The sequence below is a fragment of the Carettochelys insculpta genome, chromosome 26, assembly GCF_033958435.1.
Source record: "Carettochelys insculpta isolate YL-2023 chromosome 26, ASM3395843v1, whole genome shotgun sequence".
NCBI lineage: Eukaryota > Metazoa > Chordata > Testudines > Carettochelyidae > Carettochelys > Carettochelys insculpta.
Genome location: NC_134162.1, coordinates 4,037,288 through 4,179,151, shown reverse-complemented (window position 1 = coordinate 4,179,151; position 141,864 = coordinate 4,037,288). Strand labels below are relative to the sequence as shown.

The 141,864-nt window shown below is 51.1% G+C and overlaps 3 protein-coding genes across 4 annotated transcripts; all 3 read right to left on the bottom strand.

Annotated features, from left to right (window-relative positions):
• Positions 1-23,951: 23,951 nt before the first annotated feature.
• Positions 23,952-41,430, bottom strand: STRIP1 (striatin interacting protein 1). The gene is made up of 21 exons (XM_074977559.1): positions 41,279-41,430; positions 39,138-39,207; positions 38,384-38,458; positions 37,087-37,221; positions 36,027-36,147; positions 35,406-35,474; positions 34,243-34,349; positions 33,534-33,661; positions 31,495-31,677; positions 31,062-31,279; positions 30,233-30,298; positions 30,011-30,074; positions 29,472-29,543; positions 29,024-29,098; positions 28,507-28,604; positions 27,541-27,667; positions 27,329-27,429; positions 26,709-26,775; positions 26,224-26,328; positions 25,836-26,040; positions 23,952-25,130 (listed from the first exon to the last, which is right to left on the bottom strand). The coding sequence occupies exons 1-21, from the start codon at positions 41,414-41,416 to the stop codon at positions 24,883-24,885; spliced, it is 2,472 nt and encodes an 823-aa protein (XP_074833660.1). The 5' UTR covers positions 41,417-41,430; the 3' UTR covers positions 23,952-24,882.
• A 2,681-nt stretch (positions 41,431-44,111) lies between these two features.
• AHCYL1 (adenosylhomocysteinase like 1) lies at positions 44,112-84,729 on the bottom strand. Of its 2 annotated transcripts, XM_074977454.1 has the most exons (17): positions 84,348-84,728; positions 60,422-60,533; positions 59,494-59,637; positions 58,742-58,842; positions 58,325-58,427; positions 57,656-57,750; positions 56,651-56,757; positions 56,004-56,120; positions 55,685-55,748; positions 54,682-54,770; positions 54,087-54,157; positions 53,187-53,281; positions 52,898-52,996; positions 52,070-52,138; positions 50,643-50,721; positions 46,864-46,984; positions 44,112-46,470 (listed from the first exon to the last, which is right to left on the bottom strand). In XM_074977454.1, the coding sequence occupies exons 1-17, from the start codon at positions 84,453-84,455 to the stop codon at positions 46,464-46,466; spliced, it is 1,581 nt and encodes a 526-aa protein (XP_074833555.1). In that variant the 5' UTR covers positions 84,456-84,728; the 3' UTR covers positions 44,112-46,463. The 2 variants fall into 2 exon arrangements, with proteins under 2 accessions (XP_074833555.1, XP_074833556.1); XM_074977455.1 differs by lacking the exon at positions 44,112-46,470 and having other exon boundaries at positions 46,860-46,984; positions 84,348-84,729.
• Positions 84,730-109,712: 24,983 nt separating this feature from the next.
• Positions 109,713-126,726, bottom strand: CSF1 (colony stimulating factor 1). The gene is made up of 9 exons (XM_074977722.1): positions 126,608-126,726; positions 123,213-123,341; positions 120,294-120,356; positions 119,437-119,616; positions 118,128-118,305; positions 115,456-116,588; positions 114,471-114,526; positions 114,197-114,252; positions 109,713-113,039 (listed from the first exon to the last, which is right to left on the bottom strand). Exons 1-8 carry the CDS (start codon positions 126,665-126,667, stop codon positions 114,198-114,200), a joined length of 1,854 nt encoding a protein of 617 aa, XP_074833823.1. The 5' UTR covers positions 126,668-126,726; the 3' UTR covers positions 109,713-113,039; position 114,197.
• Positions 126,727-141,864: the final 15,138 nt, after the last annotated feature.

The window sequence follows — 141,864 nt, the reverse complement described above, 5'->3', positions numbered from 1 at the left end:
GATGGAAGATTGTTGAGAGATACTTACATGGCATCAGCGTTCCTTCTGTCTCAGCCAGGTCTGCACTAGACCCAAAAGTCGATTGTAGATACACAATTCCAACTACGGCAATTGCGTAGCTGGAATTGACTTCTCTACAGTCGACTTACCTGGCCGTCCTTACTGAGGGAGGTCAACGCGAGACACTGTCCCATCAACCTCCCTTACTCCTCGTGAGTTTAAGGAGTACAGGGCTCAAGTGTCAAGCCCTGATAGTTTAATTTCATGCATCCCCACTAGGTATGCAAAACTGAACCCAGGAAGGTCAACCCTGACCGGGTAGTGAAGACCTATCCTCAATAATGACTCCTGTCAGCACTACAGGTGCTGTGCTGCTGGAGAGCCAACTTAGTAAAACTGTGGGGCCACAACCATTTGTGCTCATTACATATCCCATTGTGGTACTTTTGGCTAGAGAAAGGTGGGTAATCCCAGCCCCCGGGGCAAAACCCAGTCTGGGTCATTCTGCCCTAGCCAGTCTCTCTCATTTTCTAGTGCCTGTCATTGCAGAGGACCTAGGCACAGGTCTCTCTCTCTCAAACTTGGGGCCTGGCCTCAATGACCTTCTGAGGTTTCTTCCAGCCCTGGGACGCTAGGATTCTAAGCCTGCTTGTCTTTTCAGATGGCTATGATGTCATCTGTAGGCCTGTTCCTCAAAGGCCAAGGAGCTTTCCTTTGTCCTGTTAAACTTCTGCCACTTTCCAGCCCAGCAATATCTGGAACCCAGACAGGGGATCAAACAGTTACAACCCCATCATCGACAGAGACCCCCACATGGAAAGACGTGTTCCTAAATCCACTCCTCTGGCTTCAAATGACCCCTCAGACTCACCAAGCTTTTTGGCAGAACCAAGCTTCCTGCAGACCAAGACATGAAAAGTTTAAGGTGTACTAGACCCTGTCGTAACCACAGATGCAAAACCTGCCAACATATCTCCACAGCTACAATGGCAAATCCCTGCCTGCCCCAATTCACCTTTCAAGATGCAATGGCTCCTACCGATGCTTATCACAACAGGTGGTGAGATGTACCTCCTCTATTGTAGCAAATGCCTCAACAACCATGTAGATGAAATCAGACAACCGCTATGTTCTCAAATGAACTGTTAGAGATATACCATAAGACAAGTACATCCTCTCGCCTGTGGGTGAATACTTCACCACACAACCACTCCATATGTAACATCTCAGTCCTCACCTGGAAAGGAAATCTGTGCGACACCTTCAAAAGACAAGCCTGAGAGCCTACATTCATAACTTTGCAAGGTGCTAAAAGTCATGGACTCAGAGACACTGGATTTGTGTCTCATGACAATTTCTAACTCACTAATCTATAACCACAGAAGTGTTCGTTGCTCATTTCATCTTGAACGGTCTCTTGCAACGTGTCAACTTCTTATGCTTACCAGTCTGTTCCACCTTGTATTTAGCTATGGTAGTTACATATACCAGATTGGAAGAAGAGCTTTGAGTAGCGCAAAAGCTTGTCCTTTCAGCAACAAAAGTTGGTCCAATAAGAGAAATTAGTTTGCCCACCTTGTCTCTCTCATATCCGGGGACCAACACAGCTACAACTCTGCAAACGAATTTTAAGCCTTGATCTTCTTGTTCAAGGTGTTTCTTTTAATAACACTCTCTTGCATTTACAAAGCAACTTTCAACCCAGAAAAAGGGTTTCTACCAATGGCATCCCCAGATCAAGTGCAGAGGCGAACTCATCCCTTTGTTGAATGGAGAGGCCGTGCCAAGGAGACCTGGCCACACAGCATGGAGCAAGCCAGTCTGGTTTCAGTTTCACATAGAGAAGTTGGCTTGTAGGAAAGCCCATGGGAAAGTGAACAATGAAGTGTGTAAGGGATGACCCCTATGACCTCCTGAGGTCCCTTCCAGCCCTAGATTCTTTGATGATCAAAAGCAACAGGAGAAACCAGTGCTCAGGGCTGGACGAACACACAGCTTCACTACTCCAGCTGTTCAGTACCACCGCAAAGGACAAGCCAGCCTGCAAATGTAACACACATGAGGAAGAATGTCCCATCTTTGGAGAGATGCAGACAGGGAGATAGAACATTCCACTACCTGAGCCGGGGCTCAAACTCAGGGACTCTGCTAGGACGTGCTTTGTCACCCAGGCCCCCAAAGCTAGGGGGGTTAGTTGCAAAGAACATTGGGAGCTGGGGTGGGTTCTGAGGAGGTAATAGTGATTTCCTCTGCTGGCAGCCTTTGGTGGAAGCTAAAGAGAGAGTTGAAGCAAACAGTGGAACCAGCGTTACCCATCTGTGTAATGCAAAGGAGGCTGCGGCCATTTGATATGGGGACAGGATAATAATAATTCTCACCGTTTATAAAGCGCTTTTCATCTAGAGACCTCAAAGCACTTTACAAAGGAGTCAATAGCATCATTCCCGTTTTTCAGGTGGAGAAACTGAGGCACCGAGCGAGGCATTGACTTGCCAGCAAAGGGCAGAAACAGCTTCAGAGTTCAAAGGAATGGGAGGCTGGGAGATGGGCAGATCTGAAAGGGCCCAGGACTTGGTCCCACGGTTTTGGCTTGGCCTATTACACAGTTAAGGGCTGGTCAGAAAGTTCTAATCTGGACCTGACCGGCTCAGGGACACCTGGGTCCACCTCTGTCAGTGAGTGTTGCAGCTGGTGATATAAGCAGAGTCAGAGGAAGGTCGGCAAAGGAAAGGCCCTCCTAGATATAGGTGTGGAAAGTAGGGGGTGCACCCAGCTTCACTGTGCTTGGGGGCTGGCCCTGCTGCCGGCTCCTCAAGCAATAGGTCCCAGTCTCTGGGCAGCTGGCCCTGCCACAGGTTGCATTGCCCCCCGCCCAGAATCCCACTAGCCCTGCCACATGTTCCTTCAGCTCCCTCAGGGTCATGCTGCAGGCTTTGTCAGCCCTCAGGGCCCTGCCACGGGCACCACAGGCCTCCGCACCTGACAGCCTGGGGGTCCCACTGCCAGCCCAAGCTCTGCAGCTGCCCCCAGCGGTGACCCCAGCCTGAGGCAGCAAGGGTTGCCAACTGTCCTGGGTGCCGTTTGCAGCGATGGAGTCCAGTCCGGGAGAGTTGGCAACCCTATCTCAGCTGGTGTAAAGGACAGGGTGCATCTCAGCACCCCACCCCTAAAATAGCTCCAGCACCACTGTACAGACCCAATTTTAATCCCGTCAGGGTCTATCGTGACTATCTAGTCTGAGCTCCTGCATAGCAGTGGCCAGGGACAGCCCCCCGCCCCCCCCGCACGAAGTCTATGAGAAGACAACCCCCATGCTAACGTGGGAAATTCCCCTTCGTGTAGCTACATGAGAGGGTTTCTAAAGTGTTAACAACCTCAGACAGGCACCTCCTGAGCCAGCACCACTGAAATCTCCTCCAGTGCCCACCAAAGACAACGCAACCAGCATCTTGTCAGACAGCACCACACTGCAACCCTCGTCTGGGGCTAGCTCCATCTCTGCGTCCCAGCTAAGTGACGACGCAGAAGCCACAGCTAGTTCATCTGGGCAGAGCACAGACCCCCGTGAATATGCCCATTGTTATATCCTGGCGAATATCAGACGAGAAGCAGCCTGGGGAAATCGGAGACCCAGGAAAGTGTGAGAGGAGGTTGTGTGTGTAGCAATGGACCATAAGCTGCAGCTATTCATACGATGCATCTCACAGCTTCCTAAGGGCGTGTCCACGCTACAGCACCAGAGCGATAGCGCCCCAGCAGGGACAGTTCTGGCATCCAGGGAAGGGTTTTCTCACCACTGTCCCTGGTTCACCTCCCCAGGAGGCAGCAGCCAGGTGGATGGAAGAATTCTTCCATCAGCCGACCTGTGCCTGCAGCAAGGATTAGGTCAAGTTAACTCCATCACACCCAGTGTTCCCTGTAATCTGAGCCCTGGGGTGGCCACTCAGGAGAGACCAAGACACTGCACCCACAGCGCCCCGTGCCCCACCCCCGCCTGTGTTTCTAGTGCGGGGTGCACATCCACACATGCCCATAACAAATTTTATTCTGCACATGAATGGAAAAAATTTGGAGAGAACATTGTCCACAACGGCGGCAAAATTCTTCACAGCCCTGAGTGCTAAAGCTAGGTCGGCTTAATCTGCAGGGGTAGATCAGGCCATAATCTACTATACATTTTAGAGAATCTGACTGTTCAAGAACTGTCCCAAAGGCCACCAAATTCACTCTACAACTTCCTCTTATCTTAACTTGAAACAAGATCAGGATTTGGTGGTGCCAGGAAAATGGGATGTTCCTGGAATGGGATTGCTCCTCGTGAACCCAAACAGAAAAGAGACAGAATCATCCAGTCAAGCACAGTCAACCTAAGAACATAACAGCCACACCGGGTCAGCCCAAAGGTCCCTCTAGCCCAGTATCCTGTCTGCCAACAGTGGCCAAAGCCGGGCGCCCCAGAGGGAGTGAACAGAACAAAGTGATCCCTCCTCTGTCATCCACTTCCAACCTCTGACAAACAGAGGCCAGGGACACTGTTCCTACCCATCCTGGCTCATAGCCACTGATGGCCCCGTCCTTCAAGAATTTATCTAGTTCTTTTTTGAACTCTGTTAAAGTCCCAGCCTTCACAACTGCCTCTGGCCAGGAGCTCCACAGGCCAACCGTGAGCTGCATGAAGAAAATCTTCCTTTTGTTAGTTTTAAACCTGCTACCTATTAATTTCCTTGGGTGACCACCCCCCCCCACCCCGTCCTCAAAACCTATATAACTGAGCACATGGTGGGCCTGCAGAGGGTCACCCCTGCCAGTTGGCCACAGCTGCTGGGCCAGCTCTCTATGGGGCCAGTGGGGGGACGTGCCTCCCTGCAAGCTGTAGCAGCTTTATGCCGGGGCTGAGGAAGGTGTGTCTCACTCCCTCCAACCATGGCAACTCCATGCTGGGGCCGGGGGATGGAGTACCTTCCCCCTGCCCCCAGCCATATCTGCTCAGTGCTAGGGACAGGGAAGAGGTGCCAGCCCCCCAGCCATGGCACCCCACACAGAGCCACCCCTGAGCTAGCACTGCTGGGGTCAGGTGGTCCTTCTGTAGTCCCTACCCAGTCTAACCTGGACCTGTCCCAGCCGGGGGACATGCACCCCTCCCACAGCTGTGCCTGCTGGACCTGCAGCTGCCATGCGGAGGCACTTCTCACCTGGCTGCAAGCTGCGGTGGTGAGAGGGCTGACATAGTCCTCTCCCCCCCAGGCAGCTACATACGGACCCCTCATCCCCAGCCCCACCCCCCAGCAATGGCTAGGATTAGGCATGTACGTTTTCCTTCTATTAAAAAATACCCAACCCCTAATTAATGGAGCGACCCAAGCAACACTGGGTAAATCTACTAGCGAGACTGTAGAAGTAGCCACCCCAGCAATATGGAAGGACAAGGGGTCCTGTGGCACCATAGAGACTAACAACTTTTGCTGGGCAGTTGCTTGCATGGGCTGGAGCCCACTTTGTCAGCTGCAGGGAAGCTTCTGCCCCAACAAATCTGCTAGTCTCTCAGGTGCCACAGGACTCCTCGCTGGTTTGGCTGAAACAGACTCAGCTGGCGATCCCCGAGAGCTGCACGTTAGGGAGAGAAAGGCCTTTTCCCCACTTCCTGCTGTTGGTTGAATTCATTGCTAGTTAACAGGCAGGCCGCCCTGGAGACGGCGGTCCTCTGGTTATCCAGAGAGCAGGTATGGCATAGGAAACGGCAGCATGAGGTTGCCCCAAGCTCCATCCAACAGACAAGCCTCTGCCATGACCGGGAGGAAGGTCGTCTCCTGGTGCTGTCGCTATTCACTTCTGAGGCTGCCAACGGTGGGGTAAGACAGTGACAGCTATCCCAGGGCTAGTTTTGGGTGGCAGACATGCAGGATATAGGAACTGGACTGACAGCCCTCAGCCACATCGTGGTAAAGGCTTCCGGGCACAGCCCACCTGCACAGCATCAGCTCTGTGGGCCACGAGATGAAGGGCTCCTTGCCTTGGTACCAACCCACTACTCACAGGACAAGGTTTTAAAGCAACAATTGGACAAAGTGATTTGCCAGCCAGAGCATGGCTCTGGGGCTGGGTGCTATGCTGTTGGTTTCTCCTGTCTCTGGAGCCTCACGAACCAGCCGTTCAGGTCTACTGATGGCCCTTGGTCCTGTGTCTCAACCTTCCAGTCAGGGCAAGTCCTAGTCTGTCCATTGTGAGCTAAGGGAACGTCCAGTCCAATAACACTTTGATCCTCTCCTTGGGCCTTCCCCAGACCTTACCACTGGGCTCCCCTACCTCTAGCCCCCTCTACCAGCTTTGGCTCTGTGCTGCTTCTTCCTGGGAGCTAGTAGGCAGAGATTTGTGCATCTCAGCTGGGCTTTTCCACTTCTCCATGATAGGCATGCCTGGCTTAGCTGCTCCTTAAACCTCTTTTTTGCCTGGTGTACGCCCCATCTCAAGCAGCACAATGGAAGGTGACATTGTGGGGCTACTTGGTTTCTTCTGGTCTTAATCCTTTAGTGATGCCAGGGGTGGAAATGTGTTGGGTGGTCATATGTCAACCCCAAGGGGGACAAAAAGGAACCCAGGAGGAGGGAATCTAGAGCTCCACATGGTCTCTGTAAATTAAAGCAACAGGTGTGGGACAGTTGCAGTGCCAGGTGAGGACCAAGGTGCACTGGCAGATGAAAGCTTTTTCAATGCTCCCCATGCAGTGTGTGGGCCTCGAGCTGGTGCCTTTGTCTCCTCACTAAAACTCACATGCACTATACAGACCCATAGCTCAGATAGGAACCAATGCATATTAGTACCCCACATTCTACTGCAGGGTCCCCAAAACCTGCTTGCCAGCCAAAGTAAGTCCTCTACAGCTCAGCCCATGTGCCATGAAACCCCCAGATACAGCAGTGCCCTCTAAGGCTCAGCCACATGCCAATTTAAGTCCCATATTTCTGGGGTGTCACAGCTACCTGTAAGTTCTTGATAGGTTTCAAGTTGATTGCTTTCAGTTGGGTCCCTACTAGATCTGACCCTTGGTTGCTTCAGCATCTCTGGTTTAAATTACAGTGCAACTCACCTGGGATTTGCACCTTCCCCCAGGTGTGGTTCCAGAACCGGAGAGCAAAGTGGCGGAAACGGGAACGTCATGGGAAAACCCCGGAGGTGAGAAACCCCTTCACAGCCACCTACGACATCTCTGTCCTGCCCAGGGCTGAAAACTACCCTCAGGTACTGAGACAGAGCCAGGAGCAGTGGCCAGACCTCCCTGCCATCAGAACACACTGGGACAAATTAGGTTCTCATGTCCATGGGCATAAATCTAGATCAGTTCCCAGCAAGTCAGTGAAGTAACTTCAGATTGATTCCATGCACATGAGAAGACAAGGGACTCCAGTCTCCCTTCTAACTGGAGAGCAATGCAGCAGATCAGAGCTGCAGCATATCACGCCCCTTCTCCAAGCCTTTTGCACTGCTTCATTTCCCACTGCCCCCTATCCCCCTAAGCACCTGGCCCCACAGACCAGGGTAAAGAGCGGAACAGAGCAACTGGTGCTGCCTTCACATTCATCCCCCATATTTCTAAGAGAGCTGGGAGACATTTTTCCAGACAACACACGTTTTGTTGGAAAATACAGGTTTGGGTCAACCAAAATATTTTGCAATTTGTATCAAAGTCAGCAAACTGTTTCAGTCGGAAACAAAGACTTCTGAAAAAGTCGTCAAAGAATCATAGAATCCCACGGCTGGCAGGGACCTCAGGAGGTCATCTAGTCCAGCCCCCTGCTTCAAGCAGGATCAACCCCCACTAAGTCATCCCAGCCAGGACCGTGCCAAGCCGGGACTTAAAAACCTCTAGGGATGGAGGTTCCACCACCTCTCTCGGTAACACATCCCAGTGCTTCACCACCCTCCTGGGGAAATAGTCCAACTGCTTCATTTCGTCCTTTTTCAGCTGAACTGCTTTGCTGCAGAATGTCTTTTTGCTTCAAATTTTGCTTTTATTAATTATTTTCAGAGGTTGCAAACACCTCAGAATGAGCCCAAGGGATTTTTTTCATTTTTGTTTTTTCAGTTTGGCTGCCTGACCAGAAACAAAAACAAATAATTTACTCTCATAGCTCTCTTTTCTAATGCCCTGGGAACAACTCTCTTGTCCCCCAGTGCTCCTGCCCAGAATCAGCTAAAGACAAACGTGGGCCATCTCTGAAACACCCCCGGTAGATATTACACCAACCTCTGTGCAGGCCAGAGCAGGATTTTGAAGTCCGGTCATCTCTCTCTCTAGAGCCCCATATGGCGCCAAATTCCTGCATCCAAACACATGTCAGTTTTAGGGCATTGCAAGTGCAGTGCTGACTATTGACTGGTTGAGCCCCTTGAATTTCACCCCGTAATTAGTGGACCCGCTAAGATTTCTGCTCACTGCCTTTCCATGAGGTGCCCGACACCAAGTTACTGAGCATTAAGGGCACCCACAGATTGCCATCTTATGTTTCAGGGCAGAAGAATATACAACTCTGGCAGTGGGAGTTATTCAGTAAGCACCCCACTGTGCCTCACGGGGGGCAGCTCAGGAACTCTCCCGTGCTGTGGAAACCCCAGTGAGAGGGGCAATTTGGGGCTGTTCATAAACACCTTTGGGTGGTGGTTTTTCAGGACCCACCCACCCCTGGTAACCTGAACCTTTCAGGAAACTGAAACCCATGAGCAAACAAACTGTGTGGCATAATTTATGGACAACGCCTTTCCCCTCAGGCAGCCCCAGGGCAGCACAGCCAATGGGCTTACATGCCTACCCAGTAGGATTGTCACCTGTCTAAGTGTGCAAATCCCCAAGTCCTTGCCCCAAAGGCTATGACCTTGTCCTGCCCCTACTCCAAGGCCCCACCCCCACTTCCTCCACCCGCACACCTGCTGTCACTTGCTCCCTCCTCACTTTCAGCAGGCTGAGGCTGGGGGTTTGGTGCATGAGGGTGTGGGCTCTGGGAGAGCGTGTGTGTGCAGGAGGGGCTGGCAGTGCAAGCTCTTGGGAGGGAGATTAGGTCCAGGGTGCTGGCTGTAGGCTGGGGCAACCAGCAAACTCCTCTGGCAGCGGCTCCTAGGTGGGGAGATCTGGGATCCTTATGCACCACAGACACTTCCCCCTTCAGCTCCCATTGGCCATAGTTCCTGGCCAATGGGAGCTGTGGAGCCTGTGTTTGGAGTGGATGCAGCGCCTGGCAATGTCCTTCCCTGCCCGTGGGGCTTACAGGGATGGGCTGGCTGCTTCCAGGAGCAGTGCAGAGCGAGGGCAGACAGGAAGGGGCCAGGCCCTTTCAAGTCTCCCTGGCCCTTGGTCAATTGTCCCCTTTGCCCCCCTGCCCTCAGAATGACTTTCCAAAGGAAAATGTCATTACCACAACATTGAAATTTTCCAAGGGCAAATTTTGGGTTTTGTTGAAATTGTTTGATTTTTGGTTAGGAAAAACTAAAATAACAATAGAGGGACAGGGTGTCAATTCAGCCTGAAACAGCATTTCCCACTTGTGGGGCACCGCCTCATGGGAGTTGTAGTTCGAAGGCTTGGCACCCCCATGCTCTCCTATCAGTTCGCCATGGAAGTGTCATTTGACCACCCCCATTCTGGCTGGCCATGGTGCAGTGTGTTTCCCTCGGGCACCTCTGCCAATGGCCACTGCAGTCCTGTCTTCTTGTGACTCTGCCTCCAGTGAGGTCAAGTTTGAACTCCACCCTTTCCAGGGTAACAGGAAGTCCCGCACGTAACAGACCGACGTCCTTACAAAAGGCCTTTGCCTCCTCACTCTGGCCCACAGGGTGTTTTCTTCCTTTTCTGAGGGCTTCCAGCAATCCATCTCCCCTTCTGCATGGCTTCATGGCACCTTCCTCAGTGGCTGGTGGCGGAGACCCATATCTTGTTCTGGGTCACAGCTTTGGGACCCTATCCCAGCAGGTCTACTCCTTCAGACCTCTTGCTGGTGCCTCCTGGACTTTGTCCTACAGGAGCCTGTCAGTGGGCCTCTCCAACAGCTTCTCTACATTTGCCCTTTGTTCAGGGTGGGTTTCTCCTCTAGAATCCCCCCAGTAAATCTCAAACTTAGACCAAGTTCTGTCCTCCTGGATTTCATCCTGCCTCAGTTTCCCTTGCATCCTCCCTGGATTTGACCTTTGGAAGTCCAGGTTCTGCCCCTCTAGCAGCGCTCGTGACCAGAACCTGTTACACTCTGGTGCCTCCGCCATCTCTCTCTTGGCTGCCTACCAGACAGCCTTACTCAGAAGGGGCTCTCAAGGCCAAGCCTTCCTTCTTGACTTGGAGTCTCCCCATGCTCCTGTCCCAGTGAACAAACACAGTTTGTCCCTCTCTCCCTGCAGCCCCTTCCCAGTTGAGCTTCCTCTTTTTCAAGGCCCCGGCTGGCTTTGTCCCCAACTGAATTTCATCTTTACTAAGGTCTGGCGCATCTCCCCTTGCATCCAGATGGGTTTATTGGACTCTCTAGCCCACACTAACCCTTTTAAGCCAGGAGGGGATATATATTTCCAGCACAATCTCCCATGATGCCACACAGTTGCCCCACTGGTGCAGGGTATCATGGGAAATGTAGTACATCCAGCGTCCCCAGGAGAGACCAGGGTCATCCTTAGACCTAAAGAACAGTGCTCAGGAGGCAACAAGCCCTACATGGAAATACAGGTTAATGCTGAATTGACTCATTTTGACATTCCTGACTCAAAATTTCAGTGGTGGTTAGGGAAATGGAAACAGAACATTTCATTTAGGTCAATTTGTCATTACCTTGGGACACTGAAATGGTGGAATTCCCTGGGGACAGAAATTCTCATCTGCACTCTGCTCTGCTGCACCCCTCCAACAGCAACGCGAGGGGGGCACTGCATACTCCAGACCAGTCGACAGCTAATCCAGCCTTGCCTGTCTGTTTTCCTTTGTTACAGCTGCAGCATAACTGGTGGCCAAGCGCAGGACCAGGGAGCCGTGCAGGCCCCTGCCTGCTGGCTCCTGAGAGCATCCCTTCCCCCGGCGTGCCTCCATACCCATGTACCCACGGGAACATTGCTGGATTCGTGGACGCCCCTGCTTCTCCCAGCCACCACCCTGGGATCAACAACTTGTACTCCATCCATGGCTTCCCCACTTCCCTCAGCAGCCATGGCTTTGAGCCCCCGCCAGACAATGACTACAAGTCCCCAGGCCTTGTCACGCTAAGGATGAAATCCAAAGAGCCAGCCAGCCTGCTTAACTGGACCACGTGATCGCCCTGGAAGGTGCTGGTCTGAGGACACAACTCACCCGGCAAGTTATAGGCAGCAATTTGAAACTGACTTTCCATGAGGGACTGTGGGGGAGCTCCCAGCCTGTGCTTTTCCTTTCCTCCACTCCAGGCCTAGCAGCTGGTGCCTCAGAGATGACCAGGATCCCAGGGCTGATGAAAATAGATGGGCACAGGAGCCATCTGCCTCTTTGTCTTGGATCTGCAGTATGGGAGCCAGCCTCCAGGAGGCATCTAACTTTGATTCCTTCCTTCCGGAGTCCCACAGGCTTTCTCCACATTTTCTACCCTGGCTGCTTCCAGGGGAAGCCAAAAGCAGTAATGGCAACTTCAGGAACCCTAGTGTAGACAAGCCACAAAACCAGCATTACGTTGACCTTCTCTGTGAGGGTGAAATACCAGTGACCCTGAGAACCCTGTGGCCCCATTGGTGGAACTAAGATACAGACACCGATCTTCAGGGAAAAGCGAACAGGAAGGGCTGCTCCAGTTGGCCACCCAACCCAAGTGGCCCTTGTTTGCTACTCCCTCCAGTTGTGTGTCATCTGCAAACATGATCGGTGATGATTTTAAGTCTATGTAATAAAAGCGCAGGGCAAAGATCTGATCCCTGCAAGGCCCCACGAGAAACACCCGTTCCTTGATTATTCACCATCTGCAGTTAGAGTCTGAGACCTATCAGTTAGCCAGCCTTTAATCTATTTCGGGTGTGCCACGTCAATGTTATGCGTATGCAGTGTCATTGTAGTCATCTCAGTCCCTGAATATTTGCAAGACAAGGCGGTGAGGAAATGTCTTTTATTATTGAGATCACCTGAAATTGATCCAAAACTCGATGTTACCTCACCCATCTTGGCTCACGTTAATTTTATGTCTTTCTCGTTTGTAATCAAAATGTCAGGTCGTACCAAATGCCTTTCAGAATTCTAATGTGTTAAATCAAAACCATTACCTTCATCAACAAAACATATAATCTCATCCAAAGAAGATGTCAAATTAGGTATTTTCCATAAACCCATGTTGAGTTACATTTGCATATTACCCTCCTTTAATTTTTCATAAGCTCCCATATCAGCCACTTTATCATCTTGGCCAGGATGGATGTCAGGCTGATATAGACCTATAATTACCCAGGTCAGCCTATTCACCCTTTTTTTAAAAAAATGGCACAACATTAGTTTTCTTCCTATCTTCTGGAACTTCTCTGCTGTTGAAAAACAATACTAACGGTCCAGAAAACTCCTCAGCCAGCTCTTTTTAATTTCTTGAATATGTTATCCAGACCCGCTGAATTAAAAATGTCTAATTTTAATAGCTGTTATTTACCATTCTCATGAAATACTAGTGAAATGGACTGACTGTTATATGATACAACTACTTCATTTCTTTCTTTCCCCAAATACAGAACAGCAATATTTATTGACTGCATCTGTCCTTTCCGATGATCTGATTTCTCTGCCTTGTAATCTGGTGATGACATGACATATTACCAGCATTTTCTAGTCATCCATGAAGACTAGAGAAACGCAGAAAACAAAGCAACCACTCCCCTTTTTCCAAGACCCTTTCAGGCTTCTTTATATGGAAGCAAATAATCATAATGAAACAAAAGGCAGGCACAAACTTAGCATATTTTCCCTTTAACCTCACCATGCCTTAAGTTCCCCAATCTAAAAAAGGAGAAAAACAAAGGTGTCACAATGGGTAATTGATGATTTGTAAAGTTATTACTGAGGTGCTACAGTAGCACCTCAAGGCTCAGAATAAGATCAGGGTCCCAGATAGTGAGACAGCCCCTGCCTCCTGAGAGAAGTAGTATTACTGTTGTCATACTGTAGTACTGAGACCTTAAGGTTGGAATGTGCAGTGGAGCCTATGGCAATTAGGCACCAGCACATCACTGGTTTTCAATGGAATTCAAGCTGCCTTCTCCTTAAACCCCTCTGAACAGCCCATCTGAACTGACTTACCCAACACCACTTCAGAAGTCTGGGATGTAAACCCAGAGCTCTTGAGTATAAACCCCAAGCAGTAACTGCAAGCCCAGGCTTCCTTTCCAGAGAGTGCTTTGAGATTCTCAGATGCAAAGGGCTAGTGCAACTCCCACTCTGACCCTCTGAGGGATTTTGTAATCACTGGCACCTGGATTCTTGAAAGGACTGAAATATCCCATCACTTTTGTGGCTCTTCCAGCCCATCCCAAGCCAGTGAGCACTAAACACCTTGTGAGAACATCCAATAAGAATAGATTCTGAGACCTGGAGAGGTGGGAAATTGGGAGGAACAGCTAAATTCTTATTACCTGTGCTGCAAAATTCAGAGCTGGCTCAGCCTGCCCTCATGGATGTCAGAGCTTGGTCTGGTGAGCTGCAGAAGACAAAGAAAAACATCTCAACCAAGTCTGTCTCCTCCAAACCCTTGAGGCTGCAGAACGAGGCACTGACCCTGCATGGAGATGCATGCAGGCAGACTCTGCATAGGTACAAAGGTCTGCAGCCTGGGAGCATCTTATTGTGAGACCAGAGGTCTCAGTCTGGAAATCTCATCATACAAGGCTTCCTTACCACATTCCTAGAGCTTGCTCTGCTTCCAGTCAGGTCAGGAGTCCCACCAGGACCTGCTTTGTGGCCACAGTCCAGTCCTGTTCTTCCAAGGAGCATGAAAGTGACAAAGAGATAGTAAGTCAAACTTTTTGGAACAGTTTCGTTTCAATGTGGGGAAAATTCTCTGGCACATCATAGGTGGGAAAGTGACCAATATTCAGGAATGAAATCAGGACTCCTGCATTCTACCGCTGTCTTGTTGTGGGGCCTTGTCCTCCCATGCCTTGGCTTTCCCACTTGAGCAAGAAGGATCATGACAATGTCCTACTTCCACTGCAGGGATGGGAGGGTTATTTTGCTAATCTGTAAAAGTGTCTAATATTATCATTGCACCCAAAGCAGTTTGCCAGGCCCTCTGTCCCTCAGTGTAACCTACATCATGACAAGATTGGAAACCCTCTGAGCCCATGCTTGTTTTGGGAAAAAAATTTGGCCTTTTGGATTTATTCCCATTCCCCGCTGGTTGTCGGATCTAGAAATTGAGAAGGATCCAGTCCATGACACGTGGGCCTGGGTTCCAGCTCTGGTTTTCCAACCCCAGAAGTTTGTGGGTGCTTCCTGCTCAGATGTTTGGATGGCGCTCACCTCTGCCTAGCATCCCAAGGGTACCGACCAAAGAGAGGGACACTTCCAACTAGAGAGTGGTCTCTGTGCCATTATAACTTATACGGACATGCCTCACAGAGTACATCAACACTAGGAATGTGTGTGGCTGCGACTGATTGGTATGAGAGTCACTGGCCACCACTTAAACAGGTTCCCCACCTCTGCGATAGTGACTTATTAAAGCCCCTTGGAGGAGACAGCCACATTCCCTAACAAGACCTATTATAGGCTACGTAAAGGCTCTGTATGGGAAACCGTACAAGTCTCTACAGGAGAGACCCATACATGAGACAGCCTCCAATGGATAAGCATGCATTCTATGTGGGACGTCCATATAGGAGATCCCATTTAGCAGACACTTGCTGGAGATGGTCATATTCTGTGCAGAAGATTGCCAAATATCTCAGCTCTGGAGATTTGCTTTGGCAGGTACAACAGATCCCATGTAAAAAGCCTCAGATTGGACCCAGCTTTACTGTCTACCGGTCTGAATCTCTTCCTCTTTGGACAAGAGCCAGAATACGAAGACAGAGCACAAACCCATCTGGGTCCCACGCTTACTACCCATACACTGCAAGGCCTGGTTCCAGGCACGCCATGGCTCAGGCTGCCTTATACCAGCTTCTCAACTGAGAATATATTGAGCCCTCCCATACAGGGCACCCCCATCATGGATACAGCCACACTTTGGATTAAGGCGACTGCCATACACTGTTCCATCTAGGAGACCCATCCTGGAGCTAGCCATGAGCTCTATACAGGAGATGCCCGACTTTGCATGTGGGAAGCTGTTCACCCTTGGAGACAGGCCTAGCAATACCAGAAAAAGCGCAGCAAGTGCCTCTCCACAGCAACAGCATTAAACCCCTTTGGTATCCTCAAGGCTGATGCATCCTAGCACCGCCATTGAGTGGCTAAAACTTCAGGCAGCACTACACCCACACACCTCCAAGGTAGGGCCTGGAATTGAACACCTTCCTCCAGACCACTGGGTCGTCTGGCACACACTCGTGTACTCACACCTCTGCGAAGATTTTGCGATTCATTTATAGCCAATAAAGCCCCGTTTCTGTTGGTTCTTTCTGGTGCCTAATGGCAGCGGTAACAGCACTCAGATGCCCCACAGCTGGGGCAGGTTTGTGAGCAGGGTTTCCAGGGCATGGTTAAGTGTTTGGCTCTCCTGCCACCTCAACTAGAGGCGGCATCGGCGTTCACACGCAGCCCGTCCCTGTCCTGGTGCAGCTCTGTTAGTGGTGGTGGAAGCAACTGCACAGCCAGGCTGTCATGGAAAGCTGGGGGGGCATGGCCCTGCACCCTAGCACCAGTCAGATGTGACCCTCTCAGCAGGGAGAACAGAAGGGTTACTAGGTGACAAGGACCCAGCACAGCACCATCGTGTCAGCACTGACACCAGAGGCAGGCAGTACAATCCGTTTTGGGGAGAGGGGCCCAGAAGGGCAGTCTCATCTGACTCCCCTTTCTCCTCCTCCAGCTGGATGAGGCCGCCCCCACGCAACAGCCCAGTTCCAATTCAAACTAGCCAGGCCCCTCCTCCCTCCTTTGTCCTGTTTCCCAGGGAAGAAAGGTGTCACCTGGTTGCCTAGGTTACAAAGAGGGTCTGACCTAGGTGAGAGAAGTCATCACACAAAAACTCCCCTCACTGCTATGCACTGATGCTGTGTCTAGGGAAACAGAGACACCCACCTCAGGTCACTACAGGCCAGTAGGAGACATATGCAACCTAACCAGAGGAATAAATTCCTCACACATCCCACTTCATCATACAGGCTTACAATGCAGTGTGGACACTTCAAGGCAGACCTGGAATCACTGAGGCCACAAGCCTGGGTCCCACAGACCCCAGTTTAAATGCAATGTGAACATGCACTCCTAGGTGTTTAGGATGGAGCAGTGTTTTTGAGATAAAACATCTTTCACCCAAAGCTCCAGACCCGGAGCACTTGAAACCTTCAGTGAATTTGTGCTGACTTTTCCTGGTTGAGAAAGAAACACACACACACACACACACACACACACAAAACACCCTTTCGTTTCAAATTGTACGTCCATTTTATTCTGTTATTTTAAAAGTTTGAAAAAAAACAAACAAACAAAACATTGTGTTCCACCCACCACAAAGATGGTTTCAACATTTTCAGTGACGCTAGTGACGTGCAAAGCCAGCGATGTTCACAGCTGTGTCTGCAGCAACCTGGCTGGCCGGGAGGGAGTGTCTTAGTGGGAGCAGCGGATGCTTTTAGGTTTAGCTCCAGCAGGCATAGCTGGCCCCAATCACTTAGCCAAGGGCATGGCCTTGTACTAGCAATGGTGCAAAGGCTGGTGTCGAGTGGCCTTTTAGCCACCGGGGATAGACAAGAGGGCGGTAAAACCCCAGGAGAAATCTCTGACTGGCTCACGAGGGCGCTGGATCAGGCCTTTGAGGCACACAGTGTCTACGAGTGGTTCGTCTCCAGCGTGCTAGCCCTGGCTTACTCAGCACTAGCCATCGGCGTCATGTATGAGTGCAGCGGTTCTCAAAGTTCATTGCCCTGTAAGCCCCTTCCAACAAAAGTATTTACTGCATAACCCATCCGGGCCCCTAAAAGCAAAGCCCAAGGACTGCAGCTCTGGGCTAGAACCTGAGCCCAGCTATCCAGAGCAGAAGCCAAGGTCTGCCACCTGCTCCCCAGAGCTCCCTTAGACTTTGGGCCCAGCCCTTAGCAAGTCTAACACCGGTCCCGATTACCCCTTTAAAATGGGGCCACAGACCCATGTGGGGATCCTAGTGCAGTTTGCGAACTGCTGACTTATCCACTCCCTGGGATCCCAGTTGCACAGGCCCTGGAAGGGAAGAGGCCCCCTGCTCACCCCTCAGAGGCCCGGATAGATTCCTGATCTGTACCAGATGGACAGCTCCTCGCCTTCCCTGACTGGCTCAGAACTGGGTAATGTGGAGCGCGGGGCTGTTTCATCTTGGCAGGGCTAGGGAATTCATCAAGGAGAAGTGGGCGGAGTGCCTTAGGCCCAACTCCAAGAACGAATAACTGGCTGAATCAGCTCCAATCTCCCTAAAACCCGTTCACGCAGCCCAGCCACCGGCACACAAAAGCTCTGCCTGGAACACTGCACAAACTCAAAGCAGCTGTGGAAGGGAGTCGGGGTGCAGCAACAGGGGACATCAGCAGCTCAGTGCCAACCAGGGCGAGAGAGATGCAGCCACATCCAGGCCCAAGGGCTAACCCAGCTCTGGAGGGGGCGTGGGTGTAGCGGCTGGTGGAGCTGGGGACTCTCAATCCAAGGAGGAAATCTCCTGGACGTCTGATTAACACATCTCCTTGTAACCCACGCACTGTGGTGACACCTAGACCGCTACAGAGAGAGGGAAAAAGTCTCCTCTACAGCCTTAGCTGAGAGCCAACTGACTTCTAGCGCACCCTGGAGAGGCTCCTGCACCGAGCCCGCCTGCTGGCAGTTACATCAGCGCAAGCTTGTGGGTCGAGGTTGGCCTGGCACAGGCACAGGAAGTAGAAGAACAGCCCCCACGTGGCTCCCTCACACAGAGCAGCACTGGGCGAGCCAACGTGGCACTGGGCCCATGGGCCAATTCCTGGGGCGTGGTAGAAGCCGCCCGTGCAGGAAAGGGGAGGAGTGCAAATGTTCGTGAAAAGTCATCCGCCCCCTCCTCTGCCCTGCTCATCAGGCACGGGGTGCTGCCCGGGCCCACCCGCAAAAGCAGTCTGGGTGTAAAGAACGTCCCAGGAGTTCCCCAAATCTGAGCGCTTGCGCTGGGTCAGAAGCAGAGATGAGCTGTGGCCACAGCTCCAGGGGAAGGAGGATTAAGGCCAGGAGACGGGAGTTCAGGTCCCACTTCTCCCACCAACTCCCTTGGGGACTACGGGCAAGTCGCTGACTCAATCTGTGCCTCAGTTTCCCCTTTTGGAAGATGAGGATAACACAACAGCCTGGTCTAGTTCAACCAAGCTCTGGGGAATGGACATTGGTTTCCCTGGGCACGTGAGACATTATAGCTGTTAGCTTGGAGCACAATGCTGGTGGGAGGAGGGTCCGGCCAGAGGGGTCCAGGACCCATCCCCAGCGAGCAAAGAGGAAGAGACAGCAAAGAATAAATGGAGGCAGCTCAACAGTCTCCAGTGAAGCAGCAATGCCGGGCACCAGCCCCGCGATGGGAGGGAGGGTGGGCAGAGGGGCTTGACTCTGCCACAGCTAAGCTCTGGGCAGCTCTGGAACAGCTCGTATTTCTCGACGCAGTGACAGATAAATGAACAGAACAATGTTACAACTGCCTGGCTCACATCTAATGAATATTAATGGCCAGCCCAGAACCTGCTTCTTGGCCTTGAATGAAATCTGAGGGTAGGCCCCTACAGCAGGGCAGCCCCCTCCCTCCAATCTGTCCCCATTAACCAGCCTAGGACGGGTTGGCTGGCTGCACAGCCTGCACGTGCTTTTCATTAGCTTTCCTCCCCTGCATGGCTCACCCCACCCCTGCAGCACCCCAGCCATGCTGACAGAGGGCAGTGCAACCCCCATGGTCCCATCCCCACACTGAGGGGACAGGCCATGCACCCCAAATCCAGGGACCCCGATTGCCACACCTAGGGGAGAGGCTGTGTACCCCAAACCTCAGAGACCCCCCCATCCCCACACCAAGGGAACAGGCTACAGAACCCAGCTCTCTCTCCACCCTCCACCACCTCCGAGGACACCCCTGGCTGCTGCAGAACACCCGTGGACACGGCTGAGCTGTGGGAGATGGGGATGAAATTGGGCAGGTCCTTTAGGAGGCAGCTCAAAACCCTGCCCCCAGGGCAGCTGCTCTACCCGAGCTGCCCCCAAAGCTTGCGTGGGCCCAGCCCGCTGTCTGAGGGCTGGGAGCAGCTCTGGGACGGGCTTGCCCCCAGGGGTCGGCCCAGAGCCAGGGAATCAGGTCACTCAGGTTTCAAGAGACCAGCTGATCTCGCCTGGCTTCCCTCAAGTGCAGGGGCCAGGAAACTGGAGATGGCACTGGCCGTAACCCTGGAACCATTCAACTGAGCCCTAGAGCTTTAATATAACAAGCCCTGGATCCAGAGCACCTCACTACCACAGCCAGGCCTCCTCCATCCTTCTCAGGGTCCCGAATCCCCTGGGACCTCATCCTGAGAAGCTGCACCTAGTCCTAAGGCCTCCCACCCAGCTGTTCTGTGAGCACCCCTCAGGGGAAACAAAGCAGCTCTGAGCCTTCCCTGGGCATCTTCTCCTCTTCCCCGGCCTAGCCCTCTTGCTGGCTGAGCTCGGCCGTCTCTTCCAGGCACGCTGGGCCCCACTTCCCTCCAGTGCAGGGAAATTACCCACCCGCAGCCCAGGGGCACTTTCTAGCCAGTTGTATTCAGCATCAACAGGCTATCAACTGCGAGTGAAGAGAACTCCAGCCCTTGCCCACGTACAGCGCAGCAGCTCGGAGTCCTCACGGGGCCCCTACCGCTGGGCGAGTGCAGCTGGGAAGTCACAAGGCTCTGGCCTGGCATCTGACACACATACCCCACAGCTGGGAGATGTGCCCAGCCCACGGTGCAACCACCCCTGTTCCTTCAGTGACCGCTGCAGGTACCTGTCTTACAGCCAAGTCCTCCTGCAACAGGTCCTCAACAGTTCTGCCCACTTACACACTGCCAGCGTCCCGCCGAGCTCCAGCTTCCAGGCCTCTCCTGCCAGGCGTGATCGCGAGCCGGGAGAGGGAGAGTTACAGCTGCACAGGCGTCCGGGGACGGGGGGGAAACGGTGGCACAAACAGACCTGTGAGAAGTTGGAGGGAACCAGCTGCCCCCGCTTTGTCCCAGGGCAGCTAATGCTCCTGCTTCTTACACCCCTCAAGCATTTACCTGGTGGTGGGATTCTTCTGAGCCCTCCTTTACTCCTCCAACTGCTGAACTAAGCCACCATTTACACAGCCCCGATAACCTGGTCCCCGTCAGTCACTGCATGGCAGGGCCCTTCGCTGGAGCATGCATGGAGGCGCTGATGGACACCAGGTGAGCACGGTACCATGCTGAGAGCACAACGCTCTCTGATGGAAAAGATGGTCCTCAAGGTGCAGGTGCTGGCACTTGCCAAGAACATGCCCCAAGGAGGTAGGCAGGAGCATGACTCCAGCAGCCGGTCCAGACAGCAAAGGAGTCAAAGCAGAAGATGGCACAGCCAGGAGCCACCGCCTGCAGCGGCAGGGGGCAGCTGGAGTGGGAGTATAGCCCTGCAGGTGCTGCAGCATTGCCTGAGGGCAAAGGGGAGGGAATACAGGTAGGGCAGGGCCATGCCATGCATGAGATGGTGCGCCCACGCAAAGGCTGCCTGTGGGGACAGCCTGGGCCACCTGCCTGCCAACACCCAGTGTCAGATTGAGCCGAAGGGAAAGAAGAGAAAAACGAGCATCTCTGGGAGAGAGCCAAGGAAATTCTGTTGCAGCAGCCCTGAGATACCTATTTCTCCACCAACCAGCCTACCCTTAAATCCCTGGACAGCCCCTCCCATGCTTCTCTGGCCCAGCTGGATCAGCGCTCAAGCTGCCACAGAGCTCCTGAGACTGGCAAAGACCCCAGAGCTTCCCCCCCAGCTGTGAAATGCCAAGCTCCTCCTCCGGCCCAAATGCTTGTCAGACACACGTGGCTCTTGGCAATGCTCAGAGCAGAGCCAGCTGCTGAAGAGTCTCCCAGTGCTCCAGGCACCGATCAGCAAGGAACCGCGCCCAACCCCGAGCCAGGCACCGTGCTCATAGCCCTGCCCTGCACCATGCCATCCAGAGACAAGCGATGCCAGGCTCACCAAGGGCCCCACGGGGCTCTTGTCCAAACCAGAGGACACGAAGCACGTGCCGGCCAGGCAGGATCAGCGCACAGGATGAGTGGAACAGAACAGCAGCTGAGGTACAGACTGAGGGTTGTCCATAGACAGGGTGGGGGTGGAGCTGTGTACACAGCCCTGAACTGGACTGGGAGAGACCCAAGGGGCAGAGGCTTGAGGGGCATTGTGGGAAGACTCTTATCTGAGGCACCCTGCAGCCCGCTCTCCTCAGAGCCCAACTCCACAAGGCGAACGGGTGCCTGCCACTGCTCCCTAAGTCCAGCTCCACAGAATCAGGCCCCTGGAGAACCACCCTCCTGGGGCGGGAGGAGGGCCCAGCAGCGTGGCCTAGCAGGGCTTTTAACATCGCTGCAGATGTTTTCCTTGCACTCCCCCACCTACTAAGGGTGCCTCTCTACCCTTCCAGAGCCAGCCCACTCCTGAGATGCACTGTGAGGCCTGGCCATGCCCCCCAGCTCTGCCAGCCTGCACCACTGTGGTGGGCAGAGGGTGGGGAGGCTGAGGGCCATGGAGTCAGAGAGGCCTGAGCTAGATGTTTGACCAGAATGCAGGATAGGGGTGCAAAGGTCCCCAACACCCTCTCCTGGCGACAGCTGACTCACCACTTCCCCAGCGATGGCTAACTCTAAATTCAGGGGCGAGATGCTCCGAGGAAGGCGAGTTAGGGCTTGAGCCTCGGTCGGGGAGCTGCATCTCGCCCCATCTTGAATGCACTGAGCACTCGTGGTTCGTAACGGGGATAAGGTTGGAGGGCTGCTGGAGGCAAAGACAGGAAGCAGCTTTGGCCCGAAGGCCCTGCGGCAAGTGAAACCGAGCACATCCCACAAGACAGCCTCGGGGGAGCCCAAGAGCAGTGCATGGGAGGGGCCACGCGGGCGCGCCCCAAGGGGACTTGCACAGTCCGTGCAGACAGCAAGTGCCAATAGGGTAAGGCGCGGGGCTGAGCACAGCAGGCAGCCCGAGAGTTCAAGGCCTGAAGGGGACCACAAGCTCCTCCAATCTGGACCCCAGCAATCGCAGGCCACCAGCACCGCCCAGCCCCTGCACACTGCACCAAACCACCCGCCTCTGGACAACACCTCCAGCCCATGACAGCTGGCTTTGAGCCCAGGGACAGAACAGGAGGCAGCAAGATACACCAGTGATCTGCTCTGGCCTATTCCTATCCACCAAGGCCAGAAACCCCACGTGCTGTCCATAGAGACCATTGCCTGGCTGAGGCCTGGGCTGTCTCTGTACACGTCTACGTACATCACTTAGAGCACCGGAACTCTGCTCTCAGGACGTGCTGCTGTGCCATATGAACGTACAGGAGGAGCTGGGGCTATGCAGCAATTTCTCTGGCCTGGGGATGTAGAAGATACCCAACCTGGTCCACCTTACAGTATACAGAGGCTGCCTACCTGCTTCTGGAGGACAGCCACCCCACCCAGCCATATCCATTCCGCCCTCCCAGCACAAAGGCTCTGGCTGGATGGTAAAGCAGAATCTGGCTTCAGCTGCAGAACAAGCCCAGCTCTGACACTGCTGCTACTTTGCCAGGAGAGCTGGGCCAGGCATCCCGACAAGTGCCCCGCTGTCTCTTAGTTCTCTGCCCCCTGCAACATAGTTCAGCGGCCCCAGACTAAGGCTTCCCCAGGAGCCCCTTCCGCAGGCTTACAGGTTTCACGTTCAATTTTCCACAGCTTTATGCTCACCCAGTCCCTCTTCATTGTCAGGGGTCAGGATGTGAACCAAGAACCAAGGCTGGGTGAGGCAAGGCAGGGGCTGGGACCCAGGCAGGACCTGTGGCCTGGGGCCCAGGCCAGAGAAAGGCAGAACCTGGGTCAGGAGCCAGCCAGAGGCAGAGCCTGGGGCCCAGCCCCCAAGCTTGCAGAGAAGCTGTCGCAGCTGGGAGGGAAGCTTTGGGCAGCCACCTAACAGCTGCTGAGGTTAAGAGTTGCCCTGCTGACCCATCACCAATCAGGTGGCCTAGAGCAGACCCCACTGCCCAGAGCTGGCTCTGCTGCAGGCCCTGATCCTTCACGCTAATTAAGCTCCCTTGAGCCACCAGCCCACTGCCTCTCCCACCATCACTGGGGCTAGCCCAGCTATGTTCCTTCCTCCCTCGCCTGTCATTTCTACTCCGCATGACCACTTTATCCAGCCGTAGATCCAGCAAGCCAGAGCACATCCCTCCCAGAGCTTTGTGGCATTCATCCTGTCCTTGCCCCCACCTTGCGTCTCCCATGCTGCTTTGCCTTGGACTGTTTGAAGAGACCTGAGGGCATTCACGTACACCGGAAACCCAGCCTGGCTCTGCGTCATCTGCAAAGGAGAACCCCTTCTGTATCTAAGGGCTCCTGCAGAATAGCCACAGCTGGGGGCCGGGAGGGAGCAGGTCAGCCCAGGTGCCTGAAGAGCCCGATGCAGACAAGGGGACAGGCTGAGTGCAGCCCTCTGAGCCTCAGCGTGCGAAGGGGAGATTACAGTGGCCTTTGGGACGGGCCAGACCCCAATGGGGAAGGCGGCTAGGAAGGGTTAGGGGCCTGGTCTGTGAGTGTTAAGTGCAGTGAGCAGCTGCTCCGCAGGCCAGCAGAGTCCCACACCTCACTCAGGGCACGTCCAAGTGCCAGAGATTGTTTAATGGAAAGAGTCATGAAGACATTAAAAATCTGGCCCTCAGTATTACCAGGAGGAAAGGTTACAGGGCTATGTATAGATATGTACAGCTTCCCTGCGCCACCCCACTGGGGTAGGACAGACAGCAGCCCAGCACCAGATAAGGTCCCTTCTCCACTTCCACCAGGTCCTTGCACCCAGCCTCAGCAGCCCAGCCCTGCTGCCGGCAAGAGTCCAGGCAGCTGCTACCCCAGCTCCGCCCACCGCCAGTGCACACCAGAGCCCACACCCCTCTGACTTAACCCCGAGACTTCTCCCCTCTCGCCATGCCCAGGGAAGCGGACAGGAAAAGGCAGTGCGACGCCCCACCCCCTAGGGGAGTCTCCCTCAGTGGGGGACCGAACCTGGGACTTCAGGTTCTAGAAGAGCAGTGCCCACAGGCCAAAGCTGTAGCAGGCTCAAGCACCACTTGGGGGCTGAGTAGGTGGCAGTGGGTCTGGATTGGCAACAGAACCAGCAGCCGCATCCAACCCCCTGCAGGGAGGCAGAGCAGAGCCCCATCGGAGCCAAGCAGAGGGGCCAAGGAACATGCTTCCCTGGGCAGAGGTTGGACTCTAGTGTCGTGGAGATGGGGCAGGGATCTGTCCTCATGCCCAGACCCCGCAGTAAACAGCAAGGGAGGCAAGTGACCCAGGCTGCACCCAATGCACAAGGGCCCACAGCCGCCTCTTGAGCAGCCGGGATGAAGCCCTGCTGCCACCCGGAGGAGCAGGATGGAACAGCTGTTCTGGGCCGCACAAGCCACACCTGGAACACACCTCCACCTGGATGAGGAAGAGGAGTCCCAGCCATTCCCAGCACCACCCCTTCAGTTCCTTAGCCCCAGCTGAGTCTCGGCAGCGCCCCCTAACGGCACCCAGGCATTATTGCAGCAGCTCTTCCCAGGAGATGGGTCTGGAGAAGACTTCCCTTTCCAGCCACAGATCATAGTTCATCTGGAAGTCCTCCGGCAGCTCCACCCGCTGGCCCAGCACGCTCTGCAAACAGTTATCCACGGGCAGGAAGTCCGGGTTGCTGTGCGCCCGGTCGTAGCGCCGGGAGTTGAAGCGCTCGATGCTGGCGCGCAGGGCGCACTCCTCCGCCTGGAAGTCCCAGGGGCGCGCGTCCAGATCTAGGGCAGAGGGGGGGTGCTTTTAGACCAGGGGTAAGCAGTGTCTGTCTCCCCCTCCCTTCTCGTGGACAGGCAGCTGCCCCAGTCTCTACCTGCGAGGCAGGAGTGTCAGCAGAGGACAAGCCCTTTTGCACAGGAACCCCACGGTCAGGGCTGCCAACGCCCAAGGCTCAAGTCCAGTGGGAGCAAGGGAGGGCACTGGACAGGCAGGGGCTTTACGGCTTTCGGTGCGAGACAAGCCAGCAGGCCAAACTGCTCGGGTGCCACCTCCCCGTGCCATGAGGTGAGCACAACAGCCCAGGGGTCCTACAGTTCCTCATCGCTGATGGATACGAAGAGGAGCGGCTCGGTGCAGCTGGGAGGGCAAATGCAGCCTCCCCAACCTTAGCGTAAAGGTGAAGCTTGCAGAGTTCCACCCCGACCTGTGCCTGCCACGCTCCCAGCATGCAATGCTCCAGCTTTGTCCAACAGCTGCCCTCAGCTTTACTATGGAGACGCCATGGCCCAGCATGCAATGCCTCACCTCCTCTGGTGCATTACGTTTTTTTGGGCAGAGGCAGTGCCCTTTGGGCTCCTGGCCAGGCACCAGCTCGGCTGCTATTGGGCAAAACAGACGGCTGCCCCCTGGGATAAGGGCACCCGCTGGATTCCACCCAACCCCGCCGAAGGAGGCGCCCGCGGCCATGGGAGGGAGGGGGCGGGTACCATTTCCGTAGGCCCAGTCGTCGTTGAGCCGGTGCCGCACTTTCTGGTAGATGGCGGACATGGTCTTCATGTTGCTTTTCCGCCACTGCCGCCCCAGGTACTTGGTCTGCACCTTGAGCAGCTTCAGGACGTAGAGCTGCATCATGGCCTGCTTGACCTTCAGCGCACGCTTCAGGATGGGAGCCGATTTGAACACCACCAGCATCTAGGGGACAGAGGGGTCACGCCGGGGCAGGGGCGCCGAGCCCATCAGTTCCCTGGCACCGGGGCCAGGGCTGGATGGAAGGCTTGGCGCAGACACCACTTGCCTAGGCTTTTAAAGCAACAGCCTTCCACAGCCCACACCCGGCCAGGCCTCGGCCCCTGGCACTCCTGGGCTCCTACTCACCATGGTCCGGGAGTGTTTCCACTTGGTCAGCTTGTTGAGTATCCTCAGGAGGTTTATGCAGGAGAACAGGTTCCGCCAGCAAAACTGATTGTTGTCCCCAGCCTCCTGCAGGCAGAGCGGAGCCAGGCGGGAGGCTGAGCAGCCGGAGAGGGAGGGGCTCACTATCCAGGGCACATCTAAAGGACAGTCCTGCCCTGGTGCTTACTTGATCCCAGTTGCATGGGCAGGAAAGCCTTGGCTGTCCTGGCAAGGCCCAGAGCCACATGCTGGTCTTGCCATGTGAGCTGCCTGCCCTGGGGTAGGAGTGGATCTGCTGGGTGCTTACGGACCTGCTAGACTTCTCAGTGCTGCAGGGAGCTCTCCTGCAGGGCCTGTGCTCTGGCCCTGGCTGGGAAAGGACCTGATGGCCAGGAGGGGGCAGGCCCATGGGTAGCTTGCAGGGCTCAAGGGGTTGCAAGGGAACGCAGGTGCAGGGCCAGGCTCACCAGACTCTCTGCTGTCAGCTCCGGGAGCTCATGCACCACGCAGTACGGGTAATCCAAAACCGAGATGCTGGAAGGACAAGAGATGGCCTCAGCCTCCCTGGCTTGCTGACACCCAGTCTCATGCTTGGGGAGGGGAGAGAGCGGTGGAGTCCCCTGTGCCCTGCAGGACAGCTTCTAGGAAGACACCCACCCCCACCAGGGACAGCTGACTGTGTGTGTACTGAACACAGGTCCCCCTGCTGTGGCGACAGCGACGGCGGAACGCTGCTGGGGATTAAGCAGCAGGGGAAGAAGCGTGCCAGGAAAGATTAAAGAACAGCTACCTTATGGGGACCCCACGGCAGGGGCAGAGCTCTGGGATGGGGAGCAGACGCTGGGGACCCCACGGCAGGAGCAGTGATGGAAGCTGCAAGACATCTCACAACCCGCTTCCTGTCTCAGGCAGGGCCAGTGACAGTGAGGGATCCCATCAGGTACCCCACAAGACACGTGGGTACCCCCGTGCAGGGCCAGGGACAGGGCACCCCACCAAGTTCCACACAACTCGCCTGACCTCCCACAGAGCAGCAGTCCCACCCCACGGCAGAGGCAGCGGAGGGCCTGGCTGCACCCCTGGTTACCTGTTCTTGGCAGTGATGTAGGACATGATGTTCTGATTGAAGAACTTCAGGATGAGCGGGATGCAGTTGGCAAACACCAGGTGCTGGGCCATGTACTCAAACTAGGAGCAAAGAGAAGGCAGGCAGGTGACGGGCAGGCCTGGCCCCCCTCTGGAGCTGCACAGGCCCTGGGGAGCAGCAGGGGTCGGGGCGTTAACCTTGCTCAAGTTTACCTGATAAACATGATTCAGCTTGAAGTGTTTGAGCAGCAGCAGGAGGACGGCAGAAATGGCCTTGACAATGATCTCTTTGTGCCGGTTCACATCCACGCCCAGCTTCATGCTCTGCAGCACTGTGGTCCTGAGGACAAAGCCCCAGTCTCAGGCCCCAGCCTCTGGGGGCGGGTAACCGACCCCCAAGGAGAGGACGGCCAGAGACAGCCATGCCACAACCCCACCAAGGGAGCACAGCTCACAGCTCCTTCCCCTGCTCTCCCTCTTGGCAGTCACCTCCCGGCCGTCCCCTACTGGCCTGTCCTGTATCTCCAGCTCTCAGGCTCCCTTTAATTACCGAATAAGGTTTACATGGTACATTTCACCCCGAAGGTCCCAAGCTGTTCAGCCAACTGACCCCCCGTTTAGTTTGTAGCCGCTCCATCCCACCGGGAAAGGCGGCCGGGCAGAAGGCAGCAGCAGCTCACAGAGCAGGGGACGGTCCCACAGCAGATTGACATTACAGCCCAGACTGGCACGCGGGACTCCCCCAGACCGGAACTAGGCCAGGAGGCCGCACTAACACCCTGGAACCTGCCTCGCCTCACCTCACCTGAAAGATGGCACCTCTGCTGACATAACACGCCTAGTGCTGGCGCAAGGAAGGTGCCTCCTACCGTCATCACCACTGCTGCCTACGCAAGCCTGGGGCTGGTCACTCCTCCAAGTAACAGACCGGCCTACCCCTGCTTAGCGTGAGGGGGCGGACAGAATCCAGGCCCTTTTCCTAGCTTGGAATTAAGACTCGGCCTGAGCACAGGAAACTGAGTCGCCTGCCGCAGGCTGAGACTCCACAGCTCCAGCGTGAGTCAGGCCTTACGGCAAAGCCAGGAGGGGCCTTTACCTACCAGAGACCTAGTCACCTCCACCCCCCACCAGCGTTCACCCCGTCGCGTGCTTCTCTCCTCCCCCGAAACAGACACTCACGGCATCTCTTCCGGCAGGACGTCCGCCAGGATGTTGATGGAATCTGTCTTGGCTTTGGAGGTGGGGGCGGCGGCCAGCAGGATCTTCAGCAGGGCAATCTGGGGGGGCAGCGGAGAGCTGGTGGAAGGCGGGCCAGGCCTCGAGGGCAGGGTAGCACTGACGCAGAGGTGCTTGACTGCCCTCAATTCGGGATGGGTGGGGAAAGGCGAGAGGGGGCACCAGGCAGGCGCCAGAGAGGAAAGGGTCAGGGCTGGGCTCAAGGCACGTGACTAAGCGCATGCCATGAGGCGGGGCACCCGCCAGACGGGTCTGTCGAGCGGAGGGGCCAGCCAAGCACAGCCCAGCAGACCAGGGGAAGAGGAGTGAGCTGGTGTGGTTTGGGCCCATGCAGGAGGGGCTGAGACCACAGGATCAGGCCCAAGCTCAGAGAGCAGAGTCCAGCTGTACTGGTAAAGGCAGGGGAGTGGGAAGAGCCGGGGGGCGGTAGCCTGGGATCAGCAATGCAGCCACAACTCACCATGTACTGGGGCAGGCTGGGAAGGAGGCCCTGGTACAGGGTTTCCGTCGGAACTTGTTCCACTTTCTCTTCCCCCTGGTACAGAGATGAAAGCACCTCCCTGAGCGCGTCCCCAGCCACCCGCCCAGTGAAGGCGCCGACGCAGACTGGGCGCAGGGGACTGGCTGCGTCGTGGCTCAGCAGACAAGACAGGACAAGGCGGCCCCCATGACACGGGCACACCTCTGGGGACAGCCTGGCATGGATCGGAGCTTGGGGGCAGGGGGAGGACCCCACCAGCCACAACAGGCTCCAGCCAGCAGCTACCTCCTCGGGGGATACATGATTGGCAGCATCCCCGGGGACAAACCCCCCACCAAAGGAACCCCAAGAGGCAGCTCCGCAGATTCCCCAGCCAGGGCTCTGGCCCCACCCTGCAGACGCTCCAGAGTGCCCCGGCAGCACTCACCCCTGAGAGTGGCGAGCGCAGGTACTCCTCTTCCAGCTGCACCTGCACCTCCGCGATGGAGGTGTACTTGTGCTGCGCGGAGACAGAACAGGGGAGTGTAAGGACACCAGCCAGCGGCGCAGACTCCCCCATGGTCCCTTCGCTGAGGGCGCACACGCCACCAGCTGCAGCACACCCCGCAGGGAAGGCTTTAAGGGAACTGCACACCGTCATATGGTTTGCTGCCTAGTCGCAAGGGGTTCATTCCAACAGGCAAGCGACTGGAGCTTTCGGGTGACCCTCCCCTGAGCACCACTCTGGGGGCAGCTCTGCTCCTTTGAGAGCTGCCCCAGCAGTGTGGACAGTCGCTGCACCAGGGGAAGGGGCTGCCCTGGTACAGGAGCCCCAGCACAGACAAGGGAAATGAGGGGGGAAGGAGGAGAGGGCAGCTGGAGGCCTGGCCCCCAGATGGGCTGCACAGGCTGGGAGGGTCAAAGGTAAGGGAGAGGCACCCACAGACGAGGGCAGTGGGGAGAGGAGCTCGTGCCAGGGGCGCTCACCTGCTTCAGGGTTCGCACGCTCTCGTGGATGGGTCTGGGCAACCCCACCACTGTGTTGGTGTCACTAGAGAGGGGAAAGAGCTGGACTCAAGATCCATTGTTCTCAGAGGACAGAGAGCCCCTGAGCTGAGGAAGGAGCCAGGTGGGTTCGTGCCCCTCTGCTGTCACCAGCACGTCAGGCTGACATGGGATGAGCCACCGACCAGCTCTGCTAAAACTCACCTCCCCAGCGTGTAACCGATGAACTTGCTGCGGCTGGACTCCAGGAACATCTCGATGTCCTTCTCTCTGGGGGAAGGAGAAGACCATTTACCCTGCGGTCAGGCCCAGGCCTCCCACAGCTGCCGGACTGGAGCACGCCCACGTACTTACAAATGGGAAGGACGATCCAGCCCAGCAGAGCTCTCCTGGGTCAAGTGAGCTTCAGAGCCAGCAAACGTCCCTCCCCCACTCCACAGGGCCCCAGGAGGACCCCACCCACCAGGTGAGTGCCAGAGAACAGCACCACAACCTGGGACCCTTCTCAGCAGCAGAGCCATCTATTGAGCATTGCATCCGCTCTCAGTTCTGCAGCACAGAGAGAATCCCCAGCCCCAATCCAGCTCAGCTACAGGCCTCTCGTAGCTGGGGAGAGACGCCCTTCCTCTGGCCCAGACCTGCTGTTGTTGGGGGGACGGGGGGGAGGACTGCCCACCCACTTAGCCCGGCCCACACCCGCTGCTCCCAGGGCTGCAGTAGCTCCTAGTCAGGCTGGGTTGGGGCCAGAGCCTCCTTCCCCGACTCACACCCCATCTCGTCCCTCAGATGACAGCCAGGCTGGGCTCCAGCACAGAGCACAACCAGACAATGCCAATGCCCCAGAGGCTCCTGACACTGGGATACTGGGCCTCCACAGCCCTGCGGCTGGCCAGGTCCTAGAGGGTCCCATCTTCATCCCACAGGGCACGGGAACCCGTCTTTCACTTTAACCATCACCACTCAGTGCTGAAGGCAGAACGCACCAGAGGCCTGGCCTGGGGTCACTCCCAGCAGCCCCAAGCAGACAACTCACCTGACCTTGGGAGCCCAGGGCAGCCCCTTTGGGCAGGTAAGTCTGTCCGTGGGCGGGTGCTGGATGGATGGTGGCATCACCTCGTCTCGTTCCAGTGGGAATGGTTCTCCCTCGAGGCTGCTGTCATCATCGTTCTCCTCCTCTTCCTCCCGGGGGTCGTCGGCTTTGTAGGGGTCCCGTTCGTTGAAGGCATCCAGGTTGTCTTGCTTAATCAGAGCCTGGGACCAAGAGAGAAGGTGGCTGAGCAGGCAGCGGGTGAACTGGGGAGACAGGAACTCGGGCGCTCAGCAGCCCTAGATCACACCTGCCTGCCCAGCGTGCCTCGGGCATGGAGCTGGCTGCCCAGCATTAGTCTTGTGGTCTCACTAGCCCCTCGAGGGCAAGGGCATGATCCCCGCACTAGGACCTCATCCCCTCCCAGCCCCAAGCTCACCTTGTGCTCCCGCCGGCCGCGTTTCTGCTGCTGTTCGATCAGGTCAGAGGCAGAGGCGGGTGGGGACGCGGCCCTCATGTTGCGGATCACTTGGATGCTGTCCTCAGGAAGGGGTGGGAGGCCCAGGATCTCCCGTTTCTCTGCCTTCATGGCTTGGAGCTCCTCAAAACCTCCCAGAGTGCACTGCAAGAGACACCCCCTCTGTGATGTGACTGCAGGGACAGGCAGCTGCCAGCCACACACTGTACAGGACTGACCTGCTGCTCATTCCACAGGCAGAAAGTCCCCATGATCCAGTCCCAGGGACGATGAGCCTTGCCCGTAAAGCCACCCCCGCAGGGGTGCTGTCATTTAGGTTCTGTCTAGGCTAGAATGTCAGACACTGGATTCTGGCAGCCAAAAAGCCAATGGACAGAAAGCTGGGACAGGCGCCACAGAGCTAGCAAAGTCACAGCTGCACTTTCCTTTGGTCAACAGGCCATTCAGGAAAGGGAACGATCGAGAGAGGGGAGCGCAGAGCTGCAGCTCAGAAGCGCTAATCCCACCTCTATGACCCTGAGCATCTAAAACTCTTGGCGCTTCAGTTCCGTCTCCCACATGGGGCCAACGCTGCTGACAGGCCTCCCCACGGAGCGAGAGGGACTCTGCGGCACACGCGGACCACGAAACGCACTGGGACGCAGCCTCAGGACCCTACCACTCCACCTCCTCTGTAGCCATGGAGGGTTTGCTACAAGAACCCACCAGTGTTCAACACTGGAGTTAGAGGCTGCAGGATGTCGGCGTGATCCTTGTTATTCGTATCTGGAAGGCGCCTTCAGCTCTGAGAGCCGGTGATGTGTTTAGCAATACGGGGAGAGGGAAATCTAACAGAAAAAATCAACCCTGCTAATAGCTTCCTGAGACCGGAGTGTGGAATTTCACCGCTCCAAGCCCTGGCCCACACTAGGGACTGCCTACATCACAGCGTTACTAAGAGCAACACGGTGTTGCTCTCACACACAGCGTCCAGCTAGTTCTCACATAGCTCCTAAATGCCAGGCTGGTACAACATGACTGCCTGAGAGCAAAGACCTCCCAGGCCTGTTCCAACGCTTAATATCACTCACTGTTGAACAGGCGTGTCTTCTTTTCAGTCTGAATTTGTCCAGCTTCAGTTTCCAGCCACCGGATGCTACAAGACCTCCCTCTGGTAGATCAAGCACCCCGCTATTAAATTTTCATTCCTCACGCACATTCTTATGGACTGACATCAAGTCACCTTTAACCTTCTCTTTGTTGAGCTGAACAGATTGGGGTCCTTGAACCTATCGCTCTCCGGCATCGTGTCTAATCCTTTATTCGTTCTCATGGTTCTTCTCTGACTCCTCCGCAATTCATCCACATCCTTACTGAATTACGGACATCGAACCAGGCCACAGGATTCCAGCCACGCTTGCACCAAGGCCATGCTCAGAGGTAAAATAACTTCTGTGCCCTTACTGGAAATTCCCCTGTTTAGGCAGCCAAGGATGCATCAGCTAGTTTGGCAGAACATTGTACCAGCAGCTCACGTTCAGCTGAACGTCCATCACAATCCACAAATCTTTTTCAAGGTTGCTGCTTCCCACCTCGCATCCCCCATCCCATCAGCGTGACCCACAGTCTTTGTTTCTAGAGGAACACATTTACATTTCGCTGTATTAAAAGGCACATCGTTTGCTTACTCCCAGCTTCCCAAGCAATCCAGATTGCTCTGAACCAGGTGACTGGCTCTCTTCAGTCTCTACTGCTTGCCCAGCTTTTGTGCCATTTGCAAAACACATCAGTGATGGTTTTGTTTTCTTCCAGGCCCAAGATAAAAGGGCCAAATAAGCACATGCACTGGTGGTCTGTTCACAGAGACTCAGCTGTACCTCAGGGCAGAGCTAGCAAAGGACAAGACAGTCAGTGCCCCTTTATGCACTCCCAGCCAAGTGGGCCCACTCAGGAAAGACTCACAAAGATGATGGCTTTAGCAAACACAGGCTGGCCCCCTGCTCGCACCAGGGGTTTCTTACCAGCACAGTTTTCCAGAGCAGCAGCAGCACCTTCTTCATGGGGAAGTGCGGGGCATGGCCGCTGCAGAACTTGGTCACCATTCCGAAGAGCATCACAGAAAATGGCTCGTTGTTATACAGCGGGGCCCCTGGAAGCAGACACACCTGTGACAGCCACGCTCGCCTGAGCAACCCCTGCCCTCCCATCAGAACCCCCTACTCGCAGGAGAGATCCTGCATGTTCCTACCCTCCTCCTCATCCCATCCTTTACACTCTCACCCCTGCCCGCATCTTTCCTCCAGCCGGCTCCTTCCCTGCCTGCGGAAGCCCACCACCCCCTGTATTTACTTACTAATAACTCAGAGGGGGCCAGGTCGGCCCCAGGGACCAGCCTCCTCCTTAGCCACAGCCCAGGCAATGGGAACCCTGGCTAACTTTGCTCTGCCACCTCCTGTGTGGCTTAGCCCTGCCCCAGTGGAATCCTCTGGTAACGGCAAAAGGAGCTCATCTCCACGGCCCATTCAGGCCTCAGCTGATTTGCCAAGACAGACGAGAAGGAGCATTGGCAATCGATTCTGCAGAGGGCCACAGGTCTCCTGGGAACGGGAATGGGCCCCAGCAACTCTCACAGCCCACTGAACTGCCGTGACGGGAGGAGAACCAACTGGGCCAGGCCCCAGCTCATCACCTGGAAGCTACCAGCCGGGACGCTGCAGGGGAAGCTCCTACCTAGCTCTGCTCGAAAGGTCTGCCTCATCGTCTTCCACTCGAGCTTGTCTCCCTCAGCCTCCTGCCGGACAGTCTCAACGATCAGGTACATGATGTTCAGCAGCACCCTGCAAACCGCAGAGAGTTTGTCAGAGAGTCCCATGGGATGACAGTGCAGGCCTCAGAGGAGCCGCCTATCGCCTGCAGGGTCCAACACCACTTAGAACGGCAGAATCATGCTCTGCTCCTGTTTGTTAACGCCCCGCGGGAGGAACACGTCCGGCTCCGGGAGAGGAGAGCCAGATACTGGCGCTGGGATTAGAAACTCTCTGGGGGAATGTTACCCAACCAGCAGGTCCTGGCCACCAGGGCAGGGAAAGGACCACAAGCTGTTGTAAACCAAGTGTTCACTAACGCAAAGGAAACTTTTTCCCCTCCCCACACAGCTCCTGCAAGGTCAAAGAGTTTAAGACCAGAAGGGTCCGCTGATGCTCAGTCTGACCAGTTGTGTGTTGCAGGCCAATCAGCCCTGCACACAGCCAATGACCAGAATTAGACCAAAGCACCACAGCCCTCAGAAGACAGTCTTGTGTGCCACAGGCACAGACCTGGTCACAGACTCCCTCTGGTAACACACAAACTAACCTAGGATCTAGGCTCCAATCCGTACCACTGATCCACCCTCTACTCGAAGCAAACAAAAGAGGGTTGTGACAATTTCTAACTTCGGGTCACCAACCTGAAAAGGCTGAGAGAGTGTTCCTGAGCGCTCACTCCTCACCCCTCTGGCGGCTTCTGAGCCAGTATTAGCAATTCACTGCATACATGGACTGGGTTAGGAGACAGTCTGACCCTACAGGGCAAGTGCTATTGGGCCATCAATCCAGCCTCCAGCAGTAGCCTGTGTTTAGTCCTGCAGAGATGTTAATGCTGCTTAGCAGGAGTACAGCATTTTTTGCTCATGGCGGTCTACACGTTTTAACAAAGGCGGGTGGCATTAGACCCATTTTATAGGTGGGGTAAATGTGGCACAAAGAGACCACAGTGAGTCTGAGAATAGCACCCAATTGCCAGGAAACGAATCCCATAATGCACCTAGCAAAGCTCTTTTCTGAACCCCAAGGCCTTTGGCTGGGACCCTGACACCTGGCCTGTCCCTCCTCTTCCAAACAAACTTCACTCACCTCAGATCCGTGCTGTCGGCCAGGGAGATGGCAGGTTTCCTCACGGCACTGCTGCAGGCAGCGCTGTTACTGAGAGGGAAAAGAGAATCAGCCCTGCCCACCAGGTTGCCCTCATCTCCCTCTGGGAAAATGCAGCTTGGATGGTTTAACATCACTGTAAACCTCTAATGAAAACACACGGGGGAGCTGATCACTGCAGCCAGGCTCTGACGCTACCAGGCTCTGCTGATGCCACACACTGGCAACCTCCAGATCAATTCAGTGCCACAGGGAGTGAGCTCAGAGCTCCTCACATTTGAGGAAATTAGCCACAGCCCAGAGTATTGAGACCAAGGACTGAATGGGCTGCACTGAAGGCCTAGCTCCAGGACTGGTATGAAACAGGCTGAAGCTTGCAAAACTTAACTACTGCTTCCACCACGCCTGGTCCTTAGAGACGGGGCCCTGTCTGACTCCCTCTGAAGTCAGCAGAAGTCTTCCCACTAACGGACAGAAACTAGACTGGGAACAGAGTGAGCCTCTTTCCCAGACTGGACGAATATCCAGGCAGAACCGTTCATGATCGCATTATCAAAACCCCTTGGGCCCAACTTTTCACAGCCCCAGCTTCTGGGTACTCACTCAATCTCCATGTTCAAAAGCTCCACCAAAGCATTGAAAGTACCAACTTCCAGCAGCAAGAAAATGTTATAGCGCATCCAGGCCTGTACTTCTGCCTCAGAGCCGCACTCTCCAAAGGTGCCTGTAAGAACGTTAGCATTGGATCACCTTTCCACTGAGCATCACAGCAGCACACCCCATAGACAGCCCAGAGAGCCCACACAAATCAGATCCACGTCTTACAGTCAGCAAGATGGGCACTGGGAGGGGGAGGGACTTGCTCCAGGGCTCAGGAAAGAAAAAGTAAATTAGAGGCTGAGCTGGGCAAAGAAGCCAACGACCTACCGTTCCGGTGGCCCGTCTACTGGGTTAGGAGCTGGACAAAAGCATTTAAGAGAAATTATCCATTTGGATTTAAAGATTTCCCCCAAAGCATTTGCTACCTCAACTTTGCCACATGGAGGAAGTGCAGGCGAACCGGGGCCAGATTCTGGCCCATAGATGCTGATCTAAGGCTCATTTGCATGGCCCCATGCTGCCCAAAGACATAGGGGACATGCCCAGGGCTAGGAGAGGCAGAAGCCATAGTGCTCAGCACCACAGCCATTCTGGGCTACTGGCAGCCAAAGGGGAACTACCACGAGCCCCCACCTGCTCTTAACTTGACTGGGGCCACATCAGTGCGGGCAGAATGTGGGTACAGCAAAGATGGCTTAAACAACATGTTATAATTGTAAGCATTACTATTATTAGAGGCACCTTTCCACACCTTAAATCAGCCTTTGCCCCAGACCTTCCCAGGTTACTTCTGTGCTGCACTTCAGAACCGAGCCTATGAGCACGAACCCAACTAGAAATAAAGGTGAAACTGCCTATTTGATTTTGCTGTCCGAGCTGAGTAAAATGAACAAGATGCCAAGAGCACAGATAATTAGTTCAGCTCTGACAGTTGCAGGTGTGGCCAGGGACATGCGAGGGAAGCTGGTTACAAGAGATGGTTTCTAACCTAAGTGTCCGTTTAATACAGATTCAACACAGACAAGTTAACAGGACCAACTCTTCTGCCAATACCGTAACACACCTTGTGCAACATAGAGGATGGCTCGGGCCACCTTGAGCCTCTTCTCCCTGGCAGTGACCTCCAGCCCATCAAGGAGCCGCATGGCATGGGTACGGTGCTGATTGTTGTCCAGCTCGCTCCATTTTTTATCCAGCACTGAAAAGCCAAATATAACTAATTTTAGGAGATGTTTCTCCCAGCAGCTGGAAAGGGAGGCGTATTCCTTCGCTTCTCTAAAAGCCACTGAACTATAAAGCAGTTACAGCTGCAATTCTTCCAAAGGATATAAAATGAAGAGAAGAAATTCAAAGCATTCAGCAAAAAGGAACAGCCAAACTCTCAGTTTGGACTGGGCACTGATCACAGCTGTGAGACAAAGGATAGGATCACTGAGGGGCCAGGAGAAAGGAACAGTCTAAAGCCTCCTAATGTAGGACAAGACAAATCAGGCTCATCTGTCTGAATCCACGTCAGCGGTGATCAGAAGTCAGTACAGTCAACAACCTTCATAAAATGAAAACAAAAAAGCAGTCCAGTAGCACTTTAAAGACTAATAAAATTATTTGTTGGGTCATGAGCTTTTATGGGACAGACCCACTTCTGCAGATCATAGCTGGGTTCTGGTATGGTTATGATCTGAAGAAGTGGGTCTGTCCCACGAAAGCTCATCAGCTAATAGATTATTTTTATTAGTCTTTAAAGTGCTACTGGACTGCTTTTTTGTTTTGATAGTATATAGACGAGCACGGCTTTCTCTCTGTTACCATTCATAAAATGAGATAGTTGTTCTTAATGGACAGACTTCCACATTTTACAGAACAGCCACAGTTGGCACGAATTAACTGCCCAGCACACTTTGATAGACTAAGTAAGGAGTGGGTCATGGGCACTACCCTACTCCTCCTGCTCCAGTTTACAGGACACCTAAGTGTCTCCTTCTGCAAACATTTGTCAGCAAACATTACCTACGGTAAACAAGGAATCAACGCACATGGCTGGTTCCTTCCTTCTAGGACAGGGATAATAGCACTTCAATACTATTTCTTCCTGTTTATTATCTTCTACAGCTGACAATTCAGCATAATGGAAAGTTTGAATAGGCAAGGCAGACCCCACAGAGAATGGCAGATGACACAGTAGATTGGTGCAGAGCTAGTCTACAGAAACTAAGCCACTCCGCACTGGACCAGGGAAATAGCGAGGGAGGCATTGGACACCAATGGGTGCTGAGCCCATGGTTATTGATGATGACAACGACAACGGACAGGTGATAACACCTCCAGAGTGCAACATGGGAGAGAGAAGAGAATTCTCTTACCATGGACCCTAAAATCCTCCTCAAAGCATTTTCGATTCAGCTGGAACTCCGGACCCTCCGTGTAACTGTAGAGTTCTGCCAAGAGATCATCAAGGTGTTTGACTGTTGCCAATTTCACGTCTGCATTCAACTAGAAAACACCTCAGTTCTCAACTGTGAAACTGTACCTCAGTCCTATCATTCTTGAAGCTTATTGTAATCTGAGATCATTAGAATCTCTGTGGTTTGACTTGTCTATTGGAAACTGCTGTCATGGGTTTCTCTCTGCTCAAACTATTTCTATTCATTTTTAATTTTCTTTTAAAAACGGTTTCTCACATCTGAAGTTTTATCTAATCACAGGCTCAAAACACAAGAGAACTCAAACAATGCTTAACCTAAGTGAAACTCAATAGACATTTTTATCTTTAAAATATTATTCCAAGTGGAAAGGGTTTAGCTGGATGTAAGCTTCTCAAGTGGGATCCAAACACTACATCCATTAGCAGGAAAATCTTAAAAGTCTGAAACTGACCAACAAATCTAGTGAAATTGATTAGCTGACTGTCTAACACAGAAAATATAAAAAGAAAAACAGCATATATGGCAAAAACTATGATTAGTTAATTAAAGCTAATAGGATTTTAACATAGCATTATTAATGAAGCTAAAAACAATCATATGAAAATAAATTGTTTTCAAGTTAATGCTATTCTACTAATGAGCAATGAGCAAAAAAAAGTGTTAATTTAACCATTAGGTTCAATGTCCTTACCTGAAAGCTCTGCAGACCATTTATCTGTATCTGCATATTCGAACTCCAAATCAGGGGATTCGGAATAGCCCTGACAGCAGAAAGAAAACAACTTTAACGAGTCACTGTTCATTAAGATATTCACTATCCATAGCTTACAAAATTCATCCAGGGGTAAGTTCAGTACTCTGTTTTCAGTCTAACAGTTATGAAATTTATCAGCACATCAAAAGTCCCAAGGTAACTTACTAAGATGTCTTCTGCTTTTTAACTGAGTGTAATATTCATCTTATCCAACTGCGTAATGTTGGTCTGTGCTGTTGAACAATCATGTTCCACTGGATTGCACGTCAGTGGTGAGGAATCCCTGTCTGCATACAACTTATAAAGCACTTTGAGACCTTGTTATCCCCACCCTTGCTCTGGCTTATTTATACGTGGCCCTGCAGATTTCCAAGACCAGCATCTGATGAAGTGAGTCTGTACTCAAGAAAGCTCATGCTCAAAACTTTTCTGTTAGTCTATAGGTTGCCACAGGACCCTTCGTTGCGGTTTGTAGCAAAAGGCTCTGCATAAAATATTATATATCTACATGCTTATTTAATCCTAAAATTGAAGCAGACTATTTGGAAAACGGGCTCTCAGCTCTTGTTAATTTAAAACAAATATGAATCACTCTGAAAATCTTGGGTGTTAGCACCCTCCAAATTCTCATCCTTGTCTTTAGGTAGTAACAGGAAATAAACATTAACTCACTAATGCTGAGAGTGGAAGCAATATTACAGAGACTGGAAAAAGATCTGCACTGTAACAAGATGCATTAACTTTAAAAGAAAGGCACACAGCTATTTCTTTTAAGTAAGTCATCAACATGTTCCCTTGGCCAAGCTTTACATTAATCTTGTGTCATTTGCTATCAGAGGGGAGGATGCATATTCACCTTTGGGACTGGGATCAAATGAAACCGCCACATTCTTTATTCATTTTTAAGCTGTGGTTCTCAGACTAGCATTGTGGGCCATTTAGGCAGCAGTCTCTGGGTTATGTGGACCACATCCACACAAGGTGCATGTTACCTGTGTGGTCCAAAGGATGTCACATGGGCTGCAACTGCTACCTGACTAGGACACAACCAACCCATGGGTTGAGAACCTGCGTGTTAAGGAGTTGTTTGGACTGGGAGTCCATCTGCCGGATACGGACCAAGTAGGGATGTTAACATTTAACCAGTAAGCCTCACCCTAAATGAATGAGGATTACTGCTTACAGTTAACTGGTAAGGGTGGGAGCAGCCCCCCTGCCCACTCCAGACAGGGGGGTTGCCCATTGGAGCAGCTCCTGACCAAGGTGGCCCTGTGGGGGAGTAAGGGACGACCGGAGAGGCCCCACTGTCATGGACAGGGGATGCTCCAGCCAAGCCTGAATAGCCCTAGTGCCCAGAGAGACACAGGCGGTGGCCCTTCCAGCCCAGCAGGGCAGGAGCGGCCTCCCCAGACACCCCTACCCCACTGAAGCAGTTAACTAAATGGATTTTACTTTTCTAGGACCAAGTCACCTTTTGTGTGCGAGACTGAGACTGATCCCTCCCAACACAGATGCCACTCACCTGAGGGAGGGGCTCGGGGCAGCTCTGAATACCCCCCACAACCACAGCAGGGACCCCAGGAGCGGGGCAATTCAAAACATGCTGGGCACTTACCAGCCTGGCACCCCAGCCACCCCCAGGCCTGGCACACGGACCTGGCAGCGTGGCACCTCCCCAGGATGCCGAGAGCCGCACCTGCTGGTGAGCGGGTACGGGGGGCTCCAGGTGTGTAACCCCCACACAGGGCTGAGGTTGACCCCTGACACCAACAGGCCTGGCCCAGGAGAGGCCGATACCAGGGAAGGGGATTGGACCGGTACCAAGACCCGGTGGGGGGGGGGGGCGGATTCAGACCCGTTTACACCCCAGAGCCGAGACCCTGGGGCAAGAGTCAGACTGGGTGGGGGAGGGGCCTGCTCCAGTCGGAACCGAACCGACCCGAACCGCCAGCTTCGGAGCCCTTCAGCCCCTGGAACCGCCCTGCCGCCCCCAGGCCGTTCGGAACCGGCTCCGCCCCGTCCCGTCCCGCCCGCCGACCGATCGGAACCGGCCCGGCGGGCCAGGGCCGCTCTCAGACCTCAGAGTCCTTGCGCTGGTTGCGGTTGAACTCGCGGCCCTTCCCGGCCGGCGGCGGCGGCGGCGGCCCGCCCCGCTGCTTGTTGTTCACGATCAGCGGCCCCGGCCCCCCGCAGCCAGCGACACAGCCCGGCTCCATCTTCGCCCGCCCCGCCCTCCTGCGCGGGGCCGCTCTGGCGAGAACTCCTCCCTGGCTCGCGAGATCTGCTCGTACCGACGGCCATCGTGGGTGTGGCGCGAGCGGGGCAGCCATGTCGGGTGTGGCACTCGGTCACGAGAGCGTGGGACACCGCCGGCAGCCATGTTAGGAGTGGCGGAAGCAGCTACCGTCACACTTGCTGTACCCTGTGGTGATTTTGGTTAGATTGCTGGGTGCAAGAGGCTGATCCAGATGGGTGAAGCCTCTGTCCCTCTGGAAACTTCCTGCTACTTATAGCTGAGTTCACAGCTCTTTCAGGCTTTCCAGAATCCTATTTTAACTCAGCCACCATCCAGCTGCTGCATCACCCCACCATAGGGCTGCTGCTTTACTTCACATTTAATACTAGGTGTGCTGATCACCCCCAAATTCCCCCTGCTGCCTCCGGTACCACTGCAGGGTCTATGGGATGGCAGGGCTATGTACACCTGTGCACACTGGTTCCCTATTTACACATCATTGATAATCAATGTCTCATTTACTAGGACTGAACCAGAAGCAAGTCTATCTGCTCAGAGAGAGTAGCACTCAAACCTAGCACAGCCACTGAGAAGTACAGCCACTGCGTTAGCCTGCATTATACTCAGGACTTCTGCAGGCAAAAGCCAGTCTCAGTCTCCAGGCAGTGGGATTCTAGGGCTCTACTGCTTGCTTAAGTGAGCCTCTGCTCTGAGGAACGGTGCATTAGGAAGGGAGTTTCCTGTCCTTCATTGATTTGATCATTTCTACCAACCCCATTTCAGTGATGGGACTGTCATTGAACTAAGTACCCCTCTTACTTGAGATCACTTTAGGCTCCTGCAAAATGGGCCTGGGCCAGGCTCAAAGCAAGCATGTCTCTCTAAGCCCCTCCACCCAGCCCAGCTACTTCCCTCCCACTCCTCAATATCATTAGTCCCCTGTTACAGACAGGACAAGACATAGAAAAGGGAAGCAACTTGCCCAGTATCGTCAGCAGGTCAGTGGCAGAGCTGGGATTAAAACCAATGGCTCCTGACTCTCAACCAGTGGAAGTAATGTAACCCTTAACCCCTGCCAGCCCTGTGTCTAATTAACCCACTGACTTAATCCTGGCAGAGGGGAATTCTAATAGCAGTCCACTAGCCTGGTGTCCATAGCAAGTAGCTTTGTACAAGAACGCAAGGCAGCTTTTGGGAACAGCCGCAACAGCCAAAAGATTCAAGTTCAGACAAGGTTTTAAAAGGGACTGCATTAAGTGCTCCATCAATCAGCAGCCCTGGTTTAGTTCAGTATGGCTTTAGAGGACACATGACTAGCCAAAGTTAACATTTTAAAGTCTAAGCCTCCTACCCTCCTTAAAAGGTTGCTTTAGAACGCCCATACTATTATCATAGAAAATAAACTATTAGAATACCAGCAAGCCAGACTAGTACAGGGTCCCATGGTTCTCAGCCCTACACATGTGGACTCCACCACGCCACTGAGCACACTGCAGAAGTCGTAGCAGATGGCATGATGGTGCACCCGACAAAATTCCTAGTCTCTGAAATCACCAGAAGAGGATTTTTGTCCATTTCAATGCCCGCCAACCACCCCAGGAAGGACAGAAGGGAGACCTGGCAGAGCAGACATGACTTCACAAGGGACTGCTCAGACTTCAAACAGAATTGCCATACAGTATCTCAGATTGTGAGGTGCATACCTCGAGGATGACAACAGTCGTCTGAACCTGTTAACACTTCAGCACTCTCTGTACACAGATCTTCATCCCTGTTGTACAGTAAGTACCTGAGCCAGGAATGAAAACCAGATCATCCAGCCCATATTTTTCCCTTCCGTAGCATTGCCCTTAGGCAGAAGGTATCCAGAGCACCACACCGATAATGGTGTCTGCCTACATTCACAATTATTTTGAACCATTCCATGTAAAACAAGACCCAGGAGAAAAGAAGATTTGAGCGTTTGAACCCATTGACTTCAGGAAGCACCAAGGTTAGAGGCTTTTTAGCACCTTGGTGTTCCAGATCTATACAGCAGGGACAGAAAGAAGCAGAGCACAAAGGACCTCAGGGAAGTTCAGAGAGGGTGTTCATCAGCAACGGATTCACAGAAAGTGACAGCACAAACCTCACCCACGTGACAGCACTGCAAAGCACTGGGCTTTTGGGCATCTCATGGAAGATCTTAAAGGGACACAGTTTAAAAAGAAAACTAGGTAGCGGTGGGTCAATGGCAGAGCTAAGCAGCAGATTCCCTTGGGAGGAAAGCAGGAGATAACCTCAAAGGGAGTCTAGCCATGGTATGAGCTTAATAGATAGGATGTTAAAAATCCTTATGTATAATTATAAACGATACTCAGTGACAAATCTTTTCTCACTGTTACCAATCTAGGTACACAGACGAGTTCCACAGTGTTTTCCTGAATCTAGCAACTGCAGAGGGAGATTTCTGGTCAATGAGTAAGAAGTTTGCATCAAGAATGATATGACCAGTTATGCAATGCTGCAGTCTCATATTACCATCTAAGGTGTCATAAGGTAAGGTGCATCACAATTTGTTTGAATGGTCCATGATTTTAAGCGTTTTTTTGCCTTAGGTAACAACTGCAACTGATTCGCTGATTTGAAGCCATCATGTTATATCTTTCAAAAAACCTCACAAAACAAGAGAAGGGTATTTCTAATCATTTTTAATTAGACTTCAATGATTTATTGCTCATCTGCAAGGATTAATATTGCATTCATTAAAAATCATTCATATACAAAATAAACCTATGCCACCCAGACTGGTGCTAACATGCTCCCTCTGACAGACTCAAGGCTTCTCTAGGCATAAGACCAATTGTTCCGCTGCGTCCTTTTTGTTACATGGCTTATACAGAGATGGAGCCCTTAAGCTGAGATTTCCTATGGACACTAACACTGAGACAGACAAATGGAACAGAGGGGCCCCTCCCAAAAATCATGATGGAGAACATTTAGGATGGTACACAGAGTGGGAGATCCAAGCCTGCTCAGGGATGCTAGAATTTATGTGAGCAGGAGGTGCAGAGGGAGAAAAAGCCAGAAGCCATGGCATGGGGTGAACCCCCAGACTGGAGCAATGATTGAGGGGGAGCTTCCCTGCACGCCTGGCCACGTCCTCTTCCCTGAGCAAGAGGAAACGACAGCAGAGGCCCCAAAGGATCCTGGGCTCACCATTCAAAAATCAGCTGCATATGGTTGTGTGGGGGAGTGGGATGTACTGGTGGACTTGGCAAAGTCATTGGGAACCAGCCCTGGCAGTCAGACAGCCCAATGCAGCAGTGAGTCAATAAGAAAACAAGAGCTTACTCAAGAGAGGGGCAAGAAGATCAAGGAGGTGGGCAATGCCGTGAAGAACAGCATGAACGAATACAGGAGAATTACTGGTATTGCTCCAAGGCTTCAAGGGAAGAAATCTTAATCCAGTCTCTGATCATATCAGCAAGCAACTGTTAGCTCCCAGAGAGGGAAGCAGTCAGGGTCACCTATAAACAAATGCAGGTAGGTTCCTCAGAGGTGGTGCTAGGAATGAATCCTCTGTAACTGTGGGAGGGTGGCAAAGGGAGCACAGGGTTGGCCAAGGGTGTTTGCTAAATCCCACTTCAACAGCTCGATTGTCTTTGTATCTGTACATTCACGCAGGGCTCTGAAACGCCTGACACCATATGCTCAGTAGAACACATGAGCTGGGTGTTCGGCCGCTGCAGCTGAAACGCCTTCCCTTTTACATGAATGAACTGGAAACTGGATTTTTGTGCTGTAACTTTTGCTGAATTAAGCCTGGAACGGAGACTTAAAAACCGTGGGGCACATCAGAGCTTTCCATAGTGGGACCATGACATGGTGAGCCAGATGAAATGGGACAACCTGCCAAAGTTCTGGTCTGGGAAACGAAGAGGCGATTAAAGCAGCTGCACGCGTTCAAGGGCAGCAGTGCAGTTGGTCAGGAATTCCTCCTCCAAGAATCAGTGACTCTGACTGGAGCGAAGTAGTTTACAGAACCATCCACTGACTGAAGGAGTTTGGTTTCAACATGAGCATTCACTGCTAGAGCAGATGGACAAGTTGCTACATCATCAGAACATCCCCTGCACTCTACACATTCAGGGGATGGGACAGGAAAGAGTCATCTGTGTTCCACACACTTGTGCTCAGAAGCCTGGGGGAGCTCACAGGAGGCGTTTCACATTGCCCCTCTCTGACCCAGCATGCCCAGGGCTGATCAGGCTGCAGCATACTCTCGGCTGTCCAACTATTTCACAGTGTTTCCTCTTGGAAACGTTTTCTCCTTTAAAACAACAGCTTAGGAATCAAAAATAAAAGTAGAATGGTTTGAAGTTAAATAAGGTGCGGTACGAAACCTGACAAAGATGAAGAGTCCGATGGGTAGGCGACCCCTATTTAAATTCACATCAGCCTCCTGAAATAGACTAGTTAACACCCACCAAGGCTTATCCTTACCAGGCACCAAACCACCTTCACACAGGCAACCTGGTCTGGGGTCCCACACCTTTACCCTAGCTGGCCACTAGGTGCCACCCTGCTCCAACGCAGGGATAGGCGCATTGATGTAGTGGGTAAAAACAGGGCTCATTAAGGCAATTTAGAAGTTGCAGATAATTCCACACACAAAAAAACAGTAGTCTCTCAGATATCCTATCTAAGACTAAGGTGCACTGGAAAGGTTAAAAAAAAGAACACTGAGGAATGAATTGCCCTTCACACTCGTGAAAAGAAACACTTCCCATTAATGAAAGTCTGAAAGCACATGGCCAGTCTTCAGCCAGCAAGCAGTATGCAAATTCCCCATGGTCTGCCAAGATCAGACGTACAGAGACACGATCATGTGAAAATGTAAAACAAATAAGTGACATTAAAATCAGACAGATCCAAGAAAAACAACTTTTTTAAAAAAGAAAAGAATAAAATAAAATAAAATGATCTTTAAAAATAATTGCTCTAAAGTTGTCTGGTGTGGTCTGGTCCTTCAGTGGTCTGGTCCATCAGTATCTGAAATACAAGGAAAGAAGACCAAAGTCAGGCAATAGATACCATGCTAAAAGCCATACCATCAGTGGGACACCTGGCACCTTCAGAGAGCAGCCATCAGCCTCCATGTATCTGGGAGTACCCTGTCCCTCTCCATTGCAATTCTTTCGCAGCCCGGACAAACACCAGCTGTACTCGCAGTCTGGGTGCCTGTCATCCAATCCAAAACTAGTAAGCAAAACTGGTCTGGGTTCCAAACATGTAAATGACATTACCCAGCTCTGACAAGCAGCAAGGTATCTACACACCCACAAGTCATTACAATAAAGAGGCACAATCCATGCCCCTCCTGCTGGAAGAGACCTCAGAAGGTACCAGAGACTGGATGTTTTATCCACCTCCCCCAGATGTTACCTGTAATAGTTGGGTTTGAAAGGTCCATTTTTGTTGAGTCCCAGGTATTTTGCTTGATCATCTGTTAGTTCTGTCAAATGGGCATCAAATGAAGGCAGGTGCAAACTGGCAACATATTCATCTGGGAACAGGAAAGATGAAGCAATGGGCATTCAGCATGATGGCCCTGCACACAGGGGCACATTCAACAATACCAGCATGCATGTGACAGACATTAAGTTACATCAGAATGTGTGTTTGGAATGCATTCAGCTACCACAGTGCTGGGCAAGGTATCAGACCCTAGAAAGAGCAGAAGGGATTAGATTGCAAAGTAAGGCAAATATAAAATCTAACAAGGAGCTCGTAGGTTCAATCAAATTTCAGGCCAACCTACAGTGTTAGCAGCAGATCTTAGGAGAAAACTGCACAAATTTTAACAACCTGTCCACTAATTCCCAGCATAACGAATTCAGAAAAAAATAGTGTAATCCAGTGACTGTGTCCAGAGCTCACATCATTCAGAATCTTAACTTTTCAGGCTCTTCATTGTTAAGTCTCCTTCTGTTGACCTGAATCTATGGATTAGGGATTATGACTAGCCGCTGGCTGCATCTGACCAGAAGATATTTTGGTTCTTATCCCAATTCAGGCTACAGAGCAAGAACAAAGCCAGACAGCTCTACCTTGGAAAAGGATGCTCAGGGCACGTGGCAAGGACACTCAAACTGAGGACAATACCAATTCATTAAAACCTTTATTAAAGTAAATGAAAGAATAATACTATGAAACATAGGGTTGCAAGAACATAATACCCTTCTAGGGCTGCCTTTGGCAGCACTTCAAAGATATAGTGCTTAACTTAACTTAGCCCCTTCCTGAAGGCCTGATGTTCAGAGACCAAGGACTATCCTTGCCCTTAGCACACCTGGTGAAACCGAAGGTCCAAACAGAATGTTGGAGTGGCTAAAATAGACTATAAAGCTGAGCTGATAGAACACAGAGACGCTGAAGAGCAGATGGACTGCCTTGATGGATGCTAGCATGGACCTTTTTTGCATTGTTTAATTCAGGCCCAACCTACCACGCCCAAATCTTATTTCCTCACCCTAAGAAACCTTCAGGTACACTCAATAGGTTACTTTATTAAGATGCTTATTCCTACACATTAATGAGGATTATTCTCACTCCCCAAACCATTCCCTTTGGCCTTCCTTGCAACTTTTCTGCTCGGCAGCATGCCCTGTTGTTCTGGGCATCGAGTGAACCAGCTCAGCTTTAGGTTCAGTTCCCTCATATTGAGAAGCAACCAAGCAGGCATTTTATCTAGGCCGAAGACTGCAAACACTTACACACTCTTTACTAATTTGGGATACAGGCCTGTAAGTTTCTTGCTTTACCGCTTAATACTATGGATAATTATGAATACTTATAGTCTCAGAGGGGTAACCATGTTAGTCTGTAGCTTCACAAACAACAAGCAGCCCTGTTACACCTTAGAGACTAACAAATTTATTAGGTCGTGAGTACAAGACTGCTTGTTGTTTGTGAAGGCCTATGATGAATACAACAAGACCCCTGAAATACTCTTCAGGGACAGCTGAATATAACTATCAGCATAAATCAACCCAGGAAATGCATGTTTTCTGGTACAACAGGCAAGCAACTTCACCTCAGAGGCTGCACGTCCCATCTGAAAAAAAATCTAATATTGATGCAATAGGGTAAACAATGTAGCCTTGTACAGTAAAAAAGAAAAGGGATTGCACATTTCATGAGGAAAGCACCTGCAGGTGGATCATTAATCACATTCATTAAGATAGTACTAGTTCAGTATAATAGGCACAGTACAAACAGAACAACATACAAGCCCTGCCTGCACAACTATCTAGAAGGTGGGCCTGGGGAGAAAGCTATAAAAAGACAAGCAGAATAAGGTTTGAAAGTTACAAGGTCGCTTGAGCCTCATCTTTCAGGAAAGAAGCACCATCAGTGTAAGGTCAGGAACTAAGTGCTTCCACAGAGTGAGGCTTCAATTATAGGAAAATTATGATTTCCTCTGACAGGTCCAGCACTGGACACTGAAAGATCAGACGGAGGAATAGTGTGTTCCAGGATAGCAAGCCATGTGCTCTAAATGACATAGTAAACAAACCACTCTGAAAAACTGTATTATCACCTACCACGCATTAGAGGAATAAGTGGGTATTTAAATAACTGATCAGAGCAATTCCAAGCCACTGAGGATATTATGTATTTAGCTAAGCTCAAGTGTGGCAAGGAAGGCTAGTTACTGGTAAATGTTTCTTCTGTAGTCATCTCTTGCAATTCCCATTTGTGGGAACAGCACTCCATGTCATACTGGAGTCTACCATGTACTTCACTTAGGAAAGAACAATCAGTTTCACATATACAGCATGGGAAGTGACTGTCTGGGAACGAGTACTGGAGAAAGGGATATAGGGGTTCATAGCAGATCACAAGCTAAATATGAGTTAACAGTGTGACAGTTGCAGAAACAGCAAACATAGTTCTGGGATGCATTAACAGGAGTGTTGTGAAGACAACATGGGAAGTCACTCTTCTGCTCTACACAGTGCTGATTAAACTTCAGTGGGAGTATTGCATCCTGTTCTGGGCACCACATTTCCAGAAAGATGTGGAAAAACTGGAGAGGGTCCAGAGAAGAGCAACAAAAATTATTAAAGGTTTAGAAACCATGACCTACAAGGGAAGACTGAAAGAACTGAGTTTGTTTAGATCGGAAAAGAGAAGACGGAGGAGATGATAGCAGTCTTCAAGTACCTAACAAGGGTGTTAAAAGGAGGAGGAAGAAAATTTGTTCTCTTGGCTTCTGATGATAGGACAAGAAGCAAATGGGATAAAACTGAAGCAAGGGAGGTTGAGGTTGGACATAAGGAAAATCTTCCTAACTGCCAGGGTGGTTAAGCACTGGAATAAATTGCCAAGGGAGATTGTGGAATCTCCATCACTGGAGATATTTAAGAGTAGTTTAGATAAACATCTATTACGGATATCTAGATGGTGCCTAGTCCAGCCCTGAGAGCAGGGTACTGGACTTGATCACCTCTCAAGGTCCCTTCCAGTTCTAGTGTTCTATGTCAACGTTGAGGACACCAATCCCACAACTGGGGAATACACAGAGGCCCTGGAAGAATTGTTTTTTAAACCGTTTTTTTTTCCAGGTTTGAGTTAACACAGTTAGCATTGATTGAGTGCATTCAAGTTGGCTGAAACATGGAAAATGCAATTGCAGGGACAACTGTACCCATGTCACTCTGACCAGTCCAGAACAGCTCATTCTCTTCCACCACCTCCACGAGTTGACAGAAACACAGCCTGGTCTTGGCATCAACCACAGTTCATTGCTAAGAGAGAGAGCCTCAATATTCAAAAGCCTCTTTTTTGATTCTCCAAGTCAGAAGATCAGCTTGGTTAGCCACCTGACAGGGAACCTATCTGAAACCACAGCTAAGACAGACATGCAGTCATGGCTCTTTGGGTGTCAAGAAGAGCTTTGAGTGAAAGGCAACAGATCCAAACAGCCAACTCACTGACCACACATACACATCACACCATACGTACCCGCTTCTACAATCCCTTCAAAACAATCACACACTGGCAGTTTGCTTACACTTCTTCTAGGACCAAGAAAAGATGGACCAGAAACCTCTGCAGAGTCTGGTAAGACTGTGGCTTTTCTAACATCTTTGTTCAGCCCTGACGGGATTCCACACAGCCTCTTTCAACTTAGGGCTCAAGCGGCTTCCCTTACTCACCCATCTTTTTAGGCAGCAAGTACACATCTTGCTTGTAACGTCCGTCGGGAGCATTGTAGAGCTCAATCAGGGCCAGAGCCTGCGGAGGTCAGGAAAGATAAATCAGTCACAAGGACAGAGTTCATCAACAGCATGGAATCAGAGAGAAACTCATTAGAGACCAGACACGCATGTGGAAGTTGTGATGCTGATGGCATACAGGAATATAAGAACAGCCCACATGCAATGCAAGACAATGGGTCCAAGGTCTAGCACTTGTAAAAACCATTTACAAACCACCACTGATAAATGTTTCCATTTTGTAGATAACCTTGCCTTCGTGCCACATGACTGAAATACTGTAGGATCCCTGGTACTACAGAACCACAGAAAAACTGGCCACCATGCTTTCAGTGCTCCAGCTGAATGCTAGGGCAAAATATAGCACTTGGTCATGGTAGACAAGTAAATCAATGAGAAAATTATCTTCTGTAAAAATCTAAGGCTGGAAGTAGGAGACAAGGAAATGGTGTCAAACATCCATTTTTAACCCAACAGTGTCCTTCCTAAAGGAAAGCGATCAGCTCTCCCTGGAAGCACTGCCAATTTACAGCAGCTGGTCCAAAATGCTTGCATTGTAACATGTTCTGATTGGCAGGGAAATAACTCAGGTGTCAAGGGAAAGGAGTGGGGCTACTGCTCTGTCACAATCCCCCAAGCCTCCCTTCTGCAATGCACAGAGAGAGTTTAGTTTAGAACAAGTTAAACCTTCTGCCACTTTGAGGTTTCCCAGCATATTGTATTTCCTGCATCATGGTAAGGCCAGGTGTGAGTCTGGGTATAGCAAAGAGCCCAAGGCATGGCCAGTGCTGGAGAAAATTTGCGGTGCAGAGCCGAAGTTATCTATCATCCTGCTTAGAGAGATCACTGTGTGCCAAGAATCACTGGGGGAGGGGACAGCCATACTTTCCAGGTAATATCACTACTGAGAAATTTTAACCTCCGAACCAACACAGGTTTGAGAATATTTTATCCAAACAAAAATTCAAAGCAATGAATGCCCTAACAACATAAGACGCGAACTCAGACTGCTGAAATTTTGTATGCAACAAGAAGTCCTGTGGCACCTTATAGACTAACAGATATTTTGGAGCATAAGCTTTTGTGGGCAAAGACCCACTTCATCAGATGATCAGCTTATGCTCCAAAATATCTGTTACTCTATAAGTTACCACAGGACTTCTTGTTGTTCTCAAAGATACAGACTAACCCAGCAACCTCTCTGATACTTGAAATTTTGTATGTTACAGGAAACATCTCCTGCTGCGTAGCAGTTATCTGGACCCCCCAAGACCGCATGAGGCCCTGAATCCTCACAACTCAAAATACAGCATGAAGCAAAACAGGTGAGTTTTGAATCAAGGGACGAAATGGTTCCAGTCACATACCTGAGTGGTGGCTGTAATAGACAGAACAAAAGTGGGAACCGTTGAACAACTCAGATTGAGAAGACGACCCTAAAATGACAAGAGGATACATAGATAGCCTAAGAACAATGAACTCATTACACTAGTGGTGGCTGAGAGTTTTGAAAATGGGGTGAATTTTAACCCTTCCAATATTTCAGGTTCATCCATTTCGTTGGGTTACTAGCTGATGGAGCCAATATACTCAGACTTGTTACTAACCACCCCAGGGGGTCTACACTCTATATCTAGTCTCATTCTCTGTAGCAGGTCATGTATCCTGCTACCACAGAAGTCCTGTTCCCACCCAAATGGGCAAGAATAGCTCCTGCCTTCAGCGAAAGAACAGAGAAGCTGTACAGTCCCAACTAAGGGAAAGACAGTCACTCCATCTTCAAGACCTGTGCTGTGCCCAGGCAGGTTGGAGTGAAGAGCTGGAAAAGGAAGAAAAATGTGTTTTGTAGCCACCCCCAAGTCAAGACAGATACTGGGCCTGGCTAATACGGACGGGCAAGAGAAAGCCAGCTGGTAATGGTGGTGCTGAGGGATCATCACTGGTGCCTTTGAGAAAAATCAAACCAAGGAAGTCCTGCGATTGAAGCAGCCCCATGGTACAGGATTCCCCCCAGCCAAACGGGTTGCTCTGTATTTATTCTATACTCTTTATATCGAGCTACATCCGAGTCTCAAACCAGTGCCCACTATAAATCTTGGGAGGCAGGAATGCCAGCAACAGACACAGGACTCAATGCAGTGTCTTAGCACAGATGCTCTTCTGCAGCCTCTCTGGCCTGGCCCCCAAGGACATACCTCAGCCAGCAGGACCACCCGCTTTCCATCAGGCCAGATAACATGGTCCACTTGTGAGCGGACACGCTCCCAGGTCAGCTCTGGGGTACGGAGACTGGTCTGCGAGAAGAAAACAAGCACCTGTGATCCACGGCAAATGGGTCCCGGAGGAAGGTGGCTGCCCTGGAGCATGGGGTAGGGGACTGTTGGGGGCAGCTGGTGGGCAGCCAGTGGCAGGTCTGATGTTCACAGTAAGCCAGGGTCTCACTGCTGGAAAGGCTGACGTGACATGCAAACAGCAGAGTCTCACCACGTCGATTTCAGTGTTGGAATGGCCCATGTTACAAACGATACAGCTGTTCTTCATTCGGTCCAAATGCTCCCTGGTCACCACGTTCTTATTTCCTACAGAGAGGCAGGAAGGGACATTAACACCAGCCCAAACAACTGCAGCTTGTGCCCACTGATTCCCTCTCTCTATGGCTGGCTTGGAAGATTTCTGCCTTAAGACCTGCCACGAGGTTCACAATCTCTGCCGGAACACTGGCTGGTGCACTCAGCCTGAACACACTAGGGCAAAGCTGGCTGGAGCACTTGGCAATGGAGGAATCATGTTTTGTGCTGCTCAGAGGGCGTGGTCACTGCACATGAGCTGGCTGTGGTATTGAGATGACTTCCTAGTGTCGCTCCCCAAAGTCAGCTCCCATTAGTGGATGTGGAGGGTGAGGTCAGTCAATAGCAATGAGAACCCACAAGGGCAAGGAAAAAGTGCACCCCCCCCAGTGACAATCTCACCCTTCCCAAGGTAAGGGACAGGCCTTGTAACTCAGCTGGACCCACTCAGGACAGCAACTAGTGCTCACGTTTTGACACCAACACAGCAGTGGATTTGATTTGCCATCACCCTGCATGGGCTCCAGTTTAGTTCCCTCCACAGACTAGGAGCTGCTCTAGCTCACCGCAGAAGGGAGGGAGTTTTGGGAGGCGAAGGTCACAAGTTCTATCCCTCGGGTTGCATGTGCCATAGGCTGACTGAGGTGTCTAAGCACAGGAATCAGTATGAGCTCCATGCACAGTCACAAGAGTCCTGATGTGCATGGAGCACAGAAACCCGATAGAGATTCCCGTCTCAAGTACACGGGCGCAGGAACAGTTCCAGGGAGCGTGAAGCAAGCATCAGGCACTACCTTTCTCCCCCACATGCCCGTACCTGTGCAGGTTATGACCACATCCACCTGGCGGATCACTTCATTGAGCTTCACCACTCGGAAGCCGTCCATGCTGGCAAAAGGAAAAGCACAGAGTGAGAAGATGAACTGTGGCACCCCAGGCCTGCCTGCACAGCGTGGCCGGGAAAGGTAAAGCAAGGAGGGAATGCAATGAAATAACTAAAATCTATTCTGATTCAGCAACATCTGAGTCATGGGGTTCCCAACCACCTCCTGAGTGCAGTAAGTGCAAGATGGACAAGGTGTAAAGGAGCTGGTGTGAATACCATCAACAGAAAGAGACCGAGAAGTCTGCACCGAATGTGGCATCAAGAAGATTATGGTGTCCCACAACCTTCTTCTATGAGGGTGAATTTTAAAGCACCTGTTGGCTCTCTTGGGCCAAGCATACAGGAGCTCAAAGTGACGGCAAGGTCCCCGAGAGAAGCATATTTTTCTCATGAGAATAGCCATGGGTTATGAGATCCCAGGTGGAGCAGACTGACTCCAAGCTGGTCCTCTGATGAAACTCAGAGACTGGCCAGCCAGTAAAAAAGCAGGTGCTCACTAAGCAGCATTTAACACTTCATCTCTTACCAGGCTTGGAGAGCACAGATGGGGTCAATCTCTGTGATGCTTACTATGGCTCCGAGAGCTTTCAGAGCTGCACAGCATCCCTTTCCAACCTGCAATGCAAGGAAGAGCCTCCAGAGACAGAATCCAGTAGGACACCATGACAAGCTGCACCTCTGTCTGAACAGGGGGCTGCACTACAAGTGAGAACCCCTGCGAATTACATGCAACCCTTGAGCCTCTGGCAGATTGCCAACACTGGCTTTTGGTTGGGCAAAGATTGGGTTCTTCTGGTGTATAAACAAACGAGTATACATATGCCTGGGGAGAAGAGCGTTTACTGCTACTGCACTGCACGCAGCTTATAAGGTAAATGGACGTGCAAACAGGGCAAGGGGACAGACCCATGCTTTACGCTGTCTCTTCTAGAAGGATTTATAAGCAAGATGCACAACCTCCTGCCCCATACGTGTAAATCCAGTTGCAAACCACTCCACAAGAGAATCGCTACATTATAACAGCCCTGCTTTACAAAGCCAAGGGTACAGCAGTGCAGGATGCAGTCATCCCAGAGCTTCATTCAACACCAATCCAACTGCTATTACTCCTATGGCTCTGACACTGTGGTTTACATGCTATGGCAATTCAGACTGTTACCAGCAAAAACTGCTGAAACACAATGATTCAGGCAAACCTCCAAGCAAGCTGAGAAACAGAGATTTTATATACAAAGTCTCAGCAGCTTCTTGAAAGGTTTTCCTGGGCATCCAGCTTCCAATGATTTGGAAACAATTCCCTCCAGGATCAGCAGTCAGCCATGCACAGGCATAGGGAAAACTGCCTAAAGATACTATTTCCTTCTGTTATGTATGAGCTCTTCCTAGTGCTCCTATTCTTAGGAGGGGTAAAAGTGTGTTGCTAGCCAAGGACAGACAATGAACACTGGGGAAAGGATGGGTCCTGACTGTACCAGGGAAGAGATGCTGAATCAAACCAACACTGTTCCTTGTTCATACTTAGAACTCACCTCACCATAACCACACACCACCACTTGCTTCCCTCCAAACATCACATCAGTGGTCCTCTTTAGGCTGCAGGATAGAAAGAGACCTGCGTTGGGATTAGTCAGTCTCAGTGCTCAAGACAGAACAGTCTGCATGGGGCAATACTCCAAAATGACAGCCTACCATGTGACCAGACACTGCAACATCCAACTAGGACATGGCAGAGTCTGATTTAAATGCCACAGAACCCAGAGAAAGACAAATATAACAGCATTAATTAAAGGAAGGCCTCCAAATCCTAAGATCTCCTCACAGCCAGACACCCTGAAGGGTCAGACTCACCCATCCAAGATGGACTCTCTGCAACAATATAGGTTATCAAATTTCTGTTTGGTGACAGAGTCGTTGACATTCATGGCTGGGACACACAGTTTCCCAGCCTTGGACAGCTGGTACAGCCTGTGGGGAGAAATGGCACTTCAGAAACCTTCCATTAGACACACCAGAAATCTGCCATAGCTTGGCAAAGGTGGTCCAAATTAACAGCAGGCCCCAGAGAAAGAGGAGACCACTAACTCCCTAACCCAGCACTAGTGTGGGGAGCTGGCTGCTCAGGGTGCAAACTGCCAAAGAACATGTAGATCTACAACGTGCTCAGAGCCCTCAGGACAGATGCAATCCAAAGCCAAAACATACAGCAGAGGAAGTTACTGAAAAACTAAAGCATGCACCTAGACACTCAGTGCCCAAGGTCCTTTATGATCTTCTGTCGCTTCCTGGAGACAATCGTAATGCACGTGTAAACAGAAGGGTCAGGGAAACCTGACAGCTTTTCCTCGCATGACAAGAAGAAGTACATTAACTGCTAGTCTCTTCTAGATACCATGGAAGAGCAGACACCATGGAGAACAGAAACAGCAGCAGCTGCCTCTCACAAGCAAACGAACACTGGAAGAGGGTAGATTCATGACTGTTCCAGGGTCCATTACCTGTGCACACCAGTCACACTCTCCTCCACAATGCCACGGATCTTCTTAAAAACATTGGGATATTTCTTATAAACCCAGTGAGTCAGATCTCCACCATCATCCAGGATCTAGGGAACATGAAGAGAACAGCAAAGGACACTGAGTCCTTCCACTGGCAGCAAAAGGCAGGTCACTGTCAGCTACAGAAAAGACCCTTTAAAACAGGTGGTGACTGGAGGATATCAGTGTTCTCTTTCCAGGAGTGAGATTTGTTGTGTGGATCTGGGCATATAACCTGACTCAGTTTCCACTCTATAAAATGGGAATAATTACTGACCCATCTCGCAAAGAGACTGGAAGGGCTGTTTGCTTGCTCTCTTCCAGTCTTTGACCCAAGTATCTAAATATTACGTAACCACTAAATATTGCACATGGGAGCCAAGAATTCTGTGCCCAGCCCAAAAAGGGAACCATTCCAGGGGACAGGTTTAGAAACAGCTTTGCTGACGGGCTCATTTCCTTGCTGAGGGAGGAAGACGTATCAGTCACACAGCAGGCACTAAGAAACTTGACCCCAGGGGACGTGCCACCCCCTATGAACTGCATACAATTTTCATAAGCCCCACAAGCATGGCTCTGCCAGGATCTGCTGCTGAGCTGGGAGCACAGGGACTGGATATTCCTCAATATGTACAATATCCATAGGTATTTCTCCTCCCACAGCTGATTCACCTGTCACAGGTTATAAAACACAGCATGAGAAGCACACAGTCTCTGGGAACTCCCCTTCCTGACCAGCATTCAGTCCTGTTCAATGCAGAGGGAGAATAACGTTTCACTGATATACCAAGGGACTGGTTATGCAAGAGGACAATTGGATAGCTAGTGAAAATCATAAGCTAATCTAATCTATTTTCCATTAGCAACAGCTCTTGGAAAGCAAAGTAGTGCTTTGGGGAGGAGGACAGGCAGTGAAATACTGTGCGTAGGTGGAGAAGAGAGAAGGCTGGGAACTGCTCCCATTACCATGTTGGCCTGCCAGCCGTCCATGTTAACACAACGGTCAATACACCACCAGAAATCATCCTCTGATTCACCCTTCCAGGCAAACACAGCAACACCTAGGGAGGAGACACAAAGTCACTGCTGGCAGGGAGCTGACCGAGGCCAGCAGACACAGGGGCCTGTACTGTCCCAGCTCCTTCAACCAACATTAACAGACGTCCATTACTGATAACAGGTACATCTGAAGAGCAAACTCCATCAAGGACAAGCCAAATGTTATAAACCCGCCCTCAGTTCTGGGACCTCACTGCAGGGCACTGCTGACTGCACTGAAGTAATGGATGAAGTGATTCCTGCTTACAGTCTGCACAGTGGTTTGGGATTCCCAGAAAGGCACCAAGAGAAACGTATGATGAAGTAAAAGCCAACTGGCTTACCTGCTAATTTGAAATATACAGGGGTTCAGAAGCAAGCTGTCCGGAGCATCCCAGCTTTCCCTTTGTTTAGGGGTAAGCCAGTCATGCCCAAGCAGTCCTAGAGCCCTGGAATGTTTCTCTACATGGGGCTACAAAGCGGCAGTCGTGGGAGTCTGGGCAAGCGTGGTATTTAGAGAACCACAGGCAGCACAATTTGAAACCAGCATAAGCTGGTTTCGCATCTATCCCCTCCTGCTGCTCACACTGTACTCACCAGCCTCAGCCAAAGCAGCAGCCACCTCATTCTGAGTGGAATAGATGTTGCAAGCAGACCAGCGGCACTGGGCCCCCAGCGCACAGAGCGTCTCAATTAACACCTGGAAACAGAAGCGAACCCACAGTCAGCCCAAGAGGAAGCTAGAATGTCGGCTGGGATTTAGGGAACTCCAGCTCACAGCAGGAAGGGGACAGTAACTCAGCCAGAGACACCCCCACTCCACCCTCCGGCAGTATGAAAATGGGGACAATTTGCCTCTGTATGTTAATGCAATATGGAAGCACTTTCTCGGATCCCCCAGGATTGAGAAATGTCTCAGGATTACCTGCACAGACGACAGAGAAAAGAAAAAGCCAGTCTCTGTTCTTCCTCCTCCCCTGCACCCACGAAGTCCCAAGCCCAAGGAGTACTCACCGCAGTTTGTGCTGTAATATGCGTACAGCCCACTATTTTCGCTCCAGCCAAAGGCTTCTCTCCCTGGGCCCGTTTCCTGAGTGAAATCAGAGCAGACATGTCTGTGAAAGGAACAGAAGGTTTTTAAACAAGGTTTGCTTCCACCAGCGGTTATTTCCCACACAGCCTCTTTGCCAGGTTACCGAGCCAGTGCCTTCACGCCCACCTTTCCATACCTAGAAGCAGAGTAAGGCATTTTAAAACAAGTATTTAAGGTTAAGAGCACATTATAATGCATTTTTTCATCCCCAGATTGTCACTCAGCAAGCATCTTTAGAATGGGAATTTTTCCATCTTCCATGGCATAGCCAACATATGGGTAGATTGAGTATGAACCTGAACCAGCCATGCTCCACCAAATCCCACTTAAAACTACAAGTCATAACTTTTCGTGACATCAAAAGAAATAGGCCTGCTAGTGCCACCAGCTTTACTGACTGGAAAGTGCTTTGAGATCTTTACATGGTGAACTTCCCCTTTAAAAACCATCAGACAGTTAAATGCTTCACAGCTCCTGCAACTGACAGTACTGGGTGCATGTCTTGTCATCAACACACCATTTATCAGGGGAGTTCAATTCTTCCTGCATGGCCCACTGATGCCTCAAGGAGGACATCAAGATATTTGCTGACCATAACTGGAGGATTCAGACTATACCCTGGTTTGGTTTGTGATACCAAGCAGGACTATGGCCCAGTTGCTTCAGAAGATACCTTGCTCAGCAATCTCAATCTCCCGGCGCCCGAACTCAGCCTGCTTGATGTTCTTCACGCAGAAGTTGCTGCTGCCCTTGGAGTTGGTTTGCTGCTTCTCTCGTGGGGAGACTTCATCATCAGAACTGTCTGTGTAGGATGCAGCTAAACAAGGAAAAACTCAGCATGAGCATCTCAGAGGCTCAGCAGGCCAATTACCTTCTCGTCCTCTACATTTCCAGTTAGTTTCCACTTCCTGTCATATGCTAGCACTGCAAGTGAAAACAAACATCTAATGAGATCTATACATTTAAATTCTGTAATTTCTTAAAGGCTTCTCTGTTGACAGGTTAATCACTCATGAGAGTAAATGCCAACATGAACATAAATGGTTTTAAAATTTAGCAGAACATGAAATGTTCTATAAGTGGAGCTGCTTTGGTAAGATTTTCAAAACTACTTGAAAATAGTCAAAACAATTTTAAAGGGGTTGTTTTCGGTTGGGAGAAAAAGGAAGCCCATTAAGTCTTGCAACCAGCAATAGATTCATTTTAATTGCACATTAGACAAGAGAAGTGTTCTTGTTTTCAGGATGTCCAGTTTCACTGCAAAGCCCACTCCAACAGTAAAGGTACAGGCCACTCCGAGCATTCAGGATGTAACAGAATGCAGACAGACCTGTCAGTTTCAGGTGTTAATGTGGGCTTTTGAGCACCCAGAAGACAGCACCTGGGCAAGAGGAGGTTTGGCAAGAAAACAGCTCCTCTGGACGGGCTTAGTTAAAAAAATGTGACCAGAATCTAAGACTGGAAGAAATCCCTACAATTATTTGCATTTGACATCCCACTCCCACCCCAGTTAAGTGCTTCCAATTCCAGGTAGGAGGGACGTTAGCATGAAAAGCAGCGCGTGGGGCTTAGTGGTAGAGAGGAAGAAGCCCCACACTTACCAGAGCTGTAGCTGTCAGTAGAAGACTGAGAGATGGAACGAGACAAGGACCTCCGACCAGTCTTGGTTGGGAACTTGCTGAACTCCTGCATGTCATCTGCAAACTGGATTTGCTGAGAAGTGCAAAGGAGTAAGAATTAATAGTGGACATTCACAGGAAATGCTCTAATGATTCATTCTCTTCTGTCCATGGGCTCCCTTCTCTGTTGTGGCTGCTGCAGTAACAAAACAGCATTACTCAATATTCCCTTACCAGAGCTAACAGCTCTGCCTCCCAAGGAACCAAAGTTACACTTTGCTCAATGGCTAGTCTCTCTTCAGTCATCTCTGTCATCAGCAGGTTAATGCAGCCAAGTCACCTGACACCCCAGGTTAAGCAAAGATTCCCTGTGAGCCTTGAAACATCTCCTTTAACCCTTCCCAGGCTTCCTGAGATACAAGGCAAGAATGGTAGAGCAACCTGTAAAACACAGGACACTTGGTGATCACGCATTATAGGCAAACCCAGTGGTATGCAACCCAACCCAGTTGTGACAAAAGAACAGTGTCATTCTTACAGCAGATAACACATTCACGCTATGCACTGATTTGGCTAGACTGGGTAGCAGGTAAAACTGCAAAGGCAGAGTTGGCTGAGTAGGGAGTTAAAAACTGGAGCACTAGGAACAGGTGCCTCAAGACATTTGCCCCAGGACGGAAGTATCCTGTCAACAACAAATACTACAATCCCCAAAGCTACATTACAGGGGAACCTGGCACAGTAGGGTGATAGCTAGAAAGAAAGAACATTTCAACAAAAAGCAGTTGACGTTGCATTAATGTTCAACTTCCTCTGCTATTTTTACAGATGTTTCCACTGTAATCAGAGCTCGTAGCACGCCTCTCCTTCCACTTCATCCAGCAGCGAGGCTCAGTTCAGGGCTTTATCACCTTTCTCTAGCCAGTAAAATCCTAGCACCGTAGCGCCTGAGAGGAGAAAAAAAAGAAGTGCCAGCCAGTCCCAAACTGCTTCGCAATTCAGCTTTTTGAACATACTGCACAATCAGAGTGAGAAAGTTCGTAGCAAGAATGACGTGAAAGGGAAACAAGTGCAAATTCTGGGCCCAGGATTTCAAAATCTCTTCCCCAGAATCTCTTTAAATGGGAAATAAAACTAGCTTTTCAAGGCCAGCAAATACTGGTTTATGCTCCACTTACACACGTTGCAAAAACAGAGACACACATATGATGGCAAACCCCACAAAAATCTCCACAGACCTTTTGACCCCTTCATTGATCGTGAACGCATGTGATTTAATGGCACCTCATAGGAGGAATCAAATATCCTGAGGACTGCAGATCAACAAAGATCTCCACCAAGCCAGGGCACAGGACCGTTAGTGTCCCGAAGAGAATATTAAAAGTCAACAAAGCGAAACAGCTCTGCAAAACCATTAAAACCAAATGCCTCCTCAGATGCTTTCAGAAGTGTGGAGATACAGCCTAAGATGGACCTCAGGGATGGGGAGAAACAGATGCTTCATCCAAGGGGGTTCACCTCAAGGAGAACTGGTCCACCCACTGAGCCTACGTAAACAACGGATGTAACCAGAGTTCTCTGGTAGCTGAGAGCTTGGGCAGCCACCCAGGAGATTCAGGTGCTGCTCATCTGATTAGCAGAATGCCCACAGCCGGCAGCATGCCTTTCTATTAGTGGTGCACACCCACACATGTATCAGTGCACATAAAATTTGTTCTAACCATGGATGGAAAAAACTAGAGCAAATACGATCACAGGTGTTCAGGCCAATGATCAGCTATGCTGCTGTGACCAGAAAAATCCGGCACGAAGTACTGATAAAATCTGTGCACACATGCTACACATTGAACCTTTTGGGCTGCTGCCCAGGAGAGATTCAGGTGCTGCCCAACTGATTAGCAGAGCACCCACAGCCAGCAGCGTGTTTCTACTCGTGATTCACATTGTGGGGCACATAAAATTTATTCCGCACATGGATGGAAGAAAATAGAGAGAACACCGGTAGTGTCTCCATTTTTTTTTCTTTATTTTGTATCACTTACCTTTTCTGCCTCAGTTCCCCATCTGTTAAGTTTCGTGCTACACATTGAACCTCTCTCACATGGCACCCTGGGAGCTAACCAGTACCAGATGAGAGAATTTTCCAGACCACAGGTGGTCAATATTGTCTTGCACAGGGATCTGCAACCTGTGGCTCCAGAGCCGCATGCAGCTCTCTAAGGACTTTTTGGGGGCTGCTGACGCTGTAACTGCAAAAGCGAAAAAACCCTCCAGATTATTTTCTATGCATGGTGAACATCCTGCCGTAAACATGTATTGCATCACAAAACATCGTGTGTTGCGCTGTTCTTAAAAATAGGGGATGCAAAAAGTACGGCTCAATGTTATTTATTAAGGACCATCTTGTACTCCGGTGCACTGCAGTCTTGAATGACTGAGTTTTTAACTGAATTAAAAACACGGCTCTGCTCGATATTTTGGTTGCTGACCCCTGGTCTAGCACATTAACAACGCTTCCACTGCTCACTGGGCTCTCAGAAGACATTTAAGGGTACCTCACAGCTAAAGAGCAGCACAGAACACAGAGCCAGGACTGGTGGAAACAAACTTTATGGGACCATGGGGAATTTGGCCACACCCATGATGAGTAGTCATCCGGCTAACTAACATCATGCCGGACTGTGGATGTTGCCGGACAAAAAAGTTACGGATTAGAGGTTCAACCTGTGGGGGGAGACAGCTTACATTTACCACATCAAGTGCATTCCACCTCCATTTGTCCATAACAAATAGGGCTGAAGGCAAAGAGGGAGGGGTAGTTTGTAACCTGAGCATTGGTCTTCTAAACCCAGGACTGTGAGTTCAAGCCTTGAGGGGGCCATTTAGGAATCTGGGACACAGATTTAAAAAAAAAAAAAAAATCCATCAGGGAGGGTGTTTGGTCCTGCTGTAAGTGCACGAGACTGGACTCAATGACCTGTCAAGGTCCCATCCAGTTCTGAGATATATCTATCTGCATATATTTAATAGTCTTGCACATCCCTGGACCATTTTGGCACATGGATACAGAGCCAAATTTCAAATTTAAGACCCATGGAGGATAGTATCTGCAGATTGGACACAGTCAAATCTCTTATTCACAAAAGTCTCTGATAATAGCTCATTTCAAACTTCAGTGCCACTTTCTTGACACAGCTCTTCCTAAGTGTGCTAACCTTTGAGAAGAAACTCCGAGTAACCTCAAGCTAGTGAAACAGTAGTACTGGCATCAAGAAAAACCAGAGCACAACCACTTGCACTAGATGTGGATTAAGACAGTCTTATGTGCAACCAAGGTGGTTATATGCTTTAAAGCAGTCATTGCAGGATGAAGCCTTTATTAGACTGCTCCTCCTTATCAGAATTTTTGCAGTTTGGTATGTTCTCAAGTCCGAATTTCTCAGCAGACATCACGTGACTTGTGTGCCGTAGGATGAATTTGCTTTACTGGAGTGGTTAAATATAGTTTACACATTTTGCCTCTGCAGTATCGTGCACTGATTTATTTTAGGTGGAAAATAAAGAAGCCGTCACAACCACCATGTCCTGAAGTATTTGGTTACTGAAAGCTAAAGAACAAACAGGTAGCATTAATGTACTCCATGTGCAGATCAGGCGCTGGCAAACTGACTGTAAGCTGTTAAAAAAAAATGCACTAAATTTTCAGCCCAGAAACAGTTTGTTGGACTCTGTTCATGGCCTATTGCCTGTAGCAATCTTCCTCAAAGAAGGTGTGGGGTTATTTAAGCTGATTGGAGGAAGAACTCATACACAACATTACTGACATATCTTCAGGGAGAAAGGTCAGCAGCTTTAAAAATTGCAAGCTCCCACTTCCTCCAAGAATTTAAAACCAACATGGGAGGGGTGCCCCCGAAGCAGCTGTAGACATTAAACCATCTTAAAATACTAGTTTGAGAATTTGCTTGGACTGTGTTAGGGGTGGGATGTTTTCAGGGCTGGGAGCCTGGGAGGAGAAAACCACACCATGGACTTTGGGGAAAAAAGCAGATAACCACTTCAGTTTGTCAGTCAAATGCTTGGACCACTGCTTTTGAAGCTCTCATCCCCCAAATCAAAGGGCTCTGTAACCACCAGAATCATTGGAAAAGCCTCTTCCTAGTCCAAGGGCGATTTTAAAATAAACCCTCCTCAACATGAATATTCTCTTGGGAAAAAAAGGTTACCTTCAGAGGTCATGGAGTCCAGTCCCCTGCCCTCACTGCAGGGCCTATCACTATCCCTGAGAGACTTTTTTATTTATCTAAACTATTTGCCCCAGATTCCTCAATGTCCCCCCTCAAGGACTAAACTCACAACCCCGGGTTTAGCAGGCAAATGCTCAAATCACTGAGCTATCCCTCCCCCATACTTGTTCAGGGACTGAGCAGAAGCAGGAGAGGTTGTGTAATGGCCTATTGCTAACCCACAGTGTCCCTTTGCAGTTACCAGTGCTGCGTGGATGATCACAGCTCAGCCAGCCAACTCCCCTTTTCCCGTTCCTAATGCTGTCCCCCCGGCATATCCTTTGCATCAGGTTCTGGGCAAATACCATGTTCATTCTCAAAAGAGTCCCTCTCTTGGCACTGACACCAAGCTCTTTCAGTTCTAAAAAAGGCGAGTTTGGATCCAGGGAAATTGGTTGCTAAAGAAACCAAGTGCTGAATTAACCACAGTAATCCCTGCACCAGCTTTAACAACGCTCATCTGAATTCTGCAGCTTAGCAAAGTCTGCCATCTCTAAAACTATGATCAAATATTGCAAGCAGCTTACTAATCAAATACATTATTCCAGCATTAAACCCTCTTCGAACCCACTCTGCAGCAAACTAGCAGGTGTTTCTTGACTGGCTGAGAAGGAGATTCTACCCAAGAGACAGGTCTGACTGCTGCACAGGCAGTGACATTCTCCACTTAATTCCAGCACCCTACTTGTTCATGTGCTGGGATCTCTAGCTGGCATTAAGGGGAAAATCCTCATTGTAATCTCTCAAACTCCAATTACATACTGACTGCGCAAATCTCTCCTGCGTGGCACTGCTGAGGAATGCAGCCAAAGTCAGTCTCCTCTAGGTGGACTAGGTTTGCTTGTAAGGCTCAGAAACCAGGTAGGTTGGTTCTTCCCAGAGAGGGCTGGAAAGCAGGGCTTTTGTTGTGGACACAGGCAGCTGTTGGCTTCCATAGCCAAAAGAAATCTTCAGAATATCTTTTTTATTGGAACCCAAACTTCTCACTCTGCTGGAAATGGCTTTTCCAACTAGGTGGAGCACAGTGTTTAATAGCAAAGAAAATATTTTTAATCCCAGCATGTCAGTACTAAGTAGGCAAAACAACATAATACTTTGCTTTCATGCACAGCTTTCTATGAATACAGCTCAAAAGAACGTTAGAAAAGAAAGTCAGCATGGCCTTTTTACAAATGGAGAAATAGGGGCACAGAGAGAGGAAGTAACTTGACCAAGATCACACAGCAAGACAGAGGCGGAGGAAGGATTAGAACCCAGGTCCACTCTAGTTTTCCACCCATAGGCCACACTAGCCACAATTACTTCAGGATGCACTTCTAAAGAGAGTCTCATCTGTCAACCTTTAAATCTGCCACTATGTATACACGTATACATACAGAGAGACAGAGAGATCTAGTAACAAGCATTAACCAATGTTTATAGGCCCTAACCAGCACAGGGCACCACAAATGCAGGTTTGGAACCTTAGTTTTAATTACACTTGCTCAGTGCGTCCCCCACCCCACCCCCAAAAAAAGGGGAGCTGGTACTCAGCCAGCTCACCCCCCTCCCCCTGCCAGGGTTCCCATGGCTGGGGCTGCCGAAGTGCCGGTACTAAATACTGGCACAAAAAAAGCACTATAGTTGTCAATAACTGAAAGGTACAATTCCTCACAATCAGTGACACCGGAGGAAGTTCGACTATTTCAAGCAGTTCTAACGCTTTCTAGGTAATAGCCACTTATTTCTAAGTGCAACAATGGAAGCAGTATTTAATTTTGCTTGGTCTATGGCAGAAGGACAGAAGACAAAGACATTCTGACCTCTCCAGAGACAGTGCTGTGTTGAGAAAGACAAAGGTCAAGATGACCCCCATTCTCACTTAACCATTCGAAACTAATGCTGGAAACATGGGCCAGTTATGCCACTAGACACTTTCATTCTCTATCATTGTGCAGCATGACAGGGCAACCTCAATGGCACGCTGCAGTCTTACTACAGTAACGGCTTCTGCACTGATTGGTATCCCTCAGTCTGCGCAGGAAAGCCTCAGCCTAATGCTGTGCTGTATTCACTCGTGGCCAATAACAATCAGACCAATGAATAAAAAGCCCTTAGCTTTTCATTCGTATAACAAAAGACAGGCAAGTAGGTGCTGTACCTGGGCTGGTAAGTTTCTTTGCAAGTTTTACCTGTCTGCTCTAGTCAACCAGCAACTCATCAGCGCAACACTCACAGTTCTTCCAGCAACACATTTATCCTTCATGGGTCGAAAAGCACCTGGCTTTTCTCGCTGTTACTTAGTGGGAGTGCTACAGTTCTCTGAGATCATGAGTGAATTTAGGCAAGTTAAATCACTTTCCCTGGAACTGTTGGCTACATATGACTTGCTGCATGTAATTTCTGTACAAATATAATTTGTTTTATACATGTGATTCTTATAAAAGCACTTTGAAACCAGCCCCAGTGCCCATTCTCCTAGAATGAACTGGAGCTTAAGAGAAAATACAAACTGATCCCAAAGCACCACTTGGGGAGGGGAGCAGACTGTACCCTTAGTTACTAGCACCTAACAACTCCACACCAATTTCAGTGACTGATACGGGGAAAATCAAGTGTCCAATGACAATTTGACAGGAGGGGAATTCAGTGTTTTAATTTTCACATCTGTTACATGGCTGAGGTAAACTCAAAGGAGGACCTTGGGCAAACCTCGACCTGCTAACCCAGGAAAACAAAACCCTGCTTTGGCGATATTAGGATGTTACCACGTGGTAAAAAGCGTATTTTCCTGATGAAGTCAGTATCTATGGGAGAATTTGGCTGCCAAGGGGTTATTACCGGCAATACTATGCAAACCAGAAAGAGCCCTACTTGATTGTCAGATCCCAGGCTGCATTAGTATGGCTGGGAGGTGGGCCGGGGGGGAAGCACCCTTTGCCAGCTGAGAAAAATACTATCAAGGTACGAATGTGGAATCTCAAAAACTTCATCTCTACCCACTCGTCAGACTTAATCACACCAAGAGCGCACACAGAGACTTGCCCATCAGACTGATACTGCAACCAAGAGAAAATGGAGGTGTTTGTTCTTCCCTGGCACTGCCACTGAATTTGGCACCTTCTCCACTTGTTTGAGAGCAAGGCAGCAACCGTACAACCACCTTCCCTCTGGAGATAGCAGAAACCTGGCAACAGAGAGCTCCAGATGCAGTTGCGAGCATAGTGTTCTCTTGATTTAGTCTGTTCTCCCTAACAATAACTTGCTGGCTCTGGAGACGATACTGGTTGCACTCTGAACTCCAGGTCACATCCATTATGCCCTGATGTTACCTGATCTTTTACAGGTTACTTTTTCATTCTGAGACTATAACTGTAAACTTCATCAGAATAAAAGGTTCAGAATCAGACTGCACCCATCCTCTTTGATGACACAAAGCCCAGCAGCAAGGACAGAAAACCACATATTTGCTTCTGTAATTCACATTTGCAGTTACTGATTTTACCAGGTCTGGAAAACTATCTTGAAATGCTACTGATTAATTATTCCAAAGAAAGTTCGTTTTTGCAGCATGTTTTCCTCCTTGGAGGAAAGAACGGTTTTCTTGTAAGAAGCAGGCTCTCAGTGCTTGCAAGTTCAGAAATTTTTAAACAATGATTACTTTAATTCACGTATTTTCAGAAGAAAATTGTCATATTAATAACTCAAGCCACAAGGAGAGAGGGAAGAACGTTCCCATCCATCCTGTTCATTTCTGAAACACAAGCACCTGGTAAATCCTCAGACAGGCAAGAATTTGGTCAACATGCAGCTTCTTTCTATGTCAAGAACAGGAGCAAGCTAGCAGCTTAATTCATGGCCATCACCTAACAACATTATTACGCACACCAAAGCAATCAATTCTCAGGATGCAGATCTGACATCCTAACTCCAGTTCAGAGGACAGTCCATTTAAAATACAATGCATCGGGCATAGCCACCTACTGTACTTTTCTACCTGGATAACGTTCATAACTCACAACCATCACTGCTCCATTCTGCCTAGATGAGTCTAGTTCTTTGGGTGATTCCTGCCCATGACATGTCCCTGTATCCCTTACTGTCTTCCCCCTGAAAGCAGTGCATTAAATAGAATAGGGCAGCTGCGAGTGTCTACTGCAAGGTTAGACTGATAGCTAACAGCTGCTTTCTTCCCCAGTTCTGAAAACAGGGAGCTATAATAGAAGACCTCAGCGCTGCAGTTCTCTGAACGGAGGGGACTGGTTGCTTCACATGGCTGCACCATGCCGAGTAGCCTCAAGAGCAACCCATTGTGCTTCAGACAGTAAGTTTCCTACTCGGGAGTCTTGATGTCAGGGACAGGAACTGCTGCTGACCCTCTTTTGTCAGTACCAGTGGGACCCCTGAATGGATCCATTTCCACAAAGCTGGTTTAGTTAAGGAACAAGTGCACGAAATATTGCTGTGCTGTGCCAGGGCTGCATTCCTGACCATCAGCACTGAGCCATACCCTCTCTCCCTCAAAAGACTGAGCTGTTTGCCAATGTCCTTAGGCCCACTCTGCCCTAGTTGTGGAGTTGGAGTTACACAATTCTCTTTTCCCACAATCTCCTGAAGAGATCATTTGTATAGTCCTTAAAAATATCCAAGAATGGCGTACTCAGGCAAATCACAGCCAAAGCCAGGACAAATCTAGGTAGCAGTTTGCAATTTAGGGCCTTCTACTGCTCTATTCAGGGGCCAGTAGTGCCACTGCAGACACCCAGTAGATCTAAGTGTTTAACGTCAAGGCCTCCCTACTCTGACTTAAAAGCTGCCCAGAGACCATCATTACTTTCTGTAGCACAAATGGCACTGGTTATGGAGCAGGAACCACAACTAGCTCCCGGATTTCGGGATTCCTAAGTCGCACACAACCAAAATCTGTCAAGATTCAAAGAGAAGTCTCCTCCTCCTGCAAGAAGGTTAAAGGCTTTCACAAGAATGGGAAGTCCAACAGAGAATAAGACAATCTTTAAAAGAAGAGAGCAAGTTACAAAAGGTTACTGGGGCAAAAAATGGCTTCTGATTTTTAATCGTCATATGATACACGCAAAGAGGTGGTTATGGGAAAAATATAAACAGAACACAATCTTAAATAAAATAAATGTGATCTTAAGGGTCTGGTGGTTAAAGAGTAACTAAGAACAGGAACAATTACTACTTTATAAAAACTTCAGGGTCAAAGTAATTCATTCTTCAAGGAGCACAGGCCAAGTTTTCGCCACCCAAGGGAGAGATAAAGTATGCACCCCTTGGACTCTGGGAAGGATTTTAGAGCAGGAGATTGCGGAGATTATAAGGATTGGGATCAATTTTTAAAACTGTGTCATGTAAAATGCCCAGGCTGGGACTGTTGAAGGAGACTGACACTTTGCTTTAAACTCTCACCTGCAGTTGCAGCTTATCTCTGCATATAGGCAAGGTAGTTAAATTAGTGCAACAGTGTAGGCCTAATCTGACAAACTTTGCCTTTAGAGCACTCGTTTTTAACCAAACCCATTTTAAAACCAATTTAAAGTTAAACCAGAGTAATTCTGAATGTCATGAAGTGCAAAGAGTGTGCGCATTTTGTAAAAAGGCCACTTAATCTCCCTTTGCATTACTCAGCAACAAGTGATCGCCACCATTCTTTGCATCTCTGGAAGAGCCCAACCTTAAATAAAAGGTCTGTTTTTCAGATGTGGAGACCACCACCCACTAACGGCGGAGGGTGAGGAGAGCGAAGGTGTCTATCTTTACAGCCACACTTGACCCTGTTACCCATTATGCCAAATAGTAAAAATGAAGTGACTTTAAACGAATAACGGTAGTTTAATCACATCCCCAGGCAGAGCAACTATAGAATTAGGAATGTTACTTAATTCTTGTATTAATGTCACACTGTGGTAGCAACTGCCTTGTCAGTGAGGTCTACTAAGCTTCAGTTGTCAAAGGCTGAGGTTTTTTTGTTTGTTTTAATAAAAGCTACCTTTTGAACTGAGGAGTTCACACTTGCTCTTCAGCCATAGATTAGCTTTCCCCCAAGCATGTATACTGTACAAAGTTGCATCTGATCTTATCTATGAGTGCAACTTTTTATGTGCACTGACTTTCTCTTGAGCGACCTGCACACCTTACAGGGAACACTAGTTACACAATACTGCACACATGCATACAACTGCAACAGTATATATCACACATGGGCAAGCTGAGTCAGTATACCATTTAAGATGGACCCCATGGTTACTATGTGGATATAATACAAAACAATGCAATCATCCTGGAGGGTTGGGCTAAGTTTGCTGCACCAATAGTAATTGAATCTTTACCTTTAGGCAGTAAAGTCTTATCAGTGTTGAATTAATGTAATTTTAAGTCTTTAATTCATAACTGTTTGGGGATCAATTGCTTCAAGCTGCCACACCTGCTGCACAATAAGGCTGCTATTTTGCTTACCAGGCTAAATGTGTGGCAGTGTGGAAGGAGCTGCAATATAATGTTAATCAGCATCAGAACAAAAAGTATGTTTAAAGGTGACCAGAAAAGGAAAATATACACAAGTCTTGTCCCTTTTTGGTCACGAGGCTGAAAAACCTACCTAAAATTTGCAAGAGACCATTGCGCTTTGCATTTTAAAAAAAAAATTTACACTTCAGAGAGTTCAGGCATACCAAGTCTTGGTTTCCCCAGAGATGCTAAAGGTCTCTCTTTCAAAAGACCCAAAGATGGGTTATACGATCACAAGAAGAGTGGTTGCTGAATCTTTAACAAAGATAACTTTCCATCCAGCTGGGTTAGGTGTTTGATTCATATAGCAGAAATGAACAACAACAAAAGTTTTAAAAAGTACATTGAAAAGTCGCTTCCCTTTCCAAATACTTCGGACTTAACTTTCTTTATTAGCTCTCCAGTCATACATAGACTCCTACACGGTAGACACAGGTACAAGTTATTTACTGTAACCATTCAGGCTTTACATTATGGACCTGAACTCTATGGTGCCAGAGATGTACAAACAGAGCAAAATCCCTTCCCCAGTGAGCTTTCTCCTTATACTCCAAAGATGAAATCACTCTCAAGAGAGGGCTACAGTATATTAGCTCCAATGCCAGACTTTGAAGTCCCTCAAATGAAAATGTATCCTAACATTAAGCATTGTAATATAATTGTACTTTTTTCCTATCTCAGCATCTAAAAGCAAAGCTCTGCAATACTGACAGCCTAAAATGGGACCGAGAGCAGGAATAAGCCACTGACGTGATTTTGGCCAAACCGCTGTGATTGGTACCAGCAGAAAGACATTGATAAGCAAAGAGGCAGGTTAGATGCAAGTGATTCTTTGGCAGCAGCCTGTCAGCATCACCATAAGCAGCACAGCCTCAGAGTATGTGGTGCACAAAGATAAAAACAAAGCCAGGCCTAACCCCCTGAGCCTCCTCTGGGGAAAAAGTTAAGATTGCATCTTGGCTAGCAGATCATCAGTGAAGAGTTCAAGCAAAGGTGAGTGTGCGTCCCACTGCTGAGGTCTTGTTCCCATCCAAGGCAATCTGTGTGCAGCCTACTGAACTCACTGGGACTGGAAAGTAACATTTCACTCCACCAGTCAGATGCATGAGCCTGAACGGCCACAGACTTGCTATCCCGGACAGACTTCAACCCATAGCCACACTGTGGTAGACATCTGTTCTCTGAAACACTGAGATTGCCTCTCTATCCAGTAGCACTCGTGTAGTTAATGAAACCTGAGCTTTTTCTCACTCTGAAGAGGGCTAGTATTTCTCCTACCTCAATCACTGGGATCCAGTGTGCGAGTTTCCCTACCATTCATTACTATCTAGGCCAGTGGGTGGAGTATAGGTCTTGTGTCTCCTAATGCAGCAACCATGCTTCACAAGAACAAGACAGCATCTTTGCCAACTGCATTTAGCAGATCAAACCACCTCCGATGTGTGACTCTTGCTCCCCAAAACCAGCTCTTGTAACTGTCTATGTCAGTGGGATACAACACAAGAGAATTTCAGCAACAAAGCTCTTCACTGCAGCTAACTAAGTGATAAGAACAAAGCGCTTAAATACTGCACAGGCCCATTGAGCCAGGGGAAGTGGGGTAAGGGGTGGGGGGGGGCAGCAAGTGTGGCAATTGTACTGGGACCCAGCACTTCGCAGGGGCCTGGAGTTCCCAGTTCGCAGGGGCCTGGAGTCCCCAGTTCGCAGCAGCAGTCAGATCCCCAGCCCTCTTTGAATTGCTGGCAGAGCGCTGCACCACTTGCCTCTGAGGGCTTGGGGTATGGGAGGAAAGGATGCCACGGTCAGAGCAGGTTCCCACACCTGCCGGAGGCATGGAGCCAGGGTCCCCCACACCTTGCCTTGGAGCCCAGAGTGGCTGTCGGTCCTGTGGATGGTCCATACACTCTTCTAATCTGGATTCGGTTTCAATAAGTCAGCTGAGACAGACCTGAGAGACACCTTCACCATGCTTCCTTATACGCTTTCATTTAGAACAGCAATTCCCAAAGTGTGGTCCATGGCTCAGAACCAGTCCTTGGGGGAAAAAACACTGATCCTTAGAAAACAGACAAATTATTGCTCTGTACTATTATTATTATGAATAAATAACAAACAGGGGAAATTTATTCATTTTTAATTTTTTTTTATTATGCATTTATATTTTTGGGCCGCAAAAAAACGTACTGAAAAAAAAAAAACAGGTCCCAGCTACATAAAGTTTGGGAAACCCTGAGTTAGGAGCACAAAGTGCTGGTTTGCAGAGGCCCATGGCCACTGCTTTATATTCTCCAGTCAAGAGCACACAGACACTCCTATGTGCTACCAGAGAGCACCCACAGGGAAATCTACTCAAGATAACTAGCCATGCACAGCAATTCCTCCTCCTGCTGGGGAATGAATCAGCCCAGTAACCTGTCAGTTAAGCTCCTGCTGTAAGTGGGGTCATCAGGAGTCAATGTTTATCTTGCCTCCACCTGATCACAAGATGAAATGCAACAGCCCAGGGAACTGCAGCTAGGAGATCACTGGTGAACTGGTTGTTTTACATAGGAAGATTGAGGCCACTTTGTATGTATACAGTGTCTTGATCCAAGTTCAATAGGAATTGGCAAAATATGCTCATTCCAAACAAGCCCAGCTGGAATTAATCCTCTCCTTGGGGTACCAGGAAAGAATGTGCAATATTCTGACCCCAACTTCTCATGAAGCGGGCTGAGGGGCTAGGGAGCAATCCTGGAAATATCCACAGCACCTAGGTCCAAGCCACAGGAAAGCAAAGTAAATCTTTGCAAGACAATGCAGAGAAAACTGCCTCCAGGCTGTTCTCAGGCAGCCTCCAGCCACCTCCCTCATCTGAAGAAGCCTGAAACAAGACCTATTGGTACAGGCACCTGCTACGTCACTCTGTTTTTTATGAATTCTACCACCACCTTAAGAGTACCAGGATGGCACTGAGATGTGATGTTTTGTCAAGGCTAACAGAAGGCAGCACAGAAGCAATGCCCACTTCCCCTGCACAGCAGGCTTCTCTTTCTGCATTACAATGCTGCCTGTTTGAGTAATGGGAACATCATGTCCTTGGCCAGAAAAGTCCCTTCTCTGCTACAAACCCGAAGTAAACAGATTCTACAGCAGCAATGGGCCTGTTACCGAGGTCACGATATTGATCAGCCAGTGAAATTAAAATTCACAGTTCAGCTGGCCCGATGCGACAGGGCAGCTGGGTAGCCCCATGGGCAACATGAATAGCAGCAATGTCCATGTCATACCTTCTTAAAGGCACAATTCCCACAATACTCTAGGTGCAGCAGAAGGTAGTTTTCCCAGTGCAGAGACAGCCTCGATTTTAAGAACAAACTGGCAACAGCTGCTGCTCAGAACTCACTCTACAGGCTCTGCAAGGCCGAAAACCACCTCTCTGCTTGGAGCCTCCAGGCTCTGCATTATACATCTGCCTCACGTCCGCTCTCCCACAGAGTCCAGGTCAACAACTGTTCTTGGCTCAGGTGGAGCTATGTTTAGCCTTTGGAAAAAAGGGGCATATTTCATAACACTTTACTGACAGTTAAATAAATATGACCTGAGCATAAGTAAATTTTAATATAGGGCTGCTTAGCTTTACAAAGACATGGTTAATATATTGATAAAGCCATTAAGTCCACACCACTGGCATTGGTCAAATCTGCCAGATTCTAGTCAGTGCTGGTATCAAATGAGGTGAATACCTTTCTGGTGTGCTAATCATACATTGGTGCCCCTCACTGTTGTCTTCAGGTTTTATTCTCTCCATTACAAAATGCTCAACTGATCAGAGCGCTTAACAGGAAATTCAAGAATCTTGTCACAAAACGTAACATCTGATGCACCTGCAGTGCAGACCATATAAACATAATGCACTGAGAGCTGTACAAGAAAGAGGCCTCCTTTAAAGGCAACATCCTGTTTAAACCAGACAAACTATACTTAACAGAGTTCTATTTGCACAATTTTATTCCCCCCTTCAGTAAACAACTGATTTCCCACTCTACTTGGTAGACATTGAAAACAGGATCTTCCATATGTAAAACAGGTGAACAGACAACGTGCTGCTACAAATTTCAAATGTTTACCTCCAACAGTCAGTTTGAACCTACCTCTGGAGAGTAGATTCCCACAGCAAGATTGAGAAACCCTTAGCAATTGGGAACAAATGGACTCAAACACCATCCAAGCTGGAATCCAGCTGTGGAAAGAACTGTCAGGATCCCAAAGAAAGTATTGTTATAGCCTGTTCCCTGCAGAAAAACAACCTTCCATTTCGGGAAGAATTGAAAAAAAAAACAATGCCCCTCTATCACAAGTAGATTTCCCATGCTCATTTAACACTGTTTGTTTGAAGAGTCTCAGGGCCTCTTGACAGGGCTTGATAACTAATCAGAATGGAGCAGACAAGGAAACTATTCAAAAAGGGATGTACCTGCATGGTCTGTGATCCCTAATCTTTTAGAACTGGGTTTTTGTAAGGAGGAGATTCTTGAGAATCCTGACAGAGGAGCTCCAAAGGAGAATAGGGAATAAAGAGAGAAATGTAATAACCTTCTCATGTCTGAAGATCATGCATCATAAAGTTGGAAACGAAGCCTACGTCCCAGTGGCCACAGCAGTGGATATATCAAGAATGAATGGACTTGATCTCTGGAATCCAAGGACAAACCAGAAAGGATGCAGATCTCGGTCAATGGGACCCCAGAGTCACCACAATCTAGATGTGCAAGAATGGACCCTCTTCAGGGTCTCCATATCAGCTATGATCCACTGCACCTAAACTTATGTAGAATTGTTTCAGAATCTATGTTGGTGGATCTGAAGTGCCAGATCACTTCCTGCCCTTGGAAAGAATCACAGGGATTCACATATATACACCCCTCACCCCACCACAACCACAGTAGAGATGCACAGAAGGTTCTGCTCAGCTCCCAAGAGAACCTATAGCAAGTGACTATACAAATCAAACAAAGTCTGGTTCAATTTAAGTTCTTTGTTACAGAGTCAGAAAGGAGATAAACAGTAGACTAATGAAATATACGGAATACACTACTAGCTGTGAAGACCAATGCTGGCAGAAATATAAAAGGTTCTGCAATATCAGAAATATGGAAATGAACAGAGTAAGATTCAATTTGGAACAGGAGTGTTTGTACTTATAGAAACTTATATGTTTGTTCAGGAACGGGAGAAACTTAAAAAGCACTAATGCTGAGAGCAACTTGTTTCAGATCACAGTTGGAAGAAAGGCCATTAACACCTGGCTGTGCGCACAGAAGCAAAAGATGACAACTCCTTTCTTTATGGGTCTCTTGGAAGATCACCTGGAATATTGCACCCAGGCTTGGGAAAGTTGTTACCAGGCAAGCTAAGGGTAGGATAATCAGGAAGAAAGTCAGGAAGCAGCAGATAATTACTTAAGGAAGAATGACAAGGTGAGTGAAGTAGTTATCTTTCCTTGGACCTAAAGCAGTTGGCTAGGTAAAAGATACTACCTTACCAACCTTGCATGTCTTGTAACTGGGGACAAACAGCTACAATAAAGCCACACACAATTAAGGAAGAACAACACTTAAATCCACTACGTCTGGCTAGACAGTGAACAAGGGTAAGTTTTCACTACAGAGGTAATCTTGGCTTCTTACTGGGTTTTAGCAATAACCCTCCCACCATCCAAAGAAATACCCTAACCCAGGTCTGGAAGTAATTTAAACCCAGGCTTTCTTACCCAGCTGGGGACGTGAGGTAGAAGGCAAGCTTTGCTTTACATTGAGAAACAGGCTTAATAACTCAAGTGCTAATAGTCCTTCAATGGCATCCCACAATTCCTCCTGAAGAACAGACACAATTGCAGCAATTGACAACTCGCTAGGAAAAAATCCTAGAGCATTTCAGTGTAACGTGACCAGATGTTATGTTGGATATAGAAGCCACTTGTGTGTCCACTGTACATATTGTCACCAAATATTGTGCCAAGGCGGCTGTATGAGGCGTGTAATGAAAGCTGATGATGCCCAGAAGCTATGTATGCTATTTATATGTCTGTGCCATACTTGTATGTAAAGTTATAGATTTTAGGCCTGTAGTTGTATGAGGAATGTTTTAGTGCTAAGAGTACACAATGGGAGGTGTGGGGGCCTCTCCAGCCAAGAAGTTGGACTAAGACAAAGGAACAGATGCCCAGATGGCCAATACACATATCAGGTATGTGGGTCTTTTCTCCTGGGTTGCAATGAAGGGCAACACAGCACAGTAACCCACCTGGTCAGGTGGTAAGCCAATTCCTATGGGAGAAGAAAGGGATTTTCACACCGCTTAAAAAAAACTATAAGATGGGCCCTGGCAGGGACTACCTTTGTTCTTCAGTCCTCATGAGTTAAACCTGTCTGGACTGGGGCCCCACCTCTCAAAAGGATGCTTGCAAAGACTTTCAAGAATCAGCAGATAACATCACTGACCTGAATCAATATCTGTAACTGATGCACATAAAATATTGCTTTAATGTTAATGACTCTCTAGATTTTTAGATCTGAAAGGTTAGCAAGCATACTGTTTTGGGTAAGATCCAAGTATATGCTGACCAAGGACTGTGGCTGTACCCTTTGGGGCCCAGAAGAATCTGTGTGGTGCTGGTGAAATAGGTTTTAAGAACCTTTCACCTGAGGAGGGCATTGTTGATCTGGGCTGGTACAGCAGCTGGGAAATCTGTAGGTTTGCTTGTGTGGCTTCTGCTTGGCCAGTGGGGGTGGCAGAGGTGCTTTTGTGGCTGGTTTGATTTGCCTTGCCTTAGAAAGAAAGAAATCCCAACCTGGGGCTGTAAGTGGCCCAGTTTTAAACAAAGATACCGTGCTTTGATTTCCTTAGCTGTGCCCAGAAACCCCTCATATTACATTCAGAACAAAGAATCATAGGATATGCTTCCAGTCTCACATGGGCAAGTGTGCATACTCCGACAGGTAGGGCTCTGCAGTGGGGATTCTTGTTAACCCAGCTTCTCAGACTGGAGGCCAATCACCTGGGTTAATTGTGTTCTGTGGATATAACCTATAGGAAATGGCGAGGTGAAGATATAAGCATCTCCAAGTATCTGAAGAGTGAGGAAGAATTCACAGGTCATAAGTTAATCACAGCAAACCTATATCCGTGAAATTCAGAATGACCCGTAGGGAAAGCTTTGACAAGGAAATCCATTGGATACATTGTGACAGCCACCAGGGATTAATGGAGGAAGCCCCAAATGTATTGATCCTAGAGGGAAGAAATCTCACGGTGGACCGGGGGTAGGGGGAAGGCATGGCAGGAGAGCCTTTCCAGATCTAATTTCTATCACACTTGAGAGAAGCCAAGAAATACATCTCAGAACTCATTTCCTTTCCAGATTGTCAGTGTCTTGATTCACGGCCGACACAACAGCCAGCAATCCAGCAAGGGCTTAATGGGAGTAAATCATACCCCTTGGGAGTAAACTTGTATTTGCAGAAGGAAGCTGTGTGGAAATTCTGCCCTGGGAAGGACACAAATAAACTTATCCACAGAAGGGCAGACACACCAGGAGCAAACAGGCCCCATTTATCAAGACTAGTCAGCACCAAGGAAAGCACCAGAGACACAAAAGCTCTGGGGAATGCACTGAGTGCAATCCAGGGGGAATTAAATTGTGTCTAACCGGATCCCACATGCACCTATATCCTCACCCCAAATTCAGTCTTCCCAGTGCCCCATTTCCCTTGTCTCCCTCACATCCACCTTTACCTGGCTCTGTCCTTCCCCCACCATGCACAGAGCAGCTCTGACTTTTTACCACTGCAAAGCTCCAACGGTACATTAGTATTCTCCTTGGCACCTCTAGTACACAGCCTCAGCGGGATTCCACTGATGCCACTGTGCACAGGATCAGAAGTAAAACACCCACAGAGCCAGAAAAACTGGTTTCATGGGGGAGGGAGAAGATACCACACTTACTGCTTCACCTTGGGCTGGTGCTGTGAGCTCCAATCTCCCTGAGCGCGCAGGAAGTCTGAGACAGCTTTTGGTCCATGTGAAATTTGAAAATATTTCAGTTCTATTGCATAAATAAGCACAACTGACTGCAGTTCAAAGTGATGAAAAGTAGCTCACACCTGGCAAGGTAGCTCAAGGTGTGAGTTTGTCTCCTAAGCATCATAGATGGCATGACAGAAGGACTCTGTAAAGACATGACAGTGAGCTGCTGCTGTTACAGTCCAGGAAGGAAGATAACTATGATTTGTAGTCATTTCTAGTTAGAGTCAGGGCTCCCTGATCCTGAGGTTCTGCCTGTCACTGCTGTCTCAGGGCATATTCCCCTGTGTAGAATGCATCCCATCATATATCAAACAGAAGGTATCACTCCCACCTGCACATAAAATCATCTGCCACTGAAATATCCTGCAAGCCAAAGGCACAATGTCCTGCTGGCTGAAGAGTAGGGGTCTGAGGAAATGTGTTCCTAATGAAAATAGCGCAAACCACTAGGCGTCCTATACTGAACGGCTCCTGATAATGACAGGGAACTGTAAGGAAGAAATTATTTTGGTTCTTTGCTAACCGGATAAGATTCCAGAACCATTACAAGAATACTGTTCTGGAGGTTTCTCTAAAACCCTCAACACAATTCACCCCCAGAGGGAAACCTGTTGGTGACTAATCCCTCTGACCTAAAATTCTGCTAACACCGAAACCACTGATGGGCAACATGCAGCCCACTGGGATTGTGCAAGTGCCCTGCAAGACATTCTGCTGACCATTGCCAATGCATAGGGTTGCCAGATTCTGCTGGTTTCCATCTGTATAGTTATTTTCTTACCATTATTACTAAAGTGACGTGTACATAAAGCAAGAACATGTGACGTTGAGTGGGTTATGATTGCACACGTTGACTGTGAGAGCTGTGCACTCCCTCTGCATTCAGTCAGCACACCCCAGAAATTCTACAAATGCAAATGCAGTTAGCATAACAACCCTATCTTGGGAGACTATGGGCCACTCAATAGTCTATGTTGCCCACGATGATCTAGGCACTGGAGTATAGAACACCGTGGTTAATACCACAGGACCTAGACTAAGTATACCTCTAGCACCTCTGCTTCTCTTCAAGTGCCCACTGCACTGTGGTAGCATCACTGGAGAACAAAGCTGGTGTTATTTTGCTCACAGAAAAGATAAAGCAACATGAGTTCCTTTAAGAAGCCTGCAGTTAAGAAGGAGACTTAGTTAAACTAGCTTCTCCAATCTACTAAAGTGAAAAGACCTCATATTTCAGAGTCAAATCTGCCTTCTTTGGCCTTGTATTTAAAGCCAGAGTAGATCACATTTAATCTCTTAATCACTTACCTCCTGCTGCTTCACTTTTTAATCTTTACCAATTCAACGAAAAGAAAAGAAACAGGAGATTCCTAAGGCCAGGATATATAGCTAACAGGGAATCTCTTTCCATTTGGGTCTTTTAGACTGCCACAAAGAGCAGATCAAACAAACATGAGAAGCACATCTACACCTGCAGAAAATCAATTGATAGGGATCTTACCACAGGCCAGATTCTATCAGAGTTGCTTCTTGCTAACTGTCCCTCCAGCTTCCCAAATGAGGCACTTAGCCTGGGAACCTGAACATCCTAGCAACCTGTCCAAATGAACACAGAGATGCTTACACCCATCAGCACTTTCACTGCACTTCTCAGCAAGCATAAACACAAGACTGCCCTTTGAAAAGCTACTCTAGAAGGTTTAGTACAAAGGAGACATAGCCAGGACCAGCACTCTCAAATCCTACAAATGTCCCCCCCCCCCAGCCCCTTTTTGGATTTTCATGCCCACCAGCCTTTAGACTGAGCATCTTTTGTTCAAAGCAAACCCGCTGTTGGACTGACTCTCCTAGCAACTCTAGAAGTCTCTCTCAGCTGTCTGCCTGAGCTCTTCAGGGAAGGTTGGAGTGCCTGTGTGAACCCAGGGAGCTTCAGAGCTAAAAAAATGGACACAGAAGTTACATCAAATCTGTATTAATAGAAATAACTACAAATCTCAAGAAGGAAAGAGGTGTGTTAAGGGCTAAGATTTTGTTATGAGGCAACTGGAAACTGCCTTGAGCTCTGAGATAAGCTGTAAGCACTTAGCATTGTATATTTCCCTGGGTTTTTGCCAAGGCCTCTGCTATCAGCACTATTCATAATCATCAGCTGGGCAGGAAAACTGGTGGCCTGAAGCACTCATTCTTATTGGGGGCAATGTACCTACACCCAGAATTTCACTGGCTACTACCCATGTTATCAGCCCCAAAGGCCGTTCAATGAATGTTCTGAAGTGCTCCTAGCAGGACCCTGGCAGCATTACAACCTGAGAACTAATTTCAGAGGGGAGCCCTTTCAATCTGTAGCTTCACAAAAAAAAAAAAAAAAAAAAGTCCTGTGGCATCTTAAAGACAAAATTTTATTTATTGGATAATGAGACCTTGGGCAAGACCCACACCTAACAAATAAAATAGTTAATCTTTAAGATGCTACAGGACTGCTATCATGTTATCGACAACTGCAGTTTCAAGGGACTATGGCTACCTCCCATTCACCCAGAGCCTCTCTCACAAGAACAGTGGATTAATACAGTCTAAACCCCAGGAAGCCTCATCATACTAAAGGAAGGATTTTCCCGCACCACCACGACTCCTCCCGACCCTCCGGGGATGCTTAAGTATTATATTATATGCATCTGTCCTATCACTGCCAAGCTATGGCTCATGTGGGCACAGGCCTCAGACTGTGTTTCATATTCATCGTGCAAGGCTGCAAGGAGATAACAAATCCATAGATAATATTTTGCATCGGTTCTCTCAAAAGCATGCTTATAGCTGCAGAACCACCACTAGAAAGCAGCAGCTCTTCGCCTCCACATTCTTCTGCTCCTTCCTGAGGCTATATCCACTGTCTGCATACATACCATGCACAGAAAGATTCCCTGAACTACTTACTGTCCCTGGCAGCTGAATGTTAGTTATGTGTTAGCTATTTGAGATTAGGCAGGAGGGGATGTCTCAAATGCAAATGATTTTAGGAGGCCTCAAGTTGAAACTAGTAACTCCACCCTCTAAAATTCCAGCACGTATGTCAACAATCAAAAAATCTCAGCAGGAAGCCTTTGCATTTCCAGTGGCTGAGAGCTCTAGTTTTTTTTTCCAGATTTACTTTGTTCAAGTCCCAACACTGAGGCGTGTGTCAGAAACCAAGGTGAGAACATGATGTTCAACATAGCCCAGACCTCCCACAGAAAATCTAAATCTCAGAATCTCAGCACCATCTATACATGCAAAAGTTAAGATCTGAAATTCACCATTAGTGCAACTCTACCAGTGGAGGCTGCAGCAAAGAGTTTTTACTACTCTTGCCTGATCCTATTCAGACAAATTTTAGAGGACAGTGTGGTAAAAGCATGAGTTACCCATCTATATTAGGGCTATCGCCTTTGCTGGAAGCAGCTGATGGGAGAATTTCAGCCACTTTAAGGAGGAAGGAACTAGAGGGGAATGCTGAGCATAGCAAGCACTCCAGGAAGCTTAGTTGCATCCACACAAACCTGACTTCATATTGACCTTTTCCTTAAAGTTGTTCTAAAATCCTTCCTCTGATTGGTTGCCCAAACTTGTCCAGTGCACCCCCAAACACACAGCTTCCCAAAACACTTGGCTTGCTGTATTTGCTAAACACCCCATGAATATTTCACCCCATCCCCTGAGCTTCCCAACACTGTGCTGTCCTGCCCCAGTTCATAAGCTACCTTCTTTCCAGTCTCAAATCCACCCTTCCAACCCACTCCACAGATGCCCTCTTATTGACCCTGAGCTCCCAGCAAACATTCTGTCCAGTTCTAAACACTGCCAAACCTGCCAACTTACAGGTATCTGTACAAGGCCATCACAATGTCCTCCAGCACCCTCCCCAAAAAGCCTGGTGCATTGTACCTGACATCCCTGCTATGACCCCTGGATATGCCAGCCTGCAAACAGCTTCCCCATCCACCTCCCACTCTCCCTCCCTGTCCCACCTTGTGTAACCCTTGGGAGGCACAGTGGCTGGCCAACTCCCCCATGACATGTAATCCCCACTCAGACACGTACTGCTACCCACTCACAGACCTTTACTCATCCCTACAACAGTGTGGTCCCAAACCCTGTCTTGAATCAGCTGCTAACAGGATGTCTTTTGAGCAGAATCACATCCTCAATACAAGCCATACCCCATTCCACCACTACAACCCATACCCACAGACAGCCACCCTAACCCAGGACCGGCCCCCCTTCCTCCTTCTGCTCCTCCCACCCAGCCCCCTACCCCGGGGACCAGCCCCCCTTTCGTCCTCCTCCTTCCTCCGCCCCCAACCCCTACCCCGGGACCGGCCCCCTTTCGTCCTCCTCCTTCCTCCCCCCCCAGCCCCCTATCCCGGGACCGGCCCCCTTTCGTCCTCCTCCTTCCTCCCCCCCCAGCCCCCTATCCCGGGACCGGCCCCCTTTCGTCCTCCTCCTTCCTCCCCCCCCAGCCCCCTATCCCGGGACCGGCCCCCCTTCCTCCTTCTCCTCCTCCCCCCCCCCAGCCCCCTACCCCGGGACCGGCCCCCCTTCCTCCTTCTCCTCCTCCCCCCCACCAGCCCCCTACCCCGGGACCGGCCCCCCTTCCTCCTTCTCCTCCTCCCCCCCACCAGCCCCCTACCCCGGGACCAGCCCCCCTTCCTCCTCCTCCCTCCTCCCCCCCCCCAGCCCCCTACCCCGGGACCAGCCCCCCTTCCTCCTCCTTCCTCCGCCCCCAACCCCTACCCCGGGACCGGCCCCCTTTCGTTCTCCTCCTTCCTCCCCCCCCCAGCCCCCTATCCCGGGACCAGCCCCCCTTCCTCCTTCTCCTCCCCCCCCCCCCCAGCCCCCTACTCCGGGACCAGTCCCCTTTCGTCCTCCTCCCCCCCCAGCCCCCTATCCCGGGACCGGCCCCCCTTCCTCCTCCACTCCCCCACCACCACCTATCCTGGAACCGCCCCCACATCCCGGGACGGGCCCCCCCCTTCCCAGCCCCCTATCCTGGGACCGGCCCGCGCCGGTACCTTCTTGGGCGCCTTGGTGACCGTGGCCATGAAGGAGAACTTCTCGGCGTCCTCGATCTCCTTGGCCTGCTTCACCTCGTCCCCGCCGGCCAAGTCCGGCCCCGACATCGTGGCGCTGCGGCAGGGGCCGAGGCGTGGGGGGGAGGGGGAAGCAGCCGCCGCCGACAGGCCGGGCCCGGGAGCGCGGAGGGAGGAGAGTCCGGCCCCGCCGGCTGCAAGTGCTCTGCAGCAGCGAGACTACGGCCGTGGCGCGCTCCGGCACTGGGCGGGGCCTGACACCGGCGTACGTTATGCGTCACACGCACGGGGCGGTGACGAGCGTCACTCGCTTCGCCCGGGGCGGGCCGGGAGCCGCGGCGACTCCTTGCGGAGAAGAGTCGGAACGAGGTGGGTTCGCTGAGGCGCCACCTGGCGTTTCGGTGGCGTTTGGCTGCGGGGTGTGGGACTGCCTGAGCGGGGCTTGGCACTGGACTTCTCCCCTCGGGGCGCTGTTGGTGGGGGGGGCGGGCTGCTCGGTTTGGGGCTTTACTTGGTTCGGGGTGTTGCAGGGTTGGGGCGCTGATTGGTTTGAGGGGCGCCGCTTGAATTGGGGTGTTACAGGGGTGGGTGGTGCTCGGTTTAACGGTGTAACAGAGGTTGGGGGCTCTGCTTGGTTTGGAGTGTGGCAAGGTTGGGGCGTTACTCGGTTTGGAGGATCTGCTTGGTTCTGGGGTCTTCCAGGACTGGAGTGATATTTGTTTTGGGGGGTGCTGCCTACTTTGCGGTGTTGCAGGGTTGGGGTGCTACTGGATTTGTGGGGCTTGGGGGGTTGGAATGCTGATTGCTCGGAGGGGTGCTGCTTGATTTGGGGTGTTGCAAGGTTGGGGGCACTGCTTTGTTGAGTGATGCTGGGATGGGGTGGACCTACTGAGCAGGGGGGAATCATTGCTAGTTTGAGGGTGTTGCAAGGTTGGGTTTGTGCTGCTCAGTTTGGGAGGGTTGTTACTGGGCAGAGGAGGTGTGTCTAGAGCAGGGGAGCAACTGTGGGGGCTGAGCTTAGTATAGAGGCAACGCATGGGCAGACCTGGGACCCAGAGAGATCTGAGCCAGCCCAGATTAGGATTGCCAGCTTCATAAAGGCACAAAGCCGAAGGTACCAAACACCTTTGTCCCACCCCTTCTCAAGGCCCCATCGTTGCTCCCTCCCTTCCCTGAAGTTCAGCCCTTCTCACTCCATCCCTCCTCCCTCCCTCAGTTTCACCCAGCAGGGGTAGGGGTGAAGGCTCCAGCTTGGGCTGTGGGCTCTGGGAAGGAGCCAGGGATGAGTTTGGCGTACAGGAGGGGGTGTGGGGCTTGGGGTGCAAGGGGGAAGGCTCGGGGGGGGGAGCTAAGGATGAGGGATTTCGGATGGAGGAGCAGGCTCTGGGCTGGGGCAGATGATTGACATGACGGGGAGGTGCAAGTGCTGGGCTGCAGCCGGTGATGAGGAGTTTTTGGGGGCTAGGAAGGAGCACGGGGCTGAGACAAGTGTTGGGGAATAGGAGAGGGTGCAGGGTCCAGGCGGTGCTCACCTAAGGTGGCTCCTGGGAAACATCCAGCAGGTCCCGGTGGTTCCTAGGCTGCAGGCCAGGGATGCTCCTCACACTGCCAATGCCCACAGGCACTGTCCCAGTCCAGAGGCCGCAGTCAGCACCCAAACTCCCTCCCAGAGCCTGCACCCCTTCCTCCAACCCTGTCTTAGACTGGGGGGAGGGATGCAAGCACTGGATGTTTTGGTTGACACAAACCTGCCGCCCCTGCTCTCATGGATAAGCAACTGGTTAAAAGGTAGAAAACAAGGGTATGGGAATAAATGGTCAGTGTATAGACTCGAGGGAGGTAACAAGTGTGTCCCCAGGGGGTCAATATAGGGATTAGGCCCAGCCACCACATTCATAAATGATCTAGAAGAATGGGGTAACCGGGAGGTGGCAAAATTTGTAGCTGACACAAAATAACTCCAAATAGTTAAGTCCAAATCAAACTGTGAAGAGCTACCAAAACTGGGTGTCCGGGCATCACAGTGGCCAATGAAATTCAGTGTTGATAAATGCAAAGCTATGCCCATTGAAAAACATATCTCTAACAATACATATAAAATGATGGGGTCTGGATTAACTTGGTCTCTGAAAATTTGCACTAAATGTGCTGTAGTAGTCAAAAAATCTAACAGAGTGTTAGGAATCATTAAGGGATAGAGAATAAGGCAGAAATATCACGTTGACTCTGTACAAATCCATGGCATGTCCACATCCTTAATAGTGTCTATGGATGTAGTCACCCCAGGTCAAAAAAAAAATCAGAATCAGAAAAGTTACAGCAAAGGGCAACAAAAATTATTAGTGGTAGGGAACAGCTTCCATATAAGGAAAGATTAGTAAGATTGGGACTGTCGGATTGGAAAGGAGACAACTCAGGGTGGATAGGGTAGAGGTTGATAAAATCACTATTGGTGTGGAGAAAGATAAGGACGCATTTACTCCTCCTAACACAAGAACGAGGGGTTGCCAAATGAAATTAATAGGCAGCAGATTTAACATAAAATGAAGTGTTTCCTCACACAATACAAAATCAATCTGTGGAACTCCTTGCCAGAGGGTGTTGTGGCAGGCAAGACTATAACAGTTTGAGAAGGAGCTACATAAGTTCATGGAGGTGAAGTCCATCGATAGCTGTCAGGACAGGCAGGGTTGGTGCCCCACATATCTCTTTGCCAGAAGCTGGCAGGGGGTAATAGGATGGATGACTTGATAATTGCTTGTTCTCTTCATTCCATAGGTGCTGACTTCCCCTTTAGTGGGGGGTGAGGGGATGCTTGACTCCCCCCCTGCTCTGCCCCCTCTCTACCCCTTCCCCAAGCTCCTGCCCCCATCCCACCTTTTTCCACTTCTGTGCTGCCCCACATTCCCCCTTCCACCAAGCCACTGCTCCACCTCTTCCCTGCCTCTTTCCACTTCTGAGCACCATCCCAGACCTGTTCCTCCTTGTTTGCAGAGGGCGGAGGGAGGGGGTGGGGCAGTTGATCAGCAGGGAAGAGACACTGCGGGGAGGGCAGACAGAGAGAGAGAGAGATGCTCTTGGTGTTAATGCTAATTTTTCTCCATGGATGTGCCAGCCTCAAAGCACCCACGGAGTTGGTGTCTATGGTACATTCCCTCTGAAGCACCTGGCATCGGCCACTCTCAGTAGACAGACTACTGGACTAGATGGACCAGTATCTCGCCTCATATGCTCCTTCTTGTGAAGAAATAAGCAAGATCTAAGGGCAAGGAGAGGGATTTTCCAGATTCGCAGGCAATCCAGTTGATGAAATAGCCTGAGAAGAGGAGATTGGTCAGTTCCCTGCAACGTAGAAACCCCTCTGAAACATGCAGCTGCCAATAAACACCAAGGCAGGCAAATGCCCAGACCCCGACAGATGCCCAGCTACTGGGATGGGCTTTATCAGCTGGCAGTAAGATGGCAGTGTGTAGCCGCACACAGTGTAAGCTTAGGGCTTGCTGGCAGGGCAAGGCCGCTAGGTGGTGCCATTGTTCTTCTCTGCACTGCTGCAAGTAGGTGTCTTTCCTAGGCCTATAGGCCCTTTTATAGCTTCCCCCCCTCTGAATTATACTCACATGTTTTAGAGGCTGACACAATTCTCTGTCCTGTCCAGATTTTTATGAAATAACATCTCTGGTTGGCTGGAGCTGGCCTCTCTCTGCTCATGGACTTGGGGCGTAGGAATGTCCTCCCAGCGGATGTTTTAGTTTCTCATGCATTTGGGCCTAGTTTCCCAGCAGCGTGGCTGCAGCATGCTATGTTTTGTTCCAGGGAAAGGTGCCCTTGCTCTGGCTTATTTATACCTGGCCCTGCAGATTTCCAAGACCAGCATCTGATGGAGTGAGTCTGTGCTCACGAAAGCTCATGCTCAAAACTTTTCTGTTAGTCTATCCGGTGTCACAGGACCCTTCGTTGCTGTTACAGATCCAGACTAACACGGCTACCCCTCCGATACTTAACAGAAAAGAGAGTTTGCATAAAGAAAGGTTCCTCTTTGCTTCCCTGTGACTTCTTACCCTTGGGAATAATGCTGCCTTTTCCACTACCCAGCAGAAGACAGCGAGAACAAGACAAGCTAGTACACAAACAGATCAAAAGAGGACATGAAATTGGACCCCAGCGAAGAAGTGCTGCTGTTGATACTACCCATGCAACAGAGGCCGAATCAGAAACATTCAGTCTTTGTTTAGGGACCTCAAATTATGGAGAGTCCACCCATCGCTCTAGTTCAGACTAGCAAGGGACCCAACAAGGGTCCCTCCAGGTTCCCAGCTAGGGAGAGCAGAGTGCCCCACAGACATTGATATATGAACATTTTAGGATGTGTACTTACATATGTCTAAATCCAACTCCTGGACTGGAGAATGAACCCTCATGTTTGCCACAGGCCATGCCAAATACCTATTCTTGCACCTCAGGCTGTATTCTGTCCGAACCTGATGGAATAGCAGCAAATGAACTGATGGTTGGTTTAAGTCACATGTTTCATAGTTCTGAATGATTATGTTGATTTAGTAGATTCTTTTTCTAAATAGTTCACCATATGCCCCGTATCTTAGAGAGACATGGTTGCTCCAGGGATCATATAGGAGCTGTCATTTTATCATATCTTTAGGAGTTTAAACTACACAGGACTGGCTGTTGGGTGGAACTACACTTGCCATAGAAATGTCCTGCCTAATGTGGAGAGGTGCTGGCATTTCCATCATTGGTATCAGAAGTGGTGGCTCAGCTGAGGACAACTGTTTCAGAGCTGAAACTTCTGCACAAGTGTCAGTAAGTCAAATGAATGTTACTGTTTTAAGAGAAATGCTGGGAAGGCATTGCCTTCCTGAGTGAGATGCAGAGAGTATCTCTAGGTTGTATTTATCGGCGCCTTCCCCATTGGAAGGTTGGAGCGCTTGCTGTGAACATCAAAGGGAACAAAGTGGGGAAGTGGGAAGGGGACCCAGCAGAGTGGCCGGTGTGTTGTGCTCAGATTGAGTTGGTATGGGGATTGTGGCAGCTTTGCTGGGAGAAGGAGGGTTGGAGAATAACGTTAATAAAATCCCAGTTTTACAACCACCCCTAGTCTGGAAGTGTAACACAGCCACTACCCAGGAGTGAAATACCACCCAAGGGGACTGGCTCATTCTTTATTTCAGTCCTGGGAGGCATCGGATTAGCCCGTGTAGAGGGAAATGCAAATCCAGCCCATAGGCTGGGCCCAGTGGAGTAAGGCCAAGGTGGAAGGGGCAGGGCCCAGAGCAATCAGCCCTTAGGACTGCCCACACCATGGCACTGTCCCCACACACAACCACATGGAGTGGCAGAGCAGGGGACCAGAGCTCCAGTCTGCATCAATGACCAACGTAGCAGCAGCGGTGGCCAGAGTGTTGGGCTCCTGTGAAATGCTGGTCCCCGTGCAGCTGCCCCCCTTCTCTCCCCGCACCCGTCAGCAGGCCTGGCTCGGGCTCACTTTCATGCACAGGTAGATGAAGAACCTAACTTGGGAGAGCACTTTGAAACAGAAGGGAGTGACCTTGCTACATCCCATCCTGTTGGCAGCACGGAGCAAGGAGCTGTCTGCCCACCCTACAGTGCATCTCATCTCATCTCATCTCATCTCGTGGGAGAAGCACTTGCAAATTCAAAGGCACTGAGGAACTGAGCTGGAAATTTCCGCAGCGTCCCTAACCCCAGACCCAGAGCCCACAGTTCAGGATCCCATGCCCCATTCAGTCCTCAGCATCTCTCGATGCTGGCAGCATGGCTAATGCTCAGCTTCCCAGCAGCGTGCTAGGCCAGGCCTTACCTTTGGTGTTGCAAAACGTCCAATCTGCTGAGCTTGGATTGTTCCAGAGCTGGCCTCTCTTCTGGGCAACCCCCATATTTGAGGGGGACTATCTCCAGCAGCAACTGCGTCTCTTAAACAGATTCCATTCAAAGTCTCCTGTATTTCCTCCTCTTTGCAAGTAAGTCGGCGTAAAGCCACGGTAGCGCTTTGGAGGAAGCCAGCCAAGCTCTCTTCTCAGAATCACAACAGCAGCCTGCAAGCCACTGAGATGGTTATCACAGAAGTATCAGCACAAAGACTCTCGAAGGAAACTTTGGGTTACTCTCTTTGTTGGGGCCTCCACCTGACCTGATCTGGTCCCCTGGAGATGCCTTTTCTAGGGCCCTTGATAACCAAGAGCTGTCCCAGGGCCCCATACTATCAGTAGCTGCATTTCTGGCATGTGACCAAGACTTGTAGGTTCTCCAGGGTTTTCCTTAAAGTCCCCCGGCTCCTGAAGCCAGGTCACAAGAGGAGATGCTGAGCTTGCTTGTTTTTTTCCCTCCATTGTGACTGAAGGAAAGTGCTAGAAAATCCAACCCTGAAGGGGCTCTCCCAGTTTCTGCGCCTAATTCTAGTCTTTGAAAAAAAAAATGACAAGAGTCTTCAGTCAAGCTGACTCATCTCTTGTGAATGCTTGTGGTTGGCGGTGCTACATACTGGAAAGTCCCTTTGCAGCTGAAGCAAAAGCATCCTTCCCAGACTCCTTTAGGGGAGACAGCAGTTTGCATCAGAGCATAACAGCACAGCAATCACCATAGCATGTCAGAAAGGGCCCATCTAACCTTGACAAGGGTCCAGGCCAGGTGATTCCAAGGACAATGCAGGATAGCACTGAGTGGACATTTGTTCTCCCCTGTCAGCTGGTAGGTGGCTTATGCCTTGAAGCAGGAGATTTTATACCCCCTTATCACTTTTATCTTTTCTAATAGTGAAGACTTTTGTCACCGATCTGACGCTGTGCTGCTTAATCCTGTATGCACTTTTGGAAGATCTCTCTCACAAATGAGCGTATCAGGTGGGGGATACAACGCAGCCCATGGACTCCATGATCTAGTCCCTCAGGTGGCCTAAATCATTTTAGCCGTGTGGAAGTCAATGGAGCTGCAGCAATTTACTCCAGCTAAGGATCTGGCTGGATACCTAGTACCAGGCTAATTGTCTGTAGTATAAAACCAAAGTGCTTCCTCTAGACCCCCTGCTGCCTCCTCTGTGGCCTCTTCGAGAGTGAAAGCAAGGCACTGTGCGGTTGCGGGAGGGAGGTGGGAAGCAGAGAGGGAAGGGAGTGGATTCGTGGTGGGACGGGACATTGGAGCTGTGGACATAAGGGGGAATGGGCAGAGGGGAGTGGATAGTGTAGCAGCCACCAGACTGAAGGTATCCTGCCTCCTGCCCTGAGATACAGGTCAAGGATGAAGCATAGTGCAGTCTGTGCCACGCCCTTATGAGGTAAGAGAAGGAAACTGGAACAGATGAAGCCGTTTCAATTCCAGCCCTTGGAAGGAGACCAGGCAGCTGCAAATATTCCCTGCACCGAGTTGCCTGGCAGGGAAGTCAGAGAGAGTGGAATCCTGCCTGAGGCACCAGAAGTACAGTCCCTGGGCCAGCTCATCAGCAGATGTAAATTCGTGTGGTGTAGCTTAGTGCCAGCTCCACTGAATTTATGCTGATTTACACTATCAGAGGACCTGGCCCAGGCAGCCAGCTGCCTCCTGGGTTTTGTTTAGCATTTCTTACAGCCGGGGCAGAGGGAGAGTTGGAGTGAATGGGAGGGCACAAAAGAGTGGTTGAATGAGGGGTGACAGTATCTACCCTGCTAACCAAAGGGACACTCTGCTGGGCTGGTGTTTCCCACCCTTGACCCAAACACTGGCCCCTTCGGGAAGCACCTCACCAGCTACCCGCCTCAGTCTGGCAATGGGCCTTCTCTCTCCCCCTGGCTGGAGCACTGGGTGGGCAAAATAACTCCTTCTGCCGGGTGCACCTAAGACAGAGTGGGAATGCTGTGGGGCTGGCTGGCGGGAGGCCTCCAGGAATGGATAAATATCAGAGGCAGGCGCTAATATCATTTCCCCCTGTAATTGGTGTCAGCAGAGACAGGGCTCTGGCAAACCCTGGTCCCCCAGCTCTAGCTCTCAAGATGGGCCCATTCTCATGCCCCGGCGCCAGGTGGGAAGCTGCTGCCCTCCCTCCATGCAAGGCAGTCCACGGAGGGGAATTTTGTAACCTCTGGATTATTGGCGGGAGCACAAACCACAGCAGCGTTACTCTCTGCCCACAGCGGTTGCAAGATCCCTTAGATATTTCCAGCCTTCATGGAGCATTGACAGACCCAACAAACTCACAGGCTGCAGTCTTGATTGCACAAGAGCTCACGGCTTCCCAGGAGCCTGCACAAGACTCTCCCAGCACAAGGTGCTGAAGGGAATGGGGAGGCAGAGCTGGTGCTGGGGGCATTCGCACATGCTCCAGGTCCTGGCCTCTCCCAGCAGGGATCTGGTTGGGCATGTCACAGGAGCAAGGCCCACTGTCTGCAGCAAGGTAGAATGGGCCCCTACTGGAGAGCAAGTGCAGGTCAGATTCTCCCACTGCTACTCTCTCCCTGGCCCCATCACTAAGGATAAGACTCCACATCACCCCTCTCTTCAGCATCATCCCTCCCCTCCAAGCAGACTCCACTGCCACCTCCCCATCACACCTCCAGCGCAGGCACCTGACCAGAGCTACCTGCAGTCCCTGTGCTCAGCTCACCAACCTTGTTTACGCTGGGTGACTGGAGAGGCTGTGCCAGAAGAGAGCAGTGGGGAAGCAGGACCGTGCCACCTCAGGAGCACCTTGCAGGAGCGAAGCCTTGTGGGCGTCCCTCAGCAAAGGGTTCAGACTGCTCCAAGCTGCAGTGGAAGTACGGCAGAGAGGCCAAAAGGCAGAGCTCAGCATTGCCTAGGCAGCCTACCCCTGGGAGGGCAGAGGAAGAGGCTGCAGATGCTGTTAACCCTTGCAGAGCCCATGGGACATCAGAGGAGCAGAAAGAATGTCATTTTAGAGGAGGGAATCGTTTCCTTCCCGGGCAGGTTGATTTCCCACCCTCATTTCTCTCTAGGTAGGAGACAGGACTTTAGCAGTAAGTCCATGGCCCTGTTCAGTCATCAGACCACCTTCTGTTCATGGTACCCTTTTCCCCATAAGCCTGGCTTCCAGGGCATCCTATGGGGTGGGGTGCTACTTTGCATAAGTAATGGGGATAAATGCTTGCACTTGGGGTCAGATTTCAATCCAGTCCTGCCTTGGGATCAACTCCATGATCCCCTGCATGCCCGGTGAGCTCAGGACCAGTTTTTTGAAGGTTCAGCACCTGCCACTGGAGCTGGATTTTTCAAGAGCTCAGCTTCTCTTTAGGCCCCACCTACACTAGCAAGTTGCACTATATCAGTCATGCAGGGTATGTCCCCAGCCAGCTCCCTTTGTGTTGATACAGTCATAACAATATAAAAAATAATTGGGGCTTAGCCCTAGAGTACTGGTCTGTGACTCAGGACACCTGCCTTGCCACGGGCTTGCTGGATAACCTTGGGCACGTCACATCACTGTCTGCCTCAATGTCCCCGTGTGTAAAACAAGGATACTGATCACAAAGGAGGTTAAGTGCTTTGAGGCCTAGTGAGGAAAAGTGCCAGGGAGGAGCCTCACATTTGTATAGGTGTTTATACCTATATAGCAAGAATCCTGTGCAGATACAACATCGCCATCCGCCTGCACATCTGCATCCATAGAAAACGAGCCACAATTATCTGTAGCCCCATCCATGCATGCCGCTGCCTGGAGATATAAAGTGGATAGCCACACACTTGCAGGGTTCTAGACGCAAGATTTGTATCCACATCCACAAAAATGAGGCACAGATGTCAGCCTCCACATCACTGGAGACCAGTGGATTTCTGTGGATTTTCAGTGCTCTAACTAAAGCTAGAGGAAGGGAAATAAACTATGTTGGTCACAAGGCAGTGCCCTGAAGCACACCTTTTGGTGGCCTAGGATGGCCCTGCAAGCCCAGATTCCCACTGGACTCTCGGGCTATGGCTGCACTGTAGCCATAACTTAAAATAACTTACACGAGTTGTGCAGTACAGAGGGTGTGTTGCACAAATTGCATAAGCCAAACGGCACCAAAGTTCAAAATAAGCGGCTAGTTGGAAGTTTCCACTATTCCTCTCTTGAGGAGGGGTAGTGGAAACGGAATACCATGCTCAAAATATACAAATATATCCCAAAATAGCAAGCACAGTGTAGCCATAACCTCACAGTATACCAGTGGTTTATTCCCAGAACAAAGTACTTAGCTCAAGATCCCTCCTGTGCAGGAAATATTTATTAGCTCATTTTGACGGCTCTGGATAGCATTCAGGATTCGCTTCTTCTAGGAGTTGGGTGCAAATTCAGACCAGCCACTGCACCTAACTCCACATTCAACACAACCACCCCCAGCTGGTATATTGAGTCAGATAACCTTGCCCTTCTTGTGCTCAGGAGTCCCACAACCCCCTCCTCCTGGGGCTGGGGTTAACTCAGGCTGGCTGCAAGTCTCAGCCAGCTTCTTCCCAGCAGATCCCTTTCCCCTACACAGGCCTGGAAAGACAAGCAGGTGAGGGTGGGAGCACTGGCTGTGGCCCATCTCCTCAGAACAGGGGCCGCCGAGCCACAGGCGGCTCTTTGAGCCATTAAGTGCGGCTCCTCCTCAGAGCCGTGTGCCAGGAGTGCCGCCCACCGCTCTGCACACGCGCCCCAATGCTTGGCGGCGGAGGTAGCAGCTCTGCTGAGTCGGACAGCATTTAGTCAGCAGTGGGGGTAGAGGGGTGGTGCTGGGGATTCCTGACTCAGGTGAGGGCATTGATCCACTTATTATGTATTTATGTGTATCTCTCTATAGGTATATATTGTTTCTAGATAGATACAAATAAATATATAACACCTGGCTCTTTGCATTCTATCCGTGGCTTTTTATCCCTAACTGGTTGGCCGCCCTTGCCTTACAAGTACCCCTGCAGTGAGCTCTGGTAGCCTTTTCTCAGGCCCATGTGCTCATCAGTCAGTTAGCTGCCAAGCGGCCGCCTAGGAAGTGAGCCCCTTTTGAGCTAGGTGGTGAAGTACCTTGTGGAGCTGGGCATTAAGCACTACAGCTGGATTGAGATGGGTGTGCGCTCCTGAAAGAAGCCCCTCATGAAGAGACTGCGCCAGCCACCTCCTGACAAGACATCTGACACTTCTGTACTGGGGTAACTACAGATGCACTGGGGGCTCTTGGTGTAACCGTTTCGGTGTCAAATCCTCTCCTCCTGACCTGGCTAGATGCTAGACTTGTTCAAGCATGTTGGATTAGGTATGGGGCATCCAAATGAGGGCCGGCTGTTCCAACCAGCTCTGCAGCCTCTGTGGGGACCATGAAGCGCCCTCCCGGCGATCCGGCCCCGGTACTCAGCTGAGAATGGAAACTTTCGGTACACTCTAGCCCTGGTGTGTCACATCAGCACACGTAAGGGAGGAAGTAACACCTCATTGTTGTGTCCTGTTTGCTAACGTGTGAGGCGGCTTGTGGGTGCTAGGTGGCATCTCTGGCATTCGGGTGTAATAAGCAATTAGATGCACAGCACGGGGGATTTTTGTTTATTGCACTGTCATCTAGAGCAGTAGTTAGTGTGGTCTTTACCTGGGCTTGCCAACCCTCCAGGATTGGCCTGGGGTGTCCAGGAATTGGCATCAGTCTGCAAGTGGCTATTGAAAGCAATGCAGGAGATTTTTAGTAAGACATTTAAGAAAATGATGTGACATCATGTTGGGGTGGGGGGGGAGGAAATCTGCTGGAATAGCTTCAGTTAGCGTTGGCAACCCTATCTTCACCCCAGTGTTCTAGCGAGACACCGATGTGCCCCACACACTGTGTTAGCTAAGTGGCCACGCCCAGCTGTTAATGGAAATCATAAGTTAGTTTATGGTGTGTATGAGCTAGCATGTACGTAGCTGCCCGAGAGTGCATGCAGGGTGGGTGTGTGGGTGCTCATGCCAGCATGTCATGGTCTGTTGATGCCGTGTCACAATACCACACTGGTGCAACCTGCCCGATCATGCCACAGTGAGGCTGAGTTGTGATGCACTGACACTGCTTCCTGCAACATGATGGTCCGACGCCAGGTGGTGATGTGACATACACTGCACGGGGACGAGGCTCTGGCATGAAATGAGGATACCCACCCAACCGTGGCAGGTCCTGGTTTGTACCCAGGCCGCACCACAGTGGAGCTTCATCGTAAAAATAATAGCTTTCCCCACAGCACGCATGAAAAGGTGCATTGTGAACAAGACACGAGAAGTCATTCTTCCACTCTGCTCTGCACTGGTGAGGCCTCAGCTGGAGTATTGTGTCCAGTTCTGGGCACCACAGTTCAAAAAAGATGTGGAGAAACTAGAGAGGGTCCAGAGAAGAGCGACAAGAATGATTAAAGGTCTAGAGAATGTGACCTATGAAAAAAGGTTGAAAGAATTGGGCTTGTTGAGTTTGGAAAAGAGAAGATTGAGGGGAGACATGATAGCAGTTTTCAGGTAGCTAAAAGGGAGTCGTGAGGAGGAAGGAGAAAACTTGTTCTTCTTGGCCTCTGAGGATAGAACAAGAAGCAACGGGCTTAAACTGCAGCAAGGGAGGTTTAGGTTGGACATTTGGAAAAAGTTCCTAACTGTCAGGGCGGTCAAACAGTGGAATAAATTGCCATGGGAGGTTGTGGAATCTCCATCGCTGGAGATATTTAAGACAGGTTAGATAGATGTGTATCAGGGATGGTTTAGACAGTACTTGGTCCTGCCATTGGGGCAGGGGGCTGGACTTGATGGCCTCTCGAGGTCCCTTCCAGTCCTAGTGTTCTATAATTCTATGATTCTATGCCAGGCTGCTGCCATGTCCTGCTCCATCGACTCAAGCTGAAAAGGCAAGCAGCGAGATGGCTTTTTGGAAAGGCTGAGCAGAACGGGCCTGGCAGTTTCTGTGCTCATTCGCTCAGCATCTGTCCAAGTGCATGACTGCGTCTGAGTGAGTTTGCAGCCTGGAATTCCACGGTTAATAATCTCCTACGGAACATGACTGCTGCAGCTGCTGCTCTCCTGGAAGGCTGATAAGGCCTGAGCTTGTCTTGTTGCGGTTTAGCAACAAAGGGAAGGAGGAGGTGTGTTAGCAAGCTGTGTTTGCATAGACTGAGGGCATGCAGGGCAGTGCCCACTGGGCCTGGCAAAGGCTTTGATTAGGCAACTGTCTGGCTAGGCAGCCAAGTGGTAAGGATACCAAAGCTCTTGGCCCTGTCCAACCACTGCTGCTAAATCCAAGCAACACTCAGGTCTGCCAATGTGGAGAGAGAGAGGGGCTAAAGGGGGCAATTGCCCCCAAGCCTGGCATTTCAAAGCAGCCCAGATCACTGACAGCAGCCAGAACTCTGAGCCCCTTTGAAGTGCTGTGGCAGCGCTGTTCTGGCTCTGCCTGGGCCTGTGAGGGAAGGGCCCAGCGCCACGGTCTGGGCAGCACTGAAGTATGGTAAGAGCATGAAAACAGCCACACTGGGGCAGACCAAAGGTACATCTAGCCCAGCGTCCTGTTTTCGGACAGTGGCCAATGTCTGATGCTCCAGAGAGAGCGAACAGAGCAGGGAATCATCAAAGTGATTTGTCCCCTATCGTCCATTCCCAGCTTCTGACAAATAGAAGCCAGGGACCCCATTCCGGCCCACCCTAGCTAACAGTCATTGATGGACCTGTCTTCCATGGATTTATCTAGTTCTTTTTGAACCCTGTTAAGGTCCTGCTCTTCACAACACCCTCCGGCGAGGAGTTCCACAGGCCGGCCGTGCACTGCACAAATAAAATCCTCCTTTTGTTCGTTTTAAACCTGCCACCTGTTAATTTCATTTGGTGACCCCTCATTCATTTTCCTTACTCACTTTTTTCCACACAAGTCCTGATTTCATAGCCCTCTGTCATATGCTGCCTTAGTCTCCTGAAGCTGAAAAGTCCCCGTGCTTTTCATCTTTCTTCCTACGGCACCATTCCAACCCGCCCGTCATTTGTGTTACTCTTTTCTCAGCCTTTTCCGCTGCCAGTATATCGTTTTTGAGATGAAGCAACCACATCTGTCTGCCGTGTGCAAGATGTGGGCGTACCATGGATTTTTACAGAGGCATCGTTCCTAACATCATGTTTGCTTTCTTGGCGGCCGCTGCACACTGCATGGATGTGTTCAGAGAACTATCCACAAGGACTCCAAGATCTCTCCCTTGAGTAGTTAGAGCTAAATTAGTCCCCATCATTTTGTATGTGTAGTTGGGATTATTTTTTCCACCGTGCATTACTTTACACTGTGCATCCTTTTAAAATTCATTTGCCATGTTGTTGTCCGCTTAGTTTTGTGCGATTCTTTGAAGCTCTTCACGCTCTGTTTTGTTCTTAACTATCCTGAGCAGTTTCCTATCATCAGCCAATTTTGCCACCTCGCTGTTTACCTCTTTTCCCAGAACATTTATAAATAGGTTGAATAGGTTTGGGCCCAGTACAGACCCTTGGGGGACACCACTAGTTGCCACTCTCCACTCTGAAAACTTACTGTTTATTCCTACCCTTTGTTTCCTGTCTTTTAACCAGTGTTCAGTCCATGAAAGGACCCTCCCTCTTATCCCATGACAACTTACTATATTTAAGAACTTTTGGTGAGGGACTTTGTCAAAGGCGCTCTGGAAATCTAAGTACGTTATATCCACTGGATGCCCACGATCCGCATGCTTCTGTGGACAAGGCACGATTTCCATTTACAGCAGTGATTCTTAACCTGGGCTGGTGCTCCTCTTCTTTCCCCCTGGGGCTCCACTTCCTGCTTGGGTTGCAAGTTGGAGCTGGGCAACAGTGAGAGCCACCAAGCTGCTGTGGGGAGCCACAGAGCCCTCCACCTGCCCTGGCAAGGGGCCACACGGCCCACGAACAGCTCCCAGCCAATGTCTCCACCCACCAGGGCATGCTACCCAGGGCAGGTGGGGGGGTCTTGGGCTCCAGGACTACCCACAGCAGCACAGGCTTCCTGGTCTGCTCCTACTACAGCCTGAACCTCTCTAGTCCAGCACTTTTTGGTCCAGCAACATCCCTCGTCTGGCATGATTTTAGTTAGCTTGATGTCCACCTATCATGGGTGTGGCCAAGTTTCCCACGGTCCCGTAATGTTTGGCCTGGCTGTCAGTGTTCTGTGCTGCTACGTAGCTCCAGTTTACCCCTGAATGTCTTTGCAGAGCCCAGCAAGCTGTAGAAGTGTTGCTAATGTGCTAGAAAATATTGACCTCCCGTGGGCCAGCAAATTCTCTGGTTCGGCACTGGTCAGATCCCAGGGGTGTCAGATGAAGGAGGTTTAACCTGAACTGCCCTGCTCTAGCTTCTGCCCCCTTGGGAAGAAGATGAGTAGGGGGAGGAGCTAAGGCCCATCTCAGCCCCCCAATATCCTCATCAGGAAGCAGCTAGGGCCACCTGTATGGAGAGGTGTTGCAGGGAATCTGGGGCCAATGTAGTCCCCAGGTCATTCAGGATACATTTTGGGACTCTCCCACCCTGGTAGGGAGTGGAGGGGAGCAGGACAGTTGTCAGATCTCAGGATTCACCCCTGGGATCGGGGGAGAGGACAGTGGCTTCCTCGTAGGTCTGCCCCAGATCAGGCTGCAGGCAGTGAGAAAGGCCTCCACCGTGATCCTGCAGCCTCTGCTTGCTCTGACACAAGGCAGCAGAAGGGGGCGACAAAGTCGCTGAGACCAATGCAGCTTGTGACTGGGCACAAGCCAGTTCTGTGCAGGAAGTAATGCAGAGAGTCGCCTCTGCGGATACAGCCACATAATGGGCACTTCTAGCCAGGGTGGGGTCTCCTGCTGAGGCGTTGCACTGCGAGTATCTCTCCAGCTGATTTATGGACCCCCGGCACCATGTGAGCACCATCCAAGTATTCAAACAGCAAAAACAACACTCCTCTCACCCCCCGCCCACCCTTCTTTCCTTCCCAGCCTGGAGACAAACCAGCTGGCGTGGTTGGGGGTTTTATTTGTGCGAGGGTGTGAGACAGTGTGGTTGTCTGTTCATGTAACAATAGCGTCACAGGAAAGCTAAGCAGCAAGTTTGCATTTCATTCACGAGATAGTGACGCTTCTGGGCACTGTTCTCTTGTGGCCATGAGTTCCACTGGCAGTAATTGATGGCTGGACAGAGACCTTGCACTGTTCATGTGGGAGCAAATGCATTGAAGTGGTGCGTGCATGTTTCCCTGAGTTGCTCAGCAGAATCCCTCCTGCATTTTGCTTTCCAAGGTGTGTAGCTTCATCGCAAGGCATTAAGAGCTGGGATAACCAGAAGCAGAGCTTAGAGATGCCTGGATCATGTTGCTCAAAGGAGCAGTCTCCTGGAGAATCAGAGGTGGAAGTGGCTGTTTTTTTACAGTGAGGAGCTGTACAAGACAAGGCCAGATTTTTGAACTAGAAAATGTCCCCAGTATTTGCTGTATGCTATGCACTGGTGTGACCACTCAGGAGAGATTCCAGTGCTGGCCAGATGGTTAGCAGAGTGCCCACAGCTGGGTTTTGTTTCTACTGGTGGTGCACATACATACATGTCTCAGTGCACATAAAAATTTATTCTGGCCATGGATGGAAAAAAATCTACCCAGGGATGGAAAAGATTACAGGGGAAATTGCTCCCAGAATTTTGGTATCCTTTCAAAAAATGTCTGTGCTCAAATTAAAATGTCCAGGGTGCACAAAAAGCCTCTCCCCGTTGATTGAAACATTTCAACCTGCACTGCTCTCTGGGAACTAAAAGGGCTGGATCATTAGCTGGTCTAAAGCAAAGGAGCATCATAGATATCAACAGTTTTATTGTGCCAGTTTTCACCAGCTGAGGTCCTGGCCCCAAACCACCAGATCAGTTCACATGGGTCTTCCAAGGGCCCCCTGCTGATCTCGGTCAGTTTTGGACCAGCAAAGTTGGCAGAGTTGTGAGAAAGGGAAAATGTCTGGTTAGGGGAAATCCTGTCTCCAGCCCCTTTCCAGGAGGATTCTGCCCCGTCAGCCTTCTTGCTGGGTTTGTGGCGTGCTTGTGGGATCATGCGAAGCAGAGGTTTCCCAGGATGGTCTGTCTGATCTGGGCTCTTTTCCCATGCCCAAGGTGCTCAGTCCCTCTCGCTGGGGTCAGCCGCAGCAGGGTCCTTCATTGAAAGCTGGGTTTAGGACATGGGCTTCTCTTACCATCTTATGTCCGCAGGCAAGTGCTTTTGCCCTGGAAGGTTGGAGCCCATGTGATGGGACCCAGGCAGGGCCCAAAGGACTCAGTACTCAACTGTACTGCAGGTGGAGGTGGGGGAGAATGGAGCTCAGCCTCCAGGACCTGCATCCTCAGAAGGTGCAGGAAAGCAGGTGCTGTGCAGCCCTACTGGATGCTTCAGCTCACCTTGCCCCCTATGGCTCATTGCAAAGCACATCCGACTTCAGGTGGTCAACATCAGCCAACCAAATGGGCTCTGTTTATAAACTCCTCCCCTTCATTGCATATTCAAATAACCTGCCAGCTTCTGCAAACAGCTGCACCGGACTTGCTTGTGTTGGCACCATCTATAGTCCTTCATTTGTGCCTTCTGCTTAAGTGCCCAGGCCCCTGTGCCTTCACTAGCGTGGTACCTCTGGCCATTAGCCACCCCCAGATCCGGGGTGTGTGATGCACCAAGCACTTACCAGAGGGTCCCCAGAGCATGTCAGGCCTGAGCTCCCAAAGGAGCCTTTTGATGGGAAGCAGCTTAGTCTTGCTCTTTTGAGTCCTTTAATACTCCCTGGTATGACATTGGGCCTTATGGTTTGCTCTGTTAATTATGCTATGGCACACAATAGACGCATTATGTCACACAGTCTAGCTAACGAGGCCGCAGTGTGACCACTTGCCAGCTTATCAGTAATTCGACTTTCCGGCTTCATGTCATCACTTTTTGCCCCTTCTTAGCCTGTCTGCATCACTCGCCTTCCTTGCTGGTGCCAGAATTAAGGCTGGGCGTTCCTTTAGTGGCCTTCGTGTGGTTGTGAGGGTGCTCTGAGAAAGCACAAGGAGGCTGAATCGTGTGCTTGGGATAGGTGTGGGGCGAAGTGGCGTGGCACAGCGGGAGATCGATGAACCACAGCGCAGCCACATATCTCTGATTTCCTAGGTCCTTGCAGCCACGAGACCTCCCGGAATCTTAAAGGGCCATACCACAGGACAGGCTAGGGCTGACCCTGGAGCCTTCGACTCTTAAGGGGCCAACCTCTCTTGGGCTACATCTACACTAGTCCCTTCTTTCTGAAAGGGGCATGGTAATGAGCGAGGTTGGAAGATGCTAATGAGACACTGCCATGAATATGCAGTGCCTCATTAGCATAATGAAAGCCACAGTGGTTTGAAAGTGCTGCTTTCAAATCATGCACTGCCCATGTAGACAGGGGTCCTTTTGAAAGGATCTCCCCCAGTCTTTGAAAGCCCCTTATTCCTATCTGGTTGTAGGAATAAGGGGCTTTTGAAGATTGGGCCATCTCCATGGGCAGCGCATGATTCAAAAGCAGCACTTTCGAACTACCGCAGCCTTCATTATGTTAATGAGGCGCTGCATGTTCATGGTAGTGCCTCATTAGCATCTTCTGACCTCACTCATTACCATGCCTGTTTCAAAAAGAAGGAGCTAGTGTAGACGTAGCCTCACCTTCCTGTACAGGAAAAAGAGTTAAACATTTTCTAGCTTGGCTCCTCTGCAGTTCATCCCATCAGTGTTTCTGTCTCCAAGAGGTCACTATTAATTACTCTCTGTCAACTCTGACTCTTCTGCCTGAGCCTCCAGGCAGCTGTTGGCATCCGTGTCTTTATTACAGCAGCCCTTCCTGGCAATTCAAGAGACCGTCCTCTGCACCTTGGGCCAGGAGTCCCACCAGTAACCTTCCTCGCTCCCAGATGTCCCAGCACTCCTCACGTGACTTCTCTGCCTTACGCTCTCTGGGAAGGACAATCACTGCTGAGCACAGGGCTGGCACCAGGCCAACATGCCAGGTTCTCTGGAGTTGAGTGGGGAGACGCTGCATGAAGCTGGCAGTTCGGGAGGGAGGATCGCAGCAGCCCACGTGCTCTGTATGGCACCACTGAGCTATGACTTAGCAATTGGGCCTCCCAAGGTCCCTCAGCGTGAGTCTGTAAAAGATTTGGGTGCAGGGCAGATGCACAGCTGAACACGAGCTCCCGGTGGAATGCTGTGGCCAAACGAGGAGATGCAACCCTGGGATACATCAACAGAAGTATTGAGTAGGAGTGGACAGGTGATTTTACCTCTCCCCTGAGCACTGGTGTGAACCCCTGCTGGGCTCCCGAGCCCAGCTGTGATGCCCTCAATGCAAGAAGAAGGTTGATAGGGCTCAGAGAGGGTCAAAGGGTTAGAACACCTGCCCTAGAGTGATTGAGTCAAGGAGAGCCATCTGTTCAGCTTAACGAAGAGAAGGTTAAGGGGTGACTTGAGTGGTGGATAGCTGTGGTGACGGGGAAGGGGGTCTAGTCCTACCCCTGCACTCAGCGGAAGTGATGTGGCACTAACGGTGAGTGCGGGGGGGGGGTCGGGCAGGTGCTGGGGGAGTGCCTGTGACCCCTTTTGTACTCCCCACATGTCAGCCTGGCAGGTAGGCATCTACATGGGGAATAAATCTGTAATAATGGGCTCTTCAGTCCAGTGGACAAAGATAAAACATGATACCAGGATGGGAAATTAAAGCCAGACAAATTCAAATGGGAAATAGGGTGTAAATTGTTAACTGCCAGCATAACTGACCATGGGCACAATTTACCAACAGTCGTGGTGGATTCTCTGCCTCTGATGGGGTTTAAAATCTACTGGGCTGTGCTTTAGTTCAGAGGCATCTATTCCTTCCCCAGAAAATCGCACAGGGCCTAAAGGCTTTCTCTGCCTTTTCAGTTCATGGGTAGGTCTCACTGCACAGGTTAATTTAACATAGCTAATGAAGGCTCATTTGGCTTTAATGAGCAGAGATCTATTTACCTAGTAATTGCAAAACCATAAAACACAGGCACCACCCAGTTCTTTGGCAGCATCCAAAGCCCAGCAGAGCCAATGAGAGGTTTTTCCGTTGACTTACTTCTTTGGAGTTTTGGTGCTGGGAGTTAATCCTAGGTATTCTGTAAACCTGCCAACCTGATGATGCCCCTTGAAGGCTGACTTCCCCCCCCCCCCCGCCATGCTTCCAATCACAGCCTGCTGGGGAGGCAATCAGGATCATACCTATCTGCTGGCTTGTTAGGAGGCCGTGCAGCACTTTCATCCTACACCTTACCCATGCTGAGCATTTTCATTCATTTGCTCTGAGGCTTGGTCCCTGCTGATCTTTAACCCTGTTTCCTGACCTGTGAGACAGCAGAGTTAGTTGTGAAAAGGTGCCGATTTTTTGACTGGGGGTAATAAATAGGGCTGTCAAATGATTTAAAAATAATTTACTTGCATTGTTAAACAATAGTAGAATGCCAATTTATTTCAATATTTTTGGATGTTTGCTGCATTTTCAAATATAACGATTTCAGTTACAACACAGAAAGCAAAGCTGTACCGTGCTCACTTTGATTGCAGATATTTGCGCTGTGAAAAACAAAAAATGGTATTTTTCAATTCACGTCATACAAGTACTGCAGTGCTATTTCTTTATCCTGAAAGCTGAACTTGCAAATGTAAAATTAGGTACAAAAAAAGTATAATACAAAACAATATAAAAACTTTAGAGCCTACAAGGCCACCCAGTCCTACTCCTTGTTCAGCTGGCAACAAAGTTTATATGCATTTGCAGGAGATACTGATGACCACTCCTTGTTTACAGGGCCATCTACAAGTAAGACTAGGCGTAACACTGTTGTAGCTGGCACTGCAAGAGACTTGAAGTGCGTGAGATTCCGATGTCCCTTTATGCGTCAACCACCATTGCAGCGGGCATGCAGTCATGCTGTTCAATAATGAGCCAATGAAGTGAGGAGAGATGCATGTTCATTTTCATCGAGTCACATGCCGCCAGCAAAAGGTAGCTTTTATTTATTAATTTATTTATCATTTATTGTGGTGCAGGTTCTGTAGTTTCCCCATGTGATGAAGTGGGGGTTTGTGAGGATTTTATTCCCCTTGTTAGGCTGCATGTGTTTCCTAATGGCCCATAGTAACACCAGGGTGGTGCCTCAATTTCCCTAAGCACAGCATCAGGGCATAGTTGGTAATGGGAGTTTCAATATGACATATCACATGCACACAATGGGTCTCCATGGCCTTTGTAACCTAGGCAACCAGGTGCCACCTTTATTCCCTGGGAAACGAGAAAAAAGTGGGAGGAGGGGCATGGCTGAAGGGGGGTTCTACAGAGGAAGGAGAGGGGCTGTTTTCAGTAATAACTGATGGCAGAACAAGAAGCAATGGTCTCAAGCTACACCAGGAGAAATGTGGGGTGGATATTAGAAAAAAATATTTCACCAGAAGAATGGTGAAGCACTGGAATGTGTTACCTAGAGAGGTGGTGGAATTTCCATCCCCAGAGGTTTTGAAGTCCCAGCTTGACAAAGTCCTGGCTGGGATGATTTAGTTGGCGTTGATCCTGCTTGAAGCAGGGGGCTGGACTAGGTAATCTCCTGAGGTCCCTTCCTGCCCTAGGATTCTATGACTTCTCATTTTCAGATAACCCTGTAAATAAGAAGCAGGCAGCATTATGACTCCTACATGTAAACAGACTTGTTTGTCTTAGTGATTGGCAGACCATGAGGCATGGCCTGAATGGGCTTTTAGGCTCTAAAGCAGGAGTGAGCAAACTTTTTTAAATCGGGTCCCCGTTTTTGGCCCTGCAATTAGCTGGGGTGCCCCAACATGTCTAATAAAAATCCAAACCACCAGAAAATTCAGTTATGTTCAGATAAAAAAACCCTTTCAGCAAGTTTAAGAAAATAATTAGGTGAAATGTAAAAACTGTATTAATCAGAATATGCATGTGAATACGCATACATAAAACAGTCAGGGATTACAGAATTTTTAATGAGATGGACAATGCTTTATAGATATAAACTCTGTTTAATGAGACGGGGAGTGAAATGTATAAACATATAAACTCTTTATCTTGATGTTTCAAATTTCCCTTCCCCCCCACTCTCCAGCTGGGAGAAGCCTTGAGCCTTGTGATCCTGATCAAGGCAAGCCAGGGCCAGACTGCTTGGCAAGGGAAAGGAAGCAGTTCTGCAGATGCTGCCTCCCCCTCACCCATCATTCCCACTGCCTGGGCCCCTGTCCGATTTCTCTGTGAGTCAGTGGTCCCCAACCCAAAAGAGGTTCCCCTCCCTGCTTGACTTGATTTTGTTTAGTGCAGTTATGGATGAAAATAAAAAGCTGCATTTGCAAACTGCTCTGTCCTAATAAAGAGATGGCTCTACAGTGCTTGTAGGAGGAAACTTGGAAAAAAAAACGCCTTTGTTTATCATTTTTAGAGTGCAAATATTTGCAATCAAAATAATGAGAGTGAGCAGTGTACACTATGCTATGATTGAAATCAAAAGAGTTGAAAATGAAGCAATCCATTCAAAAATATTTAATACATTTCAGATGGTGTACTATTGCGTAACAGTGCAATTAAGACTGGGATCACTCACGATTACTTTTTTTTTAAACTCACACTTGGTGTTTGGAATTAATCACCTGAGTTCACTATGGTTAATCAGCAGTCCTAGTAATAAATTATTGGGGTAGCTTGTGTGTTGAGGCGGGGTGGGGGAGGGAATTCCCAAGCACGTGACATCTTTAAATCAAACACAGATGCCTCTTTCTAAAAGCACTGCCGTAGCTCAGTCACAAGTTATGAGCTCACTGCAGGAATCATTGAGAGCTAAGGCGAGGGTCACACAGGATGATCAAATTGGCTCTTCAGGCCTTAAAAATCTTGTGGGTGACACATCAGCCCTCCATTTCACAGCTAGAACCCTGGGATTAAGCAGCATTCTCTCCTCAGCCCTCCGAACTGTCAGTGTGGTGTAATATGTGACATTGTTAAAGACCTGCTGAGCGCAGGTGGTAGCAGAGCTAAAGGTCAGTGAGTCCTGCTCTGTCACACAGGACACCGAAGCAAATGCCCCGAGCTTAACATCCCTGAATGTTGGGACAGTTGTGATCTGTGTTTAAACACTGTGGACTAAGTAGGTTAAATCATCCCTCTTCCTACCCCAGTAAGCCCCAGACAAAATGTGGCGCTCAGGATGAAAAACCCCTGCTGGCTGGAGGAATTTTTTTTTTCCCACTTTACTGCAACAGACCAAGGGCTAAGTTGATGGAATTCAGTCCTAGCCCCCTTAGCACTGGCCAGCGGAAATAGCTCCTCCTGTGAAACTGACCTCCTGGGCACAGGAAGTCATTGAGTCACTTACTGGCACATGGCCTTTTTTCGCCTTAAAGTGGCTGACTCGGGTTCCCCCCCCCCCATGTCACTTCAGAACAAAGCCAGGAAGGCTCCAAGCTAAGATAAGGGAAATCAACGTGCATGCCTAAGGTGGCTCACCCAAGCAGGTCAAAAAGAGTTTTAACACCCCCTCCCCCTGTCCCAACCTCCCAGAGGCCGCCATGGCCTAAATGCTTTAAAAGGCCAATCCAGCTTCCTTTGCGATCAGTGGAAACAGGATTGGGCCTTGAATGTAGGATGGGAGCTGGCAGCTTACCTTCCTCTGAAGTGTCAAGTGCAGGCCACAGCAGGAGACCAGATTGGATAACCCAGTGGTCCTATTTGGGAAGGTTAATCTTACACTCCTATTCTCAGCTTGTTGAGCTCCTGAAACAGGTCATTAGGAAGAGGTCAAAGTCAGTGGAGAACCTCTGCCACCTCTCAACAGGCCGTCAAAGCTCTCTCCGTGACGCAACCTTTGAGGCCCCATGAACCTACCAGAGTGAAGTACTCTCAGCCCCAGCCTCTGACTGGTTCTCACGCTGCCCTGGCGGAGGCAGCACCCATAGCCAGGCTTTCTGGAGCTGACCCAGTTTGAACCTTTCTTACTATACTTCCATCCTCTGACAGCTGAGGCACAACCACAAGTCCTAGCTGTGGGAAGGTTGCTGACCCTCCCAGCACTATGCTCTCTGGGGTGCACATGCGCTGTCATTATTATTTCACTCCAGACACCCCATCTACCAGTCAGCTCCTCGTAGGATCTATCTAGCAATACATCCCCCCTCACTTGTCTGCCTAGCTAGTCACTTAGAACAGGGCTGGGCGATAATTTTTGTTTGCGGGGGGGCAGTTTTCCAAGATTGTGGTAGGTGGTCAAGGGCTGCAGTTTTCTATGGAGGGGGCGTGGGGTGGAGTTGGTGCAGAAGGGAGCTCGGGGTAGGGATGGGGTGCAGGAGAGGGTGTGGGGTCAGAGGGAGTTTGGGTGAAGGAGGGGTTGTGACCTGGGGCAGGGATTGGGGTGCAGGTCCAGGAGGAGGTATGGATTCAGGAGGGGATTCCAACCTGGGGAGAGGAAGGAGGGGGGGTGCAGTGTTTGGGAGGACATTGGGGTGCAGGAGGGGCTGGGGTGCCAGAAGCAGGCTCTGGCCAAGCAGCACTTACCTAAGCAGTTCCCAGCAAGCAGCACTTGCAGGCTGGCTTCCCTGCTTACCAGCAGCCCCAGCCCCCTTGCTGGTTCCTTGTGGCTCTCTGCGGCAGGATCAGGCTTTGCCCTGCCCTCGCCCCCAGCATCATCTCTCAGCTCCTAGTGGCTGGAGATGGCTTCCGGCCAATGGGAGCAGAGAGATCTTTTCTGGGAGTGGGGACAGCATGCTCAGCCCTTCCCCTGCAGTACAGAGCCACAGGCCGCAGCCAGCCTCTTTGAGTGGCTGTGCTCCCCTGCCGCGGGGATCAGCTGTGGGCCAGATTAAATCCTGACTCCTGAATGTCTTGGCCATTTCTGTTATTAGACTACTTACCTAGTGAGCTGGCATGAGTAGCTTGCCATCCCGGAGAGGAGCAGGCCCTCACCGTGCTGGGCACTTTACGAACCCAGAGACAGCCCTTTGGAGGTAGGTCTTTCCTGCATCTAGTCATCCATAAGTGATGGGATTCCATTGCTGCAGACCCCATAGGGGATGGTGGCTTGTCCCCTCCAGCCTCAGGCTGGAGCTAGTCCCAACTTGACAGAGTCCTGGCTGGGATGATTTAGTTGGGGTTGATCCTGCTTTAGGCAGGGGGCTGCACTTGATGACCTCCTGGGATCCCGTCCAGCCCTAGCAATCTATGATCCAGTCGATGGAACCCTGAGGGGCTCAGCTGACCTCAGCAGCGAGAGTGTTCAGCAATGGCCAGGGTGCACCAGCCCACCACCCCGGAGGGAAAAAGCACCATACATCCATGTTTATGAAACACACAAGCTGGTTTTGACTTTTTTTTTTTTTAAATAGACATCATTTATTAAATGACTTTGTATAAAATAATTCACAATTTTAAAGTATAAAAAAAACTCAACAACATCATTGGAACCAGGACAATACCTCCCTTTCTCGGGAGCTACTCTCCCTGCGGGTAATATACGTGGGATAACATGACAAGGCAGCTGTAGGAAGACAAGAGTCAAACCCTGGACTGTTAGCCCCACATTCTCAGGTGGTGTAAATCCAGGTAGATCCACAGATTACCACAGAGATAGGTCGGCTGACGCTAAGCAAAATTCTGGCTCACTGACAAGCAGCTGGCCTGCTTACTTACATCAGTCTCACTCCACTGAGTGCAGTGGCATTACTCCTGATTTCCATAGGTGTACCAGAGATCCAAATCAGACTCGCTGTGCCGGTGACCCCTGAGCTGTGTGTATATCTGGCCCCAATCGCACACCGTACAGGTCTTTGCAAGTGGAATGGGCCTTTGGAATTAATAAATATACTTAAAGAAAAATATTAATACTACTAATAATTTAAAACTTCTGGTTTAAATAGGTATTCTCCCACTGTTTATAAAAATAAAACATTTATAGCTGAAAGCAGAGACGCCCCCATCTTGAGAGATGGGAGCTGGTGGAGGTGAACTCGCAGAGTTCTGTAGTTACTGATTTACACCCACTGAGCATCTGCCCTAAATTTAGATCAGAGGCCGAGTGTCAGCAACATTGGACACCATGGGCCAACTCCTCAGCTAGCGTAAACTGCTGAGGGCAATGGGAACCCTGCTGAATTACACCAGCTGGGTCTCCAGCCCAGCGTGTGGGTGGGGAGCTCTGTTGTATAATGCCCTCTGTGCGCCATATGAGATCACATTGCTGAGCAGGCCAATAGCAGGCTAGAGACAAAGGGGTGGGTGGGGAGGTTTCATAGAGTGCAGGGTGGGGGAGTGGAGAGTGGCCAGAGGCAAACGGGAGGTCTAAGCGTTCAGAGGGAGTTAATGTGCAGATGAAGGCAGAGCTGTGGGGCACAACCCCCCTGCCATCCCCAGGAGTGGAAGTGACTGTGGCTGGCTAAAGCCCTCTGCAAACTGGGCTGCCAAAATTTAGGAAGGGCAGATGTCAGCTCCACAACAGGTGCTCCATGTCTGGCGCTGACACACGGTGCGCTAAGTCCCTGGACCTCTCTGAGCCTCCGCTGTACAAGGGGACAGCCCAGGGCAGGGGAGGCCAACCAGGTAGGGATTAAGAGCCTCAAGGCTAGAGTGCAAAGAGCATATTATGTATTTATCTATTTCTCTAGCTAAACAGAAACTATAATACATGGCCCAATGCCCTTGCTCTCCCAAGAGCCAGGCATCCAGCCGCCACAGCTCTAACTCGATGCAGGGGACTCACCGTCTCCACGTGCTTCTCCCACCAAGGGGTGGAGTATGTGCACAGAGCAGCAGATGGCACTCCCGGAGCACGGCCCAAGGAGGAGCCACATGTGGCTCAAGAGATGTGGGTCGGCCACCCGTGGTCCAAAGGGCTGGAAAAGCTTCAAGGCCTTTCAACAGCAGAGCAAGGCAGTGACTAAAGCTAGGAAGGAGCCTACCTGGAGTCAACCTGAAAGCTGCCCACGACCCTCTTCCTGACCAGAGCTATAGAGACAGCTGCTCACTGGCAAAGGGCGGTCGCTTGCCTGGGCCCCACTGATCTCCACCCATGAGGATTCAGTTACTGCACCCCCTGGCCTGACTGAGATATACACACAGGGCCAGGGGCCAGCCGGTGGCACCGTCTCACACAGCCACCTTATGGGCTAAAAAGTCCTCGAGAGAACGAGACATACACAGTCTGTGAAAGCACAGTCACAAACATCCAGTCCGCAACGCAAGGCCAGCTCGCGTCAGAACCTCGCCCGCCTGCCGGACACGCCTGCTCCCCCAGTAAAATACTTTACAGGAGAAGGAGATTTCTCCAATACGTTAATGCACAAAGGCAGTTCTACTGCCCTGAGGCCAGCTCCGGGCAGCAAGTCTATCACCGTAAGCAGAGTGCCTGGACAGAGTCTGCCTCGTACAGGGATAGGGGAGGACGGGGAAGGAGTACAGGATGGGGCAGCGGGGAAATAACCCAACAGCAGCCCCCGTTGCTCAGGAGGCAGCAGGAAAAAGTTAAAATTCACAGTGTAGAGGTTTTGTTTCCCTTCAGGAGCAGTGTCCTGTGACCCAATTTGTACCCCTACTACGCACGCCTCAGCAAGCCCAGGTATGGCTAGGAGCAGGCTGCACTCCACATCAGGCAGTCCCTTCCCTTCACTGCAGGGCCTCGACCTCTCACTGGAGTGCAGGAGGGAGGGGGGCGCGGATGGGAGAGGAGACAGCCGTATGCATACCTTGCAGGGACGGCTACCCCAAAGGGCAGAGACTGATCCCAGAGTCCAATATGCTGAGCTGCCTGCCCCCTCAGGTCCAGAGGGCAGTGCACGCAGAGAGGAGAGAGAGCAAGTGCTGTATTATGTCCTCCTGGCTCCCGGGCCAGACACTGCAGCTTAAAGGCATGGACAGGACCAGCACCAGCCTGTGCGTGGAATTAAAGGACTCCTGGAAAGGCTGATCTGGCCTGGGGTAACTCACTCAAGGGGGCGTTATTCCAAAAGCCACAGTGCTGGGGCACAGAGTGAGCGGCTGGGGAGGTGGCAGTCCAGGGGCAGCTCTCTCCAAAAGCCACTGAGCCCCTCTCCTGTGTCCTGAGATGAAGCTGGTTTAAGAAGCAGGAAGAGACCCCAAGCCGCAGTCCCCATCCCTCCTGTCCAGCTGCATCCAGCGCCACCAGCCGAGGACAACCTGGCTGATCCTGCAAAGTCCTCTCATTCCTGTCCAGGCATGCCCCCTCGCTGAGCCCTCCAGCCAGGCACAGAACAGCCTCCAAGGAGCCAGTGTCACACTGCTGCTGCGGAATCCACCTAACCCTTTCCATGCTGGAGGGGATCAGACAATACAGGTCCGCAGGATGGTGTCTCTTCCTTCACCAGAGCCAAGCTCTGTTCCTCCTGGTGCCGGGTCAGCTGGGGCAGGGGGGTCATGCAGGCCACTCGGGCTTGCCAGTGGCTTGAGATGGGCCGGGGCGCGAGGCAGCACAGAACCTGGGCTCCGGTGCTAAGAACAAACAGCATCCGTTTCCAGTGCTCAGTCTCTCCTGAGCTTGCAGCGAGGAACAGAGTGAGAGCAAGCGGCAAGTGTCAGCTCCGGGGATGATCTGTATCTGCAGAGAGTCTCCTCCAGATGGGGCTGAGATCCCCCACGACAGGAGGGTTTGGAATCCAAAGCCTGTGCTGCTGCTGTTCTGGGACAGGAAAGGCCCAGCTGGAAAGAAGAGCAGAGCAAAATCAGCGTGGTGCCAGGGCTGCTGCAGGGAAACCTACAAGGGACGGGCAGCTCTTGTGGAGCCGAGACCCAGCTGAACCCAGGCAGAAGTGTCTACCCAGGATGGAGTGGGTGGTTCACTAACAGCCCATGTTTATGCCAGAGGCTCCCAGCAGCCCTGAGTTGCAGGAGTGGAGCCCTTTGGCAGCTGGGGTTGTTTACCTGTCTCAGAGGCAGTTCCTATTGCACGGAAGTGAAACTAGAGTAGCTAAAGTACACAGCTGGATAGGGAGAAAGCAGCCTGCAGAGCAAGGCGCTTGGGGGGGATCAGCACGCAGAGGGCTGTAAGCTGAGCCCTGGGGTGGCCACCCAGGAGAGAGTCAGGTGCTACCTAGCTGATTATAGAGCGTCCAATGGATGGAAGATATCAGAGGGAACAGTGGCTGGGGGCTGCTGGATGTGTCTTGTCAGGGGTGTGGGGCGAGAGCGTCAAGTGCAGCTGATTCTGCAAAACTGGCACCAGTTGGCCCTGTGTTTTGAGTCAACAAAGCCAAAACAAACATGCTCTGTGTACAGGTATAAAGGCAATTCTCTGCCTCTGGGAGCCGAGAGTCCAGGTTGGCTCATCCCTTACCAGCCCTCACCCATAATAAGAGTCTACGGGGCACAACAGCCAGCTCGTGTGTAGCCCCCTTTCCAGCAGTGGGTTTGCCACGTAAGAACCACACCTGCCCATGCACAGCAAGGGGCAGGCGCAGCCCCTTCCCCCGGACAGTGCAGTGCTGACTAATGCCCCCAGGGAGAGCATGGGCAGAACAGGGAGAGGACAATGGCAGAGCAGAGCTGCATTTTGCAGCTGACCTGATCTACCACTGCCAGCCCCCGTCAGGACTGAGGGCCTTGTGCCCATTCCACCAGCGCTGAATGTGGGCCCTCAACAGGAATCAGAGGACGAGTAAATTCCCTGTCCCTGTGGGCCCTACACAACAGTCAGGAGACCTGGAATCAGTTCCTGCTACAGCTGCCAAGCAATACGCTGCAGACTTGAGCTCAAGGCCTGGCTAAATATTAACCACGGGGTATGAATAAGCCATACCGAACCACCCCCGTGGCTGTCCCCAGAGGGGGGTGTTGGGGGATAAAAGGGGGCACCTTACCTCATAGCTCACCCAGCTCCCGCAGTTCCAGACGCTCCTCCAGCCCATTCAGCGGTCTGCAAAGAGACAACATGGGGCTCAATGTGGGAAGAAGGCCCAGCGGGGGATGCCCGTCTGCGCCCCACAGGGCGATGCCTAGCGCCCCTCTCTGCCATGCAGCCCCTCCTTGGCCGCGTCTACGTCAGGCTGGCGCCCGATGGATGGGTGCTGGATCTCAAAGAAGAGGCTGCTGTGAGGAGAAGCCCCAGGTCACAGACTCCACCCAGCCTCTTACCTTCCTTCCAGCTCCTCTCTGCTATTCCCTCTCTGCCACTGCCGTCGCGCCAGGGTCTGCGTGGGAGGGAAGGAGAAGAATCAGCCCTGGACTGGCCAGGAACGGGGCTGCCAAGGGACTCACGTGTCCTTTCTAATCCCTTTTCCCTGCTGTACCCCAAGGGTACCAGAGCCCGAGGGGGCAGAGGCCCCAGTGGAGGGCGTTGTGAACAGGCAGGGCTTCCCATGGGGCCAGGCCACCAGAGGGGCAGCTGGAACTGGACTAGAGACACCCCACACCCCACTGTCCATTGCTGCACAGACACACACACACCCCATGGTCCCATCCCCTGGTGCAGTCGTAGCTTCAAACCCTCCCACAGGGCAGGGGGATGAGACCTTCCCAGCTTTGAGACCTGTTCTCCCAGTCCTTCCACCTGAGCCCCTCCAAGCGCTACGCAGTCCCTGAGGAGCGTGTGCTGGGAGGTATTTTACAGCTGGGGAAACTGACGCATGGAATGTTCGCTGGGGGGTGAGGGGGGTGACTGGCTCAGTGCCAACCTGGGAACAGAACCCAGGTCTCCTGCTACCCAGGCCTCCTGTTCTAACCACTTGAGACACTGCCTCAAAGCTTCGGTGGGGCTGGCTGGGGCTTTCCCCTGGTTCTCACAACCAACTGGCAGACAGTAAGGGGTCGGGGCCCAGGGTCCCTTGTAAGCTGGGCACTTGTGCAGCCACTCAGGAAGGATTCCGATGCTGCCCAGCTGATTAGTAAAGTCCCCACACTGAGCTTTTTGTTTCTGTGGGTGCACATCCACCCATGCCCTGGTGCACATAACATTTATTCCACACATGGATGGAAAAGATTAGAGGACACACTGGCCAGGCCTGGGACATGATGTGCCTTTAAGCCACTCGCCAGCAAGGCCTGCGAGCCACCTCCCGAGCACCCCAGGTGCTGCACCACCCACGTACCAAAGCTGGGGGTGGGTCGGTGTGGTGCTTACCCTGGATTTATGCATGTAGAAGAGGAGGCCTCCCACGGCCAGCAGTATCGCCAGGGTCGCCAGGATCGCCACCAGGATGTAGGTCATGACCTCCCGCTGGGTCTCCCGAGGCTGCGCCTCCCTCCTGTGCTGGTCTATGTTCGGAGGAAGGATGGTAAGGTCAGGGATGGGCCCTGCCTGGCTGTCCTCGGGCTCTCTGAACCTGGGCAGCCCTCGGGCTCTCTCTCCTTGGAGTGCCATGTTGTGCTGTGTGTCTGGGGCTTCGCCTGGCCTGGCTGGGGGCTGAAGGCTCCCCCTGGGGGGGCTCTCTGGGGCAGGGGGGCTATCCATGGTAGGAGCCATCCTGGAGAAGCGATGCTGCATGATGGAGATGGGCTCCTTGGAGCCCAGAGAGGGGACTGGCCACAGGGGGATCACCAGTCGGCCCCCGGGGTCTGCTCCCGAGGCATCTTCTGCCTCAGAGGTCAGGGCTGGGCTGGACAAGAAATCTTCACTGCTGGGACCCATCAGGTGAGTGCTGAGCTCCGCTGCTGTGGACGGCCAGGTGGCTGGCATAGCATCTTCTCCGGCCAGCGCCTGGGCCTGCTTTGCACTGGAGGGTGGGTCAGGTGAACCAGGCGCACGGAGGAACTCCCCAGGTCCAGTCGGCCACACGTGGATTCTCTGATCCTCTGTCCCCGTGGGAGCCATCTCTCCACCCAAGGCCAGGAGACTGGGAGGTGAGGTGAAGATGTCCTCAGCGCTAGGGTCCGGCTGGCTGGGGGGCTCAGTTAGGTCTAGGAGCAGTTCGGGGCTGACAGACCCACTGCCAAGTCCCTGTGATTCCGATGCTAGCTCCAGTTCTGCTGGTGGTGAGGATACAGTGGCCGAGGTGCGAGGCCAGACCCCCTGGATCTCCATAGTAACTGGGCCTTTCTGCGTGCTCCTGGTTACCCTGGGCTTGGCACTGTTGCGTGTCTTGGCGGAAGTCTGTGCGGCAGCCGGCGGGCCGTGTGGCAGGCGGGAGCTGGCAGCTGTCTCCTTGCTGCCCAGGTGTGGCACAGTGGAAGGGAAGGGCTTGGTGGTCAAGGGTGGGGGTCCCTCACGTCGGGGGCTGGGGGAGGGACAGTTGCAGTCACGGTCAGTCCCCACACCTGAAAGAACCAGAGAAAGAGCAAGAGAGAGAGAGAGAGAGAGAGAGAGAAAGGCCATAGAGTAACCAGCCTCCAAGGACAGCATGGAACAGCCTTAAGGCTCAGCTCAGCCCTTTCCCTACCCTGCCCCAGGACCCAGCCTTAGCTTGGGGGGCTGGTACCAGTGCCACTGAACTGAGCCAGGATGAAACGAGGGGTGGGGGTGAGAGTCCAGAATAAGGGGTTGGGGGACAGGCACAAGCAGAGCCACAAGAGGGCTGGGGGAAGAGAGCACCAGTGAAGGGAGCTGCCCAGGCTGGGCCATGCAGACGTGTGAGGAGCCCAGGAGGTGGGGCATGGAAGAAATTAGCAAGGAGGAAAGGGTCCCGAGAGCAGGCAGTGCGAGGCTGGAGTGTGGCGACCAGGGCTGTGATTGTTAGTGAGTCCAAGCAAGAGCGTGAACCAGCAGCATCCACACTGTGGCCGACCCGTGTCCACGGAAGGGTCTGAGCTCGTGTCGTCACCATCAGCTGCTGCACAAGCAACAGGCTCAGAGGGAAGGGAGTGTTATTACACTGGTCCCCTCGGCTCAGCCACATGACAGATGCCACTGCCAGGAAGGACAGATGAGAGCTTCTTCTTGGAGTGCATGCAAACACATCACATTTAACACGGACCCCAACACAGACAGCCCCCAGGGACAGACAACAGCGCTGCATCTTCCACTCTGCTGTTACAAGGTGCCCCCTGGACTGGAGCCAGCTGTTGCACAATCTGCCAGGGAGGCCAGGAGTATTCTCTCCACTTTACAGATGGGGAAACTGAGGCACACGGCAGACTTGGCCAGTGAGCTGGTGGCAGAAAGCAGCCAGGAGTACCACATTCCAGTCCATCCCAGACGAGCCACTGCAGATGATCGACTGGGCCCCAGACCTTCAGCTCAGCCTGAGTCAGGGTTGAGGTTTGCTTGGAACTTTTTTCAAGTTACCAAATTTCTGCTCCTGCCTCTTAACTTCATGGTTTCAGCCAGAGGCAGAAATACTGCAAATGAGGTGGTTGTCTTCGCAGTACTATGGCCAAACCCACAGCCCGAGGGAGCCAGTTCCCATGGCAAATCCAGCGCTCTTCTCAGAGCAGAAAGCAGGGCAGCCACTTCCAACACAACTTCCAATTAGAGGCTTTTTTTTAACCTGAAGCGTTGGAGCGTTCTCCCTCATTAGCAGTCACACAAACATGCACAAACCTTGGCCCACCCAGCACATGCACGCTCACAGCTACAGGTGTGCACAGAGAAATGCAGAAGTAGACACATGCAAGCATCTGTAGTCAGAGACGTGCATGGGTGCAATCCAATGCACATGTAAGCATACAAACATGTATGCACATCCGTGACACCAGACCATTTGCACATGCATTCACAGGGACAAATGCTCACTCCCATGTAAAAGCTGCATCTCCTAAGGGCATCCATCTTTGTAACACTCAGGCATGTGAATCACGATCCTGGCTGGTGTTAGATGGGGCAGCTCAAGGGGCAGAACAGGTGGGCTAGAGTCTCACCTGAAGACGGTGGCTTCTTTCTTGGGGAGTCAGAGCATTTCTGGTAGATGGTGCTGCAGTCATGTGCAAAATCCACATTTTTGTCCAAGAGGATCATAACTTCCTGGAAGAAATTCTTCACCAGCTGGAGCATCTTTTCAGGAGGCATGGAGAACTCTTCAAGGCAGGCCTGGGACAGCTGAGCAGAGAGCAAGGATCAGCACCCAGGAAACAACCCAGAGAGCAGAAACTGTATCAAGCTTCCCCTTGTCCTATGGCTGCCAAACCTCTACGAGCACCAGGCACTGCACAGGATCTCCCTAGGCCCTCCCAGCACTAACAAAGCTGGTGAAGTTACCCAGTGCAAAAATGGGCTGAGCACAAGACCAGCCCCATTGACTCGGATCACCCTCTCATAGAAATCAGCAGGAGTCTCCCCGCCTCCCCCAGAGAGACCAGGATTGGGCCTGCTGAGTGGGGATTCTCCTCTCCTTGATAGAGTAGGATTGGTTACTTCCCCCAGTGGGAGCTGGCTCAGACCCATTTAGAAACCGGCTGGGATTCCCGGTGCTCTGGCAAGGTGAAAATCCAGGTAGAAAAACATTAGAGAGAAGACTGCTTGGAGGCAGTGTCCCCCTCAGTGCCTGGGTCCTTTGGATGACTGGCCTAGAGCAACCTATGACCAAAGTCACTGCCCACCTGATACACCTGAGGCTGCAGAACAGAATTTTACTCAGAGTCCTATAATTCCTTGAGTTTGTGCATGGTGAGAAGCAGCCTGCAGCACAGCTCACCCAAAGCAAGGTTCCCATCACCCCAGGAGCCCCCTATTCATATAGCTCAGGGTTTCCCCCATGCCTGAGGCTGTTGGTGGCTCTTGAGAACCCCTGTGGCTGTTGGACTTTCCCCACGACTATTTTCACAGGGAAGGCGCCAGCTGACAGGCAAAGGAGGCTGCAGATTTTCCCAGCTCTGCACTTCCTGCTCTGCTCTTTCATCTGCCAGGGCCAGACCCTCTGACCCCAGCTCCAGCCTTAATTAGCCCAGCACGGTTAATGATTATTGACATTCAAAAGCCAGCACCAGTCATGTACTGGGACACAGCTTGGAACGCCTTCTGCAGTCCACATGCGAAGGCAGGGCCAACCTCCAGCGTCCATGTGGTCACCCTCAATGCGCTAGGAGTCAGTCTCTTCCAGCAGGGGAATCCAGCCAGCTCCCCAGTGCAGCAGGGACCAGCCTGCAGCAAACCGTTCCATTCCCCGAAGGACTGGGAGCCCAGTCTCTGTGCTTGAGAGGGAAGGATCTGCTGCCAGCTCTCTGGACGTACCTCGCGCTCATGATCATCCTGGTCAGCAATGCACGGAACATCATTCTCGTCGATTTTCTTGTACATGTTGCGCACGTCTTTCGTTGTGTTAAAATTGGCAGAGTTCTCCTTGAATTTCATTTTTTCAAGGATGTCCCCCAGCTGAGGGAAGGCTGCTTTGACAAAGCACTGGGAATCACCCTGGGACACAAGAACGCACAGCTTATTGTCTGCCAGACAGAAACGCTGCCCCACCCACTGCATCTCACAACATGGGGTATATGCTCCACACCCTACCCAGAGAGACCCCACCCTCCCCATCCAGGCCACAGTCAAAGGTGGCTCTAAGACACTGTTGCATTCTGAGCGCTCTTGAAAATGTGGCCTTTTGTGTGTGTATAAGCTCCCCCTGGCCCAAATTCAGGGGTGATATAAGGGATGTCAGATACACTTCAGCAAGTGGGTCTAAAGCCATATAATTTCCATGCTCAAAGAAGAAATGGTTCTTATTTGTAGGACAGTGGAACTAGCAGTGGCCAGCCAGGACTGGGGCCCCATCATGCTAAGTCCTGAGTGTACGAATAGGAAGGAACTAAAGAGCTTCCTTCCTTAAGGAAAAAATTTCACCCCTAGTTTGCAGAAGGGAAACCGAGGCATGGAGCAATTAAGGAAATTTCCGAAAATCACACAGGGAGTCTGTGGCCAAGATGGAAATCAAGTCCAGCTCCCTGTAGGCGTAAGCTGCAGGCCCCTCCTTTCCCTCTCGGCTGCAGAGACCCCCTGCTCTGAACTTAGCGCTTCCTGTGCCCAGCCCTGAAGCACAGGCGGAGGGATTTCTTGAGCAGATGAAGCAGCTGGTCAGACCAAAGGCCACTCACCAATGCCCTCTCGTCGATGAACTCAAAGGAGATGTGGCAGGACGTCAGCATCTGGGAGTCAATCTGCAAAGCAGAAGCACAAAAATCACTCTGCAGACCCGTTCCAAGAGCTCAGTCAGGTTGCTGCACACAGCTATGCAGGCACCTGGTAACTGCACCAGCCTCAGGAGCAGGTATGAGCCCAGATGCTTTGGAGAGGCTCAACTCAGGGCCCCAAGCAAGGGGTGCAACCAGGGTGCTATTTGTACCCCAGGAAGCCTCTGTGCACTAGGTACCAGGACTCCCTAGCACTGAAGGGTCAACACCTGAACTCTGAGCCTCATGATTTATTTCAGCTTCTGTCATAGACTAAATCAATTATTCCAAGCAACCTACTGCTTTCCCATCCAGCTCTTTAACCCAGATCTTGTGTCCACGCTGCACACACACTCCTGATTACACAATGCCTCTCATCACAGAAGAATTTGCCTTAATGTCTCGGCCAAAGTTTTCTTCCCTGTGGCACTCATTTGCTGCTCATCACCCTGTATGCAGCTGCCTTTAAGGAATGGGTGCAAGGTTTGGTGTAACATGCTTTGAATCCTTGTAGCAGGGCTGTTGTTATTCCACCCAATTCACTGGTGGTCCTGAGGGTACACAGATCCAATGAAGGAACAGGCAGTTCTGGGGAGAGGCGTAGCCCGAATGAGGACACTGGGCTAGAAGCATTCCCAGTCCTCACTCAAACAAACGAGATGGTTGTCTTTCTTCAGCAGGAGCCAGGATCTGCCTCATCAGAGGCAAGCAAAGTCCACCAAGTCAACCCCTCTGGCCTCAGCTCCCCAGGTGCTAACTCAGCACTTCACGCAATAACTTCCAGCCCTAGGATTCTAAAAGATTCAGGGCAAAAAGCTCTCCTCTGCAGAGCAAGGGAAGGGCTGCGAGCCTGCATTCCAGGCTGCCTGGGGACCATGTCTTCCTGGGAACAATCACTTCATTATTCGTGGAGCCTGCAGTGAGGCGGTTGCTAGCAAATGTCGATCAGCTCCAGAGTAGAGCAGGCAGAGGCGGGCCAGAGGGGGTGGGGGGGCGTGTTTTTGGTTGCTGCAGCAGGCCATGGACTCTGGAGGGAAACCCTTTACTCTGCCCTGCTATCTTGGAAACAGTTTCATGCTCTGGACTCTGACTTTTGTGCCCAAAGGAGAGCGGTTGCTGGCAGCCCTGGAATGGAGGGAGCAGTCGACGTTGGAACCGGTCAGAGCAGCAGCACCTGTGTTGGTGCAGGAACAATGGGAGCCGAGACAGGCTCCTCGTCTGGTGGCCCAACAACATCTGGCAGCACAGGATCCAGCGCTTCAAGTGGGAGCGCCACAGCTGGATCACCAGTGCGGTATTTACACCATCACTCCTCCCCCTCCCCATGCCAGGCTGGAGTAATGCCATGGGACCTATTCTCCTCTCCCTCCCCCTGGGGTGACCAAGAATAACCCTCAAAGATTCATGAATGAATATAGCATGAGCACTGAACCAAACCGGGCCCTGGCCAATTACCATCCCCTGCAGCAGTTCCTGAGAATCAAGGGGGGTGTCGCTGGAATTTCCTTTGATCTCTGACCCCCAATCAGCTGGGATTGCTTACAAATCATTGGTTGTCTGGGGAGGGGAAAAAAAAACCTTGCCTGCCTGTCAAACCCTAACTGGCACTGTATACCCTCCTAGTACGTGCCTTCTGCCACTGGCCTGGCAGCACCCACCTGTATGTGCTGCAGCTGCACAAGAAAAAAGGCTGGGAAATTCCTCCCAGTACTGGAAGCCCAGGAAGGCTCTTGGGTCAGTTTCCTGGCAACTAATCCTGCTTGGGGACTGCCAGATTCCCCAGGTTAACCCTTGGGCAGCTGCAGCTCTAGTACTCCAGCCTTGGAAGTGCTCACGAGACTCACGCTGCAGACTGAGCCAGGGTTCACATCAAGGAAGTGCTACAGGTTCAACCTCTCTAGTCCAGCATGCTCCAGTTTGGCAACGTCTGTAATCCAGCTTGATTTTAGTTAGCTGGGCGACCACTTATCATGGCTGCGGCCAAGTTTCCTGTGGTCCCATAAGATTTGCTTACAGCCACCAGTCCTGGCTCTCAGTGTTCTGTGCTGGTATTTAGCTGTAATCTACCCCCAAATGTCTAAGAGCCCAGCAAAAACAAGAAGTCGTCCCATGGCAACTTACAGACTAACAGATTTTTTGGAGCACAAGCTTTTGGGGGCAAAGACCCGCTTCATCAGTTGCAGTCAGAGCCCAGTAAGCAGTGGAAATGTTAGTAACACTGCTGGACAACATTAACCTCCTGTGGCACCGGTCATATCCTGAGGGTGTCAGACTAGAGAGGGTCAACCTGGAGAAAGCACCTTATGCATATGTCTCTGGTGCAGAGGAGAGGAATGTGTTTCAGGGCTGCAGAAGACCCCAGACTTAAAGAACCTGCCTGTGATCAACACTGGAGTGCACACAGGCAAGGCCCATAGACACACACAAAGGCATATCTACCCCACGTCACCTTCTTAACTGTCTGCTCCCCACTCTGTCTGGATCAGCCTCTCCCCTCCTGTGGAGTTTTTGCTCCTTTGGGAACCTTGCCTCTGGATTGCCTATCATTGATCCCATTCACATGGGGCACAAAGACTGGATCTCAGCTGCAGCAGGAGTCGGTCAGGCCAGCAGCCCTGGCCAATCTGACCCAGCAGAGCCCCTCTCCCCTGCCAGGGCCATCCATCTCACCTGGCTCAGGTATGAAACCCAGCAGGTATTGTCCTCTTACCCCGCCCCCAGCAGAAATATTGATCTTCTCATGTGTGCACCATGCTCTCACCTCGCAGGAGCACCAAGCTCCGAGGTGCCATGTCCCATCCCAGCAGCAGTGCTGGCTGGGCATGACACCAGCATGACACTTACCAGCTCCTGCAGCTTATCCAGGTGCTTCTGGGTGATGATATTCTCACAGTAGCCTTTCTGCTCGGTTTCATGGACGCTGCAGGTGGTGAGGAGGAGGAAAGTCAGCAGGGTGCAGGGAACTGGGCACATCTGAGCAAGAGAGAGAGGAAGGAAGAAGGTGTCAGGAATGCCCCCTGCCATCAGAGCATCCATGTCCCGGGGCTCTCTGCTACCCCTGGGGCACCTAACGCTGTTTCCGGTGGCTGGCTCCTTGCAAACATGGATCACTGGATGTAGCCTAATGCTGCCAGCCCCCTGTGGATTCCCTACCTATGGCACATCCTGAGGAACTGCCTGGCTTGTCTGTCTGTCCATCAGCTGCTGTACAAATCCTTCCCTCTCTGGAGTTAGCCCCATTAGCACTGCAGAGCTGGTGAAGGAGCCTGCAGCTGGTGGGCACAGGGCGGCACTCCACTGCATGGGTACAAGCTGCACTGACCTCCCTGTGTCACTGCAGCAGGGGCTCAGGACGCAAACCCTTTGGAGCGGGCACCCCAGTGTCCACACTGCAGGCTGGGATCACGTATGCCCTCCCCCACCACCCTTTTCCCCTCTCATAGGTTCTGCTCTGCTATTATTAGAGGAGCAGGCAGTCAGCTGAGCAGACCCAGCCCGGAATTCCCCAGCCCGGCCAGAGCCAGACTGCGAATCAGGGTGTACAAGTCTCTGTGCAGAGCAGAAAGCTGGGGCTGCTGCCACTTATCAGGCCCCGGGTCACTCCTGTCATGTCTTCACCACCCGTCACCTACCAATTCATCACACTTCCCTCTCCCTTGACTGCCTTGTGCTTCCTCCGGCTCCTTTTCTCCTCCCACTCCACCTCCCAACCATTGCACCCATCTTCCTCCCCTCCCAGTGTTCGTCTCTTCCCTCCGTCTTGCTGACCTCGCATCTTCTCCACCCTTTCATCCCTGCCACCTCTCCCTTGCCCATCACCTCTCCAAATCTCTCTCTGCTCGGCCGCCTCTCCCTTCCCTTCCCTGTCTCCTGGCTTCATTCACTGACACCCTCCAATTCATCCATCTCAGAGCCAGCTGCAAATGTGTCCTCCCTTTCCCAGACTCCTCACTGTCCATCCAAGCAGCTGCACCCCAGCCTTCACCTTCCCTCTGCACCTGCTGTCCTCCATCACCAAGCCGCATCTCTGTGTAAGCTGGGGCTAGACTTTAGCTCCACGAATCTCTTTTTGCACAACACAATCGCCTTGTGGCAGTGAGTTCCACAGGCTGTCGGGGAGGCCAGAACCTCAGCGGGATCTCAAGGGGGGCTGGGCATTCATACGGAGAGCGAGAACGCCCAGAGCCACAAAGATAAATGCTCAAAAGATAATCAAGCACCTGGGAAGAAGTATAAACCAGTCCACCTCGTAGCACTACCACCCTTTAACCGACCAGTCTCAGCGGGGGCATGTTAACCCAGGATTGTAGGGTTCCTTGCGCCTCCCTCTGAAACAGCTGGTTCTTGTCACAGCTGGACAGGGGATCCGGAGCGAGAAGGAGCCCTGTTTGGATCTGTTATGGTAGGACTTATGTTCCTATAGCATTGGCTGTAACCTCCCTCCCTGGAACCCAAACGTTATCAGAGAGCCAGACCCACGGACCTTTCCATTAACGTCGGCGGGCTTTGGAAACAGCCTTGCCATAGACTCAGTCATAGAACACTAGACCTGGAAGGGACCTCTAGAGGTCACCGAGTCCAATCCCCTGCCCTCGCAGGAGAACCACGCACCATCTCCAACATCCCTGTTAGATGTTTATCCAGCCTATTCTTAAACATCTCCACTGATGGAGATTCTGCAACCACCCTCAGCAATTTATTCCAGTGCTCAACCACCCTGACAGGAATTTTTTCCGAATGTCCATCTCCGAGCAGGGCACTCATGGGACCTGCTGCCTTGTGATCAGCATGCAGTCAGGACTGATCCTAGCAGTGCTCCTGAAGGACACGGCAGAGGATTCCTCAACCAGGGCACGCCAACCTCCAAGGGCTACAGGGAAAACACAGGGCAGCCCTGGGGTGACTCCCTTGAAAGCAGTGGGACAGAAAGGGATAGGGAAATTAGGGTAGTGGAAAATAGATTAAATGGCTATGTACAGAATAATAAATAGTAATAATAATGAAGAGAGAGAGAGAATCATAGAGTCCTAGAACACTAGAACTGGAAGGGACCTCAAGAGGTCACTGAGTCCAGTCCCACACACTCACCACAGGGCCAAACCGCACCTGGACCATCCCCGATAAGGGTCCATCTAACCTGCTTTTAAGTATCTCCAGCAGTGGAGATTCCACAGCCTCCCTAGGTAAGGTATTCCAGCACTTAGCCACCTGACAGTTAGGACGTTTTAGCTCATGTCTAACCTAAACCTCCCTTGCTGCAGTTTAAGCCTGTTGTTCCTTATCCTATTGGTTCATGGAGACAGACGGATGAATGGACAGACAGGTACACTGAGCCATCATCTGAATGAAGATTGAGACATATACATCGTAGTACTCAGGCTGATGGATCAAGGCAGACAGATCAGCATACATTCGTCTAGCTAACTCCCCTCCTGGCTCCTAGTCTCCCACTCAATCTAACCTGATTAGTATCGGAAGAAAGTTAACAAAGCCCTTAACTCGCTCCGTCAATCCTGTTAACTCTCCGACGAGACCTGAACACAGGAGATCTAGAGGAACAGACAGCTCTGGTGCATGTGGACGGACCGATGGAAAGCCAGGCAGACGACACAGACTGACCTTTAGTACACTGCCTCCCTGAGCTGCCCATCAGCCCTGCTAGATCTCAGCCTGTTGATCCAGATCGACAGCTGCACTGCTTGATGAGGGGGCACCGCGGGACAGCTGTTTAGCTAGACGCGCTCTTGGGGGCTGCACCCGCAGGCTGGGGGGCTCCCTGCCTCCCACCCACCCACCCACCCACCGCGAAGGGTCGGACAAGGCCCCGCCTGCCGAGCCAAGCCTCCCGGAGAGCTGCCCAGGCGCCTGCCGCGCGTCCCAGCCCCGGGCATTGCCCCTGCGCGCCCCGCCGCGCTCTGCAGGCTCAGCCCCGCCTGGCAGCTGCAAACAGCGCAGCGGCCCAGCCTGTCCCAAGTCCCCGGCCTGTCTGCACCTATGGCCCGGCCCTGACCCCACCCCACGCCGGGCAGAGGGCAGGGGCAGGGCAGCCAGAGAGCGTGTCAGCCGCAGGCGGCGCTGCCTCGGCCAGGGCCAGCCTGGAGCCCCCATCCGCCGGGGGGCCCCGAGGTGGGAGCGGGAGGCCCCAAGGGAGTTAGGCGCCCCGCGGCACGCGGCACCCAGCAGGCGAGCGCCAGGAGGGCGCGGCGCGGCGCGGAGCTGAGCGCCCGCCCGAGCCCTACCTGGGGGGCGGCCGGGGGCCGGGAGCCGGGCCCGGGCGCGGCGCGGCGCGAGGCGGCCATGGCAGAGCGGGAGGCGGTTTCCGAGCGCGCCGCGCCGAGCGGAGGAGGCTCTGTCCTGCCCCGCGCTCCGGGCTCGCTTATAACTGCCTCCCGCCAGCATGTGCTTTATGGGAAATCACGCTGGCCCCACGCCAGCTTGGCAGCCGCGCCGGGCCGGGCCTGGGCTTCCGCTGGGGGCCGAGCTGCGGCTGGGCTTCGCCGTTCGGCCGGAGTCCCGCGCCCGGCCGCCCCCGTGCGTCCCGGGATGTCCCCCCCTGCACGCACCCTCCTCCCGCCATGGGTCCCGGGGTGTCCCCCCCTGCACCCACCCGTCTCCCCCCATGCGTCCTGGGGTGTCCTCGCCTGCACCCACCTCTCTATCCCCATTCCCGCGGGGTGTCCTCGCCTGCACCCACCCCCGCCCCCTATTCCGTCCCGGGGTGGCCCCGCCTGCACCCCCTCACGCCCACCCTAAATTAAATAATGATACACGTAAATATACTAGCACTGGGAGAGGAGCTTCCCACCCCAAACACTGCAGGGGCCGTGGGTACCTGTGTCTGGGTACTTCTGTTCAGCCTGATCTGAACAGAGAAAGGTTTGCCCTTATATCTAGGCTGGTAAAGGTAGCTTGTTCTCAGCGGTGACAGATGACAGAACAAGGAGCAATGGTCTCAAGTTACAGAGGGGGAGGTGTGGTTTGGATATTGGGGAAAAACTATTTCCCCCGGAGGGTGGTGAAGCTCTGGAATGTGTTACCTAGAGAGGTGGTGGAATCTCCATCCCTGGAAATTTTTAAGTCCCAGCTTGACAAAGATCTGGGTGGGATGATTTAGTTGGGTTGGTCCTGCTTTGGTCAGGGAGCTGGATTTGATGGTTCTCTGAGAGTGTTCCCCCACAAGAGAGTTTGCACTTCTTCCCCAAGTGAAATAAGGTCTGGTTCCTGGAACTGGGCAGAACACTCCAGCCAAGGCCTCACTCAGTCATTCAGCTAACCTCTGTGTTTCACATACCACGCTCCTGTTCACACACACCACAGCTATGTCTACACTAGAGTTTTGTCAACAAAACTCACGGCGCATCCACACTAAAAATGCGTTCTGTTGACAGTAACTCACCAGAAAGCAACACTTTTGTTGACAGCCTTCCGCCTACCCCCCACGAAGCAGACTGTAAGGAAGATGTAGACAAATGGGAGAGAACCCAGCAGACAGCAGCAAGATATGTGCATTAGAAACCCTGTCCTATGTGGAAGGCTAAAAGCACTGGGAGAAGAAGTCTGAGGCAGGACTCAGGGCTGTCGAATGAGGACAGCACTAACTACAGAGTTCTGCACAGGAACAGGCTGCCATGTACGGTTGTGGTATCCCTGTCCCTGAGGAGTTTTTAAGGACAGGATGGATTAGATCGGGGTGTGCAAAGTTGGGTTTGGGTGGGGGGGACACATTTTGTAAGGGAGGGGGTGCAGCCCAATCTGCTGCTGGGTCTCCAGCTCATCCACCTTATTAAAAATGTTGCAATATGTGATTGGTTTTATATCTGTGTATTCACATTTCTATCCCAGTTCATAAAGTGTTTACTTTCTACAAACATATTTTCTTACACCTGCCAAAAGAGGCTTTTTTGATAAGAACCTAACCAACATTTCCATCAGCTTGGATGACACAGAAATCATAGGGCCGGAAAGGGACCTCAGGAGATCATCTAGTCCAGCCCCCTGCTTCAAGCAGGATCAACCCCAACTAAGTCATCCCAGCCAGGACCTTGTCAAGCCAGGACTTCAAAACCTCAAGGGATGAAGAAGCCACCACCTCTCTAGGTAACATGTTCCAGTGCTTCACCACCCTCCTGGTGAAGTAGTTTTTTCTAATATCCAACCTCCTCCTCCTTCTGTAACTTCTTGTTCTGCTCCTTGTTCTGCCATCTGTCACCACTGAGAACTTCTCTCCACCCTCTTTAGAGGCCCCCTTCAGGACATTAGGCAGGCTGGGTACCCCTGCTAATTGCAGGGATGAAAAGTGGGGCCTGACATAAAAAGTTTACTCACCCCTATATTTGATGACCTCGAAGTACCTTCAAGCCCTTAGCCCTATATTTCTATGAGTCATTGACTTCAGTGGAGCTATACTGCATGACTCCAGCTGAAGCACTGGTGACTAGTCCCTAGGTTATACAAATAGTTCCCCTTCTCCCTCCAAACCTCCCCCTACTGTGCTGTCACTCCTTGGTGTCAGCTGAGTGCTGGCCCTGTGATGTTACCCTGGGAATCAAAGACAACAGAGGCAATAAGATTACTGAACAGAAAAACTTGACTTTCTGGTTTGTGTTTCCCCTCACCTCCCCACATAGTTGTTAATCTAATGACACCCAGCTGCAAAGATGAAGTTACCAAGAACACCTCTTCCTCAGTCCCAGGGCCAATTGTTAAAATCAGGGCTCTGCTCGTACCATGTGTGTGGTGGGGGAGGGGGTCAGAGAACCAACCCCAAATACCAACCTTACATGGCCTTCACTGAGCATGTAGTTTGTGGGAGATTTTAGAAGGTACCATTAGTTTTGTTGACCTCAGAATGTGAGTCAATAAAAATCAGTTTCGCTTACGTATGATCCATTTCATTTTCTGGTGTTTGTAACTCAATGCACTACAGGTCAGCGAAAAGGTTTAACTCTTACAAACAGCTCTTGCCAACATGCTCTTTAAAAACCAAATTAATAAACGGTAGATCCTAGTGTTCTTAAACTGTCCTCTGTCCTAGGGCAGTAGCCGTAGAGGTTTGTGACATTGGTCCACTTGTCATAGATATGGGCCCACTGAGAAACATATTCCACCCAGCCATGTCCTATCCACAGACCAATCGGGACAGGTATTCACACCCCCACAACAGCCACAATCCCTCATGTACACATTGTGCACACATGTAGGCATTTGCACACATTTCTCACACACAGACACATGCCAACTACTTACCATCATGCCCATGCTCTGTTTTTGGACTGAAACTGACCTGTGCTCATGAGGGGTACATACACCTTCCCGATGCCTTTGGACGTCTAGGTTTCTGCTTCGTGGGGGGAGGCAGAAGGCTGTCAACAAAGTGTCGCATCCTGGTGGGTTACTGTCAACAGAACACATTTTTAGTGTGGCTGCGCCGCAAGTTTTTTAGACAAAACTCTATAGTGTAGACATACCTGTGGTGTGTCAGAACAGGAGCGTGGTATGTAAAACACAGAGATTATCTACATGGCTCAGTGAGGCCTCAGCTGGAGTGTTCTGCACAGTTCCAGGAACCAGAACACCTTTCTTGACAGAATTCGTCAACAAAAAAGTTGTGTGGATGTTCCGGTGGGGCCTCTGTCAACAGATAGGGCTTCTAGGTCACCAGGCAGCCCTGTCTGCTGCGCTTCTGGTTGGCCGTTCTGTCCGGGCAGTCCAGCCTCTCTCTGTCAAGACAGCAGACTGCTTTTTTGATCCGCTTTGCTGTCTGGCCACAATCTGTCAACGGAAGTTTTGTCAGAAGATATCTTCCAACAGTAACTTCTGTCGACAAATCACTGTAGCATAGACATAGCCTAGGAGAGCAGCCTATCTTGAAACTACTTCACACCATTGATTCGTTCATTTTGTGACCCATGATAACCCCCCGAGCCTTTTCTGCAGTGTTCCCTAGTTTGTATTTCACAGAAGATGGGGGAGGAAGAAATCTCAGGCAATCATCTAGTCCTGTTCACAGCAGGTCCAACCCCAATGACATTCGTGCATTTGATTTTTTTCATCCCAAGTGCAGTAAATTTGGCATGCTTTTATTGATTTTCATCATGTTGATTTCAGTTCAATTCTCAAATCTGACAAGGTTGTTTCAGATTCTAACCCCCTCATCCAAAGGGCTAAGCAAGCCTCCCAGCTTGGTGTCATCTGCAAATAGCATTTGCACGCTGTCCGACCCATTGCTAGCATCATGACTGAAAAAAATGAATACCAGACCCAGGACAGACTCTCTTCCAGGTCCATCCTCCCAGTTTGACAGACAACCCATTGACAGCTACCCTTTGAGTAAGTCTTGCAATCAGTTTTCCACTCAGGCTTTATAGTGATTTAATCTACACTACATTTCCCTAGTTTGTTTATGAGAATATCCTGTGAGACCGCATCAAAAGCCTTACTAAAATCAAGATTCACATCTCCTGCTTCCCCCAGCCATGAGGTTAGTACTTATGACAAAGAAGGAAATTCAGTTCGTTTGACATGATTTGTTCTTAACAAATCTATGCTGGCTATTACTAATAACCATGTGGTCCTCTAGGTGCTGATAGCTTGGTTGCTTAACAATGGGTTCCAATATTTTTCCTGGTATCAACACTAGGTTGATTAATTCCTCAGGTCCACTTTGTTCCTCTTTCTATGGCTAGGCACTAGTTTGTTCTCCTCTAGTTCTCTGGGACCTTACCAATCCCCCAGAAATTCTTGAAGACCATCATTTGCAGGTCTGAGATTGCTTCAGCTTGTTCCTTAGGTAGGCTGGGATGAATTGCATCAGGCCCTGCCACTAGAATACAGCTAACTTATTGTGCTCCTGCCTCCCCCGCCCCTTGCTGTTTGTATTAATTGTGTTAAGTGTCTGGTTCCAAATATTTGTTTAAGTGAAGACAAACAAAATAGCCATTAAACACCTCTGCCTTCTTGACATTATCTGTTACTTGATTTCCTTCCCAGTTATCTAGAGGATCTATGCTGCTTCTTGCTTTTGTGCCTAATGTATTTACATAATCTCTTCTTCTTGCCTTTCATGCCTCTTGGTAGGCATAACTCATTGTGTGTCCTCGTCTTTCTGATTTTGTCCCTACATCTTTCTGATTTTGTCCCTACATTCTTAGCAATTTGCCTGTGTTTCCACTGAACAAAGCTGATTTTTTTCTGAGACCCTGGCCCTATTTCTTTAATTTTTCCAAGTTGTTTCCTCTTACATAGCTGGAAGACTGTCATGTCCAAAGCCATGCAATAAGCAGCCTGTTGCGTATTCATTGTGCTTCAGGCTATTCACAGCAAAGTGGAGGAAATCCATACACTGAGGTATAGCTGATCATTCTTCTGCTGGCTCTTAGCACTCACTAAAGAGCAGCAGATGCTGTTCTTTTGGCTGGCACGTCTGGGTTTGCTCCAGAATCTGCAAACTCATGCAAACCAACTCATGATTGTCTCCGCCCGACCACATCAGATGTAAAAATGTCACACATTAACCTCTTCAGGAAGGAGTAGCTGATAGAGAGGCCCCTGAGTTCTGGGTACCAAACAGTCCTTGGGTATAACTATCACAAAATGGATATGCATCTGAGGAGCTCTAAATCGTCCCCGTTAGCTATTTATCCAACCTGTTCTTAAATAGCTCCAGTGATGGAGATTCTACAGCCACCCTCAGCAATTTAGGCAAACTTGTTCTCTAGCATGTTCATTTCCTGCACTCCATGGGGCAACCCAAGTGGAGCTATGATGCCCCCTTCAACTGCTGGGCTGCATCATGGTGCTGTTTGTAGTGCATCTGGCAGTACTTGGCATTTGCCCCTAATGGAAGCAGAAGAAATACGACTGAATAGTTAGAGCCCCTGTCTCATCACTCTGCGGGCTGTGTTGCGTTAAGGGGGACTGGGGGTGGGAGGTGATGCTCCAGGTCACAGCTCCAGTTCATACACTTCCCAGCTCCCAGGGTTTCACCTCACTGGGCTTTGTACCATTTCCAGTGCCTTTTGTTTACAGAGTGCAAGGCAACAATACTGGCAGCACAATCCCACTAGGCCATTGCCTCATCTGCCCCACACGTCCTTAGCCTGGCTGTGTTTATTCTGACATTCCTGGTGCTCCTCAACTGCCCGCCCCTGGCCAGCCCTGCAGCTCCCTGGCCTGCAACTGTGCAAAGGACATGAGGTTTGTTTTGTCTGCCCAGTTTTCTCCCCATCAGCACTGAGGTTGGTGCCAATGGATTTGCAGCTGAGCTCTGGGCCTGCTCTGCAAGCCCTGCCCTGCTTCCACCTCCTCCCCAAATTGAGCATCGGCCGAGCATGTAACTTAACACTGCAGCCAGGCCCTTAGTGTGATTCAGTTCACCAGCACAGGTCTACATCCTTGGCTTTCCAAGGAGGCATCACTGAAACCAGGAGAAAGACTGAGTTCACTCGCAGTCCATATGCATGAGACATGGACCTTACCGAATGTTGCGCTCACACAGGGCCTGATCCAAAGCCATTTGTGGGTTGCAGTCTTCAGGCACAGAGCACCTCCCGGTTTCCTTTCCCATCCTCTTCCATCTGTTGCTTCCTTGACATCCTCTTACCACAGACTGCATTAGAGCTTCCATGGAAATCCACACACAGCTGGTGCTGGCTTGCTTGTCCCTTCCAAAGGTCAGAAGGTCCTGGGGAATAGATCTAAGCAGTGATTAGTCCTGGTCCTGGGTGTGCAAAGGTGTGTGTACAAAACGGTAGATCTGACTTGGATGTGCAATGTGAGCATTCAGTTGATTCCACTTGACACCCCTGGTACTGGCCATTGTAGGAAGATAGGATACTGGGCTAGAGGAACCATTGGTCTAACCTGCCATGGCCACTGTCATGGCCACCCAGCAGGCTAGAGAAAGAGCCAAGATTAGAATTTATGTCTCCTATCTCATAAGCTAGTGTCCTATCCACTAGATCACACTGCCTCCCATCCAACAGCCATTCACTTCAAATGGCTGTGGACCAAGTCCCATGTGACCTGGTTTTTAGAGATGTGGAGCACCCTCAGTTCCCATAGACTGCCATGGAGATACACGCCTCATTTACACCAACGTGAATGCAGCCAGAAATCGCTCCAGCTCCGGGTCAATTGCCTGCCTTTCTCTAGTTACATCAGAATGGCTTCCATCTTTGGGGACCATTGGGCGCAGTACTTAAAGAAGCTGGATGGGTGGCTGCTCAGTGGAAAGCCACAAGTAGATCCATGCTGGAGTGGAGGCAGGACAATTGGATGCAAACTGAGATGGGAGGAAAGAGTCCAGTTTTTGTCCAGGATAAATGTGATGCCAGAAACCATGTGGCTTCCCAGCCATTGCATTGTCTCAGATGGAGAACCATCAGCAGGGAACCTCACCTCAGGAATTCATTTATATTCCTGAAAATCCAGCCCAGCCCAATGTTACTCTGGGGTGCTTCTTTTGCAAAGAGAAAGTGCATGAGATTTTTGTTAGTTTCCTTTCTCAATGATTCATTACAGTGCTGGCAAAAGAGGGCCATTGTTTGAAAGCAGACAGCCCTGCCTTGTCACTCAGATCTGTCAGTCCAGTGTCTCTGCTCCAAACAAACCAACACATTCCCAAAAGCAAGAAAGGGGTGAGCATGCCCTGGGAAGAGGAGGCTTTGTATCACTCTATCTGTATCAGAGAGGTCGCCGAGTTGGTCTGTATCTTGAAAAAACAACAAGAAGTCCTGTGGCACCTTATAGACTAACAGATATTTTGGAGCATAAGCTTTTGTAGGCAAAGACCCGCTTCTTCAGATGCATGAGTGGGGGAGTTCCAGAGGAGGATTTAAAGAGGGGGGCTCAGTCAAGGGGAGGGCCATAGCTGACAAGGTCTATTCAGTCAGGGTAGATGTGGCCCATTATCAGCAGTTAATGTGGACTTGTGATCATCAAGAGAGGAAAAATCAAGTCAGTTCAGTCAGGGGGCATGCAGCCCATTATCAGTAACTAATGTGGAGGTGTGAACATCAAGAGAGAAGAAACTGCTTTTGCAATGGGCCAATCACTCCCAGTTTCTCTTTATCTGGGAGAGCATAGATTATGTGTTAATAGAGGAGGGGAAACTTGGTAAGAGAGGACTGGGAAAAGGGAAATAGATAAACAACTCAGTCCTTCCTGAAAGAAAGGAAGAAGGTCCTCCAGAAGAGAGATGGGTGGAGGTGTCTCTCAGAACCCATGCAACAGTCACGTGTCACTAGCAGGAAACTCCCTCTTAAATCATTAGGAGCCTCATCATAGAGAGACGAAGTCATATCTTGCATTTCTCGCCGGGGAGTCAGACTGCAAACGCCATTGCTCGGATCCTGTGGTTTGCCCCATCAAAGCTCAGTGCACCCAGAGCTACAGACAGTTCCATGCTTATTCCTGCTTTGTCATTCCATGAGCATCTGAGCCTCTGGCTTCTGCCGGCAGGAACATTCGCCCCTGATGGAAAGGAACCCACCAACATGGGGAGCTCTGCCAGCTGCCTGTTCGAAGGCAGAGTATCATGCAGCAGCAGCCGGAGCACCTCAGAGATGAGAGGGTTAACAGAGCACATCACGGGGCCTCATGACCTGTCCTTCTGCCCTCTTTCTCCACCACCCAACACAAAAAGGGGCCCAGCATGGAGCCTCGCCCTAGGCTCTCATGCAGCCAGATCCCCGAAAAGTGGGAACCCACTGCTCCCTCACAATAACCCCTGCCACCTGCTCAAGTGTCCCAGAGAATTTCCCATTGCACAGCTGATCAAACCCCCATTGTGTGTCTGACTCCCCTGCAGCACCTCCCCCTGCTGGGGTGTCAGAAAATGCCTGCTCTGGAGATCACTAAACAGGGCCTGCTTCACAGCAGCTGCAACCCATTGGGGGGTCCAGGAGTCTCCAGAACCTGGGCTCTGGTTCTGCCTGTTTGACACATGCAGGGTACAGTGGAGCTGTTTGGAACTGGGCCCAGAGCTGAATCATCGTTTGACTCAGGGCCCAGGTCTGCAAGAGGAATTCATGATTTAAAGACCTTTTAAAAGGGCCTGTTTTTCAGGGGCAGGTGCACAGCACTTTCAGAAAACCAGGCCCCTTTAAGGTGTCTCAAGATGCCCCCCCCCCACCTCCCAGAAGCACCCACAATCATTCAAGACTTAGGCCTGTAGTATAGTCACTACGCACCCTCCAGTGAGGCCCTCGGGGTCCTGACACAGGCTGGCAACCACAGAAAACCACAGGGCCTGCCTGAGTCCGGCAGCCTTAGTAGGGTGTGCCCATGACAGCCAATGTAGCCCAGTCCTGCCTCTCCTCTTCACTAGCACTCTCTTGGGACCCATCCCCAGCGTGCGGCACAGAGCAGTGGGGCAACAGGATAAATAGCTGGGGAAAGCCACCTCCTAATCATGCATCCGGCCGGAGGCTCCGAATGGTGTCTGTTGCTCCACCCCGTATCCCATCCACAGCATGTGCCGCACAAGCTCGAGAGGGCCCAGTGACCCAGCCCCTTCCCCCAGCCCTGGCTGCAGACTGGTAACAGCACTGCAGTCAGGGAAGGCGTCGGCAGGGCTGTGCAGCTCTGCCCATCACAGCCATTCTGCGAAGGCGTCACTGCTGAGTCACGCGTGGCTGACAGCTGGCTGGAGGGGCTGGACCCTCCCAGAGGCAGACAGCCCCGCAGGCTGTGGAATGCCCTTCTTCAGCCAGCCCCCCGCTGGGCCCAGCAACCAGAGATGAGTTGCAGAGACACAGGGAAACCTACCACTGGTGTGCAAGGGATAAAGATCGCCCTGCCGCGGCCACAGCGTCTAGCCCAAGGGCATCCAACCTTTTTTCATCAGGAGCCACACAGCAATTTTTTTGTGTGTTCCAGGGGCTGAATACAAAATAGTCCCAAATCTGCTCCCCCACCAGCTTAAACTCCCCACAGCCCCAAAACCACCCCTAGCCTTAAACCCCCCACATCCCCACGCCACCCCCAGCCTTAAATCCCCCGCAGCCCCAAACTGTCCTCTGCCCGCTCCCAGGCTTAACTCCCCTCGCAGTCCCAAATCACTATGCTGCCAGCCCCACACCCTAGCCGGGGATCTGCCCCCAGGGCCCAGGAGTGGCTCCACACCCCAGCCACTGGGGTTTGGCAACAGCCACTCCCCACAGAAGCTGGCCCCACAGGCCGGACAAACAAGCTTCACGGGCCGCCTGTTGGACACCCTTGTTCTCGCCCAGTCGGTGGTGTGCAGTGCCTTGCTCCGGGCCTGGGGCAGATCTCTCCTATTCAGAGGACGGAAAGGGACCTCGCAGGGTGGACTTGCATTCTTGGCAGGACTAAATGTTACTTAGACCATCCATGACAGGGGCTGGTCCATCCTGCTCTTAAAAATCTCCAAGGATGGAGATGCCACAACTTCCCCAGGCCATTTACTCCAGCTCAGAAAAGGACGACTAAGATGATTAGGGGCTTGGAACGGGTCCCATATGGGGAGAGGCTAGAGAGACTGGGACTTTTCAGTTTGGAAAAGAGGCGATTGAGGGGCGATATGATAGAGGTATATAAAATCACGAATGGTGTGGAGAAAGTGAATATAGAAAAATTATTTACCTTTTCCCATAATACAAGAACTAGGGGACACCAAATGAAATTGATGGGTAGTAGGTTCAAAACTAATAAAAGGAAATTTTTCTTCACACAGCGCACAGTCAACCTGTGGAACTCCTTGCCCGAGGAGGCCGTGAAGGCCAGGACTCTATTAGGGTTTAAAAAAGAGCTTGATAAATTTTTGCAGGTTAGGTCCATAAATGGCTATTAGCCAGGGATAAAGTATGGTGCCCTAGCCTTCAGAACAAGGGCAGGAGATGGATGGCAGGAGATAAATCACTTGATCATTGTCTTCTGTTCTCCTTCTCTGGGGCACCTGGCATTGGCCACCATCGGCAGATGGGATGCTGGGCTGGATGGACCTTTGGTCTGACCCAGTATGGCCATTCTTATGTTCTCTTCGCTGCCCTGAGAGGAAGTTTTTTTATCATGTCCAACCTAATGTTCTCATTCCAACAGGCTGATGGCAGCTGCCTGCTCAGAGCCCAGCGAGGACCCAGCAGACCCATGAGGTTGTGGGGGGAACAGCTCCCCCCTTTATGGCTCACAGATCCCTTTTGCCCCAGTAGTTTGGAGCACGGCACCCTCCTTTTCACCCAGATCACTCAGACTGACCAGGCCACAGTGTGACCGAAGCCAGCCCTGCAGAAGGGACCGAGCTGTTGCTTCCTGCCGCAACCTGCTGCCAGGTTCCATGGTCTGAATTTGAGATGAACCTCAGCAATGCTGGTCCGATGCAGCCTACTGCAGCCCACTCTCCATCAGCCTCCTGGTTAAACACACCAGCGCTTCCCACCACCCCTAATCCGAGCTGGGGCAGGGAACAAGCGGAGGGAGGCCAGGACCTGGGCAGAGGCCCACAGCAGCCTTCTGGGGCAGGTTGAGAGTGCAGCACAGACAAAGAGGAACTGTTTCTCCTCCTCCTCCTCCTCCTCCTCCTCCTCCTCCTCTGTGGGCTGCTTGTTTATCTGCAGATGCCTATTTACATCAGCCACCTGCAGGCTGCCAGCAGCTGGCCACCTGCTCCCAGCACCATGAACAGAGCAGCCACTGTGGAGCTTGGTACTAGCTCGTCCCCTCCCCCACCATGAGGCGAGGCCACAAATGAGGCCACAAGGACCCTTCACTGCCCAGGGTTCAGCTGGGATGCTCCAGCTGAGGTGGGATGAAGGGGCAGTGCCACACGCTTGACACACCAGTGTCATGCCCACATTTCATGTCCGACCATGTTAAGGATTGACACATTATAGAACCAGGCGGGACCGTCTGGAACTAGCCGCCTCCTACAACACAGGCTGGGGAACCTCACCCAGGGAGTCCTGCACCAGGCCCTGTAACTGCTGCCTGTATTAGAGCAACACCTCCAAGATGTCCTGAGAACACCTCGCCCCTCTCTTGTGATTCCCAGGCAGAGGTCTCACTGGGCTTTCTGGACGTGTGTATCATTATCCATGGGGAAATGGAGCCACAGCCAGGGGAAAGCAGCTTGTGCCAGATCACCGGGCAATTATGTGCCAGAATGGAATTCAGGCTGGTGGGATAACAACCTACAACTGTTACTCCTTTAGTAAGGGAGCCATTCCTTTAGTTCAGGAAGGTTTGAGCTGCCATGCTGCAGGTCCTGGGTTCCCAAGCAGATTGCTACCTGCTCTGGGAGAGGGCAGGCAATTACACTGAGCTACACAGCTTTGGGCGGTCTCCTCAGTAAGATTTAGGTTTGGTTTGGATTTGCAACCAAGACCCATTTGGCTCTAGATCCAGAGTCCAGTTCTAGCCTGTGGCTAGTTAGCACTTTGCATCACCTAGGGCGGCCTTCACCAAGCAACACACAACGTCCTGTTCTCCATCCACCCCTCCTTGGCGGACGACAACACATGACTCTGCTGGTTCCCCCTCCTCCCCACTAGGAAAGAGACGGGGTGGGGTGGTGATGTAAGGACTTAGAGCAAGTCCAGACCCTGCTGTGGAAACAGCACTGGCCAGTTTGGGGAAAGATCCCAGAGAGACAGCCACTGACGGTCCTGAGGACACAGCTTGGAAAGCTGGCGAGTTCCTAGTTTGGGGCAGAGGAGACAGGGAGCTGCTGGGCACAGACACCCCAGCACCACACTCCAGAGGCCAGGCCCTCCCAGGGTAGTGTTAATAGAAGTCCCAGGCACTAAACTCTTCCTTTGAAGGTCACAACAGATCCATGGCCCTGTGATGTCCTGCACCGCAGTCAGTTTCATGTCCTTGCAAGAATGTTATTTTCGGCTTTCCTAGGTCTCTGGTCACCGACAGTGATCCTTCACCCCCACGCCTACACAGCTCCCAAGTTGGTGGCACAATCTGGTGATCAGTGCACAAGAGGGGGTCATGAGGAGACGCCGGGGTCGATCCTGACTCAGCCCGACTCATTGTTTGCCCTTGCACAGCACGGCGCAAAGATGATGGTGATGTCGGGGGCTCCAGTGTAGCAGCAGTATAATTCCACTGCAGACAGCATAACCAGTACGCTGTAGCTGAGATGATCATCCAGCCCATCAGCGCCCACGAGCCTCAGATTCCCTGTTTGTCACACAGGGTGAATAATACTCCAGCACTCCCCCATCCTGTCCTCTTCCTGGGCATGACATTTACAATCCAGGGACATTCCAGCCTCTTTGCAAGAGCACAGAGCTGCCATCTCTGCCCTGGTGCTGTGCCCCACACACCAGCTGCCAGCACTTTCAGCTCTGGTTCGTGTCTGTCCTTGACTCTTCTTCCGCACACCCTGTACCACAGTACGGAGGGCCATACCAATCAGTCCAACGAAGGATCAGGAACAGTCACCTGAGTTGCAACATGCTGCTCAATCTGACTGCAGAGACTTGCCCAAAGAACTACAAAAAGCCCCTGCAGTTTGGCTTGATTAGTGGCATTACCAAAGCCCTGGGGGCCTAAGTCACAGAGCAGAAGTGCAGGCAAAGTAAAACTCAGAAACCAGGTACAAACCTGCAGTCTTGTCCCCTGCCCTACCAAGGGAAGTCATCTGTCCCTCACACTTGGAGTAGCCAAGCATGTATCCTTCTGGAAGTGGATAGATGAGTTAACCCCATTGTACAGATGGAGAACTGAGGCCTAAGAGGCTGAAGAACTTGCCCTAGAGCATACAGGAGCAGTGAATCTGAGGAACTAACTCCATGTCTTTACCACTAACTAGAGGTACCTGGGCTAATGTTCTGTCCACCAGACCTTCTTTCACCCTTGTGAGCAAGAACAGGGGTGTGTGAGGTCCATGGAGATGCAGAAGTGTCCTGAGCAGCCAGTATTCCAGCAACCCCTGTGGACAGCTCCATTGCAAGGCCAGGAGAGCCTTGTGTAGCTCCTCCATGCGCTGTAGGAAAATCACCTCCAGGGGATGGGGGCTGAAGAATAGGGGGGCAGATCCTCCTGGTGTCAGAGCTAGGGAATAAAAACAAACAAGCCCTACATAGGGGGCGAAGCTGGAAAAAAAAAGTTCCCCCAGGCAAATCAGCCTCTCACGTTGTTTCCTCTGAAAACCTCAGCCAGGAGCAAGGGGCTGCCGTGGGGAAACCCAGAAAAAAAAAACCCAACAACTCACTTGGCAGAGCCTGCGGAAGGAAAATCCCAGTCTCCTCCCCTCCAGCCGCCCGGCCGGCGCTACAACAAAGTGGATTCTTTCTGGAATGCCAAGCATTGCTCAGACTGCTGCAAGCAGTGCAGCCCTGCTCTGCATGAGGGAGCCCGGTGTTCTTCGGAGGCCATGGGTATCAGTGGAGGCCTCTCACCTCTCTCAGCATCCGGGACCTCCAGCGAGCTTCATCGCCTGTTCCAAGCAGACAGCATGCTCAGCAGCCAGCCTGCTGTGGGGGCAAGGCCATGCTTAGCCCCGCAGGTGGGTTATTGGGAGGAGTTCTGCTCTGAGGCAGATTCAGGGGATAAAGGAGGGAATGGGAGGGCTCCCATCCAGAGCCTGATAGACCCTCAGAAGGGCACAGTCACTGTGACTCTGTTCCTCAGAGGGGACTGGGCAGCTGGGCTCTGGGTCCAAGAGCCTATCTGCACTGATCCCTCAGTCCAGCGTGAGTGAGATGCAAAACTCGGTGCCTATCTGCTCAGTGCGTGTGTACGGAGCCAGCAGGCTGGCTGGCGCTAGCCTCGCTGCTGGGAGCCGGATCAGCAGCACTGCATACTGAGCAAGCTTCCCAGAGGTCCTGGCATTCTGGATCTTAGCAGGTGACCTTCTGGGGACCCCAAGGCCTCATGAGAGAATTACTCAGAGAGGCTAAGGGATAAATGCCCACTGAAATTGGTAAATAGCTTTGAGGAGCTGGGCTGAAGTGTTGAGCTGTGGATGTTGTCTCTACCCTCCCCTGACACTACCCCTTGGAAAATCCCACAGATCTCCACCAGGGAGGGGAACAGGCTCTGTGCCATCATTACAAGCCTCCTGCTTTCCAGGCCACAGAGCTGGCCTCACTCCTGGATTTGTGCTGAGCCAGTGCACTCTCTTGGCAAAGCAGTTTGCTATATGCAGGCTTGGCCAGTCCAGCACATTCACATCCCCTCCTTGGCCACAGACTCCTCTCTCATGGTAGATCTTCCAGAATGATACTTTCTCTTTCCTTTTATCTGCTCCCAACTCCACCCCATCCCCTTTGTCCCTCCTTTGCAGGATGGATTCTCAGAAAGCCTGTCCAGCCACCCACCCCCCTGCTCTGCTTGTTCTGGTTTAGAGGGCTGCCAGGCATGGAAAAGCACCAGTGCAAACCCAAAGGGCCAGGCGCAAAGAAAGGGGTAGACTCACTTCACAAGGCTTTCTGCCTTCACTCCAGTAACAGGCAGCAAGCAGAGAGAGCCCCCATGTAATCCTTGTTGCACAGTCACACGTTCTCAGGACACAATTCCAATT

Coding starts and splice junctions, on each gene's coding strand:
- STRIP1 (XM_074977559.1), bottom strand. CDS start 41,416: ATGGAGCCGGGCTGTGTCGCTGGCTGCGGGGGGCCGGGGCCGCTGATC. Junction 34,350..35,405: donor GCCGACAGCACGGATCTGAG/GTGAGTGAAGTT, acceptor TGCGGTTTGCAG/GGTGCTGCTGAACATCATGT. Junction 26,776..27,328: donor TACATCACTGCCAAGAACAG/GTAACCAGGGGT, acceptor TTGTCCTTCCAG/CATCTCGGTTTTGGATTACC.
- AHCYL1 (XM_074977454.1), bottom strand. CDS start 84,455: ATGTCGGGGCCGGACTTGGCCGGCGGGGACGAGGTGAAGCAGGCCAAG. Junction 54,771..55,684: donor TGGTGTGTGGTTATGGTGAG/GTGAGTTCTAAG, acceptor CTTGCATTGCAG/GTTGGAAAGGGATGCTGTGC. Junction 52,997..53,186: donor CCAACACTGAAATCGACGTG/GTGAGACTCTGC, acceptor TTCTTCTCGCAG/ACCAGTCTCCGTACCCCAGA.
- CSF1 (XM_074977722.1), bottom strand. CDS start 126,667: ATGGCCGCCTCGCGCCGCGCCGCGCCCGGGCCCGGCTCCCGGCCCCCG. Junction 123,342..126,607: donor GGCCCCCGGCCGCCCCCCAG/GTAGGGCTCGGG, acceptor TCTCTTGCTCAG/ATGTGCCCAGTTCCCTGCAC. Junction 114,527..115,455: donor TCTACATGCATAAATCCAGG/GTAAGCACCACA, acceptor CCTCCCACGCAG/ACCCTGGCGCGACGGCAGTG.